We start from the raw sequence: 144179 nt of genomic DNA on the forward strand, positions 1-144179 counted from the left end.
GGTATTAGCCACGTTGGGGGAAAAAAAATTTTTTTATTCACTTTTTAAATCTCTAATAGTTTAGGGCTTCCCTGGTGGCGCAGTGGTTGAGAATCCGCCTGCCGATGCAGGGGACACGGGTCCGTGCCCCGGTCCGGGAAGGTCCCACATGCCGCGGAGCGTCTGGGCCCGTGAGCCATGGCCGCTGAGCCTGCACGTCCGGAGCCTGTGCTCCACAACTGGAGAGGCCACAACAGTGAGAGGCCCGCGTACCGCAAAAAAAAAAAAAAAAAAAAAATTCTCTAATAGTTTAAAGTACTATAGGGAAGAGGCAAAGCTGTTGAAAAATGATCTCCCTCCAGGAGCTTACAGTCTTCTTGGGGGTTATGCAAATACGCAGGTAACTACAATGTAGAGTAGTAAGATGAAGGCCATAAGAAAAAAAAAAATGGGAAGAGGAAGAAAACTGCCGACTAGGAAGGATCAGAAAAGGTTTCATGAGGATGTGGCACTTGAATTGCCAGGTAGGGGTTGGGGTGAGGGAAAAGCCCTGTGAGAGACACCAGGAAAGCGCCAGTGAGGGAGCTGTGAGACAAGGCCAGTGAGCCTTCTACCTCTTATTCTCTGCCTAGCTTCGTTTTGTTTCCTTTAAAGTACCTACATATAATTCACAACTAGTCTATTTTCTTGTTTTTGCTCATTCCTCCACTAGAACCTAAGCCACATAAGGGCAGACACTATTGTGCTCTCCTTTGTATGCTCAGAGCCAAGCACAGGGTGGGGTCACACACAGTATTTGCTGAATGGATATTGCAACAGCCCACGTGAAGCAGCAGCAGAGATTCAAAGGCAGGCAGGAGGTGCTACCTAAGTAGAGTCCAGGTAATGGTGGAGTGAAAGAGGTGGAGTATACATGAAGGAGGAACCAGAGAACCCTGAGAAGACAGCAATAATCATTGATCACTGAGCCAGGAATATAGGAGGAGGACCAAGTTTGAGAGAGAGAGTCACTATTCCGTTTTGAACATACGAAGGGAAGATACCAATAGAATGGTGGGGCCTAGTATAGGGGTGTATGTCAGTTCTCCTAACTCCTCAAACCATTCCCTGTCAGAGAATAAACCCGACTTTTTCAGAGACTTCTCCAGAGTAGTATGTCCTCTGTACTTTCCTGTTAAGTGATAATCTAAGCCTCACCTTGTTATGTAGCACTGTTCTTGAAGAATGGCACTGTGACTGGACCTTGGAGCCACAGGAAACTGCTTTAAAATTCCTCTCCACAGTTGTATCCTGCCTGCTTTGCCAATGGCTCCTCCCTCTGAGAACTGGGAGGATGGTAATTCCTGGATAGATTGTCTTTATAAGGAGAAAAGTTGGGCAGTGTGATTTCCTGTATATTTCTACTAGAGTCCAAGATTCCAGTAGTGCTAGCCTAGACAGCAGTGGCAGCCACCTAGAACCCAGATGTCATTAGTATTCCCAAGTAAGTACGAGGGCGTCCTCCCAACTGCCTTTGCCAAGCCAAAAGGCAGAATCAAGGCTTTATTACACCTTCTAGAGCATGTGGTAAAGGCGGCTTTCTATTTGGCTGCTTTGGTGCCGGGGTTGTTTACATGTTTCAGTAAGTGAGTTAACGCTTATTGAAGTTGGCTGGATAGGAGTTCAGAATAAATGACATGTGACCACAATCATACCATTCACCAGAAGCACCAGAGTTCAGAAGGAGAGAGATTTACTTCTGTAATAATCCTTTGGTAGAGAAGAGAGGCGCAAAACTCGAGTATTCCACTCTCAAGAAGGTACACAGTTTTTGAAGCCTTTGAGAATTGGGGTGTGACTGTTCCTGGCTTTCTGATGGAATCAGACAAAATAAGATGCCTATCTGGTAAAAGCACAGGTGTGCGAGTACTTTGCACAATTTTAGAAGGAAAAAAAAAAGGAAGCTGAAAAATAGTGGTTGTAGAAAAATGTAGAGATCAAAGAAATTTGCAGATGTTCTGCATTTTCTTCTTCAAACATAATCTGTCTGAGCATAAAAGACATCCCTGGCCTCTGCAAGGAAGAAATAAAAGGTTCTTTCATACATAAATGATTTCCTACTTTATACACCTCTTTTCAGGCTGCTCCCAGACTTTGTGTTTGATATATTTACTAGTCTTCCCTGCAGTAGGCGATGTTCATTAGAAGAACACGTTGAGACAGTAGGACCCCAAAGCTATCTTTAATTTCTCCCTTCCTCCTCTGCCCCTGGAGCATCCTATAATTCCTACACCCTATTTCTGTGATAGTTTACAGAACGATGAGGATGCCTATTACTTCCACCCCTTGTTGCTGCCTTCTGATTCATTTGACTTATTCCTCCGTTCTTCAAACTGTCTCCAGGTCTTAACGTCCTTTGGAAAATCATTTTTGAGTTATTTTATCTTTATGTTGGTTTTTTTATGGCTTTGCTTAAAAAAAAATGCAAGCCAAAGAAATGCATAATATAAAAAAAGAAGGAAATCCCCTAAGATATTATCCCAAAGAAATTACTATGAAATCTAGCATGTGTCCTTTGAGTCCTGCTCAAAAATGTTCGGAGCCTCCCATTCTTCTTGGTCTTGGGATCCTAGCAGTGGAGGCAGAGCTGGGGCAGGCAGGATCATTGGGGCGTGTCTCTCATCTGTATCTTCAGGTCAGTGATAGTTCCACCTCTGTCCTTACTGAACAAAATTAAACATAACCATGTAGATGAATCTATGTGTTTCTCATAACCACATTTAACAGTCATTTCTGTCAGCTTTGGCTACTACAGCACACAGAAAAGAAACAGTGGGAGAGGGGGAATGGCCAAACATTAGAAGGCTTAGAATTCCAGGACAAGGAATTTAGATTTTAGGCAAGGACTTGCAAACAAAGGCAGTTGTACACTCTCTTTTAATATATTGTTTGAATTTATATTGCCTTAAGTGGCTCTTAATTATATAAGATGACTTCAGAAACAGAATATTTTTAATTACATTTCCAGGTCCTTAGTTTCATCTAATAGTTGTGAGATCTATTGCTAATATGGGACCTTTAATAGGCTTTATTGTGTGTCTGTAGTTTTGCAGCTTTACGTCTCTTCCACAGTTTTTCAGACGTTTATATTAATCTGTTCAACAAACAGAGAGTCTCTACATGAGTCAGGCATATATCTGCAGCAAGGAATATACCAAATGGTGAACTCCTAAAGGGCAGGGGCCAGGTTTACCTCGTTTTTTTATTTCCCCATCTTTGCACAGTGTCTTAACTTGCAGGTGTTCAATGGATGTTTGTGGAATTAAGCTCATATCCTGCCTCTTTCATACTGTTCGCAGGAGGTGAGCTTAAGCAAGGCCCTTCTTTTTTTAAAAAAGGAAAACTTCCATCTTTCTGCCTCATGTCATGTTTCTTACTATCATGTTCCCATGAACTTTCACCTAGTAAGGATAAGCTTTGTTCAATTCCAGTTTCTACAGTTTCTGGGATTTTGCTTCTGAAGTGTCTAGAATAGCTCTGTCCAATAGAAATATCATGCAAGTCATATATCTTAATTTTTAAAATTTTAGTAGCCATACTTTAAAATGTGAAAAAAACAGGTATTATACCAATTTGAATAAGTTATTTACCTTATTATGTCCAAAATATCATTTCCACGATTTAAGATATTAATATTTTACATTATTTTATTTGTATTATCTTCAAAATCCAGTGTGTATTTTACACTTACTGACCACATGTGGCTAATGGCTACCTTATTGGACAGCCAATATTGGACAAAAAGGTTGGACAAAAATCTTTGAATTTCTGTGTACTTACCATGTAAATAATTAAATTCATATGACAAGAGAGCCATAAAAGTATCCATTGTATTGGCTCCATCATTGGCAAAGGAGAAAAATTCAGGTAACACAGAATTATTTGCTAAGCGACATGTAATTTAGCTTCTTGTTTCTTTTCATGCTATCTTGTAAGCTATTCTTAGATTTTTTATCATTAGGTAAAGTCCATAATTCAAAAACCATCGAGTATTTCTTTTTTTTTTTAAATGCTTATAAGCTATTAACAGTTCTTTGGGATCATCATCAGTTCCCCTGACCTTCCTTTTCATCTCTTCCCCGGCTTCACTGGCTCCCTAGAGTCTAAATGATTAGGATTTTCTCTCTTTTCCCTCTTCTCCCTTGAATGCCATATCTTCTGCAACACTGACCCAACACTGCGTGCTCCAGAAACTTAAAATATTTACATTGTTTATCTTAACATTCCTGCTAGTGGAAATGGGATTCCATTTATTAATAAGGTTGACATTGCATCGTCTGAGATATTTCAGAGTGTAGGAGTAGGAAGTTATTTAGTTAAAAATATAAAGCCAGATTTTTTAGCTCACATTCCTAAAACCCATAGGAAACAATGTGATTGATACAGATGAGCAAATATCTCTTAAATTAAATAACTGATTATTTGCAAAAATGACAAGTTAGTGGGCAAAGCCATATTTGGAAGGTAGGTGGAAGAACAAGGAAGGGTTGACTGCCAAACCTTGAGCTCATGCGGAGAGAACAGTGGGATGGGAACATATGGAGCATGTTTTAAAACAAATTTTGGACAGGAATGCAAGTGTGATAAACATGGTGGTCAGGAGAAGAATCACTGGTATGTACACTGCACAGTAAAGTCTACAGAGCCAGTGAGGAGGCTTCAGACAAATTTAAGGCCTAGACTAAAGGTCCCAGTTCACGGTTCTTTACCTTGTACCACACCTTCACTGTAAAAAAAGAAAAAAACTGAACATGGACATGGGCAAGATAATAAGCAATAATTAGGAAGCCAGAATCGTAGTACCAGGCATGGAAAGAAACTTAAGTACATTGTGAGCTTCTTCATTTAGACTTTGTGGTATTGATCCCCATATACTTAGCATTTGTTCAGTGCCTGGCAGTGAATAGATACTGGTTGAATGAATGAAGGGACTGAGAATAGTGAATCATGGGCACACTTACTGAGTTCTAAGTGACAGGTTAAAGAAAGGAGAAAGGGATTGTCGGCTGACTGAATAGTAGTGGTGAGGGGTTGCGGGGCGAGTACTCAAAGCTAGAAGCAAGAGGGAATGAATGGGAAGAAACAGGTTCTACTGCTTAAAGAGCTCTTAAGAAAAGCACAAATGGGGGAGAACGAAAAGGTTTGAAAATAAGAAACAGTTTGAATTTATACTGTACTCACTGCTTCTAGGGGTGCCTCTTGGCTGTGTGGGGTAATGTCTGAGTGACACATAGCACACCAGCTACCCAGTAATCTAAGAAATTACATGTTCAAAGCTTTCGGCTCTCTATGCCCAGGAAGTTATGATTCTAATGCTGTCCTGGCTGATTGGCCATTATCTCCACACAAATCAAAGTACACTTCCAATGCCACCCCTTATTTTGAAGCTTTGGCATCAACTTCTTTGTGTTAATTTTTAAGTTATCACAACTCTAATAGCAAAAATTTTTATATTATTCCAAATAGACAAGAAAAAAATTTCAATGTAAACATTTAAAACAGTTTTGCAAATATTTAGGTATCCACACACACCAAATAATGCAGTTGTGCATTAAACAATAACGTGCATAAGAAAGGGTCAACTCACATAAGTGAATGGCTCTGTCTAATTGGAGTTTACTTCCAATAGTCACCTGCCATTGATTCCATGAGTTGCCAAATTAGAAATATATTTGTCCCATTTGGTACCTCATGCATGCTTTTCTCAAATATAAAATGATTTCAACTTATGACCTTCTTTAAGCTTAACTTGTAGCAAAGTTCCTCAGAATCAGCCTACCCCCTAGTGAGGTAATTTGGTTACAGATCTTCATTAATGCTGGTTTAGTTCGGGAAATTGTTTCAGTCTTTGGATCTCTGCAATGCTAAACTATTACTTTTAACTTTATTTTGTAAAAATTACAATCTCATTATTTTCTAGTATTCTTGGCTTAACAAAATACAGCAGTGGGTGTGCCTTTTAGCAGTTGAACAGACCACTTTTTACATTCCTTAGAAATAAGATATGGTTCAGTATTTTAAATCATAGCAACAGTTGATAAGAAAAACAGCAAAAAGGTAATCATTTCCATATGGAAAGAAAAGGAAGAAACCACTGGTAGATTTGGCAGAAAGGGCAAAATGTTCCTATTTGTTTGCCATTTTACATTTGTTAATACATTGCATGTGATGTGTTTTATTGAACTACACCATTCCCCTCAAACTCAGTTGCAAATTTCCAAATGTGTTCTGTCCTTCTGAATGAAACCAACATCTGTATGTGTCAGTTTCATCTAGGACAATATTTACTTGGTGGTAATTTTCTCAACATAGTGAAATTTTGGCGAAAGCTCTTACCCCTTTTACTGAAAAGAATATAACCGTCTTCCACACCAGCTAAATACCTGTAAGTAATTTTAAAGCACTGGGTGAATAAAATCAGTCTCTGCTCTGGCATTCTAAGATCTAAAAGAAAAACCCAATTTTCTGATGCCCAGAAAATTTAAGAACAGCAAACAAAGGAAACATTTGCTTATTTACTTTTGTATTTAAGCATGATATAACGTTTATTAACAAAGTCCTGACATTTATTTTTAAATAGCTGCTTAAAGTGGAAAATCTTACCGTTTTAGAATAAAATATTCAAAAATAGATGTTCACCCTGTAGCTTTTGACAACAGCTCCCTCTTATGGTTCAAAACATTCACTTCAAAGATGAATATATTTAAATACGGAATTGCAATTTCTTAGCTTAAAATTGTGCTATGAAAGTTTAGCTCATACTTAGTGAATGCTTTTTGGAATAAAGAGGGAAGTTTCCTTTTCTGATAATTCTAGAGTTCTAACATCTCAGCAAAGTATTCCCAAAGTTCTTTAAAGAAGTACCAATATTTTTTCTTACAAAGGAAAATTTCAAGTAGATGTTTTCATTGAAAACATGAAAGGTTTTTCTCCTTTTCTGTGGCTATAGTATGGAGAAGGAATCAGCATTTAACCTTGTTACATTAGCAGATAGGAATATGAAAAACCTTACGGAGAAAGTAGTATTGCAAGTACTTTAGTCCAAAAATGACTTAAGGTAAATTTTCCCCATTGTTCAAAATCCGAGGTTGCAGTAACTAGCAATAACCTGTTCTAACAATGTGAAACTGTCCAAAAAATCCTCTTCTTCAATTCCAAATTTTGTGTACTGATGAATGTAGGCTCTGGTGAAAGAAACAGAAAATATGAAATAAAAATCTCAGGCAAACGAATAACTCAAAATCAAATAATAAATAGACCTTTCCTAGCTCATGAACACTTGCAGATGGCAGACTCTTTTAAAAGTCTTGCCTTTGCTTCAATGTTTACTCCAAAGGTTAACAAACTCTCAAAGTTTGTGTCAAGCTCCCTGTCTATTTAGTGTCCAAGAGAGTGACAATAAGAAGCACATAGGAGGGGAATTCCCTGGCTGTCCCGTGGTTAGGACTTGGTGCTTTCACAGCCAGGGCCCGGGTTCAATCCCTGGTCGGGGAACTAAGATCCTGCAAGCCGCACGGCATGGCCAAAAAAAAAAAAGAAGCAGCACATAGGAAAAAGAAGCATGTTCAGATTTGGCTGTCTACCCAGCACATATTCAACACCCTACAGGAGATGACTGTGTTCAATATAAACACTTAAGAAGTGCCTGAGAAGTTTTATCTAAGGCGTGAAACTGTAGAAACACATTGATCCAGTTCTAGGAATGAAGTGAAGCCTCCCAAGTGTTTTTCAGACAACACTTAATTTTCACTAATGCCAGGTGATCCTCTTAATACCTCCAGTCCACCAAAATGTTCTGAATATCAAGGGCAGACATGAACTAAATTGATGAAATAATAGCTGCTACCATTTAATGAGAGTGGGACGAGAACTATACCAACAAAGGACACAGAGTTCACAGTCCTGAGGAGTAGGGGTTTATGGAATGGCCATGTGCAGGATGGGGGGCCCTTGGGAATCCTAGCTAATCAAAGTACAGGCTTACCCAATGATTTGAGAAATTCTGCTTTAACATTAAGTAATTGTGGCAGAGGTCAGGGAACCGGATAACAAACACATTTCTTAGTAATCAAGCAGACATTTCTTAGTACCAAGTAGAGTTGAACTTGCAATGTTTCTTACTGAGCAAGATCAGGATCTCTTCCATTCTCAAGGATCTTATTTTGGAAAACTACCTTACTGTCCTTGCCTTATAGTGAAATTTCTACTTTACTTTCATTTCATTTAGAAACTACTCATTTAGGGACTTCCCTGGTGGCTCAGTGGATGAGACCCCGTGCTCTCAAAGCAGGGGGCCTGGGTTTGACCCCTGGTCAGGGAACTAGATCCCACATGCATGCCGCAACTAAGAGTTCCCATGCCATAACTAAGGAGCCTGTGGGCCGCAAATAAGGAGCTGGTGAGCCACAACTAAGAAGCCAGCAAGCTGCAACTAAAGGAGTACTGGAGTCACAACTAAGACTTGGTGCAACCAAATAAGTAAATATTTTTTAAAAAGAAACTACTCGTTTAGTCAACGACAACAATAATACTATGGAACAATTATTGAGCATTTACTAGTCATGCACTGTACTAAGGGTTTCTTACATTATCATCTCATTTAATCCTCACCACATATATCCTCTCTTTTGGGTCCACTGTACAGAAAAGGAAATGAAACCTGAAGTAATGTGCCCAAAGTTTCATACCTACAAAGTACTTACTCCATGCTATAGATTGAATGTTTGTGTTCCCCCAAAATTCAAATGTTGAAATCCTAACTCCCAAGGTGATGATATTAGGAGGTAAGGCCTTTGGGATGTGATTAGGTCATGACAGTGGAGCCCTCATGAATGGGATTAGAGGCCCATGAAAGCTCCTTTGCCCCTCTGCCATTTGAGGACACAGCAAAAAGACACCACCTATGAACCAGGAAGTTGGTCTTCACTGGACATTGAATCTGCCAGTACCTTGATCTTGGACGTGCTAGCCTCGAGAAATGCGAGAAATTTCTTTGGTTTATAAGCCACCCAGTCTATGCTCTATTTGTTATAGCAGCCCAAACAGACTAAGACACTCCAGATCCTGCCTAGTGTTTTAACATTATATTATCTGCTTAAGGTTAGGAAAGGTTTGTAGATTTATCTTTTACTTACTTTGAAGCAAACATATTCCATGCTTTGCCCACAATCGTGTCAAGTGGTTTTACTAAGAACTGGCTATTGCTGACCAACGCTGCAGACTTCTCATATTTGCTAAAGGCTCGCTGGGTTTTCCACACACTGAAAGCATGAACAGGCTCTAACCAGGAAGTATAGAGAGCTGGATCTTTAAATGCTCCTAGGGTAAAATAACAAGGCACTGTTTACATCATAAATCGTCAGTTTTTGAAACAAATTAATAAACAGATATTTTTGTATCCATTTCACCAGAAATCTTTTGTTTTGCTCTTTGAAACTAGCTTTATATTGCTTTTGGATAAATGATCCATATTCATCATAAAAAAAAATTCACACCATTCAGAAAAGTATTTATTAAGAAGAAAATTTAAAAGTCAACTCAACAGCTGAAATGCTACCACCCAGAGACAGCCTATGAACAGTCTGCTGACCCTCTTTTGTACTATAATTTTACATACATGCCCTATGTAATATGCATTTTTCATTCACCAATATGTTGTAAACCTCTTTTCTGTGTCAGTAAATATCACTCATATTTTAAAAAGCTTCTATGAATATACCATAATTTCTTTAACACATTTCCTACTGTTGGGCATTTAGGTTGTTCCCACATTTCTGTTAGTGTGAAAGATGTTGCAATGAATATCTTTACACCTCTGTGTACCTGCATCATTTGCCTGTGGGTAAATTTTTGGAGGTTAGATTACTTTATATATCCTTTTATTAACTTTCTCATTTTAAAATCTAAAATGAAGAAAGTACACCATCTGATTGACTTGATCTCTTTTTAATTATTACTAGTTTTTTATTTAAGAGGTATTACAGGGATAAGATTGATTTTCTTTATATCACAGCTAGAAGCAGCCAATTGGATGCTGCTGGAATCATCAGACAAGGATAATATAATCCCAGAGACTTGCCATAGAAACACAAAGAAAGCTAAGAAGAGCACTGCTCTTTCAACCTGCTGAAAATGTTGTACCAATGCTTGTCACAGAGACCATTAGTTGTCCTGCAATACCTGTTCTCCCCTTCTTCTTTAGTAACAGAACCACCAAATTTTAACTATGCTCATAGCCACCCCTGCAGCTAGATGTGGCATATGATTCAGTCCCAGTCGAAGGGATATAAACACAAGTGTGGTGTGTGACCCTAGAGGACCAGGCCTGCCCTTCTTTGCTTATTCCTATGTGATTTGAGGGCTGAAGTTCAAACAGATGCCTTGCACTAAGGACAAAGCCACGAGGTGAGGATGACAGGTCAACCAGATTCAGGAAGAAAGAATTAAACTTGTCCTCTTGTTTACACCACATCTATTTTGGTATCCAGTCACACACTGATACAATGGTTACATTTTGTTACTAAAATATGGAGTTATTATTTTCCTTTCTTTAAGAATAAATTCAGGGACTTCTTTTTTTTCTTTCTCTTTTCTTTTTCTTTTCTTTTTTTTACCATGCATACCATGTACATGTGCAAAACGCACATCTTAATTTTCACCTTAACTTTGCTTACCCAGCTCCGCACTATGTACATCTTTCCCACGAAGGATGACCAAGTTAGCAATGGAAGTGTTAAAATGAAACTCCTTGTTGAGAGACATTTTACCACGCGTAGGAAGTCCTGATAAAGGAGGCCGTACCTGCCAATCAATACCTACCAAAAGAAAAAAAAGAGCAAGAGATTTTACAAATCGCCTTGAACAACAAGAGAAAGATGTATTATAGTATGTGTATTTTATATAAATTTCCATTTGATAAGTAAAAGTTGTGGCAGGGTGGGGTTCTTCTAAAAATTTAAACATTCTAATCTGGTTGACCTAAAGTGATTCAAACTACTCAGTCCTGAGAAAGGCATGAAATATTCTTCATCGAATATTAAAGGACGGTGGTAGGTGCAAAGGATGCAATTCTACAATGCAGTAAAAAGAAAGTAACTTCTGACACACGTAACAATGTGGATCAATATCAGAAGCCTGATGCTAAGTGAAGCAAGCCTGACTCAAAAGATTACATCCTGTTTGATTCCATTTACAGGACGTTCTGGAAAAGGCAAAACCATAGGAATAAAGTTCAGATCAATAGTTGCTTGGGGCTTGGAGTGGAAGAAAGAGGCTGTCTACAGAGGGGTATGAGGGAACTTTTTGGAACATGGAAATACTCTGTCTCAATTGTGGTGGTGGTTACACCGTTTAAGTGTGTCAAGATTCATAGAACTATCCACCTATAAAGACTGAACTTCATTCTGTATGTCTCTATGAACAAATAAACAAAATACGTATAAAAATGTTAAGGGATGTAGAAACACAAAGCAAAAATAGGATTGAAAATTGAGGGCTTCCCTGGTGGTGCAGTGGTTGAGAATCTGCCTGCCAATGCAGGGGAAAGAGGTTTGATCCCTGGTCCGGGAAGATCCCACGTGCCGCAGAGCAACTAAGCCCACTAGCCACAACTACTGAGCCTGCGCTCTAGAGCCCGCGAGCCACAACTACCGAGCCCACAAGCCACAACTACTGAAGCCCGTGAGCCACAACTACTGAGAGCACATGCCACAACTACTGAAGCCCGCATGCCTAGAGCCCGTGCACCGCAACAAAGAGTAGCCCCCGCTCACTGCAACTAGAGAAAGCCTGCGCACAGCAACGAAGACCCAATGCAGCCAAAAATAAATAAATAAATAAATTTATTTTTAAAAAATATACATGATCAAAAACAAAAATAGAGGGGACTTCCCTGGTGGCACAGTGGTTAAGAATCTGCCTGCCAGTGCAGGGGAAATGGGTTTGAACCCTGCTCTGGGAGGATCCCACATGCCGCAGAGCAACTAAGCCTGTGTACCACAACTACTGAAGCCCGCGCACCTAGAGCCCGTGCTCCACAACAAGAGAAGCCACCGCAATAAGAAGCTGGCGCACCGCAACAAAGAGTAGCCCCTGCTCGCCGCAGCTAGAGCGCACAGCAACAAAGACCGAATGCAGCCAAAAATAAATAAAGTAAATAAATTTATTAAAACAAAAATAGGGACTTCCCTGGCGGACCAGCGGTTAATACTCCACGCTTCCACTGCAGGGGGCACGTTTGATCCCTGGTCGGGGAACTAATATCCCACATGCTGCGCAGCACAGACAATAAATAAATAAAAATTAAATAAATAAATCCCAGATGGGTTAAAATTTAAATATTAACTATAAAACTAGGAAAATACTAGGAAATAATAGAGAATATTTTTATATCTTTGGGGTAGGTAAGGCTCAGAATCTATAAAGGAAGATTTACAGGTCTGCTCACATAAAAATGTAAAATTTCCATATAGTGAAAAATACCATACAAAAGACAAAAGTGATGGACAAAAATATTTACAATCCATGTAACAAAAAAGGGGTATAAATCCACAATATTATATTTCCTTCCATCCAAGTCACCATTGATTAGAAAAAAAATTAAATTATTCACTTAGATTATTAAATTTTATACTTATTGAAGAGTTCTTTTAAAGTTTATATTTTTAAAAATCATATATCATTCTTGAGCATATATAAAAATATATATGTAACGAAATAACTTGATTAAGGTTTTCCTAAAACTTTTTCACATTCAGTGACTTTATCACTCTTTGTTTCAGCATTAATGATGCCTATGTGTTTTCACATTATTGTGCTCTGTGCCTCCAGAAAGTAGGTGGTGCGGCATTCCTTAAGGGAATCCATGAAAACAGTAAGTCACTGGCTCTTAAACTGGCTTTGCAACCATGTAAAGCACATCTACCTTTGACTCCTGCTTAAGGAATGTTGCTAAACTTGTCTGTTTATTATGACGACTGCCTCTTCCCCACCCTAGCAGAAAACTAAAGGTTTACTTTCTGGAGAGGATATGACTGAGAGACTCTAGTCTGGAGAACACCAGGCAGAGGTAAGGGCAGGAAACATACCAAACCAGGAAAACCATGGCCCCTCCCTCCTTTTCCCCCAGATCACTGGGGCTTTGTGTAAACCCTCTTGAGCAGAATATCCAACACAACAGACAGGCAAATACCAGAAGGACAAATGTACACTGGCTGGAGAGGGCAAAAAAAACTAGATTGAAGCAGGTCAGAAGGCTCTAGGGGAGATTTCTTAAAGAAGATGAAACTGACAGAATACTTGGATACAGGCAGACCTTGGAGATTTTGTGTGCTTGGTTCCAACCACCGCAATAAAGTAAATTATCACAATAAAGTGAGTCACACAAATATTTTTGGCTTCCCAGTGCATATAAAAGTTATGTTTATGGGCTTCCCTGGTGGCGCAGTGGTTAAGAGAGTCCGCCTGCCGATGCAGGGGACACGGGTTCGTGCCCCGGTCCGGGAGGATCCCACATGCTGCGGAGCGGCTGGGCCCGTGAGCCATGGCCGCTGAGCCTGCGCGTCCACAGCCTGTGCTCCGCAACGGGAGAGGCCACAGCAGTGAGAGGCCCGCGTACCGCAAAAAAAAAAAAGTTATGTTTACACTATACTGTAATCTATTAATTGTGCAATAGCATTATGTCTAAAAGGAAATGTACATACCTTAATTAAAAATACTTTATGGCTAAAAAATGCTAACCATCATCTGAAACTTTCAGCAATAGCACCTTTTTGCAATAGTAACATCAAAGCTCACCGACCACAGATCACCATAACAAGTATAATCATAAGGAAAAAGTTCGAAACATTGCGAGATTACCAAAATGTGACACAGATATGTGAAGTGAGCAAATGTTGCTGGAAAAATGGTGCCAGTAGATTTGCTCAATGCAGGGTTGCCACAGACCTTCAATTTGTTAAAGAACACAGTATCTGCAAAGTGCAATAAAACAAGGTATGCCTGTATATCAAGAAAAAATTTAGGTAAGTAGAGAAACAGTGTTGAATAATTGACAGGTACATAGAAAAACTAAGCAAACAAGAAAACAAGGTAATTATTAACTCCAAAGAAAACCAAAACATTATACAGGAAGGGAAAAGTAATCACAGGATATTTTGTTGCTCAGCTGTGAATAGCATTTACTTGGTCATGATAATGTAAAGCTGAATATCGATTTAACCCAGTGATGACACTTACTACCATATCAGAAGGATGAGCCTGTCTAGAGTGTGTTTTAGAGTTTAGGGGCCAGTGTTGGAAAAAAGCTAAATCCTAACCCTCCGTGGTGGGAAGTAAATAGGTAATACCTAAATCATTGAAAAATCTGTAAATGCCAATAGATAAAAACAGTAAAAGAAACAGCAAAAGAGTTTTGAAAAATGGTTACCTCTGGGAAGGAGACAATAGAAGAAGGTTATGGACTGAAAGTTTTAACAACCAGCTTCGTAGAATTACCTGACTCTTTAACCTATGTACATATAATAAGTTAGGGCTCCTATATGGTAGAAAACTATGTAGCTACTAAAAAGAATAAGCATGTCTAAATGAATGAATTGGAATGAAGGCTACAAAATACTATGTCGAAAGACAGCTGCAGAACAAAAAATACATATAATGTGATGCTAGTTTTATTTTTTAAAGTCTGTTTATATACACCCTTAGAACTTTGAATCTCTAGTCCTCACATGAATAAATTGATCCAAACTAGAAAAAATAAATCAACTAATAAATTTTAAAAATAAGGTGTTGTAAATAAAACTTAAAAATAAATAAGTAAAATCCTACACCTGTTCCACCATGGTCTGTTGGGGGTGGGGTGTACTTAAAGAGCTATACCCAGGAAATCTCACCTGAGGAAAGTAAATCCACACCTGCACCTGCTTTTAGATGACAAGATTCTGGACTTTAGGCTGATGTGCTAATGGAATGTGCTAATAGGCTGATGTGCTAACTCTGGGGGTGCTTGGGAAGGGTTAAGTACATTCTGCAAATGGGAGGACATGATTCATTAGGGGACAGAGGGCAGAGGGTGGTAGCCAGCCTCAAGATGAACTCCAATGATCCTCGCCACCCGGTATTCATGCCCTTGTGTGGTCCCCTCCCCACGGGATAGGGCTGACCTTAACAACCCAAAGGATGGTGCACAATGATGATATGTGACTTCCAAAGCTAGGTCATAAGAGACATGGTAACTTCTGCCTCGCCCCCACTTGGGCCACTCGTCCCTCCTGCTGCTACAGGACATGTAGAAACAGATACACGGCTGATGATGATCTGAATGGGGTCAATCTTCATATGGCGCATTCTGATAACATATGAAGAGTTTTCAAACTATATCCTTCAACCTGGTTAGTGACATAAATATATTTATTCATATGTTCATATTTATATGAAAACATTTAAGTGTTCAAAATTCTATAACTGTGAAAAAATGGTGACACTCTAAATTCCTATATGGGAAAATGACTAAACAAACTGTGGTTTATCGACCTAAGAGGGCTCAGAGCACCACGTCTTACAGTACCCTGAGGAACACTGTGTTCCTTGATAATAGGTATTGCCAGAAAAACAGGTCCTGTGGCCAAAAAGTTCAGGAAGCATTACTTAAGATGTGAACTTTCTACTTATCTCCAAATGTCAGGCACTACGATCTAAAATCTGTAAGGTACTACAAGTAAATGTAGAGGAAATCCACTTTCATAGTATTGAAACCTAACTTACTGTAATTTGTGGTAAAATATATGCTCCCCAAATAGTACATAGTAGTGACTTCCAGTTAAGTGCGACAGACTGAACATACCAGTTTACTCCCCAAATCTCACTAACAACACAGGGATTTTTTTAAAAGGCATAAACAAGAAAAAATGGAAGGAAAATAATGGCAACAAAAATTTGGAAGCTGGAAAGCAAATGAACCAATGGTTACTGACTTAGCAACCAGGGAAATCTGAACTTTCTGCCCACAGTGGAGGTCCTGGAAGCAGGCCAGGCGCTTCTAAAGGAGGAGTAGTTAAAAATCTGTATGAGAGGCAGTGAGAGCCCCAGACCCTTCCCCACTCCTGCACTAGGGGGAGTGCCCCACTCTCCATCCGAGAAGAAGGTTTCTGCTCAGGAAAGGCTAAAAACCGGTGAGGCTCTAAAAAACAGCAGTAAACAAAACAAAAATCTCTGCCCTCATAAAGTTTACATGGTACTGAGATAAATGAAAGATCCATACTAAGGAATTCCAGAATGCTAGAGACAAAGAGAAAATCCTAAAAGATACAAGAGAGAATAAAACAGGATTAGGAATCAGATTGAAGTGGGACTTCTCAGCAGTAACACCGGAAGCTGGAAGCCATCGAGCAGTGCTTTCAAGACACTGAGTAAAAATGATTCCCAGCCTCGAATCCTATACCTGGCCAATCAAATATAAAAGTAGGATAATGACATTTGCAGCCTTAAAATTTTTACCTTCCCTGTACTCTTTCTTAGGAAGCTCCTGGAGGGTACTATCCATGGGGGAATTAACCCAGAAAGAGGAAGATTTGAAATCTAGGAAACAGGCTAGAATAAAGAAGGAGGCAGAGATGCCAGTGCTGGCTGCTTATAAAGCCTGGAGAGTAACCAGTGCAGACTGGAACAGGAGGGGGAAGTCCTCCGGAAGGGATATCTCCAAGCAGATAATGGAAGTAATAAGATGACCTGATAGGTCTGAACATGCTGAGAAGGGTTTCATTTTTATGGAAAAGTTTAGGGGTAAATTTGTAATAGGTACAAAGAATATCGACCAAATAAATTTAACTATTAACTCTAGGAGGAAAAAATAAACTGTACATGAAATAAAATGTAATCTGTGTATACAGTACATGGCTCAACTGTGAATAATATCTACATAGCAAAAATAACACAGACAATGAAAACTGATCTAACCCAAAAGTATGCTTTAACTAGATTGGGAGGAGGGAGGGAAAGGTGTGTGGATGTGTATATAGGGGGTGTTAAGAAGATCCAGTTCTCAACTTCATGCTAGGAAGGCAACTGATAATATCTAAACCTGGAAAATAAAACAAATAGCGGAATATGCAAGATATTTAGAAATATGGGGGCAAATTCCAGAAGAAACATCTCAAAACACTGAAAGCAGTTTCTGCTGGGCTGAGGGGAGGTGTGGAATAGGCTGTTCTCTTCCTCATTATAAACTCATACTGGACAATTACTTGACTTTTTTTAAAAACTGAGATGTAATTTACACACAACACAATGGACAGGTTTAAATAGACACTTAAGTGAGTTCTGACTCCTTGATTTTTTTAAAAAAACCTATGTTTATATATTACTTTGATAAAAATAAAATAAAAATAAATATCACACTCATCTGAAATTTTTTTGAGAAATGAAACTGTGAAGCGATTAAGAAATCCTCCCAGGATGTTCTGGTGAGTTTTTTGCAGGAGCCTCCCTGGTCAGAAGAAGGCACCATTATTTCAACTGGATCAAGCCAGTTTATATTGAGAACTCCAGTAGAGGCATTTTTCCCAGCTTGTGGGCTGCATATTTTTAAAATACCCTTTACCTTCTTCCATTTTTGCATTAGAAATGAGCATCTGTCTCAAATGCTTGAGGAGGCCAGCCCAAGTAAATGTGCTGTATGCCAGTGAATTCTCAGACATTTGAGGAATGTTACGAACACCCAGCATCTTGAATTCTGGATGGGGAACTAAATTCTCCATTAAGTCTCCTGCAAAGAAAAAAAATCTGAACTAAATTTTTAAATTCCACATTGTTTCCACTGACTCATACACAGCCATGATTTGATGGCTTGGGGGAACCAAATGTGTTTTCTCCTCCAAGGCCAAAATTGCTTAAAATTTAAAATGTAAATACAATTTCAGAGACAATGTCTATTAAAGACCACATATTTGCTTGATTTTGGCACCTATTTTAGCATGAGTGAAAAAAACACACTTTGCCAAAAGGAAACGAGAATTTCTTTTTAGCTAAGAAACTGGAAATGTGAGTGAAATATTTAGCTAAATCCCAGGAAAACAAAATAAGCATGAGACATAATATGCTTTTATTGTCTGTCATTCAGTGTTCACTAAATAGTCCCTTAGAAATTTTCCTAGATCTCTTATTTATTTTATCTGGTTAAATAATAATCAGAACCTCTTAACATCAAACTTTACTGGGAAAGAAGACAGGATTCGTAACTCCTGAACACAGGAATACACCTATTTTTAGAACCTTGTATTTGTAATGAAACAGAATTAAGGAGAAAGGCTAATTTGTTTTTCATTCAGAGCTTATTTTATATGTTCTTAAAATATTTTTATCTTTTTAATATGTCATATATTTTATGTATTTTATATATTTTTTATATATTTATAGAAAATACCTAGAGGAGAAAGAAAAATCTTCTACCATAACATGAAATTTAAATTTTATGATAACGTTGAGTGCAAACTCATATCCTACGTCCTAATGTTAAGAACAAATTTTGACACAAACATCTACAAAATGTTGCACAAATTGATCCTATGGCTAATGGAGTTTCCTCTAAACATAAGAATCCTTTTCTGTAAAATACCTAGAGCTGAATTCTATTGCATAGCACGCATAAACAAGCAGCAGTCAGCAAATAATTCCTGAGGACTAACGCACAAATTAATTGTTAAAATCTGCTTTCCCCCCCAGCTTTCTTGTTTACCCACTCTCATCTTAACCATTCTTAACTTTGTCAAACCCTGTTATGGACTGACAGTTTGTGTCCCTCAAAATTCATATATTGAAATCCTTACCACCAAGGTGATGGCATCCGGAGGAGTTGGGGCCTTTGGGAGATGAGGTCTCTATAAAAGAGACCCCAGAGAGGTCTCCCGTCCCTTGTGCCAGGTGAGAACACAGTGAGAAGACGGCCATCTGTGAACCTGGAAGCGGGCCCTCACCAGGCACTGAATCTACTAGTGCCTTGATCTTGGACTTTGAGCCTCCAGAACTGTGAGAAGTAAACTTGTGCTGTTTATAAGCCGGTCAGTCTATGGAATTCTTGTTATAGCATATTCCTACACAGCTTGCGGGATCTTACTTCCCCAACCAGGGATTGAACCCAGGCCATGGCAGTGAAAGTACCGAGTCCTAACCACTGGACCGCCAGGCACTTCCCTGGACCTAAGTTTTTTAGAACTGAGCAATTGAAGGATTGAGGAGGAAACAGGCTTCTTCTGGGGAAAAGCTAAGAGATCTGTTTTAGACACATTATGTTTGGGACGACCATGAAATGTGTACACATAGATGTTGGGAAGGCTGCTGGATATAGAAATCTAGAGCTTAGGGAATTGGTCAGAGTTGGAGAGAAACTGGCCAGCTGGAGAACACAAATGGTGTTGAAAGCCATGGGACTGGGTCAGTCACCTTCGGAGAGGGTTCAAGACCAGCTTTTAGAGCTTAGGAAACGGAGGAGCCAAAGAAGGAGGAAAAAAACGGGAATAAAAGGAATAGTCATTGAGATAAGGAGGGAAATCAGGAGAGAGGCTGTCACAAAAGACGAAGAGGAGACTCAGAAGACAAGGCATCGGCCATTCCAAATTCTACTGAGATAAAATAAGGACAGTGAACAGGCCAGTGAATTTGACAATGTGAACATGCTTGCGACCTATTAAGAAAAGCAGTTTTAGAAAAGTGATGGAAGAGAAACTAGATCAGAGTGGGTTGAAGAGTGAATAGATGGTGAAGAAATGAGGACAGGGAGAATGGAGGCCCCTTTGAGGACAGTTGTTCTAAAGAATGACAGATAAGTGGGGAAATCATGAGAGGTGATGTCAAGGGAGGGCTTCTTTGGTGTGAAAGATGCCAGAGAGCCGTTGTAATGGCAGTGACCGAGGAAAGAGGGTTAATGACATGTGAGGATGAGAGATGAGTGAGGAATTAAGTCCCTGAGAAGAGAGAGGGAATGGGACCCAGAACCCAAGCGAGAGGCTGGCCTTTGATAGAAGCAGGATACTTCTTCCACTGTGACACAAGGTGAAGGGCAAGTGTGGACCCAGTGCCCTATAGTTTGTACATGGTAGTGGGAGTCAAGAGAGCACCCATGGAACTGATGGCTTGGATTTTCCGAGGGCAGTTCACCGAGTTCATCACAATCTCCCCAAGGAACAACTGGACCAGCCTGCAGACTCAACCTCCAACCAGCTCTCCACAGGCAATGGATTTTTCGAAAATAAAGGTGATTATGCCAACGACCTCCTTAAAATCCTTCAGTGGCTTTCCCCTGCTCTGAGATTAATGAGGAGGCCTTTAAATGGCTTACAATGACCTGCAAGGTTGGCCCCTGCTCACCGCTCTAGCCTCAGGTTTCAATCATTCCCCACACCATTCTCTGTGCTCCAGTGACACTGGATTTCTCTCTTCCGAAAGGGCCACGCTTCCTTCTGCCATAGGGTCTTTCCACATGCTATTCCCCCAACATGCTACTCCTTTCTCCCTCCCTTTGCTTAGTCAACTCCAAGAATTCATCCAGCTTTTTGCTCAAGTGTTACTTCCTCAGGGCAGCCTTCTTTCACCTCGTCAGCCTAAGTCTGGTTCCTTCGTGACTCATTCTCTTGGATCTGTACTCCTTTCCTTCAGAGCATTTAACTCAGTTTTTAATTATATGTTCTTAGTGTAATTATTTGTTTAATGTGAACACAATGTCTGCATTGGTTCCCCACTGGATCCCCAACATGTAGCATAGTGCCTGGTACATAGCAGGAAGCCAATAAATACTGGTTGAATGAACAGATGTGCAATATGGTAAGTACTGTGGAATGCAGAGAAATTAACAAGACACATGTCCCCAAGGAAGCTGCAAATTAGTAGGGACTATAAAACATGCATATGACAGATCCTCTAAGGAAACACATGGTGCAGCATCTGGGAAGGGGCCAGAGGGAGACTTACTTTTGATTGCATATTCTTTTGTACTCCTTGAATAAATGTGTGTGTGTTACTTTTAAAGATAAGCAAACACACTTAAAGAAATAATAAAGGCAAAAAACATTAAGTGACATAAAAGAGATACAGAATGCCACAGGAGTTCAGAGAAAAAGGGTTACTTTAGGTAAAGGTCTCAGTAGGAAAGTTTATGGAAAAATTATCACTTGAATTGGACCCTACAGGAAGAGTAAGGTTTCAGTAGAGGTGAAGAAGGGAAGGAGGAAGTGATTTCTAAGAAGAAGGAACACTGAGCAAAGGGACCAAGGCAGGGAAGTACCAGATTGAAGAAAAAAGTGGAGACAGGATGAAAAGTAGGTGGGGAATCTATACAGAGGCGGCAAAAGGTGATGAAAACAGAAAGTTAGGATTCAGGGCATAAGGAATTATGACAAATCTGGTAGGTAATGCATGAGCCATAGAATGAGGGTTAAGTAAAGTACAGGATTAGATCTGTGCACTGGGGAGGCTCATTTGGGGCCAGTGTGCAAGATGGATTGACTGCAGGGGAAAGAAGCAGGCAACAGGAAGGAAAGCAGTAATAGGACCACCTTAAGCCAGGAATGTCCACGTAGATGTGAGCTTTGGTTTTCATGAAAAAAAAAGGAGAGAGAGGGAGAGAGAGAGGAGAATAAAGAGAACTTTGTATTCAGGGGGAGTATGCAATATTAGTGGAGAGATACTGACCAAGTGAACCAATATCAGAGAGAGGGAAGTAGGGAAGAATGCAGACAGCTGGCAGAGATGGCACCAACAGGTCTGAGCATACTGATGAGATACGAGGACAGTGGGAGAAATCCAGGTGACAGGAATTGAGGAAGAGGGGGCTGGGGAGTGAAGACAGGGAAAAAAATGATGAATCCATTCAGAACATGCTAAATGTGAGGAAGCAGATGGCAACTAAGAAAACTGGGATAGGCAACTATTTGGGAAAGAGAGTAGGACTGGGGGTATAGATTACAGAGTCCTCTGCATCTAGATGATTTGAATTGATAAAGCACCACTTGACAAATAACCTGAAAAAAGAATCACTTCTTTACAGAGTGATGAAAATGATGGTTGTGCAACTTTGTGAATATGCTAGAAAACACTGAATTGTACACTTTAGATGGGTGAGTCGTATGGTATGTGAATTATATCTCAAAGTTATTTTTAAAGAACAAAAAAAAGGGGATTTCCCTGGCAGTCCAGTGGCTAAGACTTTGCCCTGCAATGCAGGGGGTGTGGGTTTGATTCCTGGTTGGGGAGCTAAGATCCCAGATGCCTCGCAGCCAAAAAGCAAAACATAAAACAGAAGTAATATTGAAACAAATTCAATAAGCTGCTCTTTGGGAAGGTTTTCGAAATGAGGGAGACCTGAGTATATCTTTAGGCGGAGGGGAAGAGCCATAGAAGAACAACCTTCAGGCTTTCAGAACATCAGACTTCTCTACAAATAACACACAGGAGGACAAATACCTAGTGGATTTCTTCTGTAGTGAAATGAGCCTTCCCCAGAGTAAGTAGGCTGGAACACACTTCCCAGCTGATGTGCGAGGACTTGATTTATATCACGGAAGGAGATCTGCTTGATATTCATCAGTTTCGCACAGATCTTATGAACAGCATCATTCTCGTGAACAAGGAGGGCATCTGAAGATCGGTACAAGTGAGAAAGTGTCAAAATGGAATTGTAGTTCTGAACAATAACCTGGAGGGAAAAAAAGGTCAAAGATAAGAAAGGCAGGAGAGAACAGTGGTTAAGAGGGTAGACTCTAAGGGCATCCTGCCTAGGTTCAAAGCCTGGCTCTTTCACTTTCTAGCTATAAGATCCTTGACAAGTTATTTAATCTCTCTATGCCTCAGTTTCCTCATTTGTAAAATGGGGATAATAATTATACCAGCCTCCTAGAGTTGTAAGGATGAATGATAGAATGCAAGTAAAGCACTTAAGAACAGTGCCCTTATTGAGTAAGGGCTCAATAAATGATGACTATTACTATCACACTTTGTTCCTACATCATTTCCTATACTGACTTATTTCACCTCTGTTTAATTATTTCTCCTACTAGGGTGATCAATAGGAAATTGGCCTATACAGAAATTTCCTTTCAATGGAAAGAAATGAAAATTCTTTGAAGGTTGGCAATGGCACGATGAGGCCAAGGTCCCTGCTTTACATGCTGTAGCCAGAGGGACTGAACCAGGAATGGGTTCCTGAGAGAAGATGCACAATTGTCTTCTTCGGAATTTTTATGAATAAGGACAACTCATTTGTTTGGCAAAGTTAAATGAATTGTATGTGAAAGTACCATATTGTATAATCATTCCTTACACAGTAACTTAACATTTCCAAAGAAAGGGTGAGATCAATCTTTTACCTACATTTAACTGCAAAGAATACAAAATATAAATTTTTCAATTGACATGTTCATACCTCACCAGTTCCATAAGGCCATATAATCTGATTCATTTTCAAAGAGTTTGAGTACTGATCTTGTAAGTTCTGTGTAACGAAGGCTCCTAGCCCTGATCCTGTGCCTCCGGCCATACTCATTATGATGAAAAAACCATTCAAAGAATCACATTTCTCCACTTCCTTCTGGATTAGGTTCATTATAGATTCTTCATGCCTAGGTCCATGAACAGAGTATCTATGCAATGCAAAAGAAACAAACACCTTTCAATTTAACCAGAGATGGAATGCAGAGAAAGACATAGGATAGCGAAGGCTTTTTAAACCTATGGAAGTGAACTAACTCTTAAGAAAGGTACAGGTACCTGATTGACGAAATTTAAGATACACAAGTTAAATATTTTTAACAGGTGAATAGGACTGCTAGGAGAGTACATTTACTGAGAGTAGAAAATTCTCTTTTACAGTCCATTCCTTTAGGCTGGAGACTTCAACTACCAGGTAGTTCTGCAAGTTTACGGTACAACATAATATTCAGTATTCATAACAATACTCCTAAAGCAGTGGTTCTAACTTTGCTGCACATTAGAATCACCTAGGGAAGCTCTGAAAAATCCCAACATTCAGACTTCATCCCAAACCAATTAAACCAGAATTTCTGGAAGTGAGCCCTAGTCATTGGAATTTTCCAAAGAACACTAGGCAATACTACTGCCTTGGCATATTTCCTATTAACTGGAATACCTGCCAGACAAAGATATTGTATTGACAATAAGTTAGCTGGCAGAACAACAGTGAAGAAGTGGAAAACGTTGCTGCAAGAGATCCTTGGTTTCATCATTACCTGAACCTGAAGCATAGACATACACGAGACAGAATGAGCGTCTTCTGGGTGAAGTCACACTCTACATTTTAAAACAGCAATTTCAAAATTATGTGTTTGGTGTATCAACTGTGCAGTTGTAACTATACTATTAATCAACTATGCAGCTGTATCTAAACTGAAAATCATGAGGAATTATTCTTACCCATATGCCCAGTTGTTTCCAGAACCTTGTTTTTGACAGAAGCATGAATGCTGGCCATATTTCCATCGGCCAGAATGGGCAGCCTTTGACAGTGTTTGATTGATAACTTTAGGTTCCATGTCAACAAGTACAGCACGAGCAATTGGAACTAGAGAGGGAAAAAAAATCAAAAGAAAAATATTGCACATGGCTTATTTGGGTTAACTCAGAGCATAAACTTCTAGGTCCAAAAAAAAAAAAAATCAAAGATTGAGGATAGGAAGAACTTTCCTTCTACTTAGAAATTCAGGTGGGCAGCAGCAGGTATATGCAGATGTGTCATAATGCCTAGCATTGTGCTAGGCAGGTTGAATAAACGTGGGCTAAAATGATGACTGGGTCAAGTCTACAAACATCTGTTGAGTGCTTACAATGTGCTATGTACTGTGCTGGGAACACAGAGACAAAGACAACATCAATCCAGCCCTAGGAGGACCAGTGGGAGAGATAAAATACATCAACAATCACAGTATGATGTGATATGACCCACAGCAAATCCACACTAACAGAGTAGTATTTTTATTCAGAGGTATAAAAATACCAAGGGCAAAAAAAGCATCTCAAGATTATTGAAGCAGAAGATGGAGAAAGAGGGGGTGTAAGAAGAGATGGATGGGGAGAGAAAGTAGGCAGGGCTCAGATCTTGGAAGTCCTTGTATGCAATGCTAAAAACCTTGAAATTTACTTTTTAGGCAATGAGAAACCACTGAAAATGTTCAAGCAGGGGAGGAAAGATGTCTTTTTTAATACGGTAGTGTGGACGATAGATGTGATAAACACAAGAGACCAGGCAGGGAAACTCAGGAGGATTGTCTTGAAACAGTCCAGGTGAGAAAGGACAAGAGCCAGAACTAAGGCAATGACAGTGAAGATGGAAAAGGGAGAAGAGTTTCAAGAGACGAGTAGGAGGTAAACTACGCAGATCTTGATGTTTGATGGTATGTGGGCAGTCAGAGCTAAGTTTTAAAGGAAAAATAATGAATGCCCTTGGGTATGGAGATGTTGAGTCTGAGGGACACATGAGAGACGCACGTGATGTTCACTAATCAGTCTGCAGCTTGGAAGAGATGCTAGGCTAGAGGTTTTGAGAGTCACCAGTATAAAAGATGTAGCAAAATTTGAGAGTCATTGAAATTGCCCAGAGAGAACTATACAAGTGAGGACAGAAGAGAGGCTGAGATGCAACCACTGGAGAAGAAAAGTTCAGAGCGTAAGCAGAAGGAATTTCAAGGAGGGAGTTTTATAGTTAATGTTATCAAATCTGGTAGAGAAGTTAAGTGAATTAAGAAAAGAAAAACAGTTACTGGCTCTAGGAATTAGGAGATCATTGGGAATTTTTCATAGAACAGCTTCAGTGGTATTGTAGAGCAGAAGTAGGATTACAGTTGGTTAAAGAGGGTTCTTCTTTGAGAATCTTAGATGAGAAGGCAAAGAGATGAGGAAGGAAAAAAGCTATAGTCAAGAGCTAAGTTTTGTTTGTTTGGTTTTAGATTGGCATGATCTGAGCATGCTCACGTGCTGAGGAGAAGATGTCACTGGAGAGGCAAACGTTAACATAGAAACAAAGGGCTGAGAGCAAAATCATTCCGTAGTAAGATGGAAGGGGATGGGGTTCAGACACCACGTGGAGGGCCTGGCCTTGAAGAGGCTGGTTATGTCAGAGTAAAGGAGAGGTCTGTGGACCACACATACCTCCATTTTCCTCCTCACTGAAGAATCTTTCTTTGCAAGATGCTTGATATGCCTCATTCTCCCTTTTAGAGCAGAGTCCCTGGGGACAGTGTGAGTCACTAAACAAAGCATCAAACACTTCAAAACCAATCTGATTGCCACATTGACCAAGCTGCACTGTTACTATTGACATGCTGAGACACAAACCAGGCTTACTCCCTCAAAACAGTGAGCAACCTGTAATAGAAAAAATAGAGTCTTTGAGAGCCACTACATTACCAATAAAGAACAAATAAAATGCCATATATGTGAATATACATCACTAAAAATATAATTTGTAAGTACTATATATGTCTGTGGTGTTATAGACACAATAGCTATGTTGTCTTAGGAGCCAATCATTCAAGGAAGTTGGTTTCGGGATTCAGGATTACTGTACCCAAAACCATTCATACACAGCTCAATAGTTTTCAAAATCTCATTTGTAATCGCTATTTTCCTAAGCATGCATTTAAAACAAACAAAACAAAACAAATTCTGGTTAAAGGAATTTGTAGTGTACAGTTCACACCACAGGGACAGAGCGAATGCAGAAGTGAGCTCAACAGTAGCACATTTAATTAACATTAATTTTCTCTCTTCAAAATAATGACTTTCTCCACCAATCGCCTTTCTGTTCTGGTAACTACAGTAACACAAGAAAGTCTTTGTATTTAGCTCAGATAGGACAGCAAGGAAGACGAAGCTTGGGGAAAAAAAGACCAGATGAAATATTAGAGGAAGTATCCACTACTTTTAACACTGAAAAGAGACAATTTTTGGTAACGACCTCACACCGGGTCTATGCAGCACTGGAAAGAGCTGTGGCTTGTAAGCCAGACTCTGTACTTAACAATTATCAAAACAACCTTGCAAAAACAGGTATCGTTATTTTCATTTTACAGAGAAGGAAACAGGCTCTGAAAGGTTATGCGACTTTCGCAAGACCACTGCACTAGTAAATAGCAAAGCCAAGTTCTCCCTTTCTACACCGCCCCAGGAGTTCCCCATTAAGCCCACTCACTGACAGCCTCAGGATCAGCCGTTTCTGTCCGGTTCAAACTTCAGAGCGGCAACCTTCTCATTATGCGCATGCTCACTTTCAATACCAAAAACATTACAGAGAACGAATGCGCATGTTCCACAGACAAGATTTGTTGTGGGTTTTTTTTTTTTCCTATTCCGAAAGGTTTACGCATGTTCAATTTCAATTTATCAACTTCAGATATGGTACGCATGCTCACTGTCCATCAGACGCTTTAGCTGAGAATGCGCATGATCTAGCTTCCGAGCGAGGCTTCGGCTGGGCTTCTGCGCATGTTTCTGCCAGTACCTGGCTCCCAGCGATAGTTCTACGCATGTTCATTGCCCACGGTTCGGCTTCACAGAGTCCTGTACGCATGCTCCAGCGCTGAACTTGAGGAGCCAGTCTAGGGCCTAGGCGCAGACGCACTGAGCCCAAGCAGCCGGTGATGGCGGCAGCTGCGGTGGTGGCTGCGGCGGGTCCGGGCCCATGAGGCGACGACGGAGGCGGGACGGCTTTTACCCAGCGCCGGACTTCCGAGACAGGGAAGCTGAGGACATGGCAGGAGTGTTTGACATAGACCTGGACCAGCCAGAGGACGCGGGCTCTGAGGATGAGCTGGAGGAGGGGGTGAGGCCCGGGGTCCCGGGGGGCCCGAGGTGACAGGGCCGGGGCGGCGGCCCGCGCCCTGGAAGCGCGGCGCGTCCGAGAGCGCGGAGACCCAGGGGGATTCGAGCAGTCTGCAGGAGGAGCCGAGGCGCTGCACGGCCAGAAGCGGGGGGGCGGGTGGGCAGGCGGTGCGGACCTGGCCGTAGGTGCGAGGCTGCTGCGGCGCTTGCAGGTGCGGCTTGTGCCCTTATAGCCCCAGACCGGTGCAGCCGGGAGCAATCTGTTTGTGGAGGAAACGAGGAAGGGCGCGTGGTCGATTCCTGGAGCTACTGGACTTGAGTGTGCGGGGCGCGAGTGTTGGGGGGAGGGGACTGCGCTTGCTGGGTGGCCCGTAAGTGCAGGTGAAGTGTGGAAGGGTTCCCCTAAGTGTTTCATCTTCAGACCTCCCACAACCACTTCTCTCGGCCTGTCGCTTCTCTCCTAGGAAGCGCTCAGCTGTTAGAAGTGACAGCTGAAAACTTCTGTCGGGAGTAGCGCTGCCGCTGATGTTACAGCCACCAGGAGTTTTATTTCGGGAGCAAGGGGGCTCTGCCGCATCTTCCAGGGTTTGTTTGTTTGCTTTTTTTTTTTTAAACCCCCTTCCTTGTGACTTTTTTTTAAAAAGCATTTATAACGACACACGGCATTTGTAACTTACTTTTACCCCAGTTGACGATGTCTACATTTTTTCAAAATACTTGATGTAATTTAGGGGTGGAAAAAAACCAGCGTTGACAGCTGTGATTTGGCTTGCCAAAAATAAATTGGTTGCACTGAGACTTGTGAATGGTGGTGTGAGGGCTTTTCTTTCTGTAATTTAGGGTGTTAAATTTAGAATTGTTTTTCCTAATGCATAGCTTGGTTTTACCTTTGCTGCCTTAGTAGTTTGTTATTCTTTATTCACGATTCTTTTCTCAAGATAAATTTATTGAAAAATCACAGATTGTACCTGACGTTCAGAAATGGTGTCGTCATGCTAAATCACTGATTCTGGGTAAATGACCATCAGTGATAACCTCACGGTAATTTAGATTCTAAATTCCATTGCCTAGATGAGTACGTGGGTTAATGACTGATGTCAGATGTTTGTTCTAACTACAGAAGGGGCTTCCCTTTCTTTTCCTCACCCTGTTTTCCTCCTTTGGCAAGTAAGTTGTTGCCTGCCTGTTGACCAAAGATTGAGATGCTATATATAAAGAATTTTGAACACTTTAAGAAACTAAGTGGGCTAAAGTAATACTGCCCTTTTCATAATCAAAGGAGTCTAAATCAAAATCAGACAGTTTGGAAGGTGGGTGTTGAGATGTGTACTTTTTAATATGTTTGCATATGGAATTCCAGTTAGCCTCTTTTTTTTTTTCCAGTTAGCCTCTTAATGGAACATGTGATAACACTGAATACAATTTGAAGCAAACGTAGGATTACTTTCATTACAAATAACATACTCATCGATTATATTGGCCCCATATAGCAGTGGCTTTGGAGCAGAGCAGGGGAGAAAATGATAGGAAGGGTATTTTATAAAATCTTCATCAGTTGAACTTACAGAATTTCCAGACCATGGTTTTATTAGGAGTTGGAAGTAAAGTACTATATTAAGATTCCTGTTATGAACTGGGACCTCTCCTAGACATTTGTTTTGCTGGGTACAAGCAAATAGGATTTTGAGAATTTTGAACGGGTGTGGAAGAGGCCAGAGAAATTGTTGGGAATAAGAAAGAGAAAGAAATGTGGCCACCACCCTGGGGAGAGGAGCTTTGGGGAAAGAGCAAAGGTAATTAAAGAGGATTTTGAGGAAGAGCCTTCAGCAAAATATATCTTACTTAGCAATGCTTTTGGAATTGAACTGTTTCTTTTGAGTGTGTTATTCTAAGAGGTGCAAGCTGGACAAGCAAAAAGAATTGGGGTGGAATTGGGTTGGCCACCCAAGGAGATTCAGTGACATCCAGGTTTCTCTAAAGTAAGATTTAAAATTCTGAAAAATGAAAGAAATTTAGATTCTTGGAAGCTCTGACCACTGTGAATTGATAATAACATAATTAATATTCTGGCTATTTGTGAATTTATATCCAAGCTTTTTAAACATTGGTGCATATCAGAGTAGCCTCACGTCTTCATTTTATAGTAAGGAAACTGAGGCATTGGCCAGAGAGATGATTGCCCAAGACCACAGAGATAACTAGTGGTAGTATTTTCTTGACTCATTTCAGCAAGCTTCATTGCATAGCTTCTTCATAGCATTTACTAGTTTTGTTCGTAATGTACCTGTTTGTGGTTTGTCAAAGTGAATTCTGATCCCTCCAGCCATGCTCACTGACTGTGTGATCTAGAATAAATTGCTTAATCTCCCTGACACTTCTTTCTTCTCCATAAAATGAAGCTTACATGTGATAAAGTATATAAAGTACTCTCAAAATATCCTGGCACATTATGTAGTTAGCTAGTTTATGGAAATATAGCTTGTCAGTGTTAACTCATTGCCAAGGAACCAATCATTTAAATTTACCCTCATCTATGCCTAGAGACTTAATAAATACAGTTATAGTAGAGATGCTGCATTTTTAGAACTGTAGTTTGTTTGTTTGTTTCCTTTCTTTTTGTCATTGGTCCTATTTAGAGATATATACCTTTTTAGGTATGTTACACTGAGTGAATCTGTATTAGTAAATATATGTGTTTACATAGAATAGTTAATTCTTCAGTGAGTAAAAGATGAGGAGATTTAATACATTTTAAATACTGTATTAAAACCAATGGGTGAAAGGGTTTTTTTGTTTGTTTTTCTGTTTCATTGGTGATAATATAATTTGGGAACAGAGTTGAAACTAAGGGAAAGTTTTCCTCTAGAGATTTTCATTAGATTATGAAAATGTTGGAAACGTCTGCTTTCTGTGGAGACACAGGTTAAAAGAGTAATAGATAATTGTGAATGCAACTTAAAAAATCCTTAATTTTTTAAAAAATAAATTTATTTATTTTATTTATTTATTTTTGGCTGCATTGGGTCTTCGTTGCTGGGCGCGGGCTTTCTCTAGTTGCGGCGAGCGGGGGCTACTCTGTGTTGCGGTGCGGGCTTCTCATTGCGGTGGCTTCTCTTGTTGCGGAGCACAGGCTGTAGGCACGCGGGCTTCAGTAGTTGTGGCTCGCGGGCTCTAGTGCGCAGGCTCAGTACTTGTGGCGCACGGGCTTAGTTGCTGCGGCATGTGGGATCTTCCCAGACCAGGGCTCGAACCCGTGTCCCCTGCATTGGCAGGTGGATTCTTAACCACTGCGCCACCAAGGAAACCCAAAAAATCCTTAATTTTTACTCTACTAATTCAAAATTTGAAATAGTCACAGCGGCTTACTAGTAGTATGAATTTCAGATTGGGATATTAAAGTTTTATAGAGCAAAATGTGTTTTGAAAAACAGTGCTATATATTCAATAGATAATATGTATTCAAATATTCACGATTGTGAATATCTCATTATCAATGCTTATCTTGCATTTTAATAGATACTTACCTTTAAGTATATTTAAATAGCCCAAGATTTGGGGCCAGGTTTACTCCTTTTTCCCAATGTATCTGAATTACTGAATCTTATTTTATAAGAAAATATCTGTGAACAGCCAGGAAAGTAGATAAATGATTTAATGAATGTTTGGATTAAGGATATTTTTCACCCATTCTGTAACAATTTATTTAAGCTTTTATAAAATGTGCTCTCTTTCATTGGGACTTAAGGCATATTAACTTGAATTTATATACAATTTTAATTTAAAACTTTGTGAATAGTCATTCTGATGCGCTAGTTTGAAACAGTGTATCTTGTATAGTACCTTAGATGAGGAGGAGTCTACTTTGTCAATCATAGTGGCACACACCAAAAACATTGGATGGGTCATAAAGCTTAAGGCAGAAAAAAAATCTGAATAAAGTTTCCTGCGAAGCAGAATTGTCAGTATGTCCTATATGGTAGCTTGATGTTTCTGCTATAAGACTTCTAAAGATAACATTGAGTAGTAGAAAAGAATTGTGCCTCAAAATGCTTCTGCTCCTGAAGGTAACGGTAGGTAGTTTACAAGCCCAGATGCAGGTGGTAAGACAGGCCTGGTTGCCTCCGGAAATGAAACATAGCCACAGGTCATTATCTTTCTAGGTAGCTTCAAAGTCATAGTTCAGTGTTAACTACTCTGTGGTCTTTAATTTAGAATTAAGTAAAGCGAATATTTAAAAAAAAATTACATAATATCAGTTTTATAGAAGTTAGCCTTTTGTCTTTAAAGTGAAGCCATCATAGGTGATTGTATGAAGCACCAGAAACCAAAAAAAACCCCTTTAACCATAACCACCCCTATCTGCCCCTCCCCACACACAGAAGAAACTGTATCAAGTTGAAACTGCAAGAATTTTTTCGCCTTGATACTGCCCCCTCCATTTGCCTAGGTCTAATCATGAAACATACATCCTTGGTGTTAGACTTCATCCTCACTTGTTTACACTGTGAGCAAGTTCTGACTAAAAAACTTTTGTTTTGAGGGGTCATTTGAACATCCATTGTGTAAGAATGCTGTCAGTTTTCTTTGTGTGTCTTGACTGTGTGCTGGTATCTTTGAAGAAAGATGAGTTCACTTAAATATTTTTTTGAATTATTCTAAAATTTTTAATAAAAACTTTAAACTTCTAATTTTTTAGAGCCTACTTTGTTAGGATTAACCACATTTATCATTTCACCAGTTGATGTTCATTTGAGTTGTTTCCATTTTTTGGCTATTGTGAATAACGCTTCTATGAACATTTGTGCCTAAGTCTTTGTGGAACATGTATTTTCATTTCTTTTGGGTAGATACCGAGGAGTAGATATGCTGGATCATGTGGTAAGTCCATGTTTAATTTTTGAAGAAACTGCCAACCTGTTTTCCAAAGTGGTTATACCATTTTACGTTGCTGCCAGCAGTGTATGAGGGTTCCAATTTCTCTACATCCTTGCCAAACTTGTTATTTTTTGTCTTTTTAGTTATAACTATCCTAGTTGATATGAAGTGGTGTATCTCAGTATAGTTTTGGCTTGCCCTTCCCTAATGGCTAATGATGTTGAACATACTTTCACGTGACTATTGGCCATTTGTGTGTCATCTTTGCAGAAATGCCTATTCAGATCCTAACCCATTTTTTAAAAATTTGGTTATTTATTTTTTTATTATTGAGTTGTAGAAGTTCTTTATATGTTCTTAATCTGTGGATTTTCTTTTCACTTCATAATATCTTTTGAAGTGCAGAAGTTTTAAGTTTTGAGTAAATTCACTTTATCGACTTTTTTCATTACCCTTTTGTGCCCTTTGTGTTCTGTCTTAAGTCATTGCCTACCCCAAGATTGTGAAGATTTACTCCCTCCTAGATTTCTTCTAACAATTTTATAGTTTTAGTTCTTACATTTAGGTCTGTGATCCATTTTGATGTATGGTGTGAAGATAGGGGTCCAAAGTAAATCTTTGCATGTGGATATCTGATTGTGCCAACACCATTTATTGGAAGACTGTCTCCCATTGAATTTTGGCATCTTTGTAAAAAATCAGTTGACCGTAAATGGAAGGGTTTATTTCTGGGCTCTCAGTTCTATTTCATTGATCTATATTTCTGTCCTTATGCCGGTACCACACTGTGTTAATTGCTGTTGCTTTGTAGTACATTTTGAAATCAGGATGTGTCAGTCCCCCAACTTTGTTTTCCTTTTTCAAGACTATTTTGGGCCCCTTGTGTTTCTGAGTGAATTTTAGGATTAGCTTGACAATTTCTCTAAGAAAGGAACCTGGGATTTTTATAGGATTGAGTTGAATCAGTAGACCAATTTATTTAGTATTGCCATCTTAACAATGTTAAGTCATCTGATCCATGAACATGGAATGTCTTTTGACTTATGTAGGTCTTTTAAAATTTCATTCAGCAATGTTTTGGAGTTAGCAAATATACAAGGCTTGCACTTCTTTTGTTAAAATTTTTTCTAAGTATTTTATTCTTATTGATGCAACTGTGAATGGAGTTATCTTAATTTCATTTTTGAATTGTTCATTGCTAGTGTACAGAGGTTAATTAAGTTTTGCACTTATTTATACTACGGTCAGAATAAATGTTTGGCCAGCATGACTCCTCACAATATGAGAGTGTTGCTTAATTGTTTTGCTTTGATCAGCCATATCATACACTACAATATCTTGGACTGGCTGTGGTTACTTTAGGCTTAGTTAGGCTGTAGTTAAATAAGGTTTATAGCATTATGTTAGTCTTATTATCAAAAGCATATCAGAATAGCACTTTTTGTAAATCATTTGATTAACTCATACTTAGAATGTAGTACCTTTAGTTTTGTAATATACAAAATACATATTTTGAATAAATGTAATTTTTGAAGGAAAACAATCACCTTTTTTTTTTTAAATAAATTTATTTATTTTACCTTTGGCTGTGTTGGGTCTTCGTTGCTGCTGCGCGGGCTTTCTCTAGTTGTGGTGAGCAGGGGCTACTCTTCGTTGCCGTGCACGGGCTTCTTATTGTGCTGGCTTCTCTTGTTGCAGAGCACAGGCTCTAGGTGCACAGGCTTCAGTAGTTGTGGCACACGGGCTCAGTAGTTGTGGCTCTAGGGTTCTAGAGTGCAGGCTCAGTTGTTGTGGCACACGGACTTAGTTGCTCCGTGGCATGTGGGATCTTCCCGGACCAGAGATCGAACCCGTGTCCCCTGCATTGGCAGGCAAATTCTTAACCACTGCGCCACCAGGGAAGCCTGATCTCCTGGTTTTGTTTGTAGATCTTTGATGAGTAGCATCTGTAGCTTAGTTATCACATTGAAGTGAAATCCCATAGTATTATTTGTGCACCTTATTTTGTTCATCACCACATTTACCTGTTATTAAAGTATAGAGAATTTGTAAGCTGGTTTATTTCGTTCATTGTCCTTCAGTAATGGAGAGAAGCAGTAAATTCTTTAATTTCTTGTTTATGAGGTTATTTATTTTTAAAACTTTAACATATTTTTCAGGGTCAGTTAAATGAAAGCATGGACCATGGGGGAGTCGGACCATATGAACTGTAAGTTTATATGAAAATGTTTCACTGTGCTGTCTTTCTTTTATGTAGTTTATAGCATCATGTGATCTCAATAACCTGTTTTTAAATATTTAGTCATATATACAGGCTTGGTTTATTGAGTTTGGCACCAATATCATAACATATCTGGGGTTTTGAGATCATGTATGCATTTTGAGAAAAAGATTATTCAGATTTAGAGTATACTGAATATGAGTCTGCGTGTGTTAGGAACTTTTATTAGTTTAATATAGAGAACCACCTTTTCCTACTGAAAAAATAAAAATTTTAGAAATGCTCCCCAAATCAAATGCTTTTTTTTTTTTTTTAAACACTTATTTATTTATTTACTTGGCTGCATTGGGTCTTAGTTGAGGCACACAGGATCTTCATTTTGGCACGTGGGATCTTTAGTTGCGGCATGTGAACTCTTAGTTGCGGCATGTTCCCTGACCAGGGATCAAACCCGGGCCCCCTGCAATGGGAGCACGGAGTCTTAGCCACTGGACCACCAGGGAAGTCCCTCAAATGCTTCTTATTTTGCTTGTAATACATCATCCAAACAGAGATCTGTTCAATTTTATGTCACTTTAGGCAAGCTTCATTAGGTGAGTATGGTGTTTAGTCTGCTTTGTACCCCATCTTCAAGTAAAAAGCCTTGGATTGTGGGCAGACTGAGAAGATCACTCATAGAGAAAGCATTTAAGTGACAGATAAATTGCCTCCCTTTTTGGAGTCTTTAAATTAAGCAGATGTGGAAAGATGCATGGATATAATTTATTAGCAAGAATTTTTAGCTAAAGACTTGAACTAATTGGGTACCTTTAGAAAGCTCTCATTTTCTGAAGTTGCCAGATGAAGTTGGATAACAGCTGATCTCATAGACATTTTGAATGAACTAAATTTGAATAAATAGAAGACTTTTTTCCCTTTGTCAGCTTAATAAACGTGTTCTAATTTATCTTAGTTTGGGGATGCTTGATGCTTATGAAAATAAATAATCAATAGCATGTTCTGTAAACAAGCAGATAAGCAGTTATCAAGCCACCCTAATCTTGACCTACCATGTCACTGAATCATTAGCTTACTTAGAGCACGGATACTATATTTGTTATCATGCACCTTTTTCCTTTTACTTAATTGTATTATAATTCTCTTTCTAACAGTATGCTAAAGGTAATTTAACTTTTTGCAAATTTACTTTTGGTTTTGCTTTTCTTCCCAGTGGCATGGAGCATTGTGAGAAATTTGAAATCTCAGAAACTAGTGTGAACAGAGGGCCAGAAAAAATCAGACCAGAATGTTTTGAGCTACTTCGAGTACTTGGTAAAGGGGGCTATGGAAAGGTAGGAAGTATTTTGAAATGAGAGCTGTTGTCTGTCCTGTGTGGATTAATTTTTATACCCTGATTCCAGCACTACTCTTCAATCTTTGTTAGCTATCAGCAAAGGATATGATCACTTACCTGGTATTATTTGAGGGCTGTACAGAAGTTCTCCTTTTCCTACCACTGTTCACATAAAAGCCCGGCACATTGTAGGCACTCAGTCAATATTTGTGGAATAAATAAGTAGGCAGCTGTGCCAGGCAAAGTCTGCTATTAGAGGATTCATTCCTTCCTTTGGTTAAATGGTACCATCTATTGGTATCCTTTAAAAAAACAAACTACTGCTTACTTTCAAGAGGCATGGCACATTAAATTGGTACTGAGACCTCTGTTACTGAGACCTTAATCTAAATTAGTTTTCTTTGACTTGCAGTATTTGGAGCAATAGAGTTAGGGAAGCTGAAGAATATAAGAGGGGAGAAGAAAAATGAAGAGAACCTCTTAGTTTCATAGTTTTGCCAGAGGCTTTCTAATTTAAGACCTCACCTCTGTGTGTTCTGCCCAAGAAAATTTATACCTTGCCATTCTCTATCAAAAGACAGAATTTTGGATAACATTTTAGAGTTAGGATTAAGCTTGAGAACTATTTATGCTATCGTGTAATGTTCATTTTTGCAAAACATGACATTTGTAGTTTATTCTTAGGCTTAAGGACATATTCTAATATGTTCTAATCATCTTGAATGTGTAACACATGCACTGTGAATCAGACATTTTAGCTGTTGCATGAAAATGTATTGTAGCTAGTCATTTTAAGGAATAGGTAATTGCTGTCAACTATTATTAAATGGTTATATGTGAAGCATCCCTGAGAATTTATCAAATACTTTATAATTTCTGTGTGTCTGGGAAACCTGATTATAGCTTTTTCTATGAAAACTTGGATTTTTTAAGTAACACCAAGTGCTTGTTATAGGATGGTCATTGCCCAGCTTTGCCACCAGATGTCAGCAGACCAGACAGGAAAGTCCCATGTTGTGTAACACTTTTCACTACTAAATCTTTAATATAATCTCTTAGCTCATCATTTTTGTACACAGTCGTTCATGGTACTAGTTTTTGTAAGAATACAGACTGCTATATCGTTTGTTTTTATAAGTAGGAATTAAGGGATTGTGACTAGCATAATTTAGCTTTTAATAACGCACACTTTAATTTTCATCTAGGTTTTTCAAGTACGAAAAGTAACAGGAGCAAATACCGGGAAAATATTTGCCATGAAGGTGCTTAAAAAGGTGATTTCTCCCCTCCTCCCCAACTATATTCTTAATTGCTATAAAATCCATATTTTGGTCTAAAATTCTCAAAAAATGTATTTCTAACACAATTATAAGTCTTCTTGGAATGTGGGATACACTTCATTATTGTTATTCTTGTTTTATTCTGCTTGGTGAGGGTGGAGAGGAGAGCTGTTTCAATTCTCCTCTGAGGTAACTCTTTTAGCCCTTTGTTCTGGTCTCTGTATTTCTAAGTAATAAGCAAGTTCTGCTATGACTTAATTCAGTAGTTTTAGAATTATGTATTGACTTCCTATTTTATTCTTTTTTACTCCTTTCTTCCTTTCTCCCATCCTCATCTTGCTTCATTTTCTTTCTATCTACTATTGTCTTCTCACACCTTCCATCAACTCTGTAAAACACCTTTCGGGCCATTGTTCTATGATCACACTTATTAGATAATTTACTAGTTCCATTTATTTTCCTAGAGACATCCTATAGGAACCTCTGTCCTCCTGTTCTCACCTGTACTGATAGTTATCTAGGCACAGCTATCATTACTGGACTTTCCCTGCACCACAATCCTTGGAATCCTCCTGACTCCTTCAGTGTTGGATCTTTGGTTCCTGGATTCCACATGTTCCTTTTTCTTAGTTTGTGTCTCGTTCCCTTGCTTTGGTGACCATTTACTGGTGGGTTCCTGAGGAACTGAATCAAGGTAAATTTTTTGGGAAATATTGCATATTTGAAAATTTTCTTATTATATTCTTATACTTGTTTGTATGGATGCAGTTTTGAAGTTGAAAATCATTTTCACACAGGATTTTGCTCCATTTTCGTCTAGCTTTCAGCATTTCTGTTCAGGAGTCCCTTGCCATCTGATTCCCAATCCTTCTTAGATCTATTTTTCTTTAAGATATTTAACATTTTCTTTTTATTTTTAATGTTATAAATTTTTGCAGTGATGTGTCTTGCTTTGATTCTTATTATTTATTTTTACTCTTTCAATCTTGAAAGTTTCAGTCTTGTAGCTCCAGGAAATTTTCTTTTATCTCTGATAATTTTCCCCCTATTGGTTTCTTTTCTTGGAATTGCATTTACTTGGATGTTGGACCTCCTAGACTGATCACCTATTTTTCTTACCTTTCCGTTTGTCCATTTCTTTATCTTTTTGTTTACTTTCTGAGAGTTTTCTAGAAATTTATTTTCTAATCATTTTACAGATTTTTTTTTTTTGGCTGTGCCATGCAGCTTGTGGGATCTGAGTTCCCAGACCAGGGATCGAACGTGGGTCCCTGGCAATGCAAGCACGGAGTCTTAACCACTGGACTGCCAGGGAATTCCCTTACTGATTTTTTTTTAAAACTATCATATTTGTGGTTCCCCAAAGCTCTTTTTGTTTTTTCTTTTTATAGCAGCCTATTTTGTGAGTACAGTATCTTCTTTTATTCCTCAGAGGGTTTTAATTATAAATTCTTTGAAATGTTCTTTTGTTCCATGCATGTGTCTCTTTTCTAAGTTCCTGTTTTCTTTGACTGTGATTTAGTGGTTTTTTGTCATGTCAGAGGCCTTCTTTAGATGGCTGGTGTCCTTTAAGAGTGGAACTCTGAAAAGCTGATCAGAAGTTATATGTGTGTCGGCTTCTCTGTAGTGCAGTCATGAGATTAGCTGGCAGTTGACTAAGAACTTCCAAATATCAGTGTCTGAAGGTCCTTTTTCTGGTATGGATCAGTGGGTACTGAGAAAGATCCTCTATTCTCTTGCCTAGAAAAAGCATTTTGGAGCTGGATGACAGAGAGGAGATGGAGATCTCACCTTTCAACACCAGATTTTCACTGAAGTCACTTTTTTTGTTTTGTTTTTAATTTTATTGAAGTATAGTTGATTTACAATGTTATGTTAATTTCTGCTGTACAGCAAAGTGATTGTCGCACATATATATATTCTTTCTCATCCATTATTGTTTCTCACAGGATATTTATTAGAGTTCCCTGTGCTATACAGTAGGACCTTGTTGTTTATCCATCCTGTATATACTCGTTTGTATCTGCTAATCCCAAACTGCCAAATCATCCCTCCCGCACTGCCCCCCTTGGCAACCACAAGTCTGTTCTCTATGTCTGTGAGTCTGTTTCTGTTTCATAGATAAGTTTATTTCTGTCATATCTTAGATTCCACATACAAGTGATATCATATGGTATTTGTCTTTCTCTGTCTGACTTACTTCGCTTAGTATGATAATATCTAGGTCATCCATGTTGCTGCAAATAGCATTATTTTATTCTTTTTTATGGCTAAGTAATGAAGTCACGTTTTTACTTTAGCACTGTACTCTGTATCTGATCCTTCACTCTTTTTTTTTTTTTTTTTCTGGACACTACATCACTCTAAGAGGTAGTTCCCTGGCTGGTTAGTGTGGGGATGGGAATCTTGTTGGTCTATCTGTTCCTTATAGAGATTTTCAGATAATCTCCCTGTTTTCAGTCCTCCACCTTCTGCCTTCTGCAGTCCCTAATGATTCCAGTTTTTTTCCTTTCTTTCCTTTTATTTTTGCTTCTAATTTTTGAACCCTGCTAGGGTTCTGTAGATGGATTCAACTTCTTTTGTTATGCCTCTTTGCAGGCATTTAGGTTTGATCATACACCAGTATACTAAGTCATGCACTATTGCTTTATCCCCATTCTGTCTTCACCTTTTGAGATGTGGAGTTACACGTGTTTCTTAGTTTTATTGAAGATGGATTATGTATGTTTGGTTTCTTGTTCTTTTTGTTTGGGATTGATTTCTGAAAAGAGCTCACTGTCTTAAAACAAATCTTAGTAGAAAACTATTATTAAAAGACAATCAAAATGACTTTTTAAAGAAATTATAGCGTTTGTAATATTTTGGTCCTATCTTCTTCCTGATTTTTACTTAAGTGGTACAAATGATTTCCTAATTTAATTTAATTTTTTTTTTTTTTTTGGCTGCGTTCGGTCTTCGTTGCTGCACGCAGGCTTTCTCTACTTGTGGCAAGCGAGGGCTACTCTTCGCTGAGGTCCACGGGCTTCTCGTTATGGTGGCTTCTGTTGTTCCGGAGCATGGGCTCTAGGGCGCGTGGGCGTCAGTAGTTGTGGCATGCAGGTTCAGTAGTTGTGGCACACAGGCTCAGTAATTGTGGCTCACGGGCTGTAGAGGGCAGGCTCAGTACTTGTGCACAGGCTTAGATGCTCTGCAGCATGTGGGATCTTCCCGGCCCAGGGATCGAACCCGTGTCCCCTGCATTGGCAGGCGGATTCTTAACCACTGCGCCACCAGGGAAGTCCCGACTTCCTCATTTAAAAGCTGAGGAACAAATACTATGACCACGACTTTATTGGTGATTGTCTTAAAGAAGCAATTTAGGTATTCTCAACTTCAGTTTCTATATCAGTAAGCCGGAATTAATCTGCTATCTGGCTTTTCCATTTGGAATAATTTGAGATTAATGATTTTTTATCTGTAAAATATGTTAAGTCTAAAATTAAAGACAGTATAATAATGCTTGTTCTAGAAATGTTGACAGAAGTACTGGTCAAGATTCTTAGAATAATCCATTCCTTTTGATATGTTGCTTATACATGCCTGATAATCAGGGCTGAGCAAAAATTAGTCATAATTATATCTTTTTTTAAAATTAGTTAATTAATTTTTGGCTGTGTTGGGTCTTCGTTGCTGCATGTGGGTTTCTCTAGTTGTGGCGAGCGGGGGCTGCTCTTCGTTGTGGTGTGTGGGCTTCTCATTGCCGTGATTTCTCTTGCTAGGGAGCACGGGCTCTAGGTGCGTGGGCTTCAGTAGTTGTGGCTCATGAGCTCAGTAGTTGTGGCTCTCGGGCTCTAGAGCGCAGGCTCAGTCATTGTGACGCACGGACTTAGTTGCTCCACCGCACGTGGGATCTTCCCGGACCGGGGCTTGAGCCCGTGTCCCCTGCATTGGCAGGTGGATTCTTACCACTGCGCCACCAGGGAAGTCCCCATAATTATATCTTAAGTGAAGTATGTTTCTGGCACTGGTATCTTTAATGGAAAGAAGAGGGTGTTGGGTTTTTTTTTTAATATACTGATGGTGAGTGGGCGTGGTATATTGGGAAATCCATATACCTAATTACTTCTAATTGTCAGGCTTCCTTTTTGTGCCCAGGCATCTAAAACCTAACTTGCTTGCCTCTCCTTTTGCTTAGTTACCATTCCTTCCCACTGTTGGTTTTTGCTTTCCCCAAGCCTACCTAGATTCTTTCCTTGAGCAAAGAGCACTGTCTCATTCTTTCCTTGCTGTTCCTGAAAACAAGCTTACAGCAGAAAATAATGAAAGTGAAAAGGTTGCTAGGGTTAGGTCCAAGGTTTTAATTTCTAAATCGCTAGGTAAGATGACTGTGTACTCCCATTGAGTTTCTTCTTTTGATTTTGTTATCCTTAAAGCAGAGTACTAACCCTCTTGACCTGAGTATGGGTAAGAATATACCTCTTTCTAGCCTTAAAGATGAAATCAGAATAAACCAGATGTCCCCTTGTCTTAAATGAGTTGCTTACATCTGGACAATCTGTCTGGATTTAGCACTTCTGGGATTGTTTACTCATTATGAGAATGGTCCCATTTGGGTACTTGTTCCTGGTGGAAAGTTGAGGAAAAGACTATTTCCAACAACTATCTCTCTACCCTACCAGTTGCAACAAAAATGTACTCTGGAAGCAAAATACTATTGCCCATGGCATTAGTTTAGCTCACACTGTAAATTTTAGAACCTTTGGCCAAAGGCTTGTAACTCACAGATTGGTCATACTTCTTTCATTCCTTCTTTTATTGAACCAACTGAGACTCTCCAGTGTGCCAGGCATTTTGCTAGACATTAGGATTTAGCACTTGAGACAAATGTAGTCTCTGCCTCTCGCTCTGCTCACTGTGTAATTCAAGGGAAGATCTGATAAGCTTAGCCTTGCAATTTCTCCTCTTCTCTGGTCAAAACCTTTTCTACTTTGAGGTTTAAGCCTATACTGCTTTCTTATCTTTTATCAGTCTTTTTTCCCCCACTCCCAAGTCTTATTGCCCTGGTGTCTTCCATGTCCTTGTACTAAATAAGTAATCAATTGCCTAGCCTTCTTATTTCTTGTTGATCCGAACTCGTCAGCATTCCCCTCCATTCCACTTCACCAGCCCCCATAGCTGTGTCCTCCACCCCTGAAACACTGGACTATAATAGAGCAGTAACATTCTCACTTATTTTTTCCCGCAATGCCTGGTCTTTGGCCCTAAGCCCTTTTAGTGCTTTGATCTTTCTGTTTTTTCTTCAAGTTCTTAGCCCCGTTCTAATCTCAGTTTATTCCTAATCTAGCCTAATCAACATGATCTGCCACTTCAGTCACCTGCTATCCCATTGACCTTATGTTCAGGAAAGCTCTAATCTAATCAGTTTATTTGTTAATGCTCCTTTATTCCTGTATCTCAGTTACTGAACATCACTGGCAGAAATCACAGAAACTTTTAAATGGCTACTGGGACAAATTCATAGTCCCGAACTCATGTGGACACTTAGAACTCACCAAATGTCCTTAGACAACTCCTTCCATTCTCTACAACTATTAGAGCCTATACTATCAGTCCCACTATTCTTTTTTAGCAGACTGCCTCTCTTTCTATTTGAGGCTGTCAGATCTGATTCCCTTCAACTTCCTGTTCTAATCCTTGTCCCCAGTACCATATTGTCTACATTTTCACCTGTCTTTACTTCCCTCTCTCTAGGCTTAGTGGGAGATGTGTTCCTCCTTCTTTCCAAGGCTAAACACTCTCTTTATGTTTTGGATCCCATCACTTTCTGCCTGTTCAGGGTCTTTGTCACTTCTGCCTCTTTTTTCCATCCTCTATCCTAACTTCTTTCTTTATATAAATATATTCATGTCTTTGCCATATTTAGAAAACAAATCCTTTCTTCACTCGAGGTCTATTGTAGCTTCCAGTCTCTGCCTTTCATAGCTGAATTTCTTGAGAAGTCATGTTTTATTATTTTTTTCACTCACTATATTTTGACTTCACAACTCTACTCTTTTGATGAAATGCTTGTCCCCTACATCACCAGTGATCTCCTAATTGCTGAATCCAGTGGTCTTTACTTAACTCATCCTTAATTTACCTCTCTGTTATATTGAAGCTATTGATCACAGCATTTTGAAACTCCGCTCCCTTGACTTCTATGATTCTTCTTTACTATTTCTTCATCTCCTCTTCTTGGCCTCTTCTCAGACTTTCTCAAAATTATTTATTAAAAAAATTTAAACCTCCTGAACAGTTAAAAAATAATGCATCTTTGAAATTTTTCAAACTTCCCAAAGAGTTACAAGAATAGTACAGTGATAACCAATTGTTAAGTTTGCCATATTTTCTTTGTCTGCCCCTCCCTCAGTTTCTCCTCTCTCAGTATGTATGTGTGTGTATATTCAAAGTTTTAATTTTTTTGGTATACAATTTGAAAGTTATTTGTAGACATGGCACTTCGCCCTTAAATTCTTTAGTATGTATCTCTTAAGAATAAGGGCATTACATAACTACAGTGTAATTGTCACATTTGGGAAATTTAACATTGATATACTATACTGTTTTCTAATACATCGTCCATACTCAGACTTCCCCAGTTGTGTCAGTAATCTCCTTTATAGCTATTTTGTTTTGTTTTTAACATCCAGGATTTAATCAAGGATCACACATTGCATTGAGTAGCCCTGTGTCTTTAGTTTCCTTTACTGTAGAGTACTGTGTCTTTAGTTTCTTTTACTTTAGTTTCCTTTACTTTTTCGTCATTCATGACATTGACATTTTTTGAAGACTCTGGGCCCAGTTGTTTTGCAGAGTATCCCTAATTTGGATATGGTTCATTGTTTCCTCATGAAAACACTTAAATTTTAAATTTAGGTTAAATGCTTTCTGCAGGAATATTTTACAGGAGCATTGTGTTCTCAGTGCATGGGCTCAGGAAGCACAAAATGCTGGTCTGTCTCATTTGGTGAGACTGAGTTTGATCACTTTGTTAAGGTGGTGTCCACCAAACTTCCCATTCTACCGATACCTTTTTCCCTCTGTAATTAAAAAGTATCTATGGAATGAAAGTTAGAGATTGTGTTAATATTCTGTCCTAATAATCTTCTACACCCAATGGTTTTATTATCCATTGTCTCTTAGCCAAATCAAATAATACTCTGGTGATTATAAAATGGAGACTTTTCTATTTTTATCATTTTTTTCTGTATTGTCATTCTTCTGTAAAGAAGAGCTTTTCATACTTGCTTTTTCAAATTTAATTTTTTTTAATAGTATGGACATTTTTTCAGTGTGTTATCCATTTCTTTCATTATTCAAATTTTGGTCCGCAAATTTTCCCAGGTTTTGCTAGAGAGAGCTCCATTAAGATGGCTTCTGTGTCCTTTTAACATATCCCTGTTAGTTTTTGAGTAGTTCCTTACTTTCTGTATAATAGCGTGCTCCAGGTTTACCTTGCACTTTCCCTGACCCTGGCCTAGAACTGTCTTATTCTCCATGGAACCCTGTTTTTTTTTCGTAGAGAAACCAAGATCTGGGTGCCAAGCTATACTTTTTGCTACTGAAGTCTCATTGTTCCTGGCTCTTTCAGTACACAGAGCTAGGAAGTTTTGTTTTTGTTTTAAATCATGGCTACATATTGATATTCCTAATTTCAGTCCAATTCCGTAGGGTTCTTCTTTCCTCAGCCTACATTTGCATCTCTGTTTTTCCACAGTGAGAAAAGCCTGGTAACAACATCAGTACATTTACTCATTTGCTTAGTTGTACAATACATGCATAATAGTTTGAGAATTATAATACCAATACTATGAGTAGCTATAAACCTACTAAGTGTGGTTTAAGATTTTTTGGCAATTTTTTTAATGCTTACATATATGTCACTAAGAATGTTCAATGTAAAGTTATTTAAATATTTTTTTCCTTTTGTGGTAAAATTATCAAAGTAATAGTCAATTAAATTTATGTATTTCTGTTGTATTCAATTTTATTTCCTTCCCCCATCCAGATGTAATTTTATTTTTGAAATGTATAAAACATTAACATGGTTCAGAATTTAATAATCACAATAATGATATTTGATTTAGGTAAGAAAAGAAATGAATGATAAAACCCTTCAGGTTTTACTCAGAGGTCCCATTCCCTTTCCTGCCTTTCCACTATCATTAGCTTTTTTTTTTTTTTTAAATAGGTTTCTTGTTGGGATGTTTTATGTTATTGTTATTTTTTTGGACACGCCACATGGCATGCGGGATCTTAGTTCCCCAACCAGGGATCGGACCTGGGCCCTTGTCAGTGATAGTGCCGAGTCCTAACCACTGGACCGCCAGGGAATTCCCTGTATCATTAGCTTTTGGCTTAATTTAGGTGTGCTCATTATTGCAGATATAAGCATGTACCTATTATATATATTCTTATTTCCACTGTTACACAAAAGGTAGCATACTGTGTTACTGCTGTGCCATATATGCTCTTTTGCACCTTGCTTTCAGAGATGTTCCTCATTCTTTTTACAGTTTTTTTACACAGGGTTTTCATGCAGTATCCTATGCATGGACATTTAGGTTGTTTCTAATGTTTCACTTTTACAAATAATATTGCAACCAATGGCCACGTATATAGGCTTTTTCATGTTACTAGAGGTGTACAAGAACTTAGAATTTAAGACTTAGCATGTCCAAAGCAATATATCATTTTCCCAAAACTTTTTTCTTTGTTTCCATTTCCTGTTATTGAATGACACCATTACTTACACAGAAACCATGGTATCATCATTTCTTCTCATATCTCCTTAGTCAGCGAGTGCTAATGATGCACTTTTACCCTTTTTTTCCCCACTTTCATTTTCTTAGTTACAGGTTTTACTTCTTGCTTAGTTTACTAGCCTTCTAACTGGTGTCGTTTCTTCCCTAAAACTTCACACTGCTACTAGAACTGTCTTTCTTAAAGCCAAAGGTTATTCACTTACCTTACCTCAGCATTTCTCCTCTGCCTCTAAAAGAAGATTCAAATGCCTTTGCCTAGATGCCCAGGCCTTCCATTTCCTATATGTCCAGCCTAAAACATGTCCTAACCACTTCTAACCATACTGAACTACTTTTAGATCCTCAAGACGTGTCCCATCCTGTCAAGCCTCTTTTGCACTGGGAATGCCTTTTTTTTTTTTTTTTAATACCCTCTACATTTCATCTTAATAACTTTTTATGATACAGCTTAGGTATCTCCACCTCCAGGAAGTCTTCTTGCCAGGTCAGATGTAGCTCCCATGGCACCTTGTGCTTAGCTCCATTGACTCATCTCTCTTCCCTGGGACTTTGGGCTCCTGTGGGCTAGAGACTCCTTCTGTTGGTTCTGCTTTCTTGTTAAGAGCCTATAAAATAGTAGACATTCAACAGTTAGTGAATATATGAATAAATTTGATCTGTTTACATTAAAACAGATTATTTAGGTTTTCATTTACATGTTTACTACAAAAAATCCAAACAGTGCAGATGTATATAAGAAGTGAATGTCTTCCATTACCCCATCTCAGTCTCCAGTGGGAACTATGATTAATAGTTTAATGTTGGCAAGAAAAGCACAAAATAGATTTTCCAGTTACTATAGGATAAAAATGTCTACTACTTTGTTCTTATAGATCATCTCTTTTCCTTTAGGCAATGATAGTAAGAAATGCTAAAGATACAGCTCATACAAAAGCAGAACGGAATATTCTGGAGGAAGTAAAGCATCCCTTCATTGTGGATTTAATTTATGCCTTTCAGACTGGTGGAAAACTCTACCTCATCCTTGAGTATCTCAGCGGTCAGTACATAGCTTGGTGTAATTATTTGCATTAGCTCCAGAAACTTGGTCAAAACATTATTTTCCAATAGAAAAATGCTTTTTCCCAATGTGACCAAATAGTTCCTAAAATTGACAAATACATTGACATAAGGAATTCAGATGTGACGAAATGTTTCTTTTTGCAGACAAATGTGAAGGAAACTTTAAAGGTTAAGTCTTTTTCCCCATCTGTAATATTTTATCTTAATCCCATTGTAATCAATTAAAGGAGCAAATAGCTAATTGATAGCCATCAAATTGACTACGCTTGGGTAAGATCATATAATTCAAATAAACCACTGATTTATTTTTTTGTAAACTGACATGGAAAACTTAGAGTGTTGTTTAAGGTAATGAGTATTTTTGGTATTGCATCTTTAAACAGAAGAGTTTTTTGTTTAATGTAGTCTTATTGATAGATTTTGCAGTTTACATTGGAAATCACCCACCTTTTCCAGGGCTTACCCCCTCCTAGGAATTTGTGGTACCCCATAGCATTTCAAGATCACAGGTATCTATTTCCAGCAAACACACTTGAGTTTTCTGAAAAACAGATTTCACAGGAGCCTGTAACATGGAACAGAAATTTGCAGAATTTAGTCACTTTTTTGTGACGGTTGTTTTTTTCTTGTACATTTATTTTAACATAGTTTCAGATTTCCGCAAAAACGTTCTAAGAACAGGACAAAGAATTCCCAAGTACTCTTCACCTAGATTCCCCAAGTGTTATCATTTTACCACATTGTTTTGTTTCATCATTCTCTTTCTCTCCCTCTCTGTATATGTACGTGTGTGTATATAGATGTGTATATACACACACATATGTGTATATATGTTCATAATTTTTTTCCTGAACTCTTTAAGAGAGTGTCACAGACATGATTTCCCTTTACCCCTAAATGCTTCAATGTATATTTTTCTGAAATTAAAGACAGTATCTTACATAACTGTACTAAAATTATCAAAATAGGAAATTAACATTAATACAATAATCTCTCTCAGTTTCCTTTAATCTGGAACAGTTCCTCAGTCTTTCTTTGTCTTTCATGACCTTGACATTTTTGAAAAGTACAGTTTAGTTACTTTGTAGAATGTATCAGTTTGGGCTTATATGGTGTTTCCTCAGGATTAGATTCAGGTTATGCATTTTGGGGAGGACCATCGAAGTGACATTGTATCCTTCTCTGTGTATCAGAGCAAGAGGTACATGATATTTGTATCTTTGTTCCATTACTGTTGATGTTAACTTTGATCATATGTATAAGGTGATGTCTGCCAGTTTTTTTTTTCTGGTGAAATTTTCCTTTTGTAATTAGTAAGTATCTTGAGGAGATACTTTGAAATTATTTAAATATCTCATCTTTCATCAAACTTTCACATACAGTTTTAGCATCCATTGATTCTTGCCTGAAACAATTAACTATGATGACTGCCAAGTGATTTTTCTTACTCCATCATGGCTTCTTCATTTATTATTTGGCATTCTGCTGTAACGAAGAGCTTTCCATTTATCTATTCACTGATTTACATCATTGTGGATTCATGGATTCTAAGATTTTTCAGTAGGATATCACACTTTATTATCATTGTTTATTTTGATATTCAAACAGTGCCATACTATTTACAAGGACATTGCCAAATTCATCCAGTTTAAGAGTTCTGAAAATGTGGAATATGGGCATTCACTAATTTGCAAGGATGGTTTAATTACATACTAACATTTTTCTAAATGCCGGTAAAATGTTAGAGAAGCTTTAATCAAGATTTTTTTTTTAACCGCAGGTCTGGAATCTATAAATATTTTGAAGTTTATAGATGTAAAACCTAGAATTCCAAAACTTGTATATTTCACATAAGACTAAGAACACTGCTAAAAATGGAATACTGAGGACTTAGTTTTAAACCTGTAATGTTTAGGATCTGTTTTTTATTTTTAAAGGGTTGATGTCTTTTAATTATGGCTGAAAGGAAAGCACAAACCCTCTCATTAGAATGGATTGTTGGGAAAAAAAAGATTGCTTTGTTTCTAATGTCTTTTTCTTTTCTTTACAGGAGGAGAATTATTTATGCAGTTAGAAAGAGAAGGAATATTTATGGAAGACACAGCCTGGTAAGTGAAATTTTTGTGGTTGTATGGATTCAGGTAATAATTCATATAATTAAAAGCAAAGTCCTGTTCCCACTGTGGGCAGCCAGATGATTCAGTAAATTGTTCTGGAGCCAGTTGGTCACTCAGGACTCTAAGAGGGAGGAGAAGCAGCTTTGGGACTTGGCAGCCATTGGAGGTCACATCATTCCTTTGCCCCCAGGCTTTGGGTGGAACGTTCTTCACACCAGTTCCTAACAGAACCATTCTCACTGGGGCTTTCTTTCCTTGAATTGGTAAGCTGCCTGCCTTGGCTCTGGGTGAATGTGGTTTTCCAGTAAAACTTTATGTGTGGAGCAATGGAAAGTATCAGAAATCATCTCCTCTTTTTTTGTAGACTTTCCAGTTCCCAAGGTGCAGTCTTAGGGAGGTGATAAGCCTGCACATATCATCTGTGGATTGATTCAATGGCCAGGATGGGATCTACCCTCATATTTCTTAAGATGGCATCTGCTTCAAATTAAAAATATACACACCCTTTTGTGAGATGACAGTATTGGGTAACAATAAATCAGTTTATCCTACACATTAATTGAATAGAAAACACTTAAATGTTTTTTCTACCTTAATTACCAAACTGCATTCCATTGTTTAATTTCAGGCCTTTTCTAACACAGAAGCTGCATTTAAGAGCCTTAGGGATGAAGTGCCCTTTTTGGAGGAGGCTCTCTGAGCCATGTTGGAGGCTGTGTTTGTGGTCCTGCTGGCTGTGAAACTGCCTCAGTCCTCTAGGACACACCCTCTCCATCCTGGAGTAATCTGCAGGATTGCAACATTGTTATGCAGCCAGTATTGCAGTGCCTTGTGCTTTTCGAATCCAGACAGGGTTGACTCAGCCCTTTATTCTTTTGAGGTAGATAAATTTGAGTGTCACACAGTTTATAGTTGTGGGCTGGCTGGCAAGAGGGAGGGCAGATACTGTGGGCATGAGCTGTATATAAATATGCAGCTGTATTAAGTAAGGGATGCGTGGGCTTCTAAGGGTCAGGTTATAAGGTATTTTTGAAACTAAGACTTGATCTCTGAGAATAACAAAGTTCCTATTTCCTATGGGATTTAAAAATTGGGGGTGGGTGGGAGAAATTTGCTTTGATCTGAATGACTATTGGCCTAGTTCCTACATAGACAGAACAAAACACGACCAGTGACAGTTTGGCATATTCTGGACTTCTTTGCAATTTTAGCAATATGTTCTAATGATGAAATAAAACATTTTATGGTTTCACTAAACGAGTGAAACGTAAATGTTTCCAATGCCTTTTGGCAGCATCCTATGCCATCTCTTTTCCCCATACCCACCCCCACTCCCACTAATTTGGTCTTTGGTGCATGTCTATTTCTTTCAAGGAATTTTGCTCCATACATAAACTGCTTTGAGTAGATTACTCTTTTTAATTTTATTAAATCACTTTTGTTTCCAGCTTTTACTTGGCAGAAATCTCCATGGCTTTGGGGCATTTACATCAAAAGGGGATCATCTACAGAGACCTGAAGCCGGAGAATATCATGCTTAATCACCAAGGTGGAGATATACTGTAAACAATTCTATAGTAAATAATCATCTTAAAATCTTCCCACACAGGTCATGGTCATTTTCAAAGCCCCATATTTATGCGTCAGTTATTATACATTGCTCCCTCAGGACTTATAGCATCATGATACTTGTACTTATGATTGATGAGATTAAAGAGAATTGAGGATAACTGGCCACAACTACCTTTTCTAGTTTAATCCTTACTCTTTATAGCTTGTCATTCTTTTGTAATCCTTACATAAAGTGTGGTGAGCCAGAAGCCAGTCCAAATACTAATTTTGGTTGGTTCCTTAAATTGGAAAGTGAATCTTAACTTTATAAATTGAGTTTTCTTTACTGATGAAATGCATAAGTATTAGAAGCAATATTTTTATGGTAAATTTTATTAATGTGATAAAAAAGGAAAGGATTAGAATTGAACCAAAATATCTGATATAACTTTGGAGGTAAAATATTTAGTAGGCATCAGTTTATTCTTGCTGTCTGCAACAACAACAGACATAAAAATCAGACAGACTAATATTCTGTGCAGCTATAGCTACGGCAAAGTGAGCCTTGATCATTACTGCATGCTGCTACACACAGTTCAACTTATGTGAGAGTAATCTGGGCTGGCTAGACTTGGCAATTCACTCACATCCCAAAGGAGCAACCAACCAACTCGGGTATCTGGGGGCTGGTGGCAGCTGCTGATCCTTAGATGTCTATCGAATGATGCAATAGGTAGTTAATGGTTTTAAATTCTTGTCCAGAAAATGGTTTATGGACAACTGATGCCAGAATAAATGTTTCAGATAGTGGGGGGTTTCTTGCTTTCCTTTCTTTTCCCCTTTTTTTGGGGGGAAATGTACTTAACCACATACATTACAGGTATCTATGTATCTCTCTCTCCCAGTTCTGCCCCCACTGCCACAAATTTAGATTCTGATTGTGAATTCTAAGGCAAGGGATAGAATAGGGAAGTGACTAGTTAATTTCTTTGATGCATAACCTGAGTGTATCAGGTGGCTCTGTGAAAATAAAGGTCATATTTCTTCTTCTGTGTCAGAGTAAAATACATACCTACATTTGAGTTAATAGTCCATTGCCTTTTCTTTTCTCGAAATAAACTTGGAACAGTAGGGTCCCTGGGGTTGCTGAACCACTGGATAGCTAATGACAGTTCATTAAAGCTAAACTTGAACTGAGATGTTCTTTGTGTAAGGTGATGAGTTTTTTTGTTTTGTTTTGTTTTTTCTTTTTTTTTTTCTTTTTTTACGCGGGCCTCTCACTGTTGTGGCCTCTCGCGTTGCGGAGCACAAGCTCCGGACGCGCAGGCTCAGCGGCCATGGCTCACAGGCGCAGCCGCTCCGCGGCATGTGGGATCTTCCCAGACTGGGACACGAACCTGTGTCTCCTGCATCGGCAGGCGGACTCTCAACCACTGCGCCACCAGGGAAGCCCCAAGGTGATGAGTTTTTCACTTTCTGGATCAAAGATGATGGTTCCATGCCATACAGCAATTTCATTTCTTTTTCCAAACTGCATTGGCAGAATAAGCTAACTTGTTATAGTGACTAAGTCTGTTTTAAGAACTGTCAGGTCACAGTTCATGGTGATAAAAGCTATGTTTGAAGTACAGTGTCACACCTTTGTTTAACATGCAGAAGATCTTTTTTATGGTCTGTGTACGTAATCCAGACTTCATCAAGTTTTCCCAGGACTTACTTGCTCAGGATGGTAAAGGATTCTTGGTATAGGTAAAGCTAGAGCCTTAGACAAGCTGTTTTTCACCTTTTTCTCATCTTTCTTTTACCTTTACTAGATAGATTATATCATTGGCAAAGGTAATTTTTTTTAGTTTGGCTGCTTTGGGTGTTCGTTGCTGCGCACGGTCTTTCTCTAGTTGCAGCAAGCGGGGGCTACCCTTCGTTGCGGTGTGCGGGCTTCTCATCGCGGTGGCTTCTATTGTTGCGGAGCATGGGCTCTAGGCACATGGGCTTCAGTAGTTGTGGCATGCGGGCTCAGTAGTTGTGGCTCGTGGGCTCTAGAGCACAGGCTCAGTAGTCGTGGTGCACGGGCTTAGTTGCTCCGCAGCACGTGGGATCTTCCCGGACCAGGGCTTGAACCCATGTCTCCTGCATTGGCAGGCGGATTCTTAACCACTGGCCACCAGGGAAGTCCCGGCAAAGATAATTTTGCCCTACCCTTAAAGGGTTATTTAGCATCCCATTTATGGATGGAACCTTGCTAGCTCTTGATGTCTCAAAAAATAAATTTAAGGCAGAAAAAGTAAAATGGAAGGATAGGTTATTGTCTTGTATGATACATTCAAATATTGCACATAGAATTCTCAGAATAACCATCTATAATCTTTCATTGTAGGTCATGTGAAACTAACAGATTTTGGACTATGCAAAGAATCTATTCATGATGGAACAGTCACACACACATTTTGTGGAACAATAGAATACATGTGAGCTGCATGTTCAAAGAAATATTACTGGTTTGGGGATAATAGCTAACTTTTACCTGGTTTAAATAATAGTGTGCTAAATTTTCTGTAGCAACACTTGGTTCTGTATATTGTTTTAAAATTTTTAATTCAGATGATAGGCAAATAGTGAATGTTTTAGGCATATTATTTTTCTCCTTGTAGGGCCCCTGAAATCTTGATGAGAAGTGGCCACAATCGTGCTGTGGATTGGTGGAGTCTGGGAGCATTAATGTATGACATGCTGACTGGAGCAGTAGGTGCACAGTTAAAAGTTGCATGTGTTATGGTCTGTGCTGAGTAGTTATTAAGTCATTACAGCAAGAGATCTTTTCTGTGCTTTTTGAAAATGTTACCAATTAAGTTATTTTAAAAAAATCTAACACTACTGATGCTTCATTAGTAGTATTATGGGCCTCTGTACTTTTATAAATATTTTCATTTAGATGATCTATGTCATGGCCTGTGGTCCTGTGAAACAGAGGTAAAACAGATACTGCCCTTATTTTAGAAATGGAGAAAGTGAAGCATAAAATCAAATGGCTCACCCATTATCACACCAAGTTAATGGTGGCAACCCAGTTGCTTCCAGGACGTTGCTATTTTCTCTGTGCCGTTGCTCAAAAACTACAGGTCTTTAGCAGTCATCCCATATCACAAAATACATTTCTGATCTCTATGTGTAACTGACTAATTCAGGAAATGAATAATTCTGTTATTTAAAATTTGATTTTTTCTATGCTGATTTTTCTCACTCTCTTCTACTCTTAGCCCCCGTTCACTGGGGAGAATAGAAAGAAAACAATTGACAAAATCCTCAAATGTAAACTCAATTTGCCTCCCTACCTCACACAAGAAGCCAGAGATCTGCTTAAAAAGGTAGGGTTCTAAAATAGGCACTCAAACCATAAGCTTCAACTACCAGGATTTAAATAGATAGAACTGAATATACATTTTGACTACAGAATCATACACAGGTGTTGACAAAAAAGCCTACAGTTTTTGCAGGCAAAGGACAAATTTGTTTGTTTAAAGATTTTCTTTTTATTCCCAAACGATATTTAGAAGTAATTAATAAATCGTACATTTGCAAGGCAAAATAGACATGCAAATTCTATAAAGAAAAATAATCAATTTGACTAGGTAAGGTTCATCAGTGTGTTTCTTTTCCTCCCTAAAGCTGCTGAAAAGAAATGCTGCTTCTCGTCTTGGAGCTGGTCCTGGGGACGCTGGAGAAGTTCAAGTAGGGATTGGCATGTTTGGTGGTTTGTGGGGAAGATAATGCTATTTTATGTATTTGTGGAGGTTATATGTAGTTGCTTATAAGTATAGCTTATTTTGTGATTGGTAACTTCAAATAGGCTGATTAGTCAGTCCAGTGAAGTCTGTTCCCCTTAACCTTTCTTCCTGCTCTTTTGTTTTGTTCTTCCCCAGGCTCATCCATTCTTCAGACATATTAACTGGGAAGAACTGCTGGCTCGGAAGGTAGAGCCCCCCTTTAAACCTCTGTTGGTATGTATTCATGAAAGCATATAATCTGAGGGACCTGGTACTTTTTTACAATAAGAAAATATCGGACCATTCAGAAACATTTTATATTTATTAATAGTTCAAAAACTTTGGTCTATCCTCTCTTCAGAATCTTTATTCTGTGCAGTTTTTTTTTTTAATTAATTTATTTGGTTGCACCGGGTCTTAGTTGCAGGAGGCGGGCTCCTTAGTTGCGGCAGGCATCTCCTTAGTTGTGGCATGAGAACTCTTAGTGGGGGCATGCATGTGGGATCTAGTTCCCTGACCAGGGATCAAACCCAGGTCCCCTGCATTGGGAGTGCAGAGTCCTACCCACTGCGCCACCAGGGAAGTCCCTCTGTGCAGTCTTTTCAGGAACTACTGCCAGCAGCAATTGATGGCTATATTAACTAGTTTAAAGTTGGTTGCCTAAGATGATTAAATATCTCAAGTACTTAGGACTTTTGTGTTTATTTGCTTTGTTTTGTTTTGCTTAACCCAACCCTATTTTGAATTTGCTTTTCTATAACAAAGTATCACAAACTAGGTGGCTTAAACAGAAATTTATTATGTCACAGTTCTAGAGGCTAGAAGTTCGGGATCAAGGTGTTGGCAGGGTTGGTTACTTTTGAAGGCTCTGAGAGACTGTTTCATGCCTTTCCCCTAGCTTTTGGTGGTTTGCTGGCAATCTTTGGCATTCCTTGGCTTGTAGGAACATCATCCTATCTCTGCCTTCATGTTCATGTGGCATTCTCCTTGTGTGTAGATCTGTGTCCACATTTTCCCTTTTTTGTAAGGACACCAGTCATATTGGGTTAGGATCCCTCCCTACTCCAGTATGACCTTATCTTAACTAATTACATCTGTAATGGCCTTCATTCCAAACAAGGTCACATTCTGAGGTACTGGGGGTTAGAACTTCATTCATTATATGACTGTTGGAGGGACATACTTCAAACCATAATATGCTTATGAGTAAATGAGTTAGCGTATTAGTTCTTGTCTTTTTCCCATCTCAAAATTTGAGAAAAGGTAGTTTCTTTTTCTATTTCTTGAGATGATGGTGGAGGAGAAGGAGTAGGATAATGATGATGATGATTTGGTCCTGGAGCACAAGGTGACTTGCTTTAAAATTTCAATATATATAACTGTAAGGATAATTAACCCTCATATACCAACTATCCAGCTTCAAACATTATTAAGTCATCTTGTTTAAATGTAAACATAACCACCGTGCTATCATCACAACTAAAAAGCTGACAGTTTCCCCAATTGTTTCTTTTTTTTCCTGTTGGTTTGTTTCAGTAAGGATTCAATCAAGACCTATATAGTTTGGTTACTGTGTCTCTTAGGTCTCTCCATCTATAGATATCCTCTCTCAATTCCTCCTTTGAGGACTTATTGAAGAAACTGGACCGTTTGTCCTGTAGGGGTCCTCACATTGATTTTGCTGATTTTAACCCCATGTTGTCCTCAGCCATGTTCATCTGTTCCTTGTATTTCTGGAAACTGGTAGTTTAGGTTTAGTTTAGATCTGATTCAGATTAAACTTTTGGTACTATATATTTCGATCAGAAGATATAATATGTACTTACATTTAAAAAAAAAATGTTAGTGGGGGCTTCCCTGGTGGCGCAGTGGTTAAGAGTCCGCCTGCCGATGCAGGGGACATGGGTTCGTGCCCCGGTCCGGGAAGATCCCACATGCTGCGGAGCAGCTGGGCCCGTGAGCCATGGCCGCTGAGCCTGCGCGTCCGGAGCCTGTGCTCCGCAACAGGAGAGGCCATAACATTTAGATGATCTATGTCATGGCATAGTACCTCTCACAACATGGTACGCAGGTGAGAGGCCTGTGTACCGCCAAAAAAAGAAAAAAAAAAAAGTTAGTGGTCATTGATTATTGCCTATATCAGTGGTTCTCAGCCAGGGTTGATTTGGCAATGTCAGAGACAAGTTGTCACAACTTAGGGAGGAGTGCCACTGGTACTTAGGGGATAGAGGCCAGAAATGCTGCTAAACATCCTATAATGCACAGGACAACATCCTACAACAAGAATCATCAGGCCCAAAATGTCAGTAGAGCCAAGGTTGAGAATCTATAGCGTAGTTCCAAGATTTCATTAGGGGTTTGCAAAATTGTCTTACTCTAATATTGTTATTCATTCTTTATTTATTAGGTGGAATTGTTCTGTAAAAAGATACTCTTGTATCAGTTGTTTGGTTACCTGAGGTGCAGTTTATACAGGAAAGGCAGGATAAATGTTTCTTTCCCAGTTTGCAAAATAATGAATTAGTTCCCTAACTTCCAAAATTGGCCAATGAATTGTGTGATTTTTTTTTTAGTATAATTATGAACTCATGCTGTTTAACATATTTGTGTTTCAATTCATTGCAGTTATTTTTATTGATGTTCAGTTTTTCCCATCTTTAGACACTGGGTGCTTCTTTGTGTAGGTTCTTGAGTTGTTTTTTTGGGCCGCGCAGCATGCGGGATCTTAGTTCCCCGACTGGGGATGGAACCTGTGCCCCCTGCAGTGGAAGCATGGAGTCTTAACTGGACTGCCAGGGAAGTCTCGGTTGCTGGGTTCTTTTGACACAACCACATGGTCTGATGTTGTAACAGAGAGAAGAAATTAAAGAAACAGATCTGGTGGTTAGATCTGGGTGATAATATTCCTCCACAAGAAAATATACTCATGCAGAGTAGAATATTACTTTTGCTCCTTGAGAAATTTAAAGGAATGAAATAAGGTATGGGAAGAAACTTCAACTAGAGCATATTATGTGCTTTGTGTTTAAACTCTGCTTCAAGTTTATTACAAATTTGCCAACTGTGCAAATTGTCTCTAAAAAGGGATTTCGCCAGTGGGCTAGCCACACTGAAGCTTTGTGAGAAGGGAAGATATTCAGATTTTTTTTTTTTTTTTTTTTTTTTGCGGTACGCGGGCCTCTCACTGTTGTGGCCTCTCCTGCTGCGGAGCACAGGCTCCGGATGCGCAGGCTCAGTGGCCATGGCTCACGGGCCCAGCCACTCCGCGGCACGTGGGATCTTCCCGGACCGGGGCACGAACCCATGTCCCCTGCATCGGCAGGCGGACTCTCAACCACTGTGCCACCAGAGAAGCCCCAGATTTTTAATAGGAATGATAACTGTGTACTAAAGATATAGTTTGACCTTTTCACCTGTACTTATTTTTCAATCTGTGCCTGCTAAGGCTATTTTGCTACTTTATTACAGTCAAACCCTGAGAAAAGAGGTCTATCTAGAGCCTTCTCTAATGTATGTAATGCATTTGATATGTATAATGTAGTCTGTTCACCATTTTCTAATCATTTTGTTTTTTATAAAGCAATCTGAAGAGGATGTGAGTCAGTTTGATTCAAAGTTTACACGTCAGACACCTGTTGACAGCCCAGATGACTCAACTCTCAGTGAAAGTGCCAACCAGGTCTTTCTGGTGAGTGAAAGAATTTCTGATGTACCCATGGGAAATTTAAGTATGAGGATGGGCCCTTTTCAGTAAGAAACACCCTTTTTAATAAGAAAATTTCAGTTTGCTTGCTTTATAGTTCATGTAGATAACCTGAGGTGCTTTTTCTTTAAAAGTTATCCCCTTATAACTTGTTGATAAGTTAGAAAATTCATTTTCATAATCCAGCATTCCATTTTAGCAATTAGAGTCAGAGTATATGATTCCTTTTTTTGAGTAGCCCACTGACTTAAAATGTTTGGCTCAGCATCTTAACTGAAACCCACACAGTCATAGCAGTAGGAGAAGAAGAGCTCATAGTAACTATTTTATTCCTGAAACAGCTAAAGATTTTTGTCTGTAGGGGATTTTTAACCTGTTGATTGTGAATATTTGACATCAAAATATATTGGTTCATATGTGATTGTAAGCAGATTAATCCTAAGGAGGAGGCATCTGTATTGATTTATACCTTGTCTCCTCGGATAGAAAAAATTTTAGATTTTGATTAACAGAAATGATAGGTTTATATCTGATGACCATCATTGCATATTATTTGCCTAGTGCTTATTTTATTACTATAATTACATGTCATGTGAATATCTACCCGATTTTATATCATTTGTTTCCTTTGTCATTATCCTTTGTCATTTCTTTTTGGATTATCCCTAGGGAGAATAGAATATGGGGAAAGTAATCATCTGGAAGGTTTTTTTTCTTCCTTATTTGTTTCTGAGTTCACTGGATTTGTTGCTAACTTAATTTTCAAACTTTTTTTTAAAATAATGCTCTCAGTAAAACAAAAAGTAATAATAATAATGCTCTCAGTATAGCACACCACAGTAGTGTTGTATCTTTGGGGGTGCAGGGTCAGTTCTAAAGTTAGCATGGAATACAAAAATTGTGTATGGGCAAAATAACACTTTAAGTCACCATAGTACAGTATGCTTTTCAGTAAACAACACTGAATAGTAATAATTCTATAAATGTATGATTATATGGTGATATAAGAATATACATGCAAAATATAATTTTATAGCATTTTAATTACATAAGAGGGAAAGATGAATGCATGTTATTAAATTTATGTCAGCATGATGCAAAGTTACTGTATCCCCCTTAGTACAATCTCTTATCAGTTAGGGAAGTAGGCATGATTCATTTTAATTGTGTCATTGCTTTCTTTTTTTCTTTCATGATGTGGAATTTTGTTTTCTACTGATGTGGAATTTATACCTTTGATTTAACATACAGACCTTTTCTTCAACTGGGCATTATAGAGTTTTAGCTAGTTTGACAATTGTTTTCCCCTATAAAAAAAAAAAAGTCTAGAAACACCTTACTACAAAGAAATCCAAAGTTGTGGTGGCAAAAGTTATGTATCTAAGCTTTCATTCCAGTTAAAGTATTGCTGATCTTTTTATTTATTTGTTTATGGCTGTGTTGGGTCTTAGTTGCGGTATCTTTGTTGAGGCATGCAGGATCTTTCATTGTGGCATCCAGGCTCTTCGTTGTGTCACGCAGGCTTTTCTCTAGCTGTGGCGTGCGGGTTTTCTCTTCTCTAGTTGTGGTGCACGGGTTCCAGGGCACGTGGGCTCTGTAGTTGTGGCGCGTGGGTTCCAGAGTGCAAGGGCTCTGTAGTTGAGGCGCACAAGCTCAGTAGTTATGGCACGCAGGCTTAGTTGCCCAACAGCATGTGGGATCTTAGTTCCCTGACCAGGGGTTGAACCCTTATCCCCTGCATTGGAAGGCAGATTCTTTACCACTGGACCACCAGGGAAATCCGTGTTGAGCTTTTCTTAATTACTTAAATTGGCTAACTAATGAATACAAGAACAACTCATTTGTTAGGTTGTAGCCAGAATTCTGTACACAACGTGTATCTGTTTTAAGCGAGCACTAAAATTAATTTAAAATAGTAACAGCCCACTTATCTGGAGATTGTGGCTGTAGTAACTTCAGTTCAATTAATATTTCAATTCCTATTAGAATTCAAGGAAATTCAAAGATGATTAAGGCACAGTCTGGTCCTCTTGGTAGTTACAGCTTTAGCCCACAAGAACATGCGGGGAAACGGCCTTCGTAGTCCACATGTAGCTGTCACAACAAAGCATATGCTCTACAGAATTGCACCTTACTCTTTAGGACTTCACCCAGAGCCTTACTGAGTCTTTTTATTATAACTCAAATGCCTACTCATAAGTGACAAGAATAAATAGAAGGGAAGATAGGTATAAGATTAACTGTTAAAGGGATGAACATGAACAGCAAGATAAATGATAGCTGGTAGCCTAATAGCAAGGTCCAAGAAAGAACTAAAGCTAACAAAATTGCATTAGTGTCTGTTGAAATTAAGTTTTCACAATGCTGACCCTTATTCATCAGGAAAATCTGAATCTATCCATTCATTGGTATAAAACCAGAAAGATCACATGTGCCAAGTTAGAGAATTCTGTTTTTACTTTGGCCTAATAATGAGAAACTGTTTGGGGGTGATAATCTTAGTTGCTTATATGCATGTGGCTAGGAACACTAGAATTTTCTTTGCATTTATCTTTGTATTTAACATCTTTTTTTTTTTTTTTTTTTTTTGCGGTACGCGGGCCTCTCACTCTTGTGGCCTCTCCCATTGCGGAGCACAGGCTCCGGATGCCCAGGCTCAGTGGCCATGGCTCATGGGCCCAGCCGTTCCGCGGCATGTGGGATCTTCCCGGACCAGGGCACGAACCCGTGTCCCCTGCATCGGCAGGTGGACTCTGAACTACTGTGCCACCAGGGAAGCCCTGTATTTCACATCTTAACGTAGAGCCTACATTTTCCTGTTTTGTTCTCCTCCTTTCAGTAGAGTGAAATTTTGTTTGCTGGCATATGCGGCTCAATAGAATTCTGCTCTCTGGAGGTCTGTGCCACAAGAAATGACCGGAAAGAAGGTAACGGGTGTGAAATGAGATTGAGGAGACTGGATAGTATCTACATTGGTGATTTTAGGTGTACATCATTGTCTTGGTGTGTCAGAGATTGAACCACCACATTTTCTTGATGTACATGACAGAATCCTATTCTGTAGTCCACTGTTACTGTCTTTCAGGGTTTTACATATGTGGCTCCATCTGTACTTGAAAGCGTGAAAGAAAAGTTTTCCTTTGAACCAAAAATCCGGTCACCTCGAAGATTTATTGGCAGCCCACGAACACCTGTCAGGTATTCAGACTTTGTTATTCTTTTTTTTAACCTGGAAGAGCATTGCTTAAGAAATTTATGCCAAGTTACATAAATGGAAGATCTGTCATTCTCCTTGACATAAGCACAGCATCTACACCTTCTAATATTGCAAGTGACTAGTCTGTGACTAATCAATGATAATATGCTATATAGTTTACCTCCCCTCCTGAAAATAAGCCGTTGCACTGGAAAGTGTACTCTTTAACCATTCATTCAACATTTATTGTGTACCAGGGGTTGTGCTACATTCTGGGGACACATGATTAAGACAGGAATTGTCCTTGTCCTGATGAAGCTTACAATTTAGTGAGAGAGAGTCAAAACAAACAAAGAAGGAAATAAAATATGTAATTACAAGTAGCGCCAAATGCTATGCGAAAAAAAATAGAGTGTGGTACTAGAATGCAAAAAATAACAAGGGGACTCCTATTCATGGAGAAATAGCTAGCCATACAAAATACAGAAGTACAAGGATGTTACAGGCAGAAGAACAGCTCATGCAGAAGCCCTAAGGGAGGAAAAAACTTGGCCTTTTTCTTAGAAGCGAAAGGCAGGTCAACATTCCTGAAGTGTGGTGAGCGAGGAAGAGAATGGCAAAGGTTTGGAGAAATATTCTAAATGCAATGAGCAGCCGTTTTAAGTGGGGGAGAAAATGATTTTTTTAAAAAAGTAAGTATCATTGACGGTTTTATGAGGGCAAGTAGAGAGGTAAAAGAGACCAGTTAGGAAACTAGCAATTAGTCTAGGGGAGAAATGGCTCAACTTCTGCTTTTGTACTAATCCACACAAAAATGAAATTAAATGAAAAAAAAAGGTCACATTACCCCACTCCCTTTAAATGTAAGGGAAATGTTCCTTGTTGAGATAGTACTTGAGACGAATGATAGCTCTTCCTTGTCTTAAAGCCCTGTCAAATTTTCTCCTGGGGATTTCTGGGGAAGAGGTGCTTCAGCCAGCACGGCAAATCCTCAGGCGCCTGTGGAGTACCCAATGGAAACAAGTGGAATAGAGCAGATGGATGTGACGACGAGTGGGGAAGCTTCAGCACCACTTCCAATACGACAGCCGAACTCCGGGCCATACAAAAAACAAGCTTTTCCCATGATCTCCAAACGACCAGAACACCTGCGTATGAATCTATGACAGAGCAATGCTTTTAATGAATTTAAGGCAAAAAAGGTGGGGAGGGGATGTGTGAGCATCCCGCAGGGTGAAACAAGAAGACTCAAAATGACAGTCTCGAAGAGTCAGTGTCATTACATAGAACACATTGGACAGAGGAAAAATAAACATGGATTTTAAAAAAATCAATCAATGGTGCAAAAAAACTTAAGTGAAAATAGTACTGCGGAACTCTTAGGCACGTCAATTAACTGATTCCTAGCAACATCGTCTCAACCTATCAAGGATTTCATGATGATGGCTCGAAACTGACAGTATTAAGGGTAGGATGTTGCTTCTGAATCACTGTTGAGTTCTGATTGTGTCGAAGAGGGGTTATCCTTTCATTAGGCAAAGTATGAGTTTGCCTGTAATACTTGCAACTAAGGACAAATTAGCATGCAAGCTTGGTCAAACTTTCGAGCAACATGGAATCAAAGACGAAAGAAACTTAACAATTGATGTTTTACGTGCAAACAACCTGAATCTTTTTTTATATAAATATATATTTTTCAAATAGATTTTTGATTCAGCTCATTATGGAAAACATCCCAAACTTTAAAATGCGAAATTATTGGTGTGAAGAAAGCCAGACAACTTCTGTTTCTTCTCTTGGTGAAATAATAAAAATGCAAATGAATCATTGTTAACCACAGCTGTGGCTCGTTTGAGGGATTGGGGTGGACTTGGGGTTTATTTTCAGTAACCCAGCTGCAATACCTGTCTGTAATACTAGAAAAAAAAAATCTATTTAATCATTTCTACTTGCAGTACTATTATGTGCTAAGCTTAACTGGAAGCCTTGGAATGGGCATAAGTTGTATGTCCTACATTTCATCCTTATCCTGGGCCTGCATTGCACTGGAAAAATATCGCCACCTTATACCAGTATTTGGTTCAAGACGTCAAATGTGTTCAGCCTATGGCTGAAGAAGGACAGAAGAGAGGATAAAATGCATATCGAGGGCGGCAAAGTGAGAGAGAGAGGAGGGAGATCCAGGGGAAGAGGGTGTTGCCACGGTCTACCCTCTATGTATAATCTCTTTACAGCAAATTGGTAAGGTTTTAAGTTTTACTTCTTTTTACTGTTTTTGGTGTCTGCCTTCCTTACATTTTTTCCTCAACGGTTTTAAAAGGAAAAAAGGTATTTTTTTTTTCCTATATTGGGGCTACATTTTTTGATTGTAAAAGTATTTTGATGGCCTTTTGATGAATGTCTTCCACAGTGAATAAGAAAACTCAGTGGCTTAATTTAGGAAACATGTTAACAAGACACTGTGTTTTTGAAAATTGTAATGAAGTCTACATAAGTGATTTACAGGTACAAAGAATAAAAATAAAGGTTAACTTTACCTTTCTTAAATACTTCTGCCTTAAAGAGAGCGTTTCCATGACTTTTAGCTGGTGAAAGGGTTTAATATCTGCAGAGCTTTATAAAAATATTATTTCAGTGCATACTGGTATAATAGATGATCATGCAGTTGCAGTTGAGTCTTACCACCTTTTTGTTTGTCTTTTATAATGTCTTCAGTCTGAGTGTGCAAAGTCAATTTGTAATATTTTGCAACCCTATGATTTTTTTTAAATAGATGCTGCTTGCTATGTTCTCCAAACCTTTTTGAGCCATAGGATCCAAGCCATACAATTATTTATGCATGTTGAATTCAGTCAGAAAAAGCTTTGCTTATTTAAATGGCGGTTCGAGTGAGATAAGATGAAATCCTATGACATTAAGCAAAAATAGAACCATGAAAAATGATTGGAAATATACCTTTTCAATTGTGGCAATAAATGAAACAATTGATAACAGCTCATCTTCGGACAGAAAGCCGTTTTTTTTTTTTTTTTAAATCACTCCCTCTAGACCTCCTCTTCCCTTATTGCAGCAGTCTACTGAGAACTTTATAACTGTAGCTAATAAATTAGAAACTAAATAATGGTAAGGGCAGAAATTGTACTTAAAGTGCAGGTCTTTGTTCTCTGACAGTTTATGATGTCTGAAAAACAGAACCTAAAAAGCTATGGTGATTTGTACAGGCTTCATTTCAGACTGTAAATGGCTTGTACTACTCTGATACTTGTTTTCAAATGAGTTTACTAACTAGAGTGTTGACTGCCTGACCAAATTCCAGTGAAAGTTTTACACCAAACTATTCCTCCTCAGTCCTATTTGCTAGTAACATTTGCACTGTGATTGGCTGGTTATAACAACCCCATAGTTAAACCAGTTTCATAATTAGTACTGCCAGCAATAGTGGCAAACTGTAACTTTCTGCATAAAAAGTATTAATTGCACACCTACCATCCACACAAATAAGTTTTTCAAACTTAACATTCAGTGAAGTTAATTTTCTATACTGTGGCAAGTTTATTGAGAAATTGTTTCATAAATGGATATTCCTACTATGACTGTGAAAACATGTCAAGTGCCACTTTAGTGTCACAGACAGAAAGCACACACCTATGCAATATGGCTTACCCTATATTTATTTGTAAAAACCCAAGCATAGTTTAAAAATATATGTCAATAATACTAGTCTTGAGTTTCTAAGAAAGTTCTTTATGATTATTCCAGGTAAGTGTATAAAGAGATTAAGTGTTTTTCTTTCATCACTTGATTATTTTCTTTAAAATCAGCTATTACAGGATATTTTTTTATTTTATACATGCTGTTTTTTTAATTAAAATATAATCATTGAGAACTGAAGTTTACTAATTTTGATTTTATAAGGTTTGTAGCATTACAGAATAAACAGATTTATAAACCAGCTGTGATTAACAATGTAAAGTATTAATTATTGAACTTGAACCAGATTTTTAGGAAAACTGTTATTTCTTTTTCCCCTTTATGGTCTTAACTAATTTGAATCCTTCAAGAAGGATTCTTCCATACTATTTTTTGAGATAGAAGGTAATTGGGGGGGGGAAGAATGCATGTATGATACTCCATAAATTCAACATTCTTTAAGAAATAAATGATTATAAATAAGCTGCATCTTCAATAGTATTAATATCCCAAGCCTTGGATTTTATATTTAATATAGCACCTAACTATTTTGGTTACTTAGTCATATGGTTCCTAGCTTATAAGGGCTAGATCTAAGATTATTCTCATGAGAAATGTTCGATTTATGCAGAATGGATTTTGAGGCTGTGGAAATGGTTAATTCCTCAAATAAAAACATCAATGTCCAAACATCTACCTTTTTTCATAGGAGTAGACACTAGCAAGCTGGACAAAATAATCATAAAGTATTTGTTCCACCATGACCTGTGGTCTGTTGCTGATTGATACAAAATTCTTCATGTGTGATTCTTAATTTACCACTATAGCACAAGTATTATATCAGTGGATTATCTAAAGTAACATTTGAAAGATGGGTTCATCTGTGTTTGCTCTTTAAACTATTATTTTTTTTCCTACCCCAAGTTGGCTTTGCATCTACCAGAGTAAATTCTTCAGCTGCCTTATTAGGAGTGCTTTGAGGGTAACACCTTTTCTGCTTTTCATCTTGTTTAGTTTACTGTATTAAGTATTTGATTTCAGATTGATTGAATGTAAATAGAAATTAAATGCAAATTTGAATGAACATAAAATAGAAGTGATTTTTTAAAATTATTATTATCCTAAGATAGGAAGAAATAACTATCAGGTACACATGTGGTTTCAATAATTTTTCCCATTAACATTCCAGATGTGTTCAGATTCTCATATTTAATAAACTATTTATGTGAAGAATGACAGTCATAAAACTGTTTTTGTGGAGAAATTGAAGCAATTTAAATTTATAACAAGTTTTAGTACTGATTTTATATTAGGTGTTAAACATCTGTGATTTCCAAGTTCTGTCAAATAGTAGAATTGAATTGGTTGCTTAAAAAAAAAAGTTCATGTGAAACGTTATGTGAAAGCCAGCTTCACATAAAAACAATGGAAGACTTTCTTGTGCTAACATACAACAGTTTTTCCAGCCACATTTGTCAACTACATTACCTGATGTGTATGAACAAAATAACATAGTGGACAAATCTGTTTTTAACTAATGTCTCAATATATCTACTGTAAGATGGGTGTTTTGTGTAAACCACCTCTTATGAGGTAATTCTATCACACTTGCCAAGATGGTTTCTCTACAGAAGTTCTCAAACGTACTTTTTTATAAAACATAGTAGTGACTCTTGATGTTGATAAAACAGTCTTTTAGAGGATGTGATCTGAATTCACAGAATAAGTGGGGTTTGAATCCCTATTCCTGTTTTTGAGGTGAAGGAATAAAAATAAGAGAAATGCTTCTAGTTCATCAGTGTTACTAGTGAATGGCAAAGCTCTCCTGTTACATTTTCCTCCTTTTAAACTCATATGTGAACTGCTTTCTTGTTTGTTAAGAAAACAAAAACAAAAAACCCCACTGTCCACCAGGGACTTCTTTTGTTATTCAGTCATATTAAGAAACAAAGCTATCCATATGGCCATAGGGTAAGTAAGTGTGGTAAGTAGGTATTGTATTAGGGCTGAAGTAACCTATGTGTTTAAGGTGTTATTCTTATGTTTTTATCAAGAAGTCAGCATATCCTTCACACCCAAATTCTAATCTCAAATTGTCTTTCTCACTTATCCCCTGCTGCATACCTAAATAACAACTATTAGCTTCACCACAAAGTTAGGAAGGTGATTTAAGGCCAAGTAAGCTTGTTTTTTAGTATTTGCAGTGGTTCTCAAAGTACGTAACATAGTTAAGTATTTCATCCTGAATAAACAGGAACAGTTGCACGTATAATCTAGCAATATTTACCTGGGGAGAAAAGTTACAGGCTAATGTTCTTTTGTCAATTTGGGTGGCCATAAGGCATGAAAAGTGGTTTAACCTGTATCTGGTTGGTCACTATCCTTATTAATCCAGGTTGTTTTAATCTTTGTCTTATCAGCACTGCAAATTTGTTTTCTACCTCTACCTTGTAGCTTCTACTTCCCACCACTATCTTTTTCTTGTGTGCAAACTGATATGGTAAAAGAGAAAATGGGCAGAGGCCTTGCATCTAAATATATATAATAACCAGTCCTTTGGATTTCTGGTATAGATCCATCCCCGCTTAGCGGTTTCATAGTGAGAGAGAAAGTGCCTCATTCTCTTTCCACCACCCTGCACAAACACCTGTAGACAAACAAACCACACTCTCCAAAGCTTGTGTTGGCCTGAGTGCAAGCTTTAATCTCCCAAGTAATGGTGATTCAAGCATGAGACTCCAAAACTCTTCTGGAGAAGACTAGTTATACGGGGAAATCCTTTTTTTTTCTTTTCTTTTTTTTGGCCACGCACCATGTGGGAGCCTAGTTCCCCGACCAGAGCTCAAACCCACGTCCCCTGCATTGGAAGTGCGGAGTCTTAACCACTGGACCGCCAGGGAAGTCCCGAGGAATTCTTTTCTAAGTGTTTGAGTTGGTCTTGTTTGTCACTCTATTCAAATCATCAGTGAAGCCAGCTGTTTGTAATCCATGTGAATTATTTTAATAATCCAAGAAAGTCCATGGCACTTTCCAAAAAGCAAGATCATGAACATTAAAGCTGATGGCAGGATTGTATGTATGAAGTCCACAAAGAAAAGGAATTTAAACCATCTGTTCTCAATGACTGCTAATCACACTACAGAGAATAATACAATATTAAAATATTTCATCCTCAGTAAATTAATCTTCCTTAGAAAAATCTGATTGTACAGGTAAAATATAGCATTTAGAGCATTCATTTAAAAATACAAATTTTACGAGAAATTTTAGAATTTTTAGAATGGGAATTATAAAAGTCAATGTTAAAGAAGATTCTACTTTCAGGTAATGTGTATCTTAAAATATTATGAAAAATATTCTTTATTCCGAAAACAGTGTCAGGAAAGAATACCTGAATTCCTCTAAAACCACTAGTTCTAGTTATCCAATTGTCATTTTGGTAACATTAACAAGAAAACACATTTACAATTTAACACTGCAATTATCTGTCAAATAATTAGGATAGAATAAATGTTGCATATGCATTACGTTGAACATTACTTATATATATTTTTAAATATAGGGTTCTTTCATTTAATCTTTTGAGAAGCTGGACTACACATTTGCCTTATTATAATATTCTAAAACCATTTGGAAACATTTTCCTTAACTTCCAGCCCTGAAAATCCATTCTAATGTCTTTAGCAATAGTCACTGTAACCAAATAAAATTAGTGTTTTGTGGCCTTAATATTAAGTTTAGAACTTAATATATTTGAAGGTGTGATGAAGTGGCTCCGTCTTGCCATTTGTTTATATGGTCTGAAATCACAATTCTGCACAGCGGACATGTTTTCTCTCTGTTAAACCATAAGGTAATGCACTCTTCACAAAATATATGCTGTAAGGGAATTAAGAACTAGATTTTATAGTTGATAACATTTCAATTTTAAATTCATCACATTGCAGAGAATCATACTCTAGAGCTGAAAGGGAATGTGGAGAACACTAATCCCTTTATTTTACAAGTGAGAAAACAAAGTATAACATTCAAGAACACAGCGGTGTTCGTCGTAGAGGCACAGGTATTATTCTGACTTGTACTATCCGTTTAACCACTTTTAATAAAATACAAGCTATCCTCAGGTGATAACATTAAGATCAAGTATAATGACTAACAGCTTAATAAAGTCTTTGAGGGTTACTGAAATAAAGTATAGGAAAGGGCCTTATACAGTCCAGTAACAAATGCTGGTATTATTCTAAAAGACTAGTATTCAATTATTAAAAATAGTCTGTTTCCCAGTCACTTTGGTATCCAGTATGCCATTTGAATTTTTTTTTCCCCTTTATACACTCCTCTACATAAAAATTATTAGAACTGGGCTTCCCTGGTGGCGCAGTGGTTGAGAGTCCGCCTGCCGATGCAGGGGACATGGGTTCGTGCCCCAGTCTGGGAAGATCCCACATGCCGCGGAGCGGCTAGGCCCGTGAGCCATGGCCGCTGAGCCTGCGCGTCTGGAGCCTGTGCTCCACAACGGGAGAGGCCACAACAGTGAGAGGCCCGCGTACCGCAAAAACAAACAAAAAAAATCATTAGAACTAAGGGGCAAGATCTAGCTAACCTACCAAACCCCTAATCACAAATAAGAAATTAGTAGTGTGTGCCCTGAATGCCACTTTCTGCTGAATAGTGTATATTTCCCTATAAGTAACATAAATGTGACGTTTGCAGATCACAGAGAAGTGCTGTACTGAGGTTTCTTAAAAATACAGTTACCTGACAGGTGAGAAGAATTGGCTTTTGAAATTCAGCTTGACATATTGAACAAATATCATCCACATCTGAACACTGTCTCTTGCTGGCAGCCACTCCGTGACTCTATAAAGATAAGAAGTTATGTTCCTACAATTTTCTTTCTTTTCTGTTCCTTAAATACATAGATGGTACTGTATTTCTCAAATCTCCAAGGAACTAGGCATTTGAAAACTCTCCCAAAGGATATAAACATTTCAGAGCTGAACTATGTATGCAGAATGATGCCTGGATGGATCACAGCAAGGTTAACTCGCTATGTAATACATAATAGGATACTGGAAGATTGTTAGATTCATTGGATTCCCAAATAATGACAGTGCTTCAAATTCAAATGGCTTAAGAGACTAAGCGATCTGAAATATAATACAGCATTATGCAATCTATATTCATGTACTGTGTGACCCAGTACTGCCAAATTGAGCCCACTTATTACCTAGGACACTTTTCAAAAAAGTCAGTCCAGAGCTTGGCTGGCTGAATGTAACTCATGTAGAGACTCCTTTAAAAATAGGTTTCTGTGCTCCACACTGGTGATTGATTCAGTAGGTCCAGACATACCAGGATGTAACCCAGGAATCTAATTCCTGAAAGCTCTCCACCTGAGTTCAATGTGAAGGAGGTTTGGGGACCACTGAACAGTATCCTGCCACTAAATCTAAAAATAATTTTAATTATCGTCCTTATCACAAAAGTTGGAGCATTTAGTACTACGAAAGAATGGTAAAATTTTACAGAAGAACTGTAATTGCAAAATGTCACTTGGGTAGAGTTATACTGTCAAACTGAATAATAACACAAATCTTTGAATTTCCTTTTCTTCTTAAGTCCTAAAAAAAAGTTTCTGATCTCTTTAAGATCTTAATAACTTCCTTACCAAATTCAGTAGAATTTAGTCATTAACTAGATGTGACAAAATGTTACAAATGAGATCAGCTTTCTGTAGAAATGATGTGGAAAAGGTGGCTGAGGAAAAGAAAGAACACCCAAGTTTCGGTCATGGTAATGAGAGCAAAAGCATGACTTGACTCAGCAACCTGAAGCTGTGACCTAAACTTCTTGTTATCGAGGGTTAACAAAATCAAACTAAGACTCAACGGATGAAAACATTGAAAATGAAGATTTTTTGAGATTGGTCATGTTAAAGATTCCAGAAACAAACTGAGATACTGATGGATGATCTTGGTGCCAGTTTCCCTTCAATGAATGTCATTTAGCAGAGTACACTGCAGATATGTATGCTGACAAGCTTTTAAAATAGCACCCTTGTCTGGCACTTTGCAGACTCCCTTCAGGTGAAGACATCCTGATGATGATTGCCATTTTCAGGGCAACATTAAGGAACATGAGAATCCCGGGAATAAAACAGAGTGATCTGTGATAGTCTTTTTATGCTTCACAGAGAAAGAATATCAAAAGTATTTCAGCTGAAGCCTTACTACATTAATTGCTACAGCAAAGTGGCCGATACATAATCAACTGAATAAACTCAAAAGCTGAAGTCTCAATTTTATTGTATCTTATCTAAAGAAAGAAGTCTGAATAGGATGCAGCAAAACTTAATACAGGGCTTCCCTGGTGGTGCAGTGGTTGAGAGTCCGCCTGCCGATGCAGGGGACGCGGGTTTGTGCTCTGGTCTGGGAAGATCCGCGGCTGGGCCCGCGAGCCATGGCCGCTGGGCCTGCGCATCCGGGGCCTGTGCTCCGCAACGGGAGAGGCCACAGCAGTGAGAGGCCCACGTACCGCAAAAAAAAAAACCTTAATACATTACTGTCTTTAGGAAAGGGTGCCCTGGCCAGTTAGTTTACTCCACTTTGTTGGTATAATCCTGGTTTTTTTTAAACATATATTATTAGACTGGCATTCTTGTACATCAGATTCCCCTGAGTCCTGACCACATAATTGTGAAGTACCTAATGGACTGCAAAACTGAGAATCAAACTCTGAAACCTGGTGATCACACTTACATACTGAGAACTTCTGAGGCTACTAAATAGCAAATGAGCTATTTATCATTTGGGCTATGATACCCTTTTTCTGCAGTTTGTTACATCAGTAGAATAACATAATAAAGTTACAGTTGACATTGGAGTCTCAATTTATTGTTAAAATTGTTTTGTTATTGTTAAATTTACTGTTATTGTCATGAACTTATTTGTGCATACAGAACTGCGTGTTGGAGAAATTTTTCCAGTAAGAAAATTTCAAGGGACATGATTTTTGGTAATGAGCTTTCTTCATATACACAGTAAATTATGGTATAAGCACTTTCACAGAAGTTGAATAGGAGTTAATGAAAATACACAAAGCTACTATTTGTGGCTTAAATAAAGGAAGAGAAACAAAAGTTCATAAGATTTTTAAGGGAATGTTTATAAACCCTTAAGAATGTCAAGTGATTTGAAAGGGCAAGAGGCAAACTCAAACATAGAAGTACTTCATCAACTATCAGGTGGTTGTCAATGTGCAAGTTAAATTATCACAGAAACAAAACCTCTATATCATCACAGCCCCAAGTGCCAAAGTACAAGAAGTTTTTCTAAAAAACCACGTAATTATGAAATCTGCATTTGTAAAACTGCTGAACTAAAACATTTTTATAATGTAGAAAGATAAAAAGTCTTTTTTCTGATTAAAAAATACTTACTGGTCGTGTAAAAAATATTCGCAAAACCTGTCTGAAAGTTCTCAGATGTCCAAAAAAGTCCAGAAGCTGAAAGAGAAAATAATTCATTTATTCAAAGAGCCTTACCTGCTAAACTCAGAGATCAAAGCTAATATCAAATACTGATATTAATTTTATGCTCATTGCATATCACAACTAATCATTTCATTCTAAATATATTTAAAGTCCAATTATGGAATATTTTACTCAGTTTATCAATTTCAGCCAACTCTTAACCAAAATGAAGTACATCTGAATGCCCAGAGTTACAATTTGGTCAAGATAAATATAAACAACTAAATCAAAGGCAAGGCAATTTTATCTGGTTCACATGTCCTTAACCTATTTAACGTTTCATAAAGTGATTAAGCTGAGGGGAACAGGCATAGAGGGAACAGGACAAGATACTCCACTAGTTTGAGAATTATGTGTATGAGAGATGCTACTGTAGGGGATGGGTATGTTCTATTCTACTTGTTCCCCTCCACCTTAGATAATCCATGCTTAGAGGTCCACTCCCCCAATAAAATCTGAGAACCACTGGATTAAGATACCTATTTCCATTTCTCCATTTCTAAGTAGATATAGAATCTGCCATTACTTCAAACTAGTGATATGAAGATAAACTATAAAATATATAAAGAGAAAAGCAGTCATATGTAAAATATGTAAACAGTATTATATGAATCATTATAAATGATAAGATTTATTGTTACCTACTTTTAGTATGAGGTAGAGTAAAGCCAGCAATATCCCAAGACTCCATCCAGTTACATTACCAAACTCCCCATAGCTTATAAGGTAACGAAACCAAACTGGTACGGGGACAAAAGTTCGGTAATACTGACATAATTCTTCTAAAACCATATACCAATAACCCTAAAAAGGAAGAAAAAAGAAAACAAATAGAGCCACCCAAGGTACTTACATGCACAATGCAAATACTTCATATTGGGCTGAGAACATCATGGGTATATGGCACAATAACACAACTATAAAATTAATCTTCATAATGATAATGGTTATGACTGACAACCTCAACTTGGTTCTTTAGATATTAAAGTCACTGAGTGGTCTGTTTTCAAAGAATTTCTAAAGAGTGACTGAAAATGTCTTATGTATAATAAAACATTTTGCTGATTATAAAAATTTAAAGTTTTCATTAAATATGAAAAAACACTGAATAACTGCCTAAGTCAGTTATCAATTAACAATGCCCTGGAGGAAAACAGAAGTGTAAATATATATTTTCCCATATATGATGTGGGGACTCATTTTTAGATTATTCCAAAGCAAATATAATTGAGTTTATTGGAATAGATTAATATTTAGGTTCAAGTCTTTGACCAAACAGCTGCCAGTCTGAGATAATATAATTAAAATTAGGTTATTGAGCAAACTGAAAAATTATAGAAGGAATCATTTAAGCAAAGACTAAATAGCATTAATATGGTCTGCTAACAGCTTTCCAATAAAACATATTACTTTCTTACCTTGGATTTAAAAGGCATGATGAAAGAAGGCACCAATAAAATAAGGCATTTTAAGCCCATGAAGAGGAATTTCAGAATGAAGTCTGTAATTCCAACGATCCAAAGTACGTCCCAGAAGCTCGAATAGTCCAAAGTAGGATTAAAAAAAATTAAGCTACCAAGAGAAAAACATCAAAACTTACCAGAGCAACATAAAAAGATGTAAGTGTCGATGGGGGTTCTAAATTTACTACCAAATATTTAATTTGATGTGTAAAAATAAGAGTTTGGCAAGATGCTAGAGTTCATGTAAATAGAATGGAAGATCATTTTGCTTATTTTAAAAAAACCTTTTAGGGACTTCCCTGGTGGCGCAATGGTTAAGAATCTGCCTGCCAACGCAGGGGACATGGGTTCAAGCCTTGGTCTGGGAAGGTCCCACATGCCGCAGAGCAGTTAAGCCTGTGCACCACAACTACTGAGCCTGCGCTCTAGAGCCCGCGAGCCACAACTACTGAGCCCGTGTGCCACAACTATGGAAGCCCACATGCCTAAAGCCCATGCTCTGCAACAAGAGAAGCCACTGCCATGAGAAGCCCACACACTGCAAGGGAAGAGCAGGCCCCACTCACCACAACTAGAGAAAGCTCACACGCAGCAATGAAGACCCAATGCAGCCAAAAATAAATTTATTAAAAAAACTTCTTAAATGTTTGAATTTCAAATCTTCCCTCCATAAAGAACGAGTCTTCCTAACTTGCCATGATTGATATCTTTCTAGCCTATAATCTAAAAAACTCACAAATACTCCGTAGCTGCCAATCTGTCTTCAACCAACTCCAGTCAGGAATCTAACCCCTCCTTTCCACTGAACTGTTTTTGTCAAGATCGCCAACTCCCTCCCTCTTGCTAAATTCGAAGGTCACTTTTTCCCCCTCTTCTCTCCTTGAAATACTTTCTTCCTAGACTTCTGACACCACTGTCTTCTAGCTGTTCTCATATGTGACTGATGGTTCCTTTTTTTAAAAAATTTATTATTTTTGGCTGCATTGGGTCTTCGTTGCTGCGCGCGGGCTTTCTCTAGTTGCGGTGAGTGGGGGGCTACTCTTCGTTGCGGTGCGCGGGCTTCTCATTGCGGTGGCTTCTCTTGTGGAGCACGGGCTCTCAGCGCAAGGGCTTCAGTAGTTGTGGCACACGGGCTCAGCAGTTGTGGCTCGCGGGCTCTAGAGCACAGTCTCAGTAGTTGTGGTGCACAGGCTTAGTTGCTCTGCGGCATGTGGGATCTTCCTGGACGAGGGCTCGAACCCATGTCCCTTGCATTGGCAGGCGGATTCTTAACCACTGCGCCACCAGGGAAGCCCCTGATGGTTCCTTCTTAAGTCTCCTTTGCTGCTCCTCCTCTGGCTAATTGTGGGCATGTCCAGTCCTGGGCCCTCTCCTCTGTCTATACTTTCTTTCCCTGATTAGTCTTGTCAAGTTCCTTGGTTTTTAAATATCAACCATATGCTGATAACACCAAAATTTACAGCCCTGACCTCTACTCTGAGCTCATGACAAATATCTATAATCACTTTAACAGTTCTACATGGCCTCTCAAACTTAACATGTTCAAAACAAAATTACTGATTTTCCCTCAAAACCAGTTCCTTCCCCAGTCTTTCCCAGCCCAGTAAATGGCACCACCATCCAGCCAGTTGCTTAGACTAAAAAAACCCAGTATCACCCTTGATTCTTCCCCCTTACCTACTCACCCAATCCAATCCGAGTAGTACTGGCTACACCTACAAACTATATCCCAGATTTGTCCACATCTCTCCAACTCCACTGAAACCAGGACTTCTAATTATCTGATTAAAGCTGAAAATTCAGAACACTTCCATCTGACATGGAAACTTATCAACTACTGTCCTTTAGCAAGTCGTCTTCTAGAGACAAAGATCAAGTGTTCTTATCACACATACACACAAGAAGGTAACTAAGGAAGGTGATGGATATATTAATTAGCTTGATGTGGTAATCATTTCACAATGTATACATATATCAAAACATGTATATTTTAAATATATACAATTTTTATTTATCAAAAACGAAAAAAGATCACCAACAACAACCTAACGGTATTTAGTAACTACTGATTATATAAGTAAAAATTTAAGTATCAAAAATTATTTATTGAGCACTTGCTGTGAGGCAAGGCACTGGGTATAAAAATGTGAGTAAGTCACTTTAAGCTCTCAATCTTGGAAAGAGACCGATAGGTAAAAATTGAACTCTAAAAAAAAAAAAATTGAACTCTAAGTATGTGCAAGTAAGATATATGCAAAGTGCTATGGAATATACGATTACATAAAAATGTGATTGTGCACTTGGACCTCTAATTACCTGTAATAAAGTGACTGAGAATGAAAGGTGTAATATAAAAGAACAGAAGATCCTGCTAAGAATACCAGTAACCAAGCACACTGAATCTTTGAGCACCTTTCCTGAAAAATAAACAATTTTATAATTTGTTACTTTGAATTATGCCAGAATTTTAAATATCATTAAACTATTTTAATGACTAATTTATTAACTTAGAACATTTTAATAGATTAATTTATCTTAATAAAATACAGAATATTTGTTAAATTGTACATCATCACATTCTATTTTATATACCTTTAGTGAAAAAAACAAAACACATACTTAAACAGATTTTTAAAATACAAGTTTCCTCATTGTGTAACATTACCTATGTTTCAAAGCCAAATCTTCTACAGACTGACATAAAGGACCTACGTAAATAAAAACTTTACTTCTGCAGCTTCCTATTTTTGCCTTCCCAACAAAACAGACTTTTAAAAACTGCATTTATGTTACCAGGGTTTATAAATATAATTTTAAAAATTCTCAATTCAATAAGAATTTAATAAAATGTTTTTAATCTCAGTTTTATAATTGTTTTAATTACTGGTTTAATTAAAAATTTTACTAGTTTTAAACCCTGAATTAAACTTCTATGGTTTGATAGGTTCTAACTAGGAATTTTCAGGTCAAAATGTATGATCCTTTACACAGATATAACCCTTGAAAGTTGCTTGAAATTTTATAAACTAATCCTGTTTTCCCAATAATTTACATGAATAGGAATCTTTTATAATTTCTTATGGAAAAACTTCTTGGGTTTAGTTTTCTTTAAATAAGAGAAACCTAAATAAATAGTGCAATACCCATTTATTCAGTGTACGTTTTATCTGACTATTTTAAATCTTATAGTACAACAGCTGAAGTTTTTAATGATGATTATATTACTTAGTATGGTCAAACTAACTTAAAACATGATAGCACTTGACAAATCAGATCAAATAGTGTGTTCTAAACCTTTTAATCCTTCTGTCTAGTTTTTCTTTATCAGGAACCCAATATACAAAGAAAATAAGGTGAATCAATTCAGTATTAGGACAGATCATTTATTCCAGGTCATTTAGATAACAACATGTAATATATCATGGATGGTACATTATATCTATTTAAATTTATCAAATAAACTATCTTATCTTTATTCCTATTTCTCTCAAAAATGAGTATATAATTCTACAGGGAGAAACATTTAATAATTTTTTAGTTGCTGGTTATACTTACTCTTAGAAAAACCTGATTTACAATGCTTTTGTTTGCATATATAAAAGTTGTAAGCAGCCCAATTCCAAGAGAAATTCCTGTTAGAAAATAAGGTCCAGTTAATTGAAAGGAAAAAAAAAGAGCTAACATGACATGAATTTAAAGGAAGCATATACAATTTTAAAAACTAACAGAAAATAAGAAACTGAAATACATAGGTTAAAGTAGATTACCAATAAAGAAAGAAAATTAGCTGCATGTAGTAATGAAAGAGCTCAGTGTTTTATTATACCCTACCTGTTATATGCTGCATAACAAGTTTGACACCCAGAATCAAAATATATGGAAGACCTTTTTGCAACCACTTGAAGGGATATCGGAATTCTGAGAAGGAGCTACTACCATGATCTCCAGACTCCATCTCGGTATCATCAGGTTGCCTTGCTTCATTGTGGGAGTGACTCCGTAAGCGACTGTGTACACATCCATGGGTACAGCCGTGGACACCTGACCTTACATTTCTGGAGCTTGGATTTTCAGCACATTCTTTAGGCATGGAGTTTATCTGAATATGAACATCTCCAGAATAAAGACAGGAAGCTTCTCCTGTCAATCTTGTTTGGACACACTGGGAGGCTGAGGCATCCTCAGTGCCTGCAGCTCCTGAAGGGCTGTGCAGTTGGCTACAGTTGGCTTGCATGACCCCTGAATACTTTTTCTGTGATCCAGATTTCTTTGCTTCAGGGCTCTGTCTCCTAAAAATCAAAGCGCAGAAAATATTCTAAGTGAACAGTTAAGTACAGGCAATATATTGCTCACTAGGAATAATTTATTCACTAAAGGAGAGGCTGACAGTCACAGTACATGAATTATTTCCAGGTTATCTATTGCTTATTACTAGACTCCTCCATCTTCTCCCTTTATGCGAAGGCTCTGCTGCTAGGCAAACTATCCTTTAGGGAACATCTGCTACCAAAAAAGTTCAGCTTCAGATGCCTCCAGTTCTCTAATGACAGAAGGAACCGGCAAAACAGTCAAAATATGGGTGCTCAGCAGATGTTAATGAGTACTAGTACTCAATCATACTAGAACACTTAAGTACATTTACTTTGTTCAACTGGAACAGTTTCATCTCTGATGTAGATTCTACATCTAATAAGAGTGAGTATTTTTTTTAATGTGTGGAAAGGTTAGGAAGAAAAAAGCATCAAATCTTAACTCCTCATTAAGTATCATCATGGAGAACTAATAAACATTTCATTTAGGTGACCTACAAATTTCGTTTTATGCTGAAACAGCTTTCCCAAAGCTAATAAGTTTCCAATAATTAATACCAAGAGTATTTACCTTTTCCTGTCCCCCCCAAGGATGTTACCTAAATACCTTTAAAATAGGAAGACTTGGGGAGTCACCATGTAATTGCTAAGTGACTCTTTATTCTGAATAAGGATAATTACGTAGTCTGCACATTAAAAATGCCACCTTTGAGGGGAGGGGCGTCGGGAAAGAGAACACTGGCACGGAAAGATCCCAAATGACGAGTGTGGGTAGCCGTCGTGGATCCAGCTGACGAAACGCAGAGCCTTTCTGCCGTTTCTGTAGGAGGAAGCTGGGGTTAACGTCAGGGCATGTTCCGTGTCATTCTCTTTCATTCCTAGGTTTGGAATTTTTTTTCTTTTTTCTTTTTTTTTTTTTTTCAGTTACTGTTGGGCGGTTTGGTTTTTAGTGCCATTCACTAGAGGCTTTCACTGATGCTCCAACGCCACGACTGCTATATATTTCCTCCAACCTCTGAAGACCGACGCTGGACGGGAGAATTTCAGCGTCTTTTTCCACAAATAAAAACAGAACCCTCCCGCTTTCCTCCAAGTACGAGCAAGAAAGGGGAGAAAAAGGGAAGAAAAGTAAACGCAACGGGCTCTTCCGGAATCTCCAGGACAGATTTTTCCTCCCACGTTCGACCTTCGAGTACCTCAGTTATTCTCCCCAGAGCCCATTTCGCCGCGGCCCCTCGCCTCCTTCGCCCGCTTCCCCCAGGCCTGACCTCTCATGACGATGAGCGCACCGAGTCCCGGGCAGCGACTGCAGAAACAGCGGGAGATGCCGCCTCGAGGCCTTCAGTCAAGGCCATCACCTTCAGAACCACCGCCAACAACTCCCGCCCAGCTCGGCGGCAGCGGCGGCGGCGGCGGTGGCGCGCGCGCTCCCGGACGTCCTCACGCGCGCGCGCCCCGGCCCCGCGCGACGCGCCGAGGGACTGGCAGCGACGACGGGGCGGGGCAGAGGCCGTCTGGGGGTGTTGGCTGTGAAGAGGCGGCTGTGGCCGAGAAGCGACCGCAGGCGTCTGCGTTAAACGATAAGCGAATGTGCGTAGGTTTGTGTAACTCGCCCCAAGCCGGTTAAAGGTCTGGAAGTTTTGAGGTTAAAAATGTTTTAGCCTTCGGAACCTCCCCTCGAGGGAGGAGCGTGCTGTTGGGTGCTCACCTGGTCCTGCTCCCAGCGCGCCTGGCTTCTGGAAGCTGCCCAGCGTTTTGGTCCCGCTTGGCTCGCGTCTCCCGGGACCTGAGTTGGAGGAGCCACGTTGGCGAGGGGTCGGAGCGCCTCTGAGAGAGCTGGGCGGGGCGGGAGTGTTCTGGTGTCGGCTAGCTCAGCTGACCCAGTTGTGGCTGGACGGTGAAGTTTGAACTGAACTGGGTTTCCGTTACAATCCTAACTTTGCACTGTGAGAACAAGGCCCTGCTGAAACCTGAGGAGATAGAATCGGAGAGAAGTGGGGGACGGTTTGGGTGGTGGGAGGGGTGGAAGTAGAAGTTAGAGTTTAAAAAACTTGTCTTGTATGGGGTATAGGGGACTCTGTACTATCTTCGCTATAACTGTTAACCGAAAACTGTTCTAAAATAAAAGATTTATTAAGAAAAAGTTTAAACGAAAGAAACAAAGAACCTTGCCTCTTGGTCTCTAGCCAAAATGTATTCTAAATGATACTTAATTGTATTCCATGAGTCTGCCCCATTCCCACAACCACCAATAGCCTTTCTATTTTGAACCTCAAGTTTTTTACCTTTAATTTCTAGAAATTGACGTGAAGTAAGTAACTCTTGGTGGTTAGGTCTTGAAATTAAAAATCCGTGCCACGCTTGAGGTGTGCAATCTTCCCTCACTAGAGAGGGTAAATTTTCATACATATACACACATGTCATGAGTTGAATATCTAGTGGGAAAAGTGATACTTTGTCTTTTTACTGGTCACTGATTTAAAACCATTCAAAACTTTGTTAGTTTGCTGGTGTGTGAATTTTTAGGCTTCTTAATCATGAAATTGTTTGCACTTTATTTTCTCCTATTTCAGAGTACAACTGAATCCACTGTTTAACCTGAATTAACCACTTTGAGGTTGTACTTAAATCATATTAATTTTATTACCAAACCATTTCCCTTGGTTAGAAAGGCACTCTCCCAGTCCCCACCAACCGGTATTAGATCTGCTTCCCCTTGAGATATTGCAAGATACTTGCTTTTGTGTGTGTGTGTGTATATGTCTCCATGAGCTTCACTAATGTAAGTCTTCCCGAGAAATTAGGTTTCTGGGTCAGTGAGTCTGTCTTAGTCTGTTTGGGCTGCAGTAAGATATAGCCTGGATGGCTTATAAACAACAAATTTATTTCTCACAGTTCAGAAGCCTGGGAAGTCCAAGATCAAGGTGTCAGCAGATTTGGTGTCTGGTGAGTCCTGCGTCCTGGTTTATAGACAGTGTTGTCTCCGGCTGTGTCCTCACATGGTTGGAGGGTGGTGGAGCCCTTTGGAAACACTTTTATAAGGGCACTAATCGCCTTCATGAGGGCTCTGTCTTAATGCCTTAATCACCTACCCCCACCTGCTTATACTATCACATCGGGGGTAGAATTTCAACATATGGATTTTGTGGGGGGCACAAAAATTCGGTCTGTAGCAAAGGCTGAAGCCAAGATCTGGGCTGTAATGAATTTTTCAAGGAGACTTATTTGTTTAATATTGATATATTTTATCATTCCAACTACAACATGGATATTTTTATTTTAAACTTTAAAATTTATGAGAATTTAGGAAACAGAAAAAAGAGACTCAATCTCACATAATCCAGCTACCACCACAATGAGGCATCAATATATTTTAGTACATTGATAATTTTAGTATATTTGTAAATTTAGTACATTTATGTACCTTAAATATTTTCCTGAGTTTTATGACCCAGGAATCCTTTCATGTGTTTGTTGGCCTTCTGTATATCTTCTTTGGAGAAATGTCTGTTTAGGTCTTCTGCACATTTTTGGATTGGGTTGTTTGTTTTTTTGATACTGAGCTGCATGAGCCACTTGTATAATTTGGAGATTAATTCTTTGTCAGTTGCTTTGTTTGCAAATATTTTCTCCTATTCTGAGGGTTGTCTTTTCATCTTGTTTATGGTTTCCTTTGCTGTGCAAAAGCTTTTAAGTTTCAATAGGTCCCATTTGTTTATTTTTGTTTTTATTTCCATTACTCTAGGAGGTGGGTCAAAAAGGATCTTGCTGTGATTTATGTCATAGAGTGTTCTGCCTTTGTTTTCCTTAAGAGTTTTATAGTATCTGGCCTTACTTTTAGGTCTTTAATCCATTTTGAGTTTATTTTTGTGTATGGTTTTATGAAGTGTTGTAATTTCATTCTTTTACATGTAGCTGTCCAGTTTTCCCAGCACCACTTATTGAAGAGGCTGTCTTTTCTCCATTGTATATTCTTGCCTCCTTTGTCAAAAATAAGGTGACCATGTGTGCGTGGGTCTATCTCTGGGCATTCTATCCTGTTCCATTGATCTATATTTCTGTTTTTGTGCCAGTACCATACTGTCTTGATTACTGTAGCTTTGTAGTATAGTCTGAAGTCAGGGAGCCTGATTCCTCCAGCTCCATTTTTCTTTCTCAAGATTGCTTTGGCTATTCGAGGTCTTTTGTGTTTCCATACAAACTGTAAAATTTTTTGTTCTACTTTTGTGAAAAATGCCATTGGTAGTTTGATAAGGATTGCATTGAATCTGTAGATTGCTTTGGGTAGTATAGTCATTTTGAGAATGTTGATGCTTCCAATCCAAGAACATGGTATATCTCTCCATCTGTTTGTACCATCTTTAATTTCTTTCATCAATGTTTTATAGTTTTCTGCATACAGGTCTTTTGTCTCCTCAGGAAGGTTTCCTCATAGGTATTTCATTTTTTTTGTTGCTGGGGTAAATGCGATTGTTTCCTTAATTTCTCTTTCATATTTTTCATCATTAGTGTATAGGAATGCAAGAGATTTCTGTGCATTAATTTTGTATCCTGCTACTTTACCAAATTCATTGATTAGCTCTAGTAGTTTTCTGGTAGCATCTTTGGGATTCTCTATGTATAGTATCATGTCATCTGCAAACAGTGACAGCTTTACTTCTTTTCTGATTTGGATTCCTTTTATTTCTTTTTCTTGTCTGATTTGCTGTGGCTAAAACTTCCAAAACTATACTGAATAATAGCAGTGAGAGTGGGCAACCTTGTCTTGTTCCTGACCTTAGAGGAAATGGTCAGTTTTTCACCATTGAGAATGATGTTGGCTGTGGGTTTGTCATATATGGCCTTTATTATGTTGAGGTAGCTTCCTTCTGTGCCCACTTTGTGGAGAGTTTTTATCATAAATGGGTGTTGAATTTTGTTGAAAGCTTTTTCTACATCTATTGAAATTATCGTATGGTTTTTATCCTTCAGTTTGTTAATATGATGTATCACATTGATTGATTTGCATATATTGAAGAATCCTTGCATTCCTGGAGTAAACCCCACTTGATCATGGTGTATGATACTATTAATGTGCTGTTGGATTCTGTTTGCTAGTATTTTGTTGAGCATTTTTGCTCTATGTTCATCAGTGAGATGGGCCTGTAGTTTTCATTCTTTGTGACATCTTTGTCTGGTTTGGTATCAGGGTAATGGTGGCCTCGTAGAATGAGTTTGGGAGCATTCCTCCCTCTGCTATATTTTGGAAGAGTTTGAGAAGGATAGGTGTTAGCTATTCTGTAAATGTTTGACAGAATTTGCCTTTGAAGCTATCTGGCCCTGGGCTTTTGTTTGTTTGAAGATTTTATTTTATTTATTTATTTTTTTTGTGGTATGCAAGCCTCTCACTGTTGTGGCCTCTCCCGTTGCGGAGCACAGGCTCTGGACGCGCAGGCTCAGCGGCCATGGCTCACGGGCCCAGCCGCTCTGTGGCATGTGGGATCTTCCCGGACCTGGGCATGAACCCGTGTCCCCTGCATTGGCAGGCGGACTCTCAACCACTGCACCACCAGGGAAGCCCCTGTTTGAAGATTTTTAATCACAGTTTCAATTTCATTGCTCGTGATTGGTCTGTTCATATTTTCTATTTCTTCCTTTTCAGTCTCAGAAGGTTGTGCTTTTCTATGAATTTGTCCATTTCTTCCACGTTGTCCATTTTATTGGAATATAGTTGCTTGTAGTAATGTCTCATGATCCTTTGTATTTCTGCAGTGTCTGTTATTCTCCCTTTTCATTTCTAATTCTGTTGATTTGAGTCTTCTCCCTTTTTTTCTTGATGAGTCTGGCTAATGGTTTATCAATTTTCGTTATCTTCTCAAAGGACCAGCTTTTAGTTTTATTGATCTTTGATATTGTTTCCTTCATTTCTTTTTCATTTATTTCTGATCTGATCTTTATGATTTCTTTCCTTCTGCTAACTTTGGCTTTTTTTTGTTCTTCTTTCTCTAATTGCTTTAGGTGTAAGGTTAGGTTGTTTATTTGAGATGTTTCTTGTTTCTTGAAGTAGCTTTGTCTCACTATAAACTTCCCTCTTAGAACTGCTTTTGCTGCATCTTATAGATTTTGGATAGTTGTTTCCATTTTCATTTATCCCCAGGTGTTTTTTGATTATCTATTTGATATCTTCAGTGACTCATTGGTTGTTTAGTAGCATGTTGTTTAGATTCCACTTGGTTTTTTTTGTTTTTTTGCAGTTTTTTTCTTGTCGTTGATTTATAGTCTCATTCCATGTGGTTGGAAAACATGCTTGATATTATTTCAATCTTCTTAAATTTATTGAGACTTGTTTTGTGACTTCGCATGTGATCTATCGTGGAGAATGTTTCATGTGCAGTTGAAAATAATGTGTATTCTGCTGTTTTGGATGAAATGTTCTCTATATATCTATTAATACCTATATTAATGGCATTAATAGATATATTAATATCTATATTGATCTTGGTCTGATATGTCATTTACGGCCAGAGCTTCCTTATTGATTTTCTGTCTGGATGATCTGTCCATTGATGTAAGTGGGGTGTTAAAGTCCCATACTGTTATTGTCAATTTCTCCCTTTACATTTGTTAGTATTTGCTTTATGTTTTTAGGTGTTCCTATGTTGGATGCATATATATTTACAATTGTTGTATCTTCTTGTTTCCCTTTACCATTATGTAATGTCCATCTTTGTCTTTACCTCAAAACAATCTTTGTTTTAAAGTCCATTCTGTCTGATATAAGTATTGCTACCCCAGCTTTATTTTTGTTTCCATTTGCATGGAATACCTTTTGCCATTCCCTTTCAGTCTGTGTGTGTCTTCAAATCCGAGTGAGTCTCTTGTAGGCAGCATATATATGGTTCTTTTAAAAAAAAATCCATTTACCCACTCTGTATCTTTTGGTTTGTTTTTTTTTTCTGATATGTGGTTTTCATTTTCATTTAGTTCAGAATATCTTCTTTTTTTTTTTTTTAACATCTTTATTGGAGTATAAGTGCTTTACAATGGTGTGCTAGTTTCTGCTTTATAACAAAGTGAATCAGCTATACATATACATATATCCCCATATCTCTTCCCTCTTGTGTCTCCCTCCCTCCCACCCTCCCTATCCCACTCCTCTAGGTGGTCATAAAGCACGGAGCTAATCTCCCTGTGCAATGCAGCTGCTTCCCACTAGCTATCTATTTTACAGTTGGTAGCGTATATATGTCTAAGCTTCACTTTTTTTTTTTTTAACATCTTTATTGGGGTATAATTGCTTTACAATGGTGTGTTAGTTTCTGCTTTATAACAAAGTGAATCAGTTATACATATACATATGTTCCCATATGTCTTCCCTCTTGCGTCTCCCTCCCTCCCACTCTCCCTATCCCACCCCTCCAGGCTGTCACAAAGCACCGAGCTAATATCCCTGTGCCATGCGGCTGCTTCCCACTAGCTATCTACCTTACTACGTTTGTTAGTGTGTATATGTCCATGACTCTCTCTTGCCCTGTCAAAGCTCATCCTTCTCCCTCCCCATATCCTCAAGTCCGTTCTCCAGTAGGTCTGCGTCTTTATTCCTGTCTTACCCCTAGGTTCTTCATGACATTTTTTTTTCTTAAATTCCATATATATGTGTTAGCATACGGTATTTGTCTTTTTCTTTCTGACTTACTTCACTCTGTATGACAGACTCTAGGTCTATCCATCTCATTACAAATAGCTCAATTTCGTTTCTTTTTAAGGCTGAGTAATATTCCATTGTATATATGTGCCACATCTTCTTTATTCATTCATCCGATGATGGGCACTTAGGTTGTTTCCATCTCCGGGCTATTGTAAATAGAGCTGCAATGAACATTTTGGTACATGACTCTTTTTGAATTATGGTTTTCTCAGGGTATATGCCCAGTAGTGGGATTGCTGGGTCATATGGTAATTCTATTTGTAGTTTTTTAAGGAACCTCCATACTGTTCTCCATAGTGGCTGAACCAATTCACATTCCCACCAGCAGTGCAAGAGTGTTCCCTTTTCTCCACACCCTCTCCAGCATTTATTGTTTCTAGATTTTTTGATGATGGCCGTTCTGACTGGTGTGAGATGATATCTCATTATCTTTTGGTTTTTAAAAAAATATTTATTTATTTATTTGGCTGCATCGGGTCTTAGTTGAGGCACACAGGATCTTCGTTGCAGTGCATGGGCTCTTCATTGCAGCGCGCATGCTTCTCTCTAGTTATGGCACACGGGCTCAGTAGTTGCGGCATGTGGGCTCTCTAGTTGTGGCGCACAGGCTCTGGAGCACGTGGGCTCAGTGGTTGTGGCGCTTACCCACTCTGTATCTTTAGATTGGAGCATTTAGTCTGTTTATATTTAAAGTAATTATTAATAGGTATGTACTTATTGACATTTTGTTAATTGTTTTGGTGTTGTTTTTGTAGTTCTTTTTTGTTCCTTTCTTCTTTTGCTCTCTGCCCTTGTGATGTGGTGATTATCTTTAGTGTTATGTTTGGGTTCCTTTTCTTTTTTGTGTGTATACCTATTATAGATTTTTTGTTTGTGGTTACCATGAGTTTTATATATGTAACTCTTCCCCCCATATATATACACACACACACACATATGAGAATATTTTACGTTAATGATGTCTTAAGTTCAAACACATTCTAACAATTCACTACTTTTACCCCTTCCTCATGTTTAATGTTTTTGACATCATATCAACATCTTTTTGTTTTGTGTATCCCTTAACTATTTATTGTAGATAAAGAGGATTTTACTACTTTTGTCTTTTAACCTTCCTAGTAGTTTTATAAGTGGTTGATCTACCTTTTCTGTGTGTTTGCCTTTACCAGTGAGTTTTTTTGTTTCGCAATTTTAAAGTTTCTAACTGTGGCCTTTCCTTTTCTGCTTAGAGAAGTCCCTTTAATATTTCTTGTATGGCCAGTTTAGTGGTGCTGAACTCTTTTAGCTTTGCTTGTCTGTAAAACTCTTTATCTTTCCTTCAAGTCTGAATGATGACCTTGCTGGGTAGAATATTCTTGGTTGTAGTGTTTTTTTTCTTTGCTGAGTAGAGTACTCCTGGTTGTAGTTTTTTTCCTTTCATCACTTTGAATATAATATGCCACTCCCTTGTGGCCTGCAATGTTTCTGCTGAAAAGTCAGATTTTCCTTGTCTATAACTATTTACTTCTGTCTTGCTGCTTTTAAGATTCTTTCTTTATCTTTAATCTTTGCTATTTTAATTATAATGTATCTTGGTGTGGACCTCTTGGGTTCATCTTTTTGGGCCTCTCTGTACTTCCTGGACCTGGATGTCTGTTTCCTTTCCCAGGTTAGGGATGTTTTCAGCTATTATTTCTTCAAAAAAGTTCTCTGCCTCTTTCTGTCTCTCTTCTCCTTCTGGGACCCCTATAATGCAAATGTTAGTACACTTGATCAGAGGTCTCTTAAACTATCATCAATTTTTAAAATTCTTTCTTCTTTTCTCTGTTCAGCTTGGGTGATTTCCACTACTCTGTCTTCCAGATCACTGATCCATTTCTCCTTATTATCTAACCTACTCTTGATTCCTTCTGGTGTAATTTTTATTTCAATTATTGTATTCCTCAGCTTGTTTGGTTGTTCTTTATATTTTCTAACTCTGTTGAAATTCTCATTGTGTTCATCCATTCTTCTCTGAAGTTTGGTGAGCATCTTTATGATCATTACCTTTAACTCTTTATCTAGTCGATTGCTTATCTTCATTTCGCTCAGTTTTTCTGGGGTTTTATCTTGTTTCTTCATTTGGAACATATTCTTCTGTCTCTTCATTTTGCCCAATTCTCTGTTCATTTCTACATGTTAGGTAGGTTGGTTATATTTCCTGATCTTTAAAAAGTGGCTTTATGTAAGAGACGTACTATGGGACCCAGCAGCATGCTCTCCTTGGTCACCAGAGTTACATGCTCTAGCAGTGCTCCCTTAGTGGGTTGTGTGCGCCCTCCTCTTATGGTGGGGCTGACTGCTGTAAGCGTGCTAGTAGGCAGGGCTCCCTCCCCAGTTGGCTATGAGGTCATCCCTTGTGCTGTGGCTTCAAGGCCTGCTGGAAGGTGAGGTAGGCTTCCAGTGTGGTTAACTGTGTAGCCTGGGGAGGTGCAGGGCTGGTACTGGCCTGCTCGAGGATGGGGCCAGGTCCCTGTGCAGCTGTTTGCACAGCCTGGGGACTTCAGGGCTGGTGCTAGCCGCTGGTGGGTGGGGCTGGGCCCCTGGCTCTAAATAGGCTGGAGGGAGGATTCCAAAATGGCGCTTGCCAGCATAGTGTTATCGTGGTAGGAGGAGCTCCCAAAAATGTGTTGCCACTGTCTCCAGCCCTAGGGTGAGTCCCAGTTGCCTCCTGCCTCTCTGGTAGGCTCTTCAAGATCAGAAAGTAGGTGTGACCCAGGCTTTTTTCAGACTACTGCCTCTGTACTGGGACTCAGAGTGTGCGAGATTTTGCATGTGCCCTTTAAAGGCAAAATCTCTGTTTCCTATAGCCCTGTGGCTCTCCTGAACATAAGCCCTCCTGGTTTTCAAAGCTAGATGTTGTGCAGGCTTGCCTTCCCAGTGCAGAGCCCCTGGGCTGGGGAGCCTGCTGTGGGGTTCAGACCCCTCACTCCTTAGGGAGTACCTCTACAATTGTAGTACTCTACCCAGTTGTGGGTCACTAACCCCCAGGGTGTGAGTCCTGACTATACTGCATCTCTGCCCCTCCTACTCATCTCATTGTGTTTCCTTCTTTATGTCTTTAGTTGTGAGGATCTTTTTTGCTAGTCTTCAGGTTGTTCTCATAGATAGTTGTTATGTAAGTAGTTGTAATTTTGGTGTGTCTGTGGGAGGAGGTAAGTTCAGATTTCTCCTACTTCAGCCTCTTGGCCACCTCTTATATCAATCTCATTCTTGTTCATCCTAAGATTCCTTCTTAACACAAAATTCCAAGCATTAACTATAATTCAGTTGAAGTTGGCTATGTTTCCTAAAATGAATGCTTTTAGGAAAAATGTCATAGAGCAATCTGGTTGTAGAACTTGTGTATACGGAGGCAATTTTTGTCTCTCTCCCAAAATAAAAATATCTTTTGGGAATTGTTCCAAGGAAATTAGTTGTATGAAGTTGATTATCTTTATAACGTTAAAAAGTATGTTTTCTTTGGCTTTTTTAAAGCTAAAAGTCCAAAGTATCAAAGTAGATACATTCCTTATATAAAAATTTATTTCCATCATGTAGCTCACTCTTTTACCTCCAGGAAAATAAAGATACGGATTTTTTAATTTTTTATTTATTTAAAAAAAATGAATTAATTAATTTATTTATTTTTGGCTGTGTTGGGTCTTCGTTTCTGTGCGAGGGCTTTCTCTCGTTGTGGCAAGCAGGGGCCACTCTTCATCGCGGTGCACGGGCCTCTCACTGTCGCGGCCTCTCTTGTTGTGGAGCACAGGCTCCAGGCGCGCAGGCTCAGTAGTTGTGGCTCACGGGCCCAGTTGCTCCGCAGCATGGGGGATCTTCCTAGACCAGGGCTCAAACCCGTATCCCCTGCATTGGCAGGCAGATTCTCAACCACTGCGCCACCAGGGAAGACCAGATATGGATTTATTAACCTATTTTCAATTTTTTTTTTTTTGCAACTTCACAACTTCTGTTTGTGGTACCTGTGCTTTGTCTTGAAAATACCTTCTCACTCTGCTCCAACAGTGGGTGGCTAGGGGATAGCATAAAATAGAAGACATCCCTCCCTATTGCACATGGACCCTATATATAGGGTCCCCTGGCTAAGGCTGGGGGGACCCTTGGTACATTCTCAGATCCCTGTTCAGGAGGGGGATGGGTGGCTAGGGTAGCATTACGCATGAGAGCAGGACCTCCAGGGCAGCCAGCCACTCTGGTCCTGTGCTTCCTGGTCCTTTGTGGCTTTCTGGTCCCACCTCTAGACCCAGTCTTCCCTTAGTGACATCCCCAATGCATCTCTCTCTTTTTTTTTTTTTTTTTTTTGCTGTACGCAGGCCTCTCACTGTTGTGGCCTCTCCCATTGCGGAGCACAGGCTCCGGACGCAGCGCAGGCTCAGCGGCCATGGCTCAGGGGCCCAGCCGCTCCGCAGCATGTGGGATCTTCCCGGACCGGGGCACGAACCTGTGTCCCCTGCATCGGCAGGTGGACTCTCAACTACTGCGCCACCAGGGAAGCCCTCCAATGCATCTTTTTAAATGTATTTATACTTGATCCTAAAGTAATGTGGTTTAGATGGAAAAATTATTTGGATTTATCAAACCTAGAGAGTTTTGTCACAGATCAAAGGAGGTTCAAAACCAGAAATTAGTTACCTTCTAAAGTAGAAGAACTTTACAATAAACTTTAGATGCATCATATGTCCAAAGGAAGCTCTTCGTGTTTTATAAAGGACAGTTCGGAATAGAAGATAGGAAGGGTCTATTGGTTTGTTTAATGTTTTCAGAGCTCTTGATATGTACCTAGAGTAATTATCAAAAACATCATCTGGGGGCTTCCCTGGTGGCGCAGTGGTTGAGAGTCCGCCTGCCGATGCAGCAGACACGGGTTCGTGCCCCGGTCCGGGAGGATCCCACGTGCTGCGGAGCGGCTGGGCCCGTGAGCCATGGCCGCTGAGCCTGCGCGTCCGGAGCCTGTGCTCCACAATGGGAGAGGCCACAACAGTGAGAGGCCTGCGTACCGCAAAAAAAAAAAAACAAAAACATCATTTGTAGTGCCAGACTCCCTGAATTCAGCTTGGAGAAGTTGCTTACCCTTGCTTTTTCTTTGTTACCTCATTGTAATGAGCTATTGTAAGGAATTTTTATTTATTAATTTACATAATTGTGAGCATTATACACTTACATATATGCATGTATGTCCGCATACATAATACACACTCTCATGTATAGCACTTTAGTCTAAGAAAATGGTAAGCACTGTACATCTTATTTATTTATCATTACAAATTAAACTTAATACCATTCCTTAAATGTTTACCAGTTTCAGATCTTTTCTCATGGAAGAGTATTAAAATTTATGTAAATGTTTATATATCATAATTACATATTTTTTCTTTTTGTAAATAGGTTTCTTGAAAATCTGTTTGATCAAGAAAAGAAACTCAATTTGTTCAGATCCAGAAAGAATAGATCAATTTGAAATATTCTTCATAAAATGGCTATAAAAGGCAGCAGTGCTAAGAAACACGAATTTATGAATATAGCCACATGCTTTTTTTCCTTTCAGTTTGATTTAAATTTAGTATCTTCCAACAATGGAAAATGATTTACAATAAAGAGATGAACTGGACGGAATAGGAAAATGGAAACAAGATGTCATTTCTTTTTACTATCCAACAGATTTACCATCTGTTTTAAAATGATGTTTGAAAGAAAAAAATGGTGTTTGACCATCCACAGTAAATGAAACAAAATGCTTTTTAAAAAATAAAGTAAAATAATGTAACACTTTAAACTGTTTTTACTACCAAACTCTCCTTTCCCTGTGAACACATTCATCTTACTGAGCAAAGGTTTATTTAAGCTACACTTACATCTATGTTGTTTTTAGCTCATTTCCTTTTTAAAAAAGCAATTGGTGAGTTTATTTCCCAGCTTAGCTGTTATAATAATATATGAAAGGCATTTCTGTTTTGGCCTCAAGTATAGCATTATTGAAAGCTACGAGAGTCACAGCAAAATATAGGACAGCATAAAATTAAAAACTGCTGGTGTTTCCTTAGCAGCGGTTACTGTGCTTGCAGTTTTTCCCCCTCTTGCTACTGGCAGAGATCTGAAAGTCACCTCTGTGTACCAGACAACAAACTCTAAGTGTGTTTCTTAAATAATAGCTTTATTGAGATATTATTCACATAGCATAAAATTTACCCTTTTAAAGTATAAAATTCAGTAGGTTTTAGTGTATTCACAGAGTAACCATCATCATCATAAATTTAGAACATATTCTTTACTCCAAAAAGAAACCCAGTGCCCATTAATAGTCACTCCTCATTCCCCCATCTGCCCTTCCACTAGCAACCACTAATCTATGTTCTGTCTCTGTGGATTTGCCTATTACAGACTTTTCACATAAATGGAATTATACAATATGTGATCTTTTGTGACAGCTTCTTTCACTTAACATAATGTTTTCAAGGTTTATCCATGTTGAAGCCTGTGTCAGTACTTCATTCCTTTTTATTGCCCAGTAATATTTTATCACATGGATATGCCAATATGTTTATCCATTCACCAGCTGATGGACATTTGAGTTTCTCACTTGTTGACTATTAGGAATAACGATGCTATTAACATTCATATATAAATCCCAATTTCTTCACATCCTTTCCAACATTTGTTATTATCTGTCTTGTTGATTATAACCATTCTAATAGATGTGAAGTGGAATCTTACTGTGGTTTTGATTTGCATTTCTCTGATGGCTAATGATGTTGAGCATTTTTTCATATGCTTATCATTCATTTGCATGTCTTTTCTGTAGAAACATCTTTTCAAATGCTTTTTTTAAAAATTGGGGTTTTTGTCTTCTTGTTATTGAATTTAAAATTTCTTTATATACTCTGGATACAAGTTCCATATCAAATATATGACTTGCAAATATTTTCTCGCATTCTGTAGGTTGTCTTTCACTTTCTTGATGGCATTTTTGAAGCATTAAAATTTTTTATTTTGATGAAGCCCAGTTTATTTTTTTCCTTTGGTTGCTTGTACTTTTAATGTCATATCTTAGAAACCATTCCTCAAGGTTCACAAAAATTTACTTCTATTTTTTTCTAAGAGTTTTACAGCTTTATCTTACATGTAGGTCTGTGATCCTTTTTTTTTTTTTTTGGCTGTATTAGTTTTCGTTGCTGCGCACGGGCTTTCTCTAGTTGTGGCAAGAGGGGGCTACTCGTCGTTGTGGTGCTTGTGGTCCTCATTGTGGTGGCTTCTCTTGTTGCAGAGAACAGGCTCTAAGCACGCAGGCTTCAGTAGTTGTGGCGCATGGGCTTAGTTGCTCCGTGGCATGTGGGATCTTCCCGGATCAGGGATCGAACCCGTGTCCCCTGCATTGGCAGGCGGATTCTTAACCACTGCGCCACCAGGGAAGTCCATGCAGTCCTTTATGAGTTAACTTTTATATGTGGTGTGAAGTAGGAGCTCAAGTTAATTTTTTGCATGTGGATATCCATTTTATTGAAAGACTCTCTTTCCCATTGAATTTTCTTGACATCTTTGTTGAAAATCAGTTGTCTGTAAATGTAAGGATTTTTTTCTGGGCTGTAATTCTATTCTGTTGATCTGTATGTCTGTTCTTATACAGTAACACACTGTCCTGATTGCTGTAGCTGTGTGGTATGTTTTAAAATCAGGAAGTGTCAGTCCTCCAACTTTGTTCTTTTTCAAGACCGTTTTGGCTATTTTGGGTCCCTTGAATTTCTATATGAATTTTAGGATCAGCTTGACAATTTCTGCAGTTGTATGTAGCTTTCATATCTTTATCTATGCATATACAAATATGTCCTCTTCAACACATTTTATACTTTCTTTTTTGTTTGTTTGTTTTTGCGGTACGTGGGCCTCTCACTGTTGTGGCCTCTCCCGTTGCGGAGCACAGGCTCTGGACGCACAGGCCCAGCGGCCATGGCTCACGGGCCCAGCCGCTCCGCGGCATGTGGGATCTTCCCGGACCGGGGCACGAACCCGTGTCCCCTGCATCGGCAGGCGGACTCTCAACCACTGCGCCACCAGGGAAGCTGACATTTTATACTTTCAAACAAAATTACAGTGATGTGTTTTTCTGCAACTTTCTTCCTTCCCCCAACATTTTATTATGAAAAAATTTTAAATATGGAGATTAGTTGAAAGAATCATACAGTGAACACCCATATATCCTCCCACCCCCCAGTCTATATTCTATAGGTAACATTTTGGTATATTCACTTTATCATATAACTAACCATTCCTGTCTGTAACCAGCTAGTCCATCTATCTATCAAATCATCTTATTATTTTGTGCATTTCAAAGCAAATTGCATATGCTATCAGTACACTTCACCTTTAAAGACTTCAGCATATGTATTGTTAACTAGGGTTCAATTTTTCTACAACTTTTTAATGTAAAGTGAAATGCACAAATCTTGAGTATACATTCTGGTGAGTTTGACACATATATTCACCGGTGTAACCCTAACCTTTATCAGAGTATAGAATATTTTCGTAACTCCAAAAAATTCTATATGCTCTCTCCCAGTCAATTCCTGTCCTTAACCCATGCCAAAAGCAATCAGTTTTTTTTTTTTCACTATGGATTTAGTTGTTATAGAACTTTATTCTCTTGTGCAAGGCTTATTTCACTCAGCATAATGTTTTTGAGATTCGTTCATACTATTCATTCATTCATACTCTTTGAGGTTCATTCATTCTATTGTATGAATCAATAGTTCATTTTTTTTTAATTGCTGAGTATAGCATCCATTGTATGGATTGCCCACAGTTTATTTATACATTCACCTGTGGATGAGTAAATTTCCACTTATCTATATCACTAAAAAGTTCTGATAACTGGCTTTTGTTTATATTGAAGTTATAATTGTTGTAATAATAATATAGTAATAATCATCTGGAAGCTTTGTAAATGTAGAAGTACTTTCTGAATTAAATAAGTGCTTTTTTTTCAGAGTCTTTAAGTAACCTATACTAGAGATTATGAAGACTAGTTGTGTTCATTTACCACAAAGGACTAAAATTTAAATCTAAAATAGCAGAGGAGTCTTAGTAACCTCCCTAACTTTATTGCTTTCTCTTCCTTTACAGCAGGACTTCTCAAACTTTCATGTTTATATGAATAACCCCAATCACCAGGTGATCTTGTTAAAATGCAAATTATGATTTGGTAAGTTTGGGGTAGAGCCCAAGATTCTGCATTTCTAATAAGCTCCCGGGTTATGCCAGTGATTCTCATCCATGGAGTAGCAAATGTTTCCAACCAAATTGCACTGCTTATCTTTCTCTGAATCCATCATAAATTCCCATTGCCATGCCTTAAAATAACTATGCTTAAATTATTCAAGGTCTGAAAGGAAAAGAATCCACAAGGCAAGAATAAGATATTATGAAAAAAGAACAGGCAGATTTTTTAAAAAGCATCAGGTATTCTATAAATGAAAAACATTTTCATTAAAGTTAAAAAATAATACTTCAATAGAAGGGATTGAATCTTCTCCATTTATTTATCCATATTGCTCATTTAGGACTTAACATGTTACCTAAATGATTACATAATATTTTAATAAATCTGTCCTCTTTAATTAGATCCTAAGTCCCTTCAGAGAAGAACAATGGTTTATACCTCCTTTCTTTCTCATTGCCATGTATAATGGGTATTAAATAATATTTGATGATGATGAAGATGAGGATGTTTTAAGCTGCAATAACAGAAAATCCACCTCAAAGTGGCATAAACGATTTAAAATTTATTATCTTACTTATCTTACATAAGAATTCTAGAGGTAGAGTTCATGGAATATTTGATTGAGATGCTGGCTCTGTTTCTTTGTGTTTCTTCTGGCCTTTGCCCTCCTCAATTTGTCGGCTTTGTCCTCATGCCTGCTTTCTTCATGGTGGTGAGATGGCTTCTAGCAGCAGCTAAAACTGCAATTTTCCTTGTTTATGTCCCAAAGGACATAAAAACCTCTCCTCTAACCATAGAATAAAAATCTTTCCCTGTAGTGTAATTACTTTTAATACACAGTTGCTAGGGAAATGCCATGCATGGCAATAGGATGGACCATCTTTCCCTCAGTTAGTGTGCTACTTGGGGGAAAGGAGTGAATACCTGAACAAATAAGTTTTCTTTTAGGAAGGGAAGTAGAGGAATGAATGCTCAGTATGCAACCAATAATGCCTCAATCATGAATAGGCAAATTTCAGATTCAATAAAAATTTTGAAAGTTGTATAATGTCATGCTAGAATACAAATGGAAAATAGGGAAAAAAACCCCAACTGCAGTCATTATACATTTGTCTTTCTTTGTATTTGCTAGAATTATTTGGTCGTATGTTAAAAAAAAAAACCAACTTAAACTGGCTTTAGTTGTAAAAGAAGTTTTTATTGAAAGATAAAGGGGTCACAGACAGAAAAATAATGCTGAAGGCAGAATAGAGATATAGATCAATCTCTGAAAAACCTGGCATCAAGGGTGTAAAAGTCATGAGAGTTCACTTTCTATCTCTTCTCTGCTCCTTTCTGAGCAATTCTCTTTTCTTTCTGTCTCTGCAGATTGACTGCCTTTGCTTCCCTATTCCACCCAAAGGGAAACAAGACTGCTGATAGCTCCAGAATTTTTTACTTATAGCTTTAACAGCTACTGGAGAGTGACTGGCTCAACTCTTTGGATCCAAGGTCCACATATTCTTAGATATGCTCTGACCCACCCAGATGCCCACTTCCAGAATTAATTATGGCCAGGGGTGCAAGGTTACATTTTGCAAGATGCTTGCTCACACAATAACAATATGGATGCTGGGCAAATAATACTACAGGTGTCCTGTAAACTAATGACAAAAGATTTAGGATATTCAGTATCTTCATATTATGTACCCTATAAAAAAATGACAGTGCTGAAGTAAGGCAGGAGTTAGGAGACTGCATTTTTGGCTACTGAGTAACATTAGGTTTTTAAGTGGCAAGCTGATCCCATATATTTCATTCCCTGATAGAATAATAATTGGCAGTAGGAAATTGACCTTACATGGAATGAGAAAGAAGGAGCACCATAAGTTCTCCATGTTCAAAAATATTTTCCACACATTCTATAAGTTAAAAATTGTTGTGGCTTAATGAGTCTGGGCCTGTCAGAGCTGATGCTTAATAAATATTTAGTATGAGGAATTAAATATTTAAAATAAATCCGTATTTTAAATTAAAATGTAACTTTTAGAATTGTAAAAAAGTAAGGTGTGGTTGTGGTTAAAATTTAAGGAATGCAGGGACTTCCCTGGTGGTCCAGTGGGTAAGACTCTGCACTCCCAATGCAGGGGGCCCAGGTTTGATCCCTGGTCAGGGAACTATATCCTGCATGCATGTCACAACTAAGACTCCACATGCTGCAACAAAGATCCTGCATGCTGCAACTAAGACCCAGCGCAGCCAAAATAAATAAATAAATATTAAAAAGTAAAATACAAATAGTGCAAAAATACTTATATTGGGATTTCTCTGGTGGCACAGTGGTTAAGAATCTGCCTGTCAATGCAGGGGACATGGGTTTGAGCCCTGGTCTGGGAAGATCCCGCATGCCGTGGAGCAACTAAGCCCATGCCCCACAACTACTAAGCCTGCACTCTAGAGCCCTAGAGCCGCAACTACTGAGCCCATGTACCACAACTACTGAAGCCCATGCACCTAGAGCCCGTGCTCCTCAACAAGAGAAGCCACCGCAGTGAGAAGTCCATGCACCACAACGAAGAGTAGCCCCCACCTGCCGCAACTAGAGAAAGCCCGCACACAGCAACGAAGACCCAACACAGCCATAAATAAATAAATAAATAAATATATTTTTAAAAAGGACCTATATTAAAAGTAAAATTCTTTCTTCATACTGACTCCAGAAAGTAACCTCAGTTAGGAGCTTTTGATGTGTCCTCCTTTTTATCTCATTGTTTTTGTTTTATTTTATTTTATGCTTTTTAACTTTTTTTTTTTTTTGCGGTACGCGGGCCTCTCACTGTTGTGGCCTCTCCCGTTGCGGAGCACAGGCTCCGGACGCGCAGGCTCAGCGGCCATGGCTCACGGGCCCAGCCGCTCCGTGGCATGTGGGATCCTCCCGGACCAGGGCACAAACCCGTGTCCCCTGCATCGGCAGGCGGACTCTCAACCACTGCGCCACCAGGGAAGCTCTATGCTTTTTAACTTTTAAAAATAATTTTAAAATTAATATACCTTTATAATGAAGCTAAACAATACAAGAATATATAAAGAGATATAATCTCCCTTTCCTTCCAACCTCAATTGGCTGGCTGGCAAAACAATTTTAACAACTTGGGTTACATCCCTCTATCCCATTCTGCATACTTATGTACACTTATTTGGCTTTTCTGTTAAAAAAGAATGGGGGGGGGCTTCCCTGGTGGCGCAGTGGTTGAGAGTCCGCCTGCCGATGCAGGGGACATGGGTTCGTGACCCGGTCCGGGAAGATCCCACATGCCGCGGAGCGGCTGGGCCCGTGAGCCATGGCCGCTGAGCCAGGGCGTCCGGAGCCTGTGCTCCGCAACGGGAGAGGCCACAACAGTGAGAGGCCCACGTACCACAAAAAAAAAAAATAAAGAAAGAAAGAAAGCATGGGGGGGAGCTATGGAGAGAATCACATATTTGAATCTGTAACTTCTGTGCATTGTGGGCTGTCCTCTAGACCTTTGTCATCCAGTACTGTAATCACTAGCCACGAGTAGCTATTGAACACTTGCAATGTAGCTAGTCTGAATTAAACTGAAGTATAAAATACACACCAGATTTCTAAGACTTAGTACAAAAAAAGAGAATGTAAAATATTTCACACAAATTTTTTTTTATTAATTACATGTTATAGTGATAATATTTGGGGTATATTGGGTTAAATAAAATAGATTATTAAAATTAATTTCATCTATCTCCTTTTACTGTTTTTAATGTAGCTATTAAAAACTTAAAATTACACATGTGGCTCACATTACCTTTCTACTGGACAGTGTTGCTCTGAATAGATGAAGATCCTAAGACTTTAATAGTTGCGCAATAGTCTGTGACAGGGATGTGAAACAATTCATTCACCATTTCCCATTGATTACATCCAAATTTTTGGTAGCTCGTTTTATCTGTTTGTGTGTTTCACTACTGTATCAATTATTTTTTTCTGTGAAACGTCATCTAAATTAGTGACTTAAAGCAACAAATATTTATTATTTTTTACAATTCTGAGTTGGCTGGTCAGTTCTAGTCTGGGCCAGCTCAGCTGGGACTAGATGGTTTAGGATGGCCTCACTCATATCTGGGGCCTCAACAAGGATGGTTGGGATAACCAGGGCCTTCTCCACATGATCTCTCATCCTCCAAGAGGCTGGTTATTAGCAAGAATGAGCAAGCTCCAATTTTCAATTGCTTTCTTTTTTTTTTTTTTTAACATTTATTTGGCTGCACTGGGTCTTAGTTGTGGCAAATGGGATCTTCGTTGCCATGTGCAGGATCTTCGTTGTGGCAATGTGGGATCTAGTTCCCTGACCAGGGATTGAACCCGGGCCCCCGCATTGGGAGTGCGGAGTCTTAACCACTGGACCACCAGGGAAGTCCCTACAGTTACTTTTAAGCTTCTGTTTGTGCCACACTTGTATCATCCCATTGGTGGAAGGAAGTCACATGGCCAAGTCCAGGATTCAAGAGGTAGAGAAATAGACTTTAACTCTCAGTGGGAGGAGCAGCAAATCACACTGCAAAAAGGGCAAGCATACCAGGAAGTGTGAACAAGTTAAAGGCAGTTACTACAACAATCTATGATAGCCACAATAGTAATACCCAGTGTTCTCAGTGTATTTATCTTGCATTTCGATGCCTTTATTTCTGCAGGATAGATTCCCCAAAACTGAGACTGTTAGCTCAAATATTTTCCAAATTTGTTGAAGTAATTTATATTCCCACCAGCATCTATGAGTTTCCTTTACTCACCCTTTTCAGTACCAGATATTATCACTCTTTATGATTTTTGCCAATCAGTGTCAAGTGGTATCTTATTCTTGTTTTTTTTTAAAATATAAATTTATTTATTTTATTTTATTTTTGGCTGTGTTGGGTCTTTGTTTCTGTGCGAGGGTTTTCTCTAGTTGCGGTGAGCAGGGGCCACTCTTCATGCGCAGCGTGGGCCTCTCACTGTCGCGGCCTCTCTTGTTGTGGAGCACAGGCTCCAGACGCACAAGCTCAGTAGCTGTGGCACACGGGCCCAGTTGCTCCGCGGCATGTGGGATCCTCCCAGACCAGGGCTCGATCCCATGTCCCCTGCATTGGCAGGCAGATTCTCAACCACTGCACCACCAGGGAAGCCCCTTATTCTTGTTTTTATTTACATTTTCCTGACTAATGAGGCTGAACATCTTTTCATATTTTTATTGAACATTTGAATTTCCTCTTTGCAACGTGCCTATTTGTATCCCTTTTCCATTTTTCTATTGGTCATTTGTTTCTCATTAGTCTGTAGAAACTTTTTGTATGTTAGGGACTGTAACTCATATGTTATAAATATTTTCCCAGTCTATTGTTTGTTTTGATTTTATTTATGCTTCCATGATAGAAAAAACAATTTTCAAATAGTGAAACACTTTCCTTTATGATTCTTCTCCCCCTGCCCAGGTAATCTATCTATCTGTCTATCTATCTATCTATCTATCTATCTATCTTACTAAGTTTTTTTTATTGAAGTATAGTTGATTTACAATGTTGTGTTAGTATCTGCTGTACAGCAAAGTGATTCAGTTATACATATATATACATTTAAAAATATTCTTTTCCATTATGGTTTATCTCAGGATATTGAATATAGTTCCCCATGCTTACAGTAGGACCTTGTTGTTTATCCATTCTATATGTAATAGTTTGCATCTGCTAACCCCAAACTCCCATTCCATCCCTCTCCCATCCCCCTTCTCCTTGGCAACCATGAGTCTGTTCTCTATATCTGTGAGTCTGTTTCTGCTTCATGGATAGGTTCATTTGTGTTGTGTTTTAGATTCCACATATAAGTGATATCTTATGGTATTTGTCTTTCTCTTTCTGACTTACTTCACTTAGTATCATAATATCTAGTTTCATCCATGTTGCTGCAAATGGCATTATTTCATTCATTTTTTATGGCTGAGTAATATTCCATTTGTGTGTGTGTGTGTGTGTATACATATATATATATGTATATGTACACCATATCTTCATTATCCATTCACCTGTTGATGGACATTGAGGTTGTTGCCATGTCTTGGCTATTGTGTATAGGCTGCTATAAACATAGGGGTGCATGTATCTTTTTGAATTATAGTGTTGTCCAGATATATGCCAAGGAGTGGGATTGCTGGATCATATGGTAATTCTATTTTTAGTCTTTTGAGGAACCTCCATAATGGCTGCACCAATGATTCTTCTTAATTAAAGTCTCCCCAGACACACCTCCACACTTTTATTATTTTATATTTAGATATGTAATTCATTGAAGTTCATTTTTGTACATGATATGAGGTAGAGGCTGAGTTTATCAAAATTTTCAATCAGCTATACATAATATAATCCCTGCTACAGTGTCTTAATCAAATAGGGTTTTTTGTGTTTTTTTTAAGTATTTTTAAAATTTTTTTATTTATTTTATTTTTGGCTGCGTTGGGTCTTCGTTGCTCCGCGCGGGCTTTTCTCTGGTTGCGGCAAGCGGGGGCTACTCTTCATTGCAGTGCGCGGGCTTCATTGTGGTGGCTTGTTGTGGAGCACAGGCTCTAGGCACACGGGCTTCAGTAGTTGTGGCACACGGGCTCAGTAGTTGTGGCTTGTGGACTCTAGAGCACAGGCTCAGTAGTTGTGGTGCATGGGCTTTGTTGCTCCATGGCACGTGGGATCTTCTCGGTCCAGGGCTCAAACCTGTGTCCCCTGCATTAGCAGGTGGATTCTTAACCACTGTGCCACGAGGGAAGCCCCAGATAGGGTTTTTTTATTTTTATTTTTTTCATGTAACATGAAGAATAGAAGCAAAAGATCAGGACTGGTGTGTGGCTCTACCATGCCATCAAGGATCGAGGCTGCTTCTCACTTTCTGTTCCACAATCCTTAGATTATGATTTTCTTTCGCATGAAATACAGTTTCTATACTCTAAGCATCACATTTATGTTATAGACAGGAAGAATTTTTCAGGGAGAAGGGTAAGAGGCAATTTCTTTTTTATCAGAAAACAATAGCTTTCCTGGAAGTTCTACCCATTAGACTTATAATTATGTCTCATTGAGTAGGGCATGGCCACCCTTATTTTCAAGAGAGTCTAGGGAGGTGAATAGTTTTGACTGGACACATTGCTGTCCTAAACAAAGTCAGGGTTCTGAATGGAAATTGTGTAGGCAGCTATCAGTGTCTGCCATAAGAAATAGGTTTATTTTCTTCCAAATGTATACTCAATTATTCCAGCACCATGTAATATATAAAACCATCTTGGTCCTTTGGTGGATTCTAATGTATAGTTTAATCAGTTTTGGACTCTCCATACTTTCTGCTGATCTATTTGTCTATTCCTGTGCCAATAGCATACTCTTGTTTACTATAGCTTCATTTTAAGTTGAATTATGGTAAGACATGTCTTCCTTTGCTGGTCTTCTTTTCCAAATATTCTTAACTATTCTCATGTATTCTTCCATATGAATGTTAAAGTTACTGCCCAGTAAAATCAATGTATCAATCAGTACATTATTGAGGTAAAATCAGTGTATTCTGACTGGAATTGCATTTATATGTTAATTTTTAAAAATAAATGTATTCTGGTTGGATTGTTAATTTGGGAACAATTGACATCTTTATGATTTTAATTCTTCTTATTCAAGAACATGGTATATGTCTCCTTTTTTTAAAGTAGTATTTTATGTCATTTTAAAAGGTCTAAGTTTTTTTTTTTATGTAGCCAAAATTTATAAAAAATTTTTCTTTATACAGTCTGAATTTGGTAACACATGCTTGAAAAGGCCTTTTCCACTCCAGGATTATAAAAATATTCATCCATGTTCCCCTTAGTATTTTTATACTTTCATATTTTATCTTTAAATTTTGATACATATGGACTTTATTTTGGTATAAAGTAATGATTCAGCTTTTAAAAAAAGTCTAACCAGTTGTCTCATTACATTTATTGAATAAGTCATCTTTCTCCCACTGATCTGGAATGCTTATCATATATTGAATTCAATATGTATTTGGGTCCAGATTTGGTTTTGCACTTTGTCCTGTTTCTATACTAATACAGTAAACATTCAGCCTCTTTATAGTAGTAGGTGATTTCATCAAGACGATTAACCTTTAATTCCCTGTGAGTTCAGTATTTTTCTTCCATTTTGAGATAAGGAAGATGAGCCTAGCAAAGGTTATTTCTCATATGTTTGGATTTGGCAGAGAAGTCACTTGTCCTTTCCCCAGGGATGGCAGCTAGTCTTCATTACCTTAGGGTAGGGATGAGCATCTTTATTAGAGGACACAGATGAGAGGTTCTGAGGTATTTTTACGGTATTAATTCAGAGACCAAGGAATGCCTGTGTCCCCTCCTCCCTTTGATGTCCCAGATTGAGGAAGCTTTAGGGAGCTACATACAAGGATGAGAATGCAATAACTCCTACTATGGAGCTGTTATGTCTTTTTCTCCCTTTTCCAAAACTAACATGGCACAGTCTTCAGAGGAGACCCCAGTAGCAGGCAGAAAAGGAGAGAGACCTGAGTCAGGAAGAAGAAGCAAATAGGCCCAATAAATGCCTTGGACTCTGACCGGTCATATTAACCACTCATCCTAAGAGCTTATGGGGGACTTCCCTGGTGGCGCAGTGGTTGGGAGTCCGCCTGCCGATGCAGGGGACGAGGGTTCGTACCCCACCCAGTCCGGGAAGATCCCACATGCCGCGGAGCGGCTGGGCCTGTGAGCCATGGCCGCTGAGCCTGCGCGTCCGGAGCCTGTGCTCCGCAACGGGAGAGGCCACAACAGTGAGAGGCTCGCGTACCGCAAAAAAAAAGAAAAAAAAAAAAAGAATCCGTCTGCCAATGCAGGGGACAGGGGTTTGATCCCTGGTCCGGGAAGATCCCACATGCTGCGGAGCAACTAAGCACAGCTACTGAAGTCTGCGCGCCTAGAGCCCATGCTCAACAAGACAACAAGAGAAGCCACTGCAGTGAGAAGCCTGTGCACCGCAACGAAGAGAAGAGTAGCCCCAGCTTGCTGCAACTAGAGAAAGCCTGTGAGCAGCAGCGAGGACCCAACGCAGCCAAAAATAAATAAATACATAAATTTTAAAAAAAAGAGCTTATGGGCCCAGGAAAGCCTTTTAGGGTTGGTAGCATGAGGAGATGGAGCAGAAGTGTTCCCTTCCCTGAAATCTGCAAAAGTAAACCATATACCTCCAGTGTAACCAAAATGTTCCAGAGATTAAAAGTGAAGGTGGGGTTGGTAGTAGTTGTGGTTAGAGCCAATGTCCCCTTAGTCTTTTTGTGTTCTCAGCCTATGCATTTTCACACCTTTTACAAACCCCAGTTCCTCAGAATTTCTCACTAGAAAGTTCAAGAATTACCTTTAGGGTATTTGACCTCCTAGTTGCTGGTATCTTCCTCAGCCTTTCTGAAAATATCATTATTTCAAGATCTTTTTTGAGGTGGTTTTGCTAGGACATAATTCTAGGTTGACAGTTATTTTCCTCTCAGACTTTAAAGATACTATTCCACTGTCTTCTGGCTTCCATTGTTGCCACTGAGAAATATCCTGTTATTTTCATTTGTAGGTAAGCTGTATTTCTCTCTACTTGTTTTAGGATCTTTTTCTTATCTTTGGTTTTTTGTAGTTTCACAATGATGTGTCTTGGTGTGGATTTCTTTTTATTTAGATTGGGATTCATTTAGTTTCTTCAAACTCAGAATTTGAATTTCATTAATTATGGAAGATTCTCAGTCATAATTTTTCAAATATGACCTCTCCTCTGTTCTCGCCATTTTCTCCTTCTGGCTCCAGGTGTACATTGGACCTTTCCACTTTATCATCTATGACCCATAATTTTTCTTTCATCCTTTCCATTTCTTTGTCTCTATGGTACATTCTAGGTAATTTCTTTGGGACTATCTTCTAGGTCACTATTCAGCTGTTTAATCTTTCCATTGATTTTGTACTTTTAAATATTATATTTTTTGTTTCAAAAATTCTGTTTGATTCTCTAATTACTACCCACTCTCGTGCCTTTTTTTTTTTTTTTTGGACATGCAAGATCTCAGCTCAACCAGGGATTGAACCCAGGCCACAACAGCGAAAGCTTCAAATCCTAACCACTAGAACAACAGGGAACTTCCATTGTTATGCTATTTTAACTAAGTCAAAATGCTTTCAGTTTCCCATATGTTGACAGTAGTTAAAGCTGGATGATGGGTATGTGGGGGATTCATTATACTTTTTTACCTACTTTTGATATGTTAAATAATTTCCATAGTAAGTTTAAAAATTGCAGGAGAGGGGGATGTCATCAAACTTTAAAAGGTTGGAAACAATTGAATAATAGGCCACATGAAACCATGGGAATTTATACTGGGGCATGGAGAAGACAGAATTGTGGGACATGGAACTTTTTTTTTAATACAGTGGTGGATTCTGAATGGGTAGAGGACAGCAGAAAGGAAGGCTGTGGTATGTGGGAGATAGGAAAGGGGAAGATGGAAGTAGGAAATGGATTCTAACCCTTGGTGGGAGGACCCCAAAACAGTCTATTCAATTTTCTACAGGGCCTAGAATCAGAGAATCACTAAGAATCATATCATATACTACCTGCATTTGTACATCATGGTTTTGCTGGTGTTTTTGGTTTCAGGGATTTTGGAAAGGTGAAAATGCTGGCTCTGCCAGGTTAGCATCATTGCTCCATTCTGGCTAGTCTAGTATAGCCAATCTGACCTCTTGACTTAACTGGTATCCCCAGCCAATCCATGCCCTGCCTTATAAAGAGAAAGAAGGTAAGAGGCAATGAGGAAAATAATAGTTCAGACTTCTTTTCTTAGGTGACAAAATTCTCTCTTCCCACTTTCTCTCCTGTCATGAAAATTTGAAGAAAAACTTTAATTTAAAGAAGTCAGTAGAGGGACTTCCCTGGTGGTCCAGTGGTTAAGACTCTGCGCTTCCACTGCAGGGGCATGGGTTCAATCCCTGGTTGGGGCTAAGATCCCACATGCCATGCGGTGCGACCCCCCCGAAAGAGAAGTCAGTAGAGCCTCACGTTCAAAGATTTTCCACATGCAAAGCAACCCCTAAAATATGTCCTTGGAATCACCAAGGTTTCTCTTGCAAACATTTTAATAACATTTCTCTCTTTTAAAGATGTGGTTACATATGTTATTAGATCTTTACAATAACTCTCTTGGGTGAGGCATTTATTACTAAGTCATTTCATAAAAGGAGAAAAAAACAGTACTTTTTGCTTTACTTTAGTAACTTTGGGTTCCTCAGTTTGACATCTCATTCCTAGCACATAGTGGGAGCCCTCAATAAATACTTGTTGGATAAATGCCATTTAAAATATTATCAGGTTTATGAGATTTTTTATTTTATGTACAGTTCCAAAAAATGAAATTCTCTTTTGGCTCCCTCCAATACAGTCTTTTTGAGTAGAAAGAAATCTCTTTGCAATCATTTAGACAAGTAAATTTTTATTTGGAAAACCTGAGTTAGGCTCCTTGAGCTGTTATCCACCCCTGAAAATGTATAGTCAGGCTATCACATATAATTAATAACTTAATTGGCTAAATCTTTTCATTCAGGCATGATAATAAAATAACATTATAGTGAAAAACTTATCTTAGAAGTTTTAAGGAAAAAACTCTTTAAGTCATTAAAATTTGAACCGAGACAAATAATAACTTCATTACTTTAGAATAATATTTGGCATATGAAAAGTTTGATAGTGAACTGTCACACTCTTTAACATTTACTGAGTGATACTTGAAGCCATTATAAATGGGAAAATAATTTATAATTGTATTGCTGCTGAGATTAATACTATCTTTTTCAGATATCTAAAACATTACAACAAAGACACACATGAGGGCGCTCTAATCAGTCAGAAACTGGAAGTGCATAAGTATTTGTTACCAGGAATTAGAATTTTAAGAACTTAAAGCCACTACTATACTTTTAGAGATGGAAAAAGTAAGGTGCAAAGAGATTGTGAGTCTACATGCCCTATTATTTAGAGTAAATACACTGAGTATTAAAAATTTTAAGAAGTCCCTTGTTGGTGAATTTATGCTAGAGAATTTTGACTCTCATCCTGGCAAGTCTTTATTGAAAATCTTTATGCATGGCATGGGTAAAGATTTATCTATAAGGTGTAAGAAGAAACAATTAGTTAGAATATTTATTTTTATGAATTTTTGCTCCACAAAATGTTACTTGTGCTTTGTTTATACTTGAAACTCAACTGATTTCTTTGGTTACTATCCTTAGTCTTTTCCCCATCTCTGATATGTTCCTAGTTTGTTCTTTGGCTTTCAGATAAATATAAAGTTACCAGGCTGCCCACAGATTTTCCAGAGAGAAGGCCTATAAACATCCACAAGTATTTTATTATAAAGAAGCTATAATGAGAATATAGAATGTAGGTGTTTTTCACCCCTAAAACAGTATGTATATGACAAGATTTGTTTTATAGGCAAATTTTCTTCAACTTAAATACTACCATTGTCAAAGGAGGATTTGTTTCATTAGGCACCCCACACAGCTTGGCCAGTTCCACATTTCTTCTTTTTCAAAGGAGTTTCTTTTCATTAAATAATAAACTAATTTTTTTAAAAACAGAACAAAGTAAAAAAAGAAAGAAAGAAACAAAACAAGACTCAGGGCTCTGAATGAAGATTTCTCCTTTACGGTGCTATGTGATGGGAAAGAAAGTATATCATGAATTTTATTTTCTAATTTGTCTTTGTTAATAACATATATATATTTCAGTTTGAGATATGGCTATACATTTGATCACCTGAATTTATTTGTATTTTCCAATCAGAAACTGAGCTTTTTCCTGTCCTTGAAAGTACTTGACAATCCTACAATACAAAGCATAAGGTTTTTAAATCAAGGATGCAAATAACAGATTATATTACAAATACTGAATGTTGTGTTTTTATTCATGTTTTGTCTATATTTAGTTAAATATATCAGACAAGTAAAAATATAATAGTATGCATATGACTCTGTATGATCTGGCCCTGCCCCCCTCTTCACTTCCTTTCTTATTACTCCCCATTGAGTCATTCCACATTAGTCACACTGGTCTTTCTACACAACAAACATACCAAGCATCTACCTGGAACAGCACCATTGTACTTTCTGTTCCCTCTGCCTGGAATATTCTTATTAATTTCTCTTCTTTGATCATCGGAATGAAAACTCTAAGCTAGCAGAGGTCTTGTCTGCCTGGTTTAGTAAAGGTCTCAATAGAAAATAGGTTATATGCTCAGAATAATTTTAGGAAGATTTATTTACAAAGTGGTTATTTATTTACTAAGGGGTTATTTGCAAAGATGCAATATAGGGAAACCACAAAGACTCCTACAGTATTTTGGGGCTGGTAGCAGCTGTGATGTTACCATCTTTAGGCCCAAAATGGCTAGAGGAATAATTATAGTAGTTAGTAGAACCTAAAAGGGACAGTATGTAAAGTTGCCTCTCTTGGAAGATCAGTGACTTTCATTGGAGAGACACAGCAGGCACAAGGTGCCCTCTCAGTGAGGGAGCTGAAAGAATAAATATCATGATCCCACTTTCCTTCCCACTCTGATCTCCTGCCTGGGCTCCCTGTTGGCCAAATTCAACCAAGGCCTGAGAACCCTTTTGATGTGGTCTGTTAGATCAGCCCCTATGGGCAGAGCACATAATGGAGAAGGGTGGAGAGTGAATCTGGAGGGGTAAATGGAAAACATATGTCAACTGCTGTATTTGTAGTGTCTAGAACATTGCGAGACATTATTTTTTTTAATGTAACAGCTTTTTTGAGGTATAAGTCACATATCATACAATTGACCTATTTAAAGTGTACAATTCAATGGGTTTTAGTATGCTCACATACTAAAGAGTTGTGCAACCATTATCATAATTAATTTTAGAACATTTCATCACCCCTAGAAAGAAACCCCATGCCCTTTACTAGTCACTCCCATTTCATCCGCTTCCTGGCCTTGTGCAACCACTAATCAACTTTCTGTCTCTATAGGATTTGCTTATTCTGGACATTTCATATAAATGGTATCCTAAAATAGATGGTCTTTTATGACTGGATTCTTCGGCTTAGCATGTTTTCAAGGTTCATCCATATTGTAGCATGTATGCATACTTCATTCCTTTTTATTGCTTAAAAATATTGCATTGTATGAATATACCACATTTTATTTATTCGGTCATCAGTTGATGGGTATTTGAATTGTTTCTGCTTTTTGGCTATTATGAATAATGCTGCTATGAACATTCGTTTACAATTTTTTGTATGACTATGTTTTCTTTTTTTAATTTATTTATTTTTGGCTGCGTTGGGCCTTCTTTGCTGCGCGCGAGCTTTCTCTAGTTGCGGTGAGCAGGGGCTACTCTTCATTGTGGTGCGCGGGCTTCTCATTGCGGTGGCTTCTCTTGTTGCGGAGCATGGGCTCTAGGCATGCGGGCTTCAGTAGTTGTGGCGCAAGGGCTCTAGAGCGCAGGCTCAGTAGTTGTGGCACACGGGCTTAGTTGCTCTGCAGAACATGGGAATCTTCCCAAACCAGGGCTCGAACCCACGTCCCCTGCACTGGTAGGTGGATTCTTAACCACTGCGTCACCCGGGAAGCCCTATATATTTAACATTTTAAGGAACTGCCAGGCTGTTGTCCAAAACGGTTGTACCATTTTACATTCCCACCAGCAATGTATTAGGATTCCAGTTTCCCCACACCTCTCCAATACTTATTATCTTTTTTATTATAGCCATCCAGTGAATGTGAAGTGGTATATTACAGTGGTTATGATTTATATTTCCCTGATGGCCAATGATATTGAGCATCTTTTCATATGCTTTAGGCCATTTGTATATTTTCTTTGAAGAAATGTCTATTCAGATCTTTTGCCTACTGTTATATAGGGTTATTTCTCTTTTTAAAATTGAGTTGTAAGTGTTCTTTATATATTCTAGATACAAGTCCATTGTAAATATATGATTTTAAAATATTTTTCCCATTCTCTGAGTTGTCACAAAAGTTTTTAATTTTGATAAAGTCAAATTTATCTGTTTTTTCTTTTGTCACTTGTGTTTTGGTGTCGTATCTAAGATGACTTTGCCTAACCTAAGAGCGCAGAGGTTTACTTCTGTATTTTTTACTTCATATGTTTGGGCTGCTATAACAAAAATATCATAAAGAACAATAGAAGCTTGTGGGTGGCTAATAAACAACAGAAATTTATTTCTCACTCTTCTGGAAACTGGAAAGTCCAAGATCAAGATGCTGGCAAATTTGTTGTCTGGTGAGGACCTGTTTCCTTGTTCATAGACTGCTGTCTCTTGCCATATCCTCACATGGCAGAAGGGGCAAGCGAGCTCTCTGGGTTCTCTTTCATAAGGGCACTAATCGCATTTATGAGGACTTCACCTTCATGACCTAGTCACTTCCCAAAGGTTTCACTTCTAAATACCATCACTGTGGGTGCTGGGATATAACATATGAATTTTGAGGGATACAAACATTCAGTCTATAGCAGTTGTCTTCTATGAATTTTACAGTTTTAACTCTCACATTTAGGTCTATGATCCATTTTGAGTTAATTTTATACATAGAAATTTTAATAAATATTGTTGAATAAATTAATAAATAGCATTGTTAGATTTAAACTGTTCATTATATCCAATATTGGTGCAGATATCTAAGAAATAAAAACTCTCGCACAATATTTTTGGGAATATAAACTGTGGCAACCTTTCTGGAGAACTATTTGACAATAGCTGTATATGTTTCAAGTGCATATACCCTCTAATCCACTAATTTCATTTCTAAGAATTTATCTTACAAATATATGGTAGAAGTTCTCTTAATCAGTCTCCACTTAAACAACTCCCCAGAATAACCAACACTATAATTCCCTCTCTGAAGTACACTAACAGATACTGAACTTTACACTGAACTTTACACTGAAAAAAAGCTGAAGTGGGGAATTGTAAAACTTGTGTTTTGGCAATGGTTTATGCAAGAAACATGATATAAAACTACATGTAATTAGTGAACTCATTCTCAAAATAAAAGACCCTATTTGTCAAAATATTGGAGAAGAGCACATTTATGTGTCTTAAGTTAATCTAAAGCATTTAAAACGTGTTGTATCAATTTTTATGATTCCTTGCTTGAACTGATTAACCAACCAACTACTGGTTCCAGTAGAGTTAGATGAGATGGCTTCTACTCTACTCATTCAAGAATATTCATTGCAGCATTACATAAAGTAGCAAAAGTTTGGAAATAACCAAATGTCCCACAGTAGGGGTTTGGCTAAATAAATTATGAAACACTTACGTAATGAAATGCTAAGTGACTATAAAACATGATGTAGATCTACTTATACTGACATCCACAGATGTTTAACATATATTAAATGAAAAATCACAAAGCAGAATGTATAATATAATCTCATCTTTATTAAAATAAAGCCCCAATGCTTTTATTTTATTTAAAGATTTTCAATTTTTTAAAAATTAACTTATTTATTTATTTTTGGCTGCATTGGGTCTTCGTTGCTGCTTGTGGGCTTTCTCTAGTTGCGGTGTGCCGGTTTCTCATTGTGGTGGCTTCTCTTGTTGCAGAGCACGGGCTCTAGGCCTGCAGCCTTCAGTAGTTGTGGCATGCGGGCTCAGTAGTTGTGGCGCATAGCTTTAGTCGCTCCGTGGCATGTGGGATCTTCCTGGACCAGGGCTCGAACCCGTGTCCCCTGCATTGGCAGGTGGATTCTTAACCACTGTGCCACCAGGGAAGTCCCATATGCAGTGTTTTTAGATCAAAACTTTCTCATTGATAATATTAAAACAACCAGCTGGGGGCTTCCCTGGTGGCACAGTGGTTAAGAATCCACCTGCCAATGCAGGGGACGCAGGTTCGAGCCCTGGTCCTGGAAGATCCCACGTGCCACGGAGCAACTAAGCCCATGCGCCAAAACTACTGAGCCTGCACTCTAGAGCCCATGAGCCACAACTGATGAACCCAAGAAGCACAACTACTAAAGCCCATGCATCCAGAGCCCGTGCTCTGCAACGAGAAACCACCACAATGAGAGGCCCGCGTACCGCAATGAAGAATAGCCCCTGCTCGCCGCAACTAGAGAAAACCCGCGCACAGCAACGAAGACCCAATGCAGCCAAAAATAAGTAAAATAAAATAATATAAATAATTTTTTTTAAATTAAGAAATGCTTTAAAAAGTACAAAAATAAAACAACCAGCTGCATTTATTTTTTTATTTTTATTTTTTTTATTGAGGTATAGTTGATGTACAATATATGTATCAAGTATACAACATAGTGATACAAAAGTTTTAAAGGTTATACTCCATGTATAGTTATTATAAAATTATAAAATATTGGATATATTCCCTTTGCTGTACAATATATCCTGTCAGCTGCCTTTATTTTTGAAGGCATTGACTAAACTTAATTTTCATTACAGATATTTGTTCAAGTACTGTAGCACTTGGGATTGTCAGCTATGTAAGGGCTGTGTGTATGTGTGTGTGTGTGCACATAACCACATATGGTTGAACAACTTTTATCAACTTTAGTTCATAAGCCTTTTGCAAACAGTTTCAATGACTGCTTGCTCATATATAATTTTTTCTTGTTTTAAAAATAGACTATTTTTTAGAGAAGTTTTAGGTTCAGAGCAAAATTGAGAGGAAGGTTCAGAGATTTCCCATGTACACCCTGCCCCCACACATGCATAGCCTTCCCCATTATCAATATCCCCCACCAGAGTGTTACATTTGTTACAACTGATGAACCTACACTGACACATCATTATTGTCCAGAGTTCGTAATTTACATTAGTATTCACTCCTGGTGTTGCACATTCTGTGGGTTTGGACAAATGTGTGATGACATATATCCACCATTATGGTATCATATAAAGTAGTGTCACTGCCCTAAAAATCCTCTGTGCTCCAACTAATTATGCTTCTCTCTCTCCTAAACCCTGGCAAAAACTGGTCTTTTCAGTATCTCAATAGTTCTGTTTTTTTCCAGAATGTCATGTAGTTGAAATCGTATAGTATGTAGCTTTTTCAGATTGGCTTCTTTCACTTAGTAATATGCATTTAAGATTCCTCCATGTTTTTTTCATGGCCTGATGGGTGGCTCATTTCTTTTTAGTGTTGAATACTATTCCATTCTCTGGAGGCACCACTGTTTACTTATCCAGTTACCTACTGAAGGACATTTTGATTCCTTCCAAGTTCTGGCAATATGAATAAAGCTGCTATAAACGTTCATGTGCACATTTGTGTGTGTGTGTGTGGACTTAACACACAAAACTCCTTTGGGTAGATACCAAAGAGCGTGACTGCTGAATTGGTATGGTAAGAATACCTTTAGTTTTGTTAGAAACTGCCAAACTGTCTTCCAAAGTGGCTGTACCATTTTGCAGTACAAATAGCAGTAAATGAGAGTTCTTGTTGCTCCATGTCTTCGCCAGCATTTGGTGTTGTCAGTGTTCTGGCCATTCTAATTGGTGTGTAGTGATATCTCATTGTTTTAATTTGCATTTCCCTGATGACATATGATGTGGAGCATCTTTTCATGTGCTTATTTGCCATCTATATTTCTTCTTTGGTGAGGTTTCTCTTAAGGTCTTTGGCCCATTTTTAAATCGGGTTGTTTTCTTATTGTTGAATTTTAAGAGTTCTTTGTATATTTTGTATAACAGTCCTTTATCTGATATGTCTTTTGAAAATATTTTCTCCCAGTGTATGCTTTGTCTTTTCATTCTCTTGACAGGGTCTTTTGCAGAGCAGAAAATTTTAATTTTAATGAAGTCCAGCTTATCAATTTTTTCTTTCTTGGATTGTGCCTTTGGTATTGCAACTAAAAAGTCACTGCCAAACCCAAGGTTATCTAGGTTTTCTCCTATGTAAAAAATTATATATATAAATTTATATGTATATAAATAAATTTATAGATAGATAGATACATATGGGTATATATATATTTAATTGAAGTATAGTTGGGGACTTCCCTGGTGATCCAATGGTTAAGACTCTGCACTTCCACTACAGGGGGCGCGGGTTTGATCCCTGGTCGGGGAACTAAGATCCTGCATCCTGCATGCCGCTTGGTGCAGCCTAAAAATTTTTTTTAAATAAAAATAAAAAACAGAAATGAAGTATAGTTGATTTACAATGTTTCAGGTGTACAGCAAAGTGATTCAGTTTATATATATATAAACACACACACACACACACACGCATATATATACTAGTATATATATATTCTTTTTCAGATTCCCATTATAGGTTATTACAAGATATTGAATATAGTTCCCTGTGCTATACAGTAGGTCCTTGTTGTTTATCTATTTTATATATAGTAGTATGTATCTGTTAATCCCAAATTCTTAATTTATCCCTCCTCCACCTTTCTCCCTTGGTAACCATAAGTTTGTTTTCTCTGTCTGTGAGTCTATTTCTGTTTTGTAAATAAGTTCCTTTATTTTTTGAGATTCCACATATAAGTGATATCATATGATATTTGTCTTTGTCTGACTTACTTAGTATGATAATCTCTATGTCCATTCATGTTGCTGCAAGTGGCATTACTTCATTCTTTTTTATGGCTGAGTAGTATTCCATTGTATATATATTCCCACATCTTTCTTATCCATTCATCTGTTGATGGACATTTAGGTTGCTTCCATGTCTTGGCTATTGTAAATAGTGCTGCTGTGAACATTGGGGTGCATGTATCTTTTTGAATTAGAGTTTTTGTGTTTTCTGGATATATGCCCAAGAGTGGGATTACTGGATCATATGGTAACTCTATTTTTAGTTTTTTAAGGAACCTCCATACTCTTCTCCATAGTGGCTGCACCAATTTACATTCCCACCAACAGTGTAGGAGGGTTCTCTATTCTGGTCTGTGGTCCATTTTAAGTTAATTTTGTGAAGACTGTAAGGTCTTTGTCTAGATTCTTTTTTTTTTTTTTTTTTTGCATGTGGATGTCTAGTTGTTCTAGCACCATTTGTTGAAAATATCTTTTCTCCAATGTATTGCTCTTGCTCCTTTGTCAAAGATCAGTTGACTATATTTATGTGGGTTTATTTCTTTTTTTTTAATGGTATGATCGTTTTTAAAAAATATTTATTTATTATTACTTTTGGCTGCGTTGGGTCTTAGTTGCAGCATGCGGGATCTTTTGTTGCAGCGTGTGGGCTGTTTGTTGCAGTGCGTGGGCTTCTCTCTAGTTGCGGAGCACAGGCTCAGTAGTTGTGGTGTGAAGGCTCTCTAGTTGTGGCATGCGGGCTCCAGAGTGTGTGGGCTCTGTAGTTGTGGCATGCAGGCTCAGTAGTTGCAGCTCATGGGCTTAGTTGCTCCGCAGCATGTGGGATCTTAGTTCCCCGACCATGGATTGAACCTGCGTCCCCTGCATTGGAAGGCAATTCTTAACCACTGGACCACCAGGGAAATCCCTATGTGGGTCTGTTTCTGCACTCTGTTCTCTGTTCCACTGATCTATTTGTTCTTTTATAAATACCACAGTCTTGATTACTGTAGCTTTATAGTGCGTCTTGAAGTCAGGTAGTGTCAGTCCTCCAACTGGGTCTTTCTCTTTTAATACTGAGTTGGCTATTCTGGGTATTTTGCCTCTCCATATAAACTAAAGAACTTGTCAATATCCACGAAATAATTTTCTAGGGTTTTGATTGGGATGGATTGACTCTATAGATCAAGTTGGGAAGAACTGACATCTTGAAAAACTTGAGTATTTCTGTCCATGAACATGGAATCTCTGCATTTATTTAGTTATTTGGTTTCTTTCATCAGAGTTTTGTAATTTTCCTCATGTATGTAATTTTGTATGTTGCAAACTGACCTTAGAAATTGTAACAAATAGTTCACCATATTTACATGGTAGGTCCAGGTTCAAATAAGCTGTGGGAACTGGGATCCAGAAAGCAGTACTAAGGAGCTCTCAAATTTTCTTGTTTGAAAGGGCACTTCTTCTTGGACTTTCATGTTTTAATGGAGAAAGCAGTAAAAGGTTAGCAAATTCTGTCCTTGCATTGAGGTAGTATAACATGATGTTTATCATAGCAGCTCTTAGTTTCAAATCCTAGTTTTGTGACCTTGAGCAAGTTAGTTCACCTATCTGTGCCTCCCGTTTTCTTATTTATAAAATGAAGGAATCATACCCTACTTCATAAGGTTGCTATAAAAGTTAAATAAGGGAATACATATATAGCACCTGTTATATAGTTTGTACTCAATAAATGGTAGCTAGTAGTAGTTTGCTGTTATTGAATTTTCTTTCTCTAGGATTTTTAAGCTGTGTCAGAAACGACAAACAGCTATCAGCTTTACCAAATTGTACACTGAATTCAATCTGATGTAAATCTAGTTGTGATTATGATAAGGTAGTAATGTAAAAGGGTTTTGTTTGGTATTTGCTGTTTTAAAAAAATATTTATGTATTTATTTATTTTGGCTGTGCCAGGTCTTAGTTGCGGCATGCGAACTGCGAACTCTTAGTTGTGGCATGTGGGATCTAATTCCCCGACCAGGGATGGAAGCCAGGCCCCCTGCATTGGGAGCACGGAGTCTTATCCACTGGACCGCCAGGGAAGTCCCTGGTATTTGTTTTTTAAATTAAGTTATGAAAGGAGTTCAAAGGAGCAACAGAATCAAATATATATTTAAGTGGTGGAACAATATTCCCTTCCACCTACTTCCCCATTCCCCTGCAGTCATCAGAATTCAGTGCTTTGAGCAAAGGATGATACAAGTGAAAAGCTTTTGAGTTACAAGAACCTGAACTTTTAAGTTTCAGAAACCCAAAGCCTAAAAGATTCAAAGTATAAAGGTCTTGCCATGAACAGTGTATTTGGTAGAACAGACGCAGAACCAGGCTGCCTACTCCATTCTGGACTAATAGAGTGTTTATGGGCCCAAAAGGTTGTGGGAACAAAGGAATGTTATTCATGAGTGTGAACATGGATTGTGAGGCAATAGGCCTGAGAGAGAGCCTACCTCAGCAAAGGGGCCAGCAGGCCCAAAAAGGTCAGAAGGAGGAAGGCATCCCAATACCTAGCAGGGCCCAGGTAGGAATGGACACATGTCAGCTTGAATAGATGGCAGCTAGAGGCCCCAATATCATGTGCATCTCTGGAATTTAGGTGCAGCTCAGGAAAAGTAGGAGAGGGACATTCTGCTTTCACTGAGATTAAGTGCCTGCCCATTGGGCAGAATGGTAGCTCAAAATAGGAATTAAGTGTAGTGATATAAAAATAAAATTAATTTCTTGCACTTCTGAGTTAAGGTCTTAAATCTGTAAAAATCTAAATATGCTCCCAATGTCTTACTAGAATGTTTTGAAATGCAGTATCTTTCTTGGATCTGAAAAACTGTCTGCTGCCTTCCAAACATCATGACTAGAAAAAAGGTGTCATTGTCCATGATGCTGAGTACATAATTACATAAAGAGTAGATGTATTAACCATACTTGTGTAGAATTAAAATAGTACCTTGATATATACTCAACAAAAATATGTACTTATATTCACTAAAAGATATGCTCCAGAATATTCATAGCAGTATTATTTGTAATAGCTAAAATCTAGAAACTAACAGATGCCCATTGATAGTATAATGGAGAAAGAAATTGTGGTATGTTTAAAAAATGAAATAGTATGTAACAATGAGAAGGAGCAAGCTATATATGACAGTAAGGCTACATTTCACAAATCTAAGTTGGGTGGAAGAAACCATTCACAAAAGTACTAATGTATTATCCCGTTTATATCAAGTATAAAAACAAGAAAAACTATCAGTTAGCAGTGCGGATAGTAGTTATCTTGGGAGGTGTGGTGGCTAGTGACTAGAAGTGAGTCTGAGTGCTGCTTCTGGGGAGTTAGTAACATTCTATTTCTTGATCTGGTTGAGGATTATATGGATGTGTTTGTTTTGTGAAAATTCATTCATCTGTACTTGTATGTGCCTTTAAAAAATGCTGTGGCTATTATGTATGTGTTCTTCCTTATGTAAGTCAATTGTGCAGTTTCCAGTTTATGATTTGTCAAAAGAAGATAGTCAGGTAATGAATAAAAGTTAAGGACTTCCCTGGTGGTGCAGTGGTTAAGAATCCACCTGCCAACGCAGGGGACACGGGTTCGATCCCTGCTCTGGGAAGATCCCACATGCCTCGGAGCAACTGAGCCCGTGCGCCACAACTACTGAGCCTGCGCTCTAGAGCCCACGAGCCACAACTACTGAGCCTGTGTGCCACAGCTACTGAAGCCCATGCACCTAGAGCCCATGCTCCGCAACAAGAGAAGCCACCGCAATGAGAAGCCCAAGCAGCGCAACGAAGAGTAGCCCCTGCTCTCTGCAGCTAGGGAAAGCCTGCGTGCAGCAACGAAGACCCAACGCAGCCAAAAAGAAATAAATAATAAATAAATTTATATTAAAAAAGAATAAAAGTTAAGCCCTGAGAAATAGGATGATCAAAATTTAAAAATTTTTTTTACCTTACATTATATTGATAGGTATTGTCTTCCACTTAAAAGATGATAGATTGCTCAATATAGTAGAGCAATTTTGGAAACACTCCTGAATTTTAAAGAAAACTACATTTTGGAATACCCAGTAGTTAAGATGATTTCTATGTATGGATGCTAAGGGGTCTAAACTTGCTTTATGAAGATGGACTTTCTTGAACACCACCACTCAGATAATACAGCATTCACAGCATCAGTGAAAACTTAGCACTTTAAATCTGGCTGGATTATAGATAGAGACTGTCATGTTAGATTTAGTACAACTGTAGAATTAATACTCAAAACCCCCATGCTGCACAGTTTTCCCATATGCTACATAAAAATGCTATATAGTTTTACACTCACAAGCTGCTATATTAGAGTGCTAGCTGATTTTATGCCTTCAGCTTGCTTAATGTGTTCATTTATATACAACAGAGTTTTACGCCACATTGGTCAAACAATCTATTGCAAAATAGTGTACAGTAAAACTATAATAAATTTGTACAAAGTATTGGTTTAACATTAATTTTCAAACTACGAAAGTCAGTGAACTATAAATCTGTAAATAAATTAGTAAAGCAAAAGACATAAATGACAAAAAATTGGTCACTGTGTTGTGTATGTGTTTTTTAGATAGCTCCATAGGGAAAATATATAGGAGGAAGCTTCATAAAATTTAAAATTAGTAACATAAAAATAACATAATGCACAAAGAAGTAGACTATCTCAACAAAATTGTGAAGAAAACCACCCAAGAATCTGGTTCATAATCTTGACATACTGGCTTCACAATTCAGTTGAATGATACCCCACAAAGGAAAGCATCTTCACACTCTCGCGCTTCCAAAGATTTCTGGAGGCAAATTGATAGCACAGTCTATTTAATTCTTAGAATATCATGTTTCTGTTTGTGTGCATATGTTTGAATATCTTTACTATTTAAAAGACCACGTTGAAGACATCACCTTGGGAATATGATAGTCCAAGCCCCCAGTGGATATTTGAATCCCCTCTACTACATGCTTTAAACAGTCACTCAGCCTCGATTTGATCACCTGCGGTGATGGAAACTCACTACCTCCAGTACATTTTGATCCATTTGTTCTAGCCTTGACTGGTTACTTAGGGATTATGCCAATGCCAGTTCAGTCTCATTTTGTCAGACAAAACTTTTTTTCTAGAAGACCCTTTGAAACCCAATCTCAATGGTATCAACTGGGCACAGGAGAGACCAAACAAGAGAGTCACTATGTTAATGAAGATACCATCATCCTTGCTAAGAAAAAAACATGAGTCCTTCATTTTGACACATTTAATTGATAGCTGCTGTCTTCATTAGGGACTATTAGTGAGAAAAAAAAAGTTGGGGTTTTCATTTGGAAAATTATGTCATAAGGATATACATTCCCAAGGATCCCTGAGATCCACTCTGATTGGACTAATTTAGGTTTAGTTCATGTGCCCACCACTGACCCAGGGGCCAGGGGAATGGGATGTACTAGGCCTGGTCATGTGCTCTAACTCTAGGGTGATATCCTGTCAGATCATGTTAACTGTGATAGGGTGAGCAGTGAATCACAAAGGAAGATTACGGCTGTGGCTAGGTCTACTTTGAATGTTGTGCAGGTTGTGTGCTGCACAACTCCCAGGGTTACCTTTCACACAATCGGTAATGTGATTGGGACCCCCTTGGAGTTGTGTGGTGCACAACCTATGCAGCTGTATGCAGTAACTCTGGCTGTGACTTGGAAAAGGAATTATTATTATGCTGGAGAGGCAAATTACAAATATCCACTGTTCTGATTAACTGTATTTGCTTATCAGTTTGTTCCCAAAAGGGTACTTTTTTGAAAAAAAAAAAAGGTAAAAATTATTTTATTATTATTATTATTTTTTAATTTTTATTTATTTATTTTTGGCTGCAATGGGTTTTTGGTGCTGTGTGCGGGCTTTCTCGAGCTGCAGCGAGCGGGGGCTACTCTTCCTTGCGGTGCGCAGGATTCTCGTTGCGGTGGCTTCTCTTGTTGTGGAGCATGGGATCTAGGTGCGTGGGCTTCAGTAGTTGTCGCACACGGGTTCAGTAGTTGTGGCTCGCAGGCTCTAGAGCGCAGGCCCAGTAATTGTGGTGCACTGGCTTAGTTGCTCCGCAGCGTGTGGGATCTTCCTGGACCAGGGATTGAACCTGTGTCCCCTGCATTGACAGGCATATTCTTAACCACTGCACCACCAGGGAAGTCCCCTATTTTATTTTTTAACTTAATTTTATTTTTTTAAACATCTTTATTGGAGTATAATTGCTTTACAATGTTGTGTTAGTTTCTGCTGTATAGCAAAGTGAATCAGCTACATGAATAAGTATATCTCCATATCCCCTCCCTCTTGCGTCTCCCTCCCACACTCCTTATCACACCCGTTCAGGTGGTCACAAAGCGTCGAGCTGATCTCCCTGTGCCGTGCAGCTGCTTCCCACTAGCTATCTATTTTACATTTGGTAGTGTATATATGTCAATGCTACTCTCTCACTTCGTCCCAGCATACCCTTCCCCCTCCCCTTGTTGTGAGGTCCATTCTTTACTCTGTGTCTTTATTCCTGCCCTGCCCCAGGGTTAATCAGAACCATTTTTTTTTGTAGATCCAATACATATGTGTTAGTGTACAGTATTTGTTTTACTGTTTCTAACTTTCTTCACTCTGTATGACAGACTCTAGGTCCATCCACCTCACTACAAATAACTCAATTTCGTTTCTTTTTATGGCTAAGTAATATTCCATTGTATATTTGTGCCACATCTTCTTTATCCATTCATCCATGATGGACACTTAGGTTGTTTCCATCTCCTGGCTATTGTAAATAGAGCTACAATGAACATTGTGGTACATGACTCTTTCTGAATTATGGTTTTCTCAGGGTATATGCCCAGTAGTGGGATTGCTGAGTCATATGGTAGTTCTATTTGTAGTTTTTTAAGGAACCTCCATACTGTTCTCCATAGTGGCTGTATCAATTCACATTCCCACCAGCAGTGCAAGAGTGTTCCCTTTTCTCCACACCCTCTCCAGCATTTATTGTTTGTAGATTTTTTGATGATGGCCGTTCTGACTGGTGTGAGGTGATATCTCATTGTAGTTTTGATTTGCAATTCTGTAATGATTAGTGATGTTGAGCATTCTTTCATATGTTTGTTGGCTACCTGTATATCTTCTTTGGAGAAATGTCTATTTAGGTCTTCTGCCCATTTTTGGATTGGGTTGTGTGTTTTTTTGATATTGAGCTGCATGTGCTGCTTGTAAATTTTGGAGATTAATCCTTTGTCAGTTGCTTCATTTGTAAATATTTTCTCCCACTCTGAGGGTTGTCTTTTGGTCTTTTTTATGGTTTCCTTTGCTGTACAAAAGCTTTTAAGTTTCATTAGGTCCCATTTATGTATTTTTGTTCTTATTTCCATTTCTCTAGGAGGTGGGTCAAAAAGGATCTTGCTGTGATTTATGTCATAGAGTGTTCTGCCTTTGTTTTCCTTAAGAGTTTTATAGTGTCTGGCCTTACATTTAGGTCTTTAATCCACTTTGAGTTTATTTTTGTGTATGGTGTTAGGGACTGTTCTAATTTCATTCTTTTACATGTAGCTGTCCAGTTTTCCCAGCACCACTAGCTTTATTGAAGAGGCTATCTTTTCTCCATTATATATTCTTGCCTCCTTTATCAAAAATAAGGTGATCATATTGTGTGGGCTTTCTATCCTGTTCCATTGATCTATATTTCTGTTTTTGTGCCAGTACCATACTGTCTTGATTACTGTAGCTTTGTAGTATAGTCTGAAGTCCAGGAGCCTGATTCCTCCAGCTCCGTTTTTCTTTCTTAAGATCCTTTGGCTATTCAGGGTCTTTTGTGTTTCTGTACAAATTGTGAAATTTTTCGTTCTAGTTCTGTGAAAAATGACATTGGTAATTTGATAAGGATTGCATTGAATCTGTAGATTGTTTTGGGTAGTATAGTCATTTTCATAATGTTGGTTCTTCCAATCCAAGAACATGGTATATCTCTCCATCTGTTTGTGTCATCTTTAATTTCTTTCATTAGTGTCTTATAGTTTTCTGCATACAGGTCTTTTGTCTCCTTAGGTAGGTTTATTCCTAGGTATTCTATTCTTTTTGTTGCAATGGTAAATGGGAGTGTCTCCTTAATTTCTCTTTCAGATTTTTAATCATTAGTGTATAGGAATGCAAGAGATTTCTGTGCATTAATTTTGTATCCTGCTACTTTACCAAATTCATTGATTAGCTCTAGTAGTTTTCTGGTAGCATATTTAGGACTCTCTATGTATAGTATCATATCATCTGCAAACAGTGACAGTTTTACTTCTTCTTTTCCGATTTAGATTGCTTTTATTTCTTTTTCTTCTCTGATTGCTGTGGCTAAAACTTCCAAAACTATGTTGAATAATAGTGGTGAGAATGGACAACCTTGTCTTGTTCCTCATCTTAGATGAAATGGTTTCACTTTTTCACCATTGAGAACGATGTTTGCTGTGGGTTTGTCATATATGGCCCTTATTATGTTGAGGTAAGTTCCCTCTATGCCTACTTTCTGGAGGGTTTTTATCATAAATTGGTGTTGAATTTTGTTGAAAGCTTTTTCTGCATCTATTGAGATGATCATATTGTTTTTCTCTTTCAGTTTGTTAATATGCTGTATCACATTGATTGATTTGTGCATATTGAAGAATCCTTGCATTCCCAGGATAAACCCCACTTGATCATGGTGTATGATCCTTTTAATGTGCTGTTGGATTCTGTTTGCTAGTATTTTGTTGAGGATTTTTGCATCTATGTTCGTCAGTGATATTGGCCTATAGTTTTCATTCTTTGTGACATCTTAGTCTTATTTGGGTATCAGGGTGATGGTGGCCTCATAGAATGAGTTTGGGAGTGTTCCTCCCTCTGCTATATTTTGGAAGAGTTTGAGAAGGATAGGTGTTAGCTCTTCTCTAAATGTTTGATAGAATTCGCCTGTGAAGCCATCTGGTCCTGGGCTTTTGTTTGTTGGAAGATTTTTAATCACAGTTTCAATTTCAGTGCTTGTGATTGGTCTGTTTATATTTTCTATTTCTTTCTGGTTCAGTCTCGGAAAATTGTGCTTTACTAAGAATGTGTCCATTTCTTCCAGGTTGTCCATTTTATTGGCATATAGTTGCATGTAGTAATCTCTCATGATCCTTTGCCTTTCTGCAGTGTCGTTTGTTACTTCTTTTTCATTTCTAATTCTGTTGATTTGAGTCTTCTCCTCTTGATGAGTCTGGCTAATGGTTTATCAATTTTGTTTATCTTCTCAAAGAACCAGCTTTTAATTTTACTGATCTTTGCTATTGTTTCCTTCATTTCTTTTTCCTTTATTTCTGATCTGATCTTTGATTTCTTTCCTTCTAACTTTGGGGGTTTTTTGTTCTTCTTTCTCTAATTGCTTTAAGTGTAAGGTTAGTTTGTTTATTTGAGATGTTTCTTGTTTCTTGAGGTAGGAGTGTATTGCTATAAACTTCTCTCTTAGAACTGCTTTTGCTGCATCCCATAGGTTTTGGGTCATCGTGTTTTCATTGTCATTTATTTCTAGGTATTTTTTGATTTCCTCTTTGATGTCTTCAGTGATCTCTTGGTTATTAAGTAGTGTATTGTTTAGCCTCCATGTGTTTGTATATCTTACAGAATTTTTCCTGTAATTGATATCTAGTCTCATAGCGTTGTGGTCGGAAAAGATACTTGGTACGATTTCAATTTTCTTAAATTTACCAAGGCTTGATTTGTGACCCAAGATATGACCTATCCTGGAGAATGTTCCATGAGCACTTGAGAAGAATGTGTATTCTGTTGTTTTTGGATGGAATGTCCTATAAATATCAATTAAGTTCATCTTGTTGAATGTATCATTTAAAGCTTGTGTTTCCTTATTTGTTTTCATTTTGGATGATCTGTCCATTGGTGCAAATGGGGTGTTAAAGTCCCCTACTATGATTGTGTTACTGTCGATTTCCCATTTTATGGCTGTTAACATTTGCCTTATGTATTGAGGTGCTCCTGTGTTGGGTGCATAAATATTTACAAGTGTCATATCTTCTTGGATTGATCCCTTGATCATTATGTAGTGTCCTTCTTTGTGTCTTGTAATAGTCTTTATTTTAAAGTCTATTTTGTCTGATAAGAGAATTGCTACTCCAGCATTCTTTTGATTTCCATTTGCATGGAATATCTTTTTCCATCCCCTCAGTTTCAGTCTGTATGTGTCCCTAGGTCTGAAGTGGGTCTCTTGTAGACAGCATATATATGGGTCTTGTTTTTGTATCCATTCAGCCAGTCTGTGTCTTTTGGTGGGAGCATTTAATCCATTTACATTTAAAGTAATTATCAATATGTATGTTCCTATTACCATTTTCTTAACTGTTTTGCATTTGTTTTTGTACGTCTTTTCCTTCTCTTGTGTTTCCTGCCTAGAGAAGTTCCCTTAGCATTTTTTGTAAAGCTGGTTTGGTGGTGCTGAATTCTTTTAGCTTCTCCTTGTCTGTAAAGATTTTAATTTCTCCATCAAATCCGAGTGAGATCCTGCTGGGTAGAATAATCTTGGTTGTAGGTTTTTCCCTTTCACCACTTTAAATATGTCCTGCCACTCTCTTCTGCTTGCAGAGTTTCTGCTGAAAGATCAGCTGTTAACCTTATGGGGATTCCCTTGTATGTTATTTGTTGTTTTTCCCTTGCTACTTTTAATATTTTTTCTTTACATTTAATTTTTGATAGTTTGATTAATATATGTCTTGGCATGTTTCTCCTTGGATTTATCCTGTTTGGGACTCTCTGCACTTCCTGGACTTGATTAACTATTTCCTTTCCCATATTAGGGAAGTTTTCAACTATAATCTCTTCAAATATTTTCTCAGTCCCTTTCTTTTTCTCTTCTTCTGGGACCCCTATAATTCGAATGTTGGTGCATTTAATGTTGTCCCAGAGGTCAGTGAGACTGTCCTCAATTCTTTTCATTCTTTTTTCTGCTCTGCAGTAGTTATTTCCACTATTTTACCTTCCTGGGCACTTATCTGTTCTTCTCCCTCAGTTATTCTGCTATTGATTCCTTCTAGAGAATTTTTAATTTCATTTATTGTGTTGTTTATCATTGTTTGTTTGCTCTTTAGTTCTTCTAGGTCCTTGTTAAAACGTTTCTTGTGCTTTCTCCTTTCTATTTCCAAGATTTTGGATCATCTTTACTATCATTATTCTGAATTCTTTTTCAGGTAGACTGCCTATTTCCTCTTCATTTGTTTGGTCTGGTGGGTTTTTACCTTGCTCCTTCATCTGCTGTGTGTTTCTCTGTCTTCTTATTTTGCTTAACTTACTGTGTTTGGGGTCTGCTTTTCGCAGGCTGCAGGTTTGTAGTTGCCATTGTTTTTGGTGTCTACCCCCAGTGGCTAAGGTTGGTTCAGTGGGTTGTGTAGGCTTCCTGGTGGAAGGGACTAGTGCCTGTGTTCTGGTGGATGAGGCTGGATCTTGTCTTTCTGGTGAGCAGGACAACGTCCGGTGGTGTGTTTTGTGGTATCTGTGACCTTATTATGATTTTAGGCAGCCTCTCTGCTAATGGGTGGGGTTGTGTTCCTGTCTTGGTAGTTTTTGGCATAGGGTGTCCAGCAATGTAGCTTGCTGGTTGTTGAGTGGAGCTGGGTCTTAGCGTTGAGATGGAGATCTGTGGGAGAGCTTTCACCATTTGATATTATGTGGTGCCGGGAGGTCTCTAGTGGACCAGTGTCCTGAACTTGGCTCTCCCAGCTCAGAGGCACAGGCCTGACACCCGGCCAGAGCACCAAGACCCTGTCAGCCACATGGCTCAGAAGAAAAGGGAGAATAAAAGAAAGAAAATAATTAAAATAATAATAATAATGTTATTAAAATAAATAATTATTTAAAATTTTTAAAATTAAAAAGTAATTTAAAAAAGAGAAACAATAGAAAAGAAGAGAGCAACCAAACCAAAAAACAAATCCACTAATGATAACAAGCACTAAAAACTATACTAAAAAAAAAAAAAAAAAAAAAAAGGACAGACAGAACCCTAGGACAAATGGTAAAAGCAAAGCTATACAGACAAAATCACACAAAGAAGCATACACATACACACTAAAAGGGAAAAAGGGAAAAAAATATATATCGTTGCTCCCAAAGTCCACCACCTCAATTTTGGGATGATTCCTTGTCTATTCAGGTATTCCACAGATGCAGGGTACATCAAGTTGACTGTGGAGATTTAAACCGCTGCTCCTGAGGCTGCTGGGAGAGATTTCCCTTTCTCTTCTTTGTACGCACTGCTCGTGGGGTTCAGCTTTGGATTTCCCTCTGCCTCTGTGTGTAGGTCGCCTGACGGCATCTGTTCTTCGCTCAGACAGGACGGGGTTAAAGGAGCTGCTGCTTCGGGGGCTCTGGCTCACTCAGGCCGGGGGGAGGGAGGGGTACGGAATGCAGGGCGAGCCTGCGGCGGCAGAGGCCAGTGTGACGTTGCACCAGCCTGAGGCGCGCCGTGCGTTCTCCCGGGGTAGTTGTCCCTGGATTCCGGGACCCTGTCAGTGGCGGGCTGCACAGGCTCCCCTGAAGCGGGGGTGTGGATAGTGACCTGTGCTCGCACACAGGCTTCTTGGTGGCGGCAGTAGCAGCCTTAGCGTTTCATGCCCGTCTCTGGGGTCCGTGCTGATAGCCGCGGTTTGCGCCCTTCTCTGGAGCTCGTTTAGGTAGTGCTCTGAAACTCCTCTCCTTGCGCACCCCGAAACAATGGTCTCTTGCCTCTTCGGCAGCTCCAGACATTTTCCCGGACTTCTTCTCGGCTAGCCGTGGTGCACTATCCCCCTTCAGGCTGTGTTCACGGAGACAACCCCAGTCTTCTCCCTGGGATCCGACCTCCGAAGCCAGAGCCTCAGCTCCCAGCCCCCGCCCGCCCCGGCGGGTGAGCAGACAAGCCTCTCGGGCTGGTGAGTCCTGGTCGGCACCGATCCTCTGTGCGGCGATCTCTCCGCTTTGCCCTCTGCACCCCTGTTGCTGTGCTCTTCTCCGTGGCTCCGAAGCTTCTCCCCACCCACCCCCTGTCTCCACCAGTGAAGCGGCTTCCTAGTGTGTGGAAACTTTTCCTCCTTCACAGCTCCCTCCCAGAGGGGCAGGTCCCGTCCCTATTCTTTTGTCTCTGTTTTTTCTTTTTTCTTTTTCCCTACCCAGGAACGTGGGGAGTTTCTTGCCTTTTGGGAGGTCTGAGGTCTTCTGCCAGCGTTCGGTAGGTGTTCTGTAGGAGGTGTTCCATGTGTAGATGTATTTCTGATGTATTTGTGGGGAGGAAGGTGATCTCCACGTCTTACTCTTCCACCATCTTGAAGGTCTCTGTTTTGAACTTTTGAGTGTCTAAGAATAGAGGAAATACTGACTCTCCCCCACCATCTGCTTCATCACCTGCCCTTGCCCCAGGTTGAAGGGGCTGTACTGACCAGAAAAGCTGAGTCATATCCCAAACACAGAAGAATGATCAGCTCTCTAGGAAAACTAATAGGATTGGGGAAGGGGTGGCCAAAGGAGACTTTAGCCATAATTCTAGTGCTTGCTTTTTTGCAAAGAGAATGTATTTCAGTATTGCTCATATAATTAGAAATATTGGGCTAAACAAAACCCATAAGCACCTGAGTACATTTTACTATATTTCCCACTAACCTTTAACCTTTATTTCTCACTTAACAATCTTTTGCTGGTTTTCTTACTGGGCTCAGATGGAATTCTGTTTTCTAACTCATCTCAAATACTTGTCTCAGAGTAATGTCCTTTGCAAGGTTCACATAGAAACTTCAGGACTTGAGGCTATTTTACCACTAAATGTCTACTCTGGCTTGTCCTGTCACAGTCACTACCCATCAAGTGACCCTGTTTGGGGGTTGGGTTAAGTAATGAGGTGTCCTGCCTCAGGTTCCACTTCTTGTTTCTTCCCTCCTTCCTCTGTATGGTCCTGTAAGGATATCTCCAAACAAGGAGCCTCTGAGAAAAAGAGCATTTCACTGAAGAATCCAGCTACCCCAGCTATTAGTTTCTCATACAGCATAGAATCACCACTTTAGCAACTGGTAATTTGCCTCTGAGAGAACAATTTATAAAATCTTCATTTAATCCAGAAACTTTTTTCTAAAAGGGTCAACATATATAGCAGAATAAATGCTATCTTTAAGTCAAAATCCAATATTTAAGCCAAAAACATTTTGAAACAGAACTATATAATGTATTTTTATCACAATTCACTAAGAAGAGAGCAAAAGGAGATGGGTTTAGGTCTAGGTTTGCTAAAAGGAAGGACCTTCTCAAAATATAGATTATATATCAAAACAGGTTATTAGGGATTGCCTTCCTTGAGGATCTTTAAAAATAGAATAGATAATCATTCTTCTTGAATGATTTAGGTGCAGACGTTAGAAGCAAGAACTGAAATAAATGCTCTCCTTCAGTCCCCTATGGTTTGTCTAATCTATGATTTCTGACAACCCTTGTCCCCACCCACTGACTTTATCCCAGGTCATCATGGAATAGCAGAGATGTGGAAGTTGATGAGAAGTAGACACTGGTAATGACATTTGGGTTACTTCATCACAAGAATTTAGAAGAAATGATTACAGTGCTCTGTCAGTCCACCAACTGAGCCGTTAGTGTAAGCTAGCAGTACAGCATAATCCTTCAGTTATTTCTAGAATCTTGATGAATCAATCAATCCATTCTTGAACAAACGAAAGAAAAGAGGTAACCCATCCCCAAAGAAATATGGTAAAGCTGGGATTCCAATCTGAGCATAATATTGATCAGAACACAACAATGATATTCTTTTCTTCATACTCCTATATGATGTCCAACTCTTATTCAAAGTATAATACATATGACATTTTTAGAAAGGTGTTTGGTTTGTGGTGTACATTTATTGAAAATTCTATAGGATGCATGTAATTGGCATAAATCTCATAATATGAATTAATTTTTCAAGAAATGTACCTTTCTTCATTTTTATTTTTTATTATTTTATTTTTGGCTGCATTGGGTCTTTGTTGCTGCGCGCAGGCTTTTCTCTGGTTGCGGTGAGCGGGGGCTACTCTTCGTTGTGGTGCACAGGCTTCTCATTGCGGTGGCTTCTCTTGTTGGGAGCATGGGCTCTAGGCGTGCGGGCTTCAGTAGTTGTGGCACACGGGCTCAGTAGTTGTGGCTCGCGGGCTCTCGAGCACAGGCTCAGTAGTTGTGGCCACAGGCTTAGTTGCTCCGCGGTGTGTGGGATCTTCCCGGACCAGGGCTCGAACCCATGTCCCCTGCATTGGCAGGCGGATTCTTAACCACTGTGCCACCAGGGAACCCCCTTCTTCGTTTTTCTACAACTTAATTTCTCTCTTTCTTTAGTATCATTCTGCCAAGTGACAGATACTAAATCCTAGTCAGTTTAGGGTTCCCACTGCTCTTTTCCTCTGACATCTGGGGCCTTATATAGTGCCACAGCATCAGGGTGGGGATGGGTAGTGTCTTGTTCTTGTTCATCAGTCTATGCTAGCATCTGCTGGAGTGTACCACATCCTGTCCAGTTCCTCTGTCTTTGGCCCAAGTGGCAGTTCCATTGTCTCTCTTCCTGACTGCAGAGCCTCTCTGGATACACTCTTTCCCTACTTCCATGTTCCCTCACCATTCCTGGACTGCAGAAAACTAGGTGGGGTGTCTAAGCTTCTGCCCCAAGTCTGTGTTATTCTCAGGTGTGTGGAAAACATTTTGCTTCTCTCCACACCACACTGAGGCCCGAGGGATGCTTCAAGGCTGCCTCTGTCCCACCTGCCAAGGCACAGATATTTCCTCTATGCCCTCACCATGCTGGGTGAGGACTCTGGTATCTTGAAACCTCCTTGGGCTCTATCTGGGGATGCACCACAGGTTTCCTCTACCCCTGTTCCTCACACCACGCGGGAAGAATTGGAGAAGGACCCTGAACTCTTTCTTAGGAACCCACCAGTGTCTAAACCTTCTTCTTTTCTTCGGATTTTCTCTCTTCATCTTCCAGTCCACGTAAACTTTATTTAGTTTCAGAGATGGCGCCTATGGATCTTCCAAACTGTCCATGCTCAGAGAGCTTCAGGGTTTGGGTTTGTCATATTCAAAAACCTTTCCTGCTGTAACAGCTCTTCTCCAAGGTAATCAGTGCTTCACAGTATAGCTTTAAATGGGGGTATAAATGAACTAGCAGGAATTATAAACATATCTGTCAATATATCAAAATATGGTGCCCCACTATACTGTTATAAAAAATTTAATGACAAGAGGCAATGAGAGCTGGAAGATTTCAGTGCCAGGTAAGAAGTAGAGCATCCCCTTCTCTGTCTGTCTCTCTCTGTCTCTCTGTCTGTCTCTCTGTCTGTCTCTCTCTTTCCCCCCTCTCCCCACCTCTGGTACCCAGCTGTTTCTTTTGGTTCAGTCTGATTTTAGTTTTTACTGCACTCTCAGGCAGGTATCTATTACTACATCAGTTGAGGTATATTTGATTGGCATCTGGAAAACCCTCTCCTGGGAAAAGGAGAGTGTATTTCTCTGCTACTTCAGGGTTTGAGTTAGAGCCTAATCCTACTAAATCTTGAGAGGGGGTGTCCCTCAGTGGATGCATGATGGCTGCCCACATACCCTTAGATAGGAAAACTGGCAAGAAAAAAGTAGAAATAAATGAATCTCCCCTTGGAAATTAGTTCTTTCAACAGATTGCGTTAGCACTTGGAATCACTGCCTTAACTACTAAAATTGATTAAATTAGCAGCTCTGTATTTTGCCAAGATTTTTATAGGCTTTTTCCCCCCTTCTCAACAAATTAAAACCTGGCTTGGAGGGGAGTGTAGTAGACTGGAGACATTTCTCCTCCTGTTGCTGGATGCTGGTGTAGCAAGCTTTTGACAGTTTTAAAGAGAAAATTTTAATTCTTGATTACTACTCCTTATATGTCTTATATCAGGACTGCAGTATGGGTATGTGGGAGGAAAACTGATGTAACATTGAAGAGTTTAATAAATATTTGTAATTTGGGGTTTTTTAATCATTGATTCACAGAAGTCTATTATTATTCTTATAAAGAGAATTATTTCATGTCAAAGGTTATGCTAGATCTTTTGTAATATGTTAATGAGTTGAATAAAATATTCCATGATATAAATGTCAGACCTAGTGCAATCTAACAAATTTAAAACATCATTTTTAATTTGTCATAAAATATAATAACTGCTAACAATCATATTCACTGTGCAAAATGATAACACTCTCCAAAATTTAGAAAAGATATAATGTTCAACTTAAATAATGCAACAAAAGGATGTGGTAGAATGAAGAAATATGTATTACGATGTTCAAAGTGATATTATAATCTTAACTTCCAATTCAAATGAAACACATATTTTTACTAAACTCTGTATTCGCAACTTTTGAAGTATCCATTTTTGCTTGTGTTATAATTGGAAGTGAAAATAGGACACACACACACACACACACACTATATATATATATATATATATATATATATATATATATAAAATGACCATAGGAATGTTTTTTAAACTGACATGAATAAAAGACCAAAAGGAAATCCAGTGAAGTATTATTAATGGTTATCTTTTGGATGGTGGGTATATAAACATGATTTTTTATATCTTTCTCCTTTTTGACACTCTCAAAATCTTCTATAATGAGGATGTATTTCTTTTATATTGACCAAATGAATTAAAAACTCTACTTTTAAAAGTAAGTATTTATTTCCCACACTCTCACTTTTGTTTATTAAGTACAATCTTTTCCTTCTTTATGCTCCTCATGATTGTTTGGGAAGGTGGTATGAGCAAGAATTAAATGCTAAAGTGGACTCTGAGATGCATCAATCTGCTCCCTACAGTGTTACCAGGAAGCAGGTATCAGAGCAAGGATCAAACACACTTTGGTCTTCAAAGTAATAAAGACACTGAATAGTCATAATTTCAGTTTAACTCTCCTCCCTCTTTGACTAGATAGATGGCTTTGCCTTTGAACTGCCCACTGTAAGGATCCAGGTGTGTAAATGCTCAGATCTTTCTAAGGTTGACAACTGCTTCCCTTCACATTTCATTTTACACAATGATTTTGGTGTAGGAATGTCATGGTATAAAGTGGTAGGGAAATATAAAGTGCTAAAATAAGGTAAAGCACTATAACTAAAAGGCTGTGGAGTTGCCTGTTGATTGCCGAGGTTTCTGCAGATTTTATCTGTACACCCAGTGAATTCTACTGATGAGGAAAGCAATAGAATCCGAACAACTAGGATCAAAAGGAGAGGATGTCTTTGATCATCTATTTGACTGAAAGTAGTAGTCACAATTTACTTGAGTATTTTGTAGGTGCTAAACTCATCCAAAATAACTCTTTCTCATCTACTTTTTTTTTTTTTTTTTTTTTTTTTTGCGGTACGCGGGCCTCTCACTGTTGTGGCCTCTCCCGTTGCAGAGCACAGGCTCCGGATGCGCAGGCTCAGTGGCCATGGTTCACGGGCCCAGCTGCTCCGTGGCATGCGGGATCCTCCCGGACCGGGGCACGAACCCGTGTCCCCTGCATCAGCAGGCGGACTCTCAACCACTGCGCCACCAGGGAAGCCCCTCTCATCTACTTTTAATGCAGTTGCTGGCATTGGTTTGTACAAAAAATTTGTTTAAGAGTCTAGGAAAACAGGGACTTCCCTGGTGGGCCAGTGGTTAAGAGTTCACCTTCCAATGCAGGGGGTGCAGCTTCGACCCCTGGTCAGGGAGCTAAGATCCCACATGCCTCAGGGCCAGAAAACCAAACATAAAACAGAAGCAATATTGTAACAAATTCAATAAAGACTTTAAAAATGGTCCACATCAAAAAAATCTTAAAAGTAAAAGCGTCTAGGGGACTTCCCTGGTGATGCAGTGGTTAAGAATCTGCCTGCCAATGCAGGGGACATGGGTTCGAGCCCTGGTCTGGGAAGATCCCACATGCCGCAGAGCAACTAAGCCCGTGTGCCACAACTACTGAGCCTGCGCTCTAGAGCCTGCGAGCCACAACTACTGAGCCCATGTGCTACAACTAATGAAGCCTGCGCGCCTAGAGCCTGTACTCTGCAACAAGAGAAGCCACCGCAGTGAGAAGCCCGTGCACCACAATGAAGAGTAGCCCCAGCTCGCCGCAACTAGAGAAAGCCCGCGGTCAGCAATAGACCCAATGCAGCCATAAATAAATAAATAAATAGGTAATTAAAAAAAAAAGAGTCTAGGAAAACAGGCAAATGCGTACCTTCTATTTCCCTACCACTATTTCTTCAGCCTCTATTCTTCCCCAGCCCTATAACTCTAAGAAAAATCACTATTTTATTAAACTTGAATTGAGAGACTTAGGGGAAATCCCTAGTGCTGTATCTCAGAGACCATCTTTAAAATTTTATAAATAAATTATTTAAATGAATCTCCAAAGATTGTTTCATTGTTTCCCTGTCAGAGAGGAGACCTTGGGTAATTATTTAAGATGTTAAGTAAAAGAAAGATCCAATGTATACAACAAGATGTAGAGTAGAAATCACAAAAATATAGGTTTCCAGGACAGAATGAGCCTTGATGGGTGCCCCACTTGAGAGTGTTCAAAATATGATATAGCTCTGAAGCCTGCGAAAAAAGACTCCCACCTATTTTTTTTTTACACTAACACCTTCTGCACCTCACAGAGTCCATGTGTTAGGACTAATTGACCAGGGCAGCAAGGAGGGAGAGGACAGGCTGGAATATTGGCTAAATGGGAAACTTTCTAGGTCTGGAACATGGTCAGGAGTGGATAATGACCCCCAAGTTCTGACAGGTGCAGTCAGTCAGGCCCAGGCAGATGGAGGTGCAAGGGTGGAACCAAAAGTAAAGAAATGGTAAAGAGTTGGATAAGGGGTCTACCTGTAAGAAGGATTCTAAGAGCAGAGAGAGACCTGGTAGCCAGAAAGGGGTGGAGAGTTGGAATGGATAGACAAAGACAAAGTCAGGATCAGTTCCTCCTGTATAAAAGCGTGGTAGTAATAAAATCACCCTCAAGATATTGTTGAAAGAATTAAATGAGGAAACGCCTGGAGGAAAAAAAACCCAAAACCTCACCAGGTAACGAAAAATGGATCCAGAGAAAGAAAGAACATAAAAGAAATAAGCAAGTTAGATGCCCAGAGTGGATGTCCAGGATTCTTTGAATGGTTTTTATGTGCCCAAGTTTTCTAATTAGTGCTGCTTCTCATTTCTAGAATCTCAAAGCCTTCTGAGACAGGTATGTTTCCTGTCATACCTTCCAGCTAACACCAACTCTATAGATGTATGATTTCATCACCACAACTAAAGTCAGATTCTACATAGCAAAGCTATTTATGCAGCCCCTAAATAATATATATCAATGGCAGTTTGTTTTCATCTGCTTAGTATTAACTCCCCATAGGGGAATAATCTTTTAGGCAAGTACATCATCTCATACCTGATCATAGTTTCTCAAAGCCAAAGGGATCATAAAAGACAGAATAGTCCAACACAATACCTGAACCATCTATAATATCCCTGTATTTGTTGTCTGGTGCTACATAAAAAATTACCCCAATATTTATCGACTTAAAACACAATTATTATCTCACACATTTCAGAGTGTCAGGAATCCTGGAGTACCTTAGCTGGGTGGTTCTGTTAACCAAAAACTGCGTTCGCCTCTTGGTGGGTGTTGAACCAAAAGATACAACCAAGCCAAATATGGGAAGAAGGGACTTCCCTGGTGGTCCAGTGGCTAAGACTCCACGCTCCCAATGCAGGGGGCCTGGGTTCGATCCCTGGTAACTAGATCCCACATGCCGCAACTAAGAGTTCGCATGCCGCAACTAAAGATCCCGCATGCTGCAACTAAAAAAGATCCTGCACACGGCAACAAAGATCCTGCATGCCGCAACTAAGACCTGGTGCAGCCAAATAATAAATAAATAAATAAATTTTAAAAACCAAATAACAAATGGGAGAACACTATGGGGATCTTTCCCAAAGCAGTGTCTCCCCAAACAGCAAAATTGGGGAAGTTTTAAGCTAAGGTACATGCATATTCATGAAAGGGCTTGGGCAGTCAACAGAGTCCAAGCTTGAGTTGATTGAAATCACAAGGATTAGAAAAGGTCAACATCATCATCCCTTAGGTTCCAGTTGATCTAGTGGTTGAGCACTTCAGGCTAATCTTTACCATTGAAACAGAACTGAGAGTCTTTACAATTGATATATTATCTTAGCTGTTGTTACTTCTCTTCCCTGATAATAGCCATTTGCTTCTGCATTCTTTTGTTCCCTTAAGATCATTAATTACTGAGACCTGTTCAACGGTAGCATTTGGACAGGCTTAGATCACAAAATGGCTTAGGCCAAAAATGGCTTCTCTTAATGTCAAGAAAGCCTGTGTGTTGAAGGTTTCATAAAAATGCCAATAATATGGGGTTCAGAGAGCTTCCAGGTTGGTGAACACATCCATGTACGTGGAAGGTGATGCACCCTAACTCCACAGAAACAAGCTTCTGTGCTCAGGACCCTCCCAGACCTCTTCCTATGTATCTCCTCAGCTGGCTGTTGTCTGTATTCTTGATCATATCCTTTATTATGGAATAAACCAGTAAATATAAATAAGTGTTTCCCTGAGTTCTGTGAGCCATTCTAGCAAATTATCAAAGCCAAGAAGGGGGTCATGGGAACCCTGATTTATAGCCAATAGCCAGTCTGTCAGAAGTACAGGTGACAAGCTAGGACCTGTCTGTGATTGGCATCTGAAGTGTGGGGGGAAGGCAGTCTTGTGGGACTGAGCCCTTATCTTGTGAGATTTGATGCTAACTCCAGGTAGATAGTTTCAGAATTGAATTATAGGACACCCAGGTGATGTCACAGAGGATAGCTTTGTGGTGGAAAAACATCCACACATTTGGTGACTAGAAGTGTCACAAGTGAAGTGTTCTGTGTGAGTAGTAAAGGAGGAACACACAGGAGGGAAGAGTGAGTTTTTCCTACTCACATGCATAGACCATTATCCCTCACTTTAATTCTTAGGTTGTAAGTAGAGGGCTGAACCTAACTTCCTTAAATTTCCTAAACATTGGAAATTTCCTAAATTCCTGCATCTATATATCTATCTGTCTACCTACCTACAACTTTATTGAGATGTAATTCACATACTATACAATTCAGCCACTTAAAGTGTACCATTCAGTGGTTTTTAAGTATATTCACAGATTTGTGCAACCATCATCACTGTTAATTTTAGAACATTTTTATCACCCCAAAAAGAAACCTCATACCCATTTAACCCAGTAAGCACTCCCCATTGACCCCAACCCCCTAGCAGCCCTAGGCAACCACTAATGTACTTTCTGTCTCTATAGATTTATCTGTGCTGGACATTTCCTATAAATGGAATCATATGGTCTTTTGTGATGGCTTCTTTCACTTAGCATAATGTTTTCAAGACTCATCCATGTTGTAGCATGTATCATTTTTTCATTCTTTCTTATTGCTGAATAATATTCCGTTGTATGGATATACACATTTGTCCATTCATCAGTTAATGGACATTGTATTCTTTCCATTTCAGGGCTGTTGTGAATAATGCTGTTATAAACATACATATACGAGTTTTTGTGTGGATGTATGTTTTCATCTCTCTTGGGTGGAATTGCTGGGTCACATAGTAATTCTATGTTTAATCTTTTGAGGAACTGCCAGACTGTTTTAAAGTGGATGAAACATTTTACATTCCCAACAGTAGTGAATAAGGGTTTTAGTTTCTCCACATCCTCATCAACACTTGTCATTATCTGTTTTTTGACTCACATAATGATGGGTGTTAAGTGGTATCTCATTGTGGCTTTAATTTGCATTTCTCTAATGACCAATGTTGAGAATCCCTACATTATGAGTATGTTTACATAATGTTGAACATTCCCTAATGGCGAGCATCTTTTCATTTGCTCTTGGCCATTGTATATGTTTGGAGAAATGTCTATCCAGATCTTTTATTCATTTTTAGGTTGTTGGTTATTGGTCCTTTTTTCCTTTTTTTTCTTTTTTACTCTCTTAACTTTCATATATAACATACAACACTGTTAATTATATTTATCATCTGTACATTACATCCCTAGTACTTATTTATCTTATAACTAGAAGTTTGTACCTTTCGACTGCCTTCATCCCATTCTCCCTTCCCGTACCCCTACTAGTCTTTTATTATTGAGTTGTAAGCATTTCTTAATATATTCTGGATACCAGTCCATTATCAGATATATGATTTGCAAATATTTTCTCCCATTCTATTGGTTGTCTTTTGTCTTTCTTAATGGTATATTTTGAAGCACAAAAGTTTGTAATTTTTGTGAAGTCCAACTTACCTTTTTTTTCAGTCAGTTGTGCTTTCAGTGTCATACCTAAGAAGGCTTTGCTTAACCCCAAATCACAAAGACTTATTCTTATATTTTCTTCTAAGAGTTTAATAGCTTTAGCACTTACATTTAGGTCTATAATCAGTTTGAGTTGATTTTTGTGTGTGGTGTGAGGAAGGGGGTCAAACTTTATTCTCTTGCATGGTGATATTCAGTTGTTCCAACATCATTTGTTGAAAGACTTATTTTTCCTTTTAAATTGTAGGTTATTTTGGGTAAATATTAATACTGTCTAAAATTTGTTGAGCACTCTGTATGTGCTAAGCACTGTTACAAGGCTTTTACATATGTTACCATATTTAACCCTTACACAAATCTAAGGGACTTTATCTCCCTATGAGACAATGATTGGGGAAACAAGTATGGAGAGAAGGAAGCTGAATGTTAATTGCTTCTCAATGGCAGAAGGAAGAACTAGAAAAAGGTAAACCCAGCTCTTTTATTCTTTTCCTTGCTTTTAATAACAATGGCAGTGACTAGACTTCCTGATGTGGATGGAATAATGTTAAGGGAAAAGCAAAAGCGAAGGATGTGATCTATTCAAATTCTACTTTGCTGCCGTCAAGAATGGTATACTGATCAGAAAAGGTGATAAGATGTTTAAGAGACAAGCAATGGTGGTGGTGATGCTTAGAGAATACTGTATGATCTCAATGAGTTTAAAGCTCTTGGCCCAGAGGGATTATAGCTAAGAATGAAAGATTTTACAGGTGCAGTAACTCAGTTGTTGGCATCATTTTCACTGAAATGTGAACAACAGACATGCTGGAAGACTGAAGACTTGCTGGTTTTTAAAATGAATCAGGTGCTCAATTCTGTCAATCCTAGAAAAACGGTTGGCAGCCAGTGCGGACAAAATCCTAGAATGGCTTTTAAAGTGGATGGTTTGTGATTATTTAGGAAGAAAAGTGGTGACCAGTGGGAGATGGCATGGGTTCACCATTCAAGTTGACATCAATTCGTTAGTAATCCTCTATCTGTATGTGTACGCATAAGGTGTAATAGTTTGCAGTAACAGCTCTCCATAAATTATATTTTCAGGTTGAAAAACAATATTTGAAGGGATAGGATTGGCAATAATTTGAAGAAGTAGTACTTCTTTTCCAACAACGATTTGGCACTTTAAATTTGAATAAGGTTTAGAAAAAGATTTTATTTCTGTGTATAAGTGCATTCCTTTGTTGACATGATTAATTAGATCTGTTCTGTTTATATAAGAACATAAATATTTTAGAGTAAAATCCAATTTAATAAATGAACAAACTTATTAAGATGTAACTACTTTTCTAAGTTCTATGTTTTAAAAGTCATAATTAAAATGTGGATTGCAAACTATTCTACATGGAACCTTCAGAGAGATTTGGCTTATATTTCTGTAATTTTATTTGGTTTAAAGCTAAACATGCATTAATCTGGAGTGCGAGATTTATAATTGGAGTCATTTCATACTGATAAAGCAAAGTTTTATTAAAAACAAATTATTGGGACTTCCATGATGGTGCAGTGGTTAAGAATACGCCTGCCAATGCTGGGACACAGGTTCAATCCCTGGTCTGGGAAGATCCTACATGCTGTGGAGCAACTAAGCCCACTAGCCACAACTACTGAGCCTGCGCTCTAGAGCCCGCATGCCACAACTACTGAAGCCCATGTGCCTAGAGCCCGTGCTCCGCAGCAAGAGAAGCCACCGCGATGAGAAGCCCGTGCACCATAACGAAGAGTAGCCCCTGCTCGCCGCAACTAGAGAAAGCCCACGCAGCAACGAAGACCCAATGCAGCCAAAAAACAAAAGAAAACAAAAAAGAAAAAACTGTTAAAACAAAAAACAAATTATTGTTTAAGGTGGGGAAATGGGGAAGAAAAGCATCTCAAGTGGAAGGAATTTCTGATTGGGCTTCATGTTTCCCCACACAAAAACATATATTATTTATGGACATAAAGTATGGATGTAAATATGGATAGTATGGATATAAGTAGAAACAGTACAAAAGTGTGCATGGAAGTAATATAAGTCACTTTAGGATTGTGATTATCTCTGGAGAGATAGGAAAGAGGAAGGGAGAGTTTAGGGCTTTAGTTTTACCTATAATATTTCACTTCTAAGAAGAGTAAGAAAGAGGGTGGGTTTCTCTTTTTGTTTTCTGTATGTTTGAAATATTTCATTAATTGAAAATTTGAAAAGAAAAAAAGCAGCTTAGTTTTGATTTTCTAAAGGATCAAAGTGTTTACCTCCTGTTGATTTGAAAATATGGTTAAATAAGGCTTAAAAGGTGCCTAGAGAGTTTATTTTTATAATCTTAGTATGTACTACTAATAACAACAGCTACCTTTGATTAAGTACAATACAGTATGCCAGGCATTATGTGAGGTGCTTTAAATAAGCTCTCTATTGCTCTAACAGTAACTGTGTGAAGAAGGTAGTTCCTTCATTCACATTTAACAGATGGCTAGGTGAGCTATAGTTCCAATCCATTACTGATGATAAAATATGTTAAATGAAGGGCTTCCCTGGTGGCGCAGTGGTTGAGAGCCCGCCTGCCGATGCAGGGGACACGGGTTCGTGCCCCGGTCTGGGAGGATCCCACATGCCGCAGAGCGGCTGGGCCTGTGAGCCATGGCCGCTGAGGCTGCGCGTCCGGAGCCTGTGCTCCACAACGGGAGAGGCCACAACAGTGAGAGGCCCGCGTACCGCAAAAAAAAAAAAAAAAAAATGCTAAATGAAAATTCAGACTTCCAAATGTCAAGTTTAGTATCCCAAAGATAATTTTTCATGTAATACTTTTCTTTTTCCCAAGTATTATCTCTATATTTTAATATGTTTACTTGAGAAAAATAAATATGGATGGGAAAAAGAAGATAAAAATTGCCTATAATTTCACTGTCACTGAGAGAAAATTACTGCTGGATCTTGATAGGCGCCCTTTCATATGTTTTCCATGCACAAATTTGTATGATCTTTCAAATGCTTTGAGAAGGAACTGTGTCAGGAATTTCTCTATTATTATTGCTTAATGGCATATAATATATTGGGTTGGCCAAAAAGCCCACAATAGAATAAATTTTAAATCTGACTTTTTATTCCATACATGTTCATATTTTTAAAAGCAGAGTTTAGGGCTTCCCTGGTGGCGTGGTGGTTAAGAATCTGCCTGCCAATGCAGGGAATATGGGTTCGATCCCTGGCCCTGGAAGATCCCATATGCCACGGAACAGCTAAGCCCGTGCGCCACAACTACGTTAGCCTGCCCTCTAGAGCCCGCAAGCCACAACTACTGAGGCCAAGTGCCTAGAGCCCATGCTCCGCAATAAGAGAAGCCACAACAATGAGAAGCCTGCGCACCGCAAAGAAGAGTATCACCCGCTCGCCGCAACTAGAGAAAGCCCGCGCACAGCAACAAAGACCCAACACAACCAAAAGTAAAAACAAATAAATAAATTAATTTTTAAAAGAAAGCAGAGTTTAAAACTAAAAAAAATATTTTTTTAATCTATAAAACATATATGAAAAACAAATTAGATAGGTTACTTTTTTTAAAATCCTTGCAGGGAATTCCCTGGTGGTCAAATGGTTAGGACTTGGTGCTTTCACTACCGAGGCCCAGGTTCGATCTCTGGTCAGGGAACAAAGATCCTGCAAGCTGCATGGTGCAGCCAAAAAAAAAAAAAAGAATAAATAAATAATCCTGGCACTTATTATAACAATATATCTAATTCAAAGACCAACTGGACAATTACTACATTATATCTGCCAGTAAATTTTGGAGTCAATAATGAGGATGTTACTTACTGTGGATAGTTTATTTCAAAGGGCAGGTGGCTCTTCATTTTAAGAAAGAAGGAAAATGGCTGTATAAAATATGAAAAGCAGTATTTCTAAATTTTAAATTCCTATCTTGCAGTTGTAATCCAAAATGCTCAAAAGAGAAAAGCAAAAGTTAAATAGAGAAAAGGTACAACTTATATATTGTTTCTAAAAATCCATATAGATATCTTATATTTTTCCCAAATTTCTTTGCTTAATTCAAGAAATGTGCCATAAGGATTATCATGACATTTCTTTGCTCTTCATTCCTGGAGAATATCCCCATAAGAAATGAAACATTCAATAACAAATATTTATTAAGTACCCTTGTATTCAAGGTATTACGCTTTCATCAATTACATAAATCCAAAGTAACAGTGCAGTTTTAGACCACCCAGGTAGGGTTTGTTATGTGTCATGGACAGGAAACATTGATTTCTACTTTTTTTTTTTTTTTTTTTTTTTTTTTTGCGGTACGCAGGCCTCTTACTATTGTGGCCTCTCCCGTTGCGGAGCACAGGCTCCGGATGCGCAGGCTCGGCGGCCATGGCTCACGGACCCAGCCGCTCCGCGGCATGTGGGATCTTCCCGGACCCGGGCACGAACCCGTGTCCCCTGCATCGGCAGGCGGACTCTCAACCACTGCGCCACCAGGGAAGCCCTCTACTTTTTTTTCCAATTTTATTTTATCATGGTAGTGTAGATATAACATAAAATTTACTATTGTAACTGTTTTTGTGTATAGTGCAGAGGCATTAAATACAGTGATATTGCTGGGCAGCCCTCACCACCATCTATCTCCAGAACTCTTTTCATCTTGCAAAGGTGCAACTCTAAACCCCTTAAACAATAAGTCTCCATTCCCTCCTCCCCTAGCCCCTAGTAACCACCACTCTACTTTCTGACTCTATGAATTTGGCTAGTCTAGGTATCTCATGTAAGTGGAAGCGTACAGTATTTGTCTTTTTGTGACTGGCATATTTCACTTAGCAAAATGTCCTCAAGGTTCATCCATGTTGTAGCATATGTCAGAATTTCCTTCCTTTTTAAGGCTGAGTAATATACCATTGTTTGTATATAGCATATTTTGCTTATCCATTCGTCTGTTGATGGACACGAGTTGCTTTTATGTATTAGCTATTGTGAATGATGCTGCTATGAGCATGGGTGTACAGATACCTCTTCAGGACCTTGCTTTCAATTCTTTTGGTTATATACTCCAAAGTGGAATTGCTAGGTACGTGGTAATTCTATTTTAATTTTTTTAAGAATTTCCATACCATTTTCCATAGACACTGTACCATTTAATATTCCCATCAATGCACAAATGTTCCAATTTCTCCATATCTTTGCTAACACTTGTTTTTTTTTTTTAATTGTTGCCATTCTAATAGGTGTGAGGTGGTATCTCTCTGCAGTTTTGATTTATATTTCCCTAATGATTAGTAATTTTGAATATCTTTTCATGTGCTTATTGGCTATATATCTTCTTTGGAGAAATGTCTAGTCAAGTCCTTTGCCCATTTTCGTGTGTGTGTGTGTGTGTGTGTGTGTGTGTGTGTGTGTATGAGTTTTAGGAATTCTCTATATATTCTGGATATTAATCCTTTATCAGACATATTTCCAAATATTTTCTCCCATTCTTTGGGTTGAT

At 38.5% G+C, this 144179-nt stretch overlaps 3 protein-coding genes and 1 non-coding gene across 14 annotated transcripts; 1 reads left to right on the plus strand and 3 right to left on the minus strand.

Annotated features, from left to right (window-relative positions):
- Positions 1-5551: 5551 nt before the first annotated feature.
- Positions 5552-27334, minus strand: TUBD1 (tubulin delta 1). 2 transcript variants are annotated; one of them, XM_029210658.1, is made up of 9 exons: positions 27203-27334; positions 26161-26376; positions 24430-24577; positions 23423-23639; positions 22465-22696; positions 17612-17776; positions 10692-10832; positions 9153-9336; positions 5552-7202 (listed from the first exon to the last, which is right to left on the minus strand). In XM_029210658.1, exons 2-9 carry the CDS (start codon positions 26330-26332, stop codon positions 7094-7096), a joined length of 1368 nt encoding a protein of 455 aa, XP_029066491.1. In that variant the 5' UTR covers positions 26333-26376; positions 27203-27334; the 3' UTR covers positions 5552-7093. The 2 variants fall into 2 exon arrangements, with proteins under 2 accessions (XP_029066491.1, XP_029066492.1); XM_029210659.1 differs by lacking the exon at positions 17612-17776.
- Positions 27335-27552: 218 nt separating this feature from the next.
- Positions 27553-66494, plus strand: RPS6KB1 (ribosomal protein S6 kinase B1). Of its 5 annotated transcripts, none has more exons than XM_029211263.1 (15): positions 27553-27832; positions 34866-34915; positions 36138-36258; positions 37466-37534; positions 47215-47362; positions 49436-49493; positions 50951-51051; positions 53428-53518; positions 53702-53792; positions 54308-54415; positions 54717-54779; positions 54971-55048; positions 58395-58502; positions 61603-61715; positions 62642-66494. In XM_029211263.1, exons 1-15 carry the CDS (start codon positions 27692-27694, stop codon positions 62877-62879), a joined length of 1578 nt encoding a protein of 525 aa, XP_029067096.1. In that variant the 5' UTR covers positions 27553-27691; the 3' UTR covers positions 62880-66494. The 5 variants fall into 5 exon arrangements, 3 of the variants coding, with proteins under 3 accessions (XP_029067096.1, XP_029067097.1, XP_029067098.1); XM_029211264.1 differs by having other exon boundaries at positions 62678-66487; XR_003791884.1 differs by having other exon boundaries at positions 27628-27832; positions 53702-53796; positions 62642-66487.
- Positions 46044-80120, minus strand: RNFT1 (ring finger protein, transmembrane 1). 6 transcript variants are annotated; one of them, XM_029211269.1, is made up of 10 exons: positions 79417-79621; positions 78232-78689; positions 77956-78032; positions 76717-76817; positions 74356-74509; positions 73583-73741; positions 72845-72910; positions 70162-70263; positions 47849-47950; positions 46044-46928 (listed from the first exon to the last, which is right to left on the minus strand). In XM_029211269.1, exons 1-9 carry the CDS (start codon positions 79584-79586, stop codon positions 47855-47857), a joined length of 1383 nt encoding a protein of 460 aa, XP_029067102.1. In that variant the 5' UTR covers positions 79587-79621; the 3' UTR covers positions 46044-46928; positions 47849-47854. The 6 variants fall into 6 exon arrangements, with proteins under 6 accessions (XP_029067102.1, XP_029067101.1, XP_029067103.1 ...); XM_029211268.1 differs by having other exon boundaries at positions 47833-47950; XM_029211270.1 differs by lacking the exon at positions 46044-46928 and adding an exon at positions 47447-47467 and having other exon boundaries at positions 47833-47950.
- A 19842-nt stretch (positions 80121-99962) lies between these two features.
- On the minus strand, positions 99963-100034 carry TRNAG-CCC. Its single transcript has one exon. It is a non-coding gene; the product is annotated as a tRNA-Gly (tRNA).
- Between the last annotated feature and the right edge of the window lie 44145 nt (positions 100035-144179).

The sequence above is a fragment of the Monodon monoceros genome, unplaced genomic scaffold (genome assembly GCF_005190385.1).
Source record: "Monodon monoceros isolate NGI ecotype Baffin Bay Population unplaced genomic scaffold, NGI_Narwhal_1 Super_Scaffold_9, whole genome shotgun sequence".
Taxonomy (NCBI): domain Eukaryota; kingdom Metazoa; phylum Chordata; class Mammalia; order Artiodactyla; family Monodontidae; genus Monodon; species Monodon monoceros.

Excerpts from the sequence above, each read along its gene's own strand:
- TUBD1 (XM_029210658.1), bottom strand. The coding sequence starts at position 26,332 with ATGTCAATAGTAACAGTGCAGCTTGGTCAATGTGGCAATCAGATTGGT. Across the intron at positions 17,777-22,464 it reads CTACAGAAGAAATCCACTAG|GAGACTTAATGGAGAATTTA; the intron begins GTATTTGTCCTC and ends TTTTCTTTGCAG. Across the intron at positions 10,833-17,611 it reads TAATGCAAAAATGGAAGAAG|GTATTGATTGGCAGGTACGG; the intron begins GTAAAGGGTATT and ends TTCTTTTGGTAG.
- RPS6KB1 (XM_029211263.1), top strand. The coding sequence starts at position 27,692 with ATGAGGCGACGACGGAGGCGGGACGGCTTTTACCCAGCGCCGGACTTC. Across the intron at positions 49,494-50,950 it reads TTTATGGAAGACACAGCCTG|CTTTTACTTGGCAGAAATCT; the intron begins GTAAGTGAAATT and ends TTTTGTTTCCAG. Across the intron at positions 55,049-58,394 it reads CCCCCTTTAAACCTCTGTTG|CAATCTGAAGAGGATGTGAG; the intron begins GTATGTATTCAT and ends TTTTTTATAAAG.
- RNFT1 (XM_029211266.1), bottom strand. The coding sequence starts at position 79,586 with ATGAAAGAGAATGACACGGAACATGCCCTGACGTTAACCCCAGCTTCC. Across the intron at positions 74,510-76,716 it reads TCTCAGTCACTTTATTACAG|CTTAATTTTTTTTAATCCTA; the intron begins GTAATTAGAGGT and ends TTCTCTTGGTAG. Across the intron at positions 72,911-73,582 it reads TACTCTACCTCATACTAAAA|CTTCTGGACTTTTTTGGACA; the intron begins GTAGGTAACAAT and ends TTTCTCTTTCAG.